Genomic DNA, 136,391 nt, shown 5'->3' on the forward strand with positions numbered 1-136,391 from the left:
CAAGACATCAAGTAAAATATGTTAGTATTTGCAAACCACTTATTAAAAAAGCAAACCACTAAAAAAAAAAACACTATATTAAGGAAGTGTGGAATTGCAGATGTTGGTCGAAGAAAATGTCAGGGAATAAAGTATGCTACACCGAGGTGTGAAAATGACCGACGTGCGAGAAATATTTCAAGGAACACATCAATGGAAGCATAAAAAGGCCAGTTTAACGCCAACCAAAAAAAAGTAGCATCACAGTGCCCCCTAGTGTCAAACACTACAGATCACAGCATTACATCATACGCTTTCCTTAGCCTCTTTATTCAACGATAACTACTTAACATATTCCACCAAGACGTAACAATAAATATAGAAGTTGCTGTACATAAATCACACTATCAGCAGTAAGAGCTGTTCTATGTATGCAGTATTTACACTCCTTTTTAGGTATTTAAAAATGAACATGGTTTTCACTTTAGGCACATTTGTATATCCCCTCGAAAGATGAGAAGTGCAGATATCTTAACACAAATAGTCAAGCTGTATTAGACCAGAGCTGGTGAGATGAGCCATCTTTGCCAAACACACTCACGGAAAAAAAATAAATAATTCCCTCAGGTGGCCAACATTTCATAGTCTGTTCCAAAAATATAGCAGCTTCTAGCAACATTTAATATATTCAATTAATACTACTCAATACATGTACAATACTATACAATCTTGAAATACTTAATATTACCATCATTTTATATTACATGTCCATAATAACTGTTACAGGCTTTGCACTACAGATCATATATATACACATGCCCATAGAGCGGACCGTTGCTATAGAGACGGTCATCCAGAGCAGGCATTCTTCAGAAAACACTTGTGGGAGTTCAGTCACCGAGTGTTCTGCTCTGCCGTCCCGCGGTGGTCGAGACCACGTCGGGACACTTGTACCGTGAACGGCTCCCAGAGGAAATGAAGGGAGAACAGGTTTGTAAAAACGGCAAAGTCTGCCGGTTGGAGGACAGCCGTTTTGACACACGGAAGTTTGTAGGAATGCTGGCACCAGACGTACGTCAACGCTCGGGCTAAACCAAAAAAACAGGGGGGGGGGGGGGGGGGGGGGGGGCTTTCATTTACAGTACTGTCTCATAGTGGGTGTGGGCACTGGAAAAAACACACCACATACCTTCATGATATTCAGAGCGTAATCCAACACACAGCGAGCTCTCGGAAGAGGAATGACAAGTATAGGAATGCCATCATATTATATACCTTCATCCATACGGAAATCTTGTGAGAGAACCCCCAAAGGAAAAAACAAAACATTTGGCTGCAAAAACCTTAACTGGCAATTAAGACCATTATTTGTCTGGACACAAATAATACAGGAATCATAAGTAATAATATAATATAGTTTCTCTCAAAAATTCAACATTTCAAGGATTTATCCTGGGCAAGGAGGACACTATGGCTATAATCAGGAAATGTTAAATTCAGACATGAGAACAACAACCTCAGAGAAAAAGAGGTAGTGAAGCACATCAATGGAATATTTCTAGGGATGGACATTTAAAGCCTTGTTAATGAAACACACACACACACACACACACACACACACACACAACTATTCAAATCCCTTCAAAAGTATAAAAACAATGGCTTAAAAAAATATCTTAGTCTAAGCAACAACATGAAACTTTTGAACTGGACAGCTGCCCGGAGTGAGATAAGAATATAGCGTTAAACAGTTCTGTTATAAACTGGTTAAATGAACAGCGACTTGCAAGCTGAATCAAAAATGCCATAAAATTACCAGGACTACTGCATAGAAACTTGTTTCCATTAGCACTCAGTCCAACCAACAACCGACACTTGTGAGAAGCCTTTACCTTGCGTCAACACTTAACTGGCGTGCCGCTCACAGTAGCTATGTTAGGCTCAGTAATTCTATTAGCACCAATCGTCTGACCGGCAAAAATAGCATTGTAACATAACGTCGTATCTTGATGCTGAGGGGGCGTCAGCGATGATGTCGCTCATGCGCCTCTGACAGCATTCCAGAAAACGTCAACGAGCTATAAACAAACGTCCACAGTCGTTCCGTACACTGGATATGTAACGTTAAGGCTTGTCAACAGAAACGCTCCGGTAAATAAGACGGACATCTCATCACAGCATAATCTCTCACTCATCTTGGTAATCTCATGGTTCTTAATCCAAAATATAACAAATGCACATATAAACACCGGAGTTCTATTAAGAAGTGAAACAAATTTAAAAACACACACAACAGTGGTCTGAGCACTGATAGTGTCCACAGGAGCTACAAAATCTGAACTCAATCCACCTTACTGCACTTTGCCCATTGAACCTGGTTTAGTGTTGCAGTCGGTGATGAGAGCAACACTCTCAAACTCATGTCCCTGTTCAGCCAATCAGGGTTTCCACAAGCCCACCTGCACATTTTCCCTCCAATTCGTCTACAGCGCACCTGATTCCACTTGTCATCAAGCCCTTGATCAAAAGCATTTAGGTATGCTGTGGCAAAACAGAGTAAAAAAATGTCCCAGAGGGAGGTAGGGGAGACTTTGGTTGAAAACACTCAGGGTTGAAGCAAGAAACATCATATTAACAATAAAACAATATAAACAATGTAAAAAAAACATTAAAAATAAATAAATCCACAGGAAGGTTTGAGAGGGGTGGAAGTATTGTTCAGGATGGTGGAGGGGGGTGGGGGTGTACTGGTCACCCAGTTCGTCTTCTTAACACTCTCTGGGCCCTGGGGGAGTCACACGGTACTGTCCTCCAACAGAGGCTCAAAGTCCTCCTCGCTGCCCGGCAGTGGGGTGTTGACGTGAGCTCCAGCCAGGCCGTTGCTCAGTTTGCGTTCCTGGCACGCGCCAGCGGGCAGCGTCTGGTCCGCGGGGATGAAGAGGGCCACGATGAAGGCTGCCAGCACCGTGCATGCACCCAGCAAGAAGGGAGGACCCGGCACCACCACGCGCTGACGAGACATGGGACAGACAAGGGAAGGAGTTAGAAGATAGGTCACATGAGCATAGGCCACACCCACCCCACGGTTATTTGGTGCAGAGTTGCTATGTCCTGTCCTCAAGGCCCACGTGATGGTTACACGCTTTAGCTCAGTTCCCAATGCATTAGGCTAGAGCAAAATCATGGAGCTGTCTGATGGACCTGCAGGACTATATTGAAGAAAACTGATTCGGTAGACGTAAGCTGACTCTTAGTGCTAATTATAGCACACAGCATTAGATATGAAGTAGCTAATCTGAATTCTAAGCACGTCTTAAAAACGTCTCTCTTGATAAACAATTTTGCAGGCCTGCGTTACTGACTGGATAGCTTCAGCCATGAAAGGCGGGTACCACCATCACTCTAACACCAGAAAAGATTACATGGTATTTACTATCAATAACCCTATCACCCCAATTTTAAGCCAACATGTCTACAGAAATGGGTCAAAGACCCATGCTCCATAAATGTTTCAAAGAAGCTCAAAAAAAGCTAATGGGGCTAACTCTGCTAATAATAAATGAAAGCCTGTTACACGAATTCAAGGATTTACTTTTAAAACACTGGCTCAAGTATCCTCTATAAAGGGCACAGGCAAGCCACTAACCTCGTTGGGTATCTGAAGAGGGATAGCATAGTCGGCCTGGATCGGCGCGATTCCGCTCAGCTCGACATCGAAGAGAAAGAAGATGAAGCCGTAGAGAGCCGGACCCAGTCCGTTACAGAGGCCTCGGATCCCCGTGATCATTCCCTGCACCAGTCCTAAGAGAACGAAACGCCCAAGCTGGTCAGTATGAGCTGGTCAGCAGGCGCAACGTCCTGACCGGCGAAGCTAGCGCACTGCGGCCTCACCTTGCTGATCGGGGTCGGCACTGCGGGACACGAGTGCGCTGACCGCGGGGAAAGTGATGCTGGACATGGCGGCCACGGCCCCGGCCGCCCACATCATCCTGAAACGGCAGACAGAGACACGGGTCAAAACTAAACCCATGAATGCACGCCGCCACCATCTAACCCTCACTCACCCCGTCATGGGTGGGGTGAGGTGGGGGGGTCACCACAACGGCCCTGACGGACAGGGAGTGCAACTTACCAGGACTCGCTCCCAAGGCCATACCACGCCAGCTGGAGGATCTGGAACCCCAGCCCCAAAAGGACCGTGTTCTTATTGCCGATGGTCCTCATTAGCAGGGTTAGGAACAGTGTCTGTCAAGGTCAAGCACAAACCTTAGCATCAGTACACAACCCAAACATGTAGATCCTCACCATTTCAAGTCACATTATAAATACTTTCTATGTAGTTTGAGGCCCTGACTGCATAATAAGACAGCAGACAAACAACCACCTCATCTATTAGGCCGTTTCCATGCTGTGTTAAACTATCAAATGTTCTGTAACACTGAATCAAAAGGTCTGTACCATGCAGAAATCAAAGGAAATTTGCCATTTGTTCCACAGTCTACATCTTATGCCACTGAAAACTACATGCTGGAAAAAACATTGAATTATGTATACAATATCCTTGAACGCTAATATGTTCCACTGTGCTGTATGACGACTGAGAACGGGTGTGGAACTAGATGTATTCAGTGGAAATTCAAGAGGCTGATGGGGCCCTAGACAAAATTTCACAGGGTCCCCTCCGACCTGCATTCATTGCCATCAGCACTGCTGTAGTTATGAGTGTATGAGCCCTCGGGGGACCCTTGGTGGCCTGGGGCCCCAAGCAGTTGCCTGCCTTGCCTGACTGACCAGCAGCACCTCTGGATGATCACTCACACTCAAGTTTGATCATGTTTGTTTTCTTCTAACCATCAGTGTCCAAACGTGTTTACCATGTAGCGTCATTTGAACAAATTTCTGCCCATGTGCAGACACAAGCTAGTAGAAATGGCTTTGTCTGTCAAAAGTTTACTAGTTTAAAAAAGTTTACCAGTTATGTTCTCTGCGATCCTTTTCACAAGACACAACTCGGACACCACACCAGCTTATTAGAGGGTAGAATTCTCACCCAATGAGGCAGCACAAAATCCTTCCCATGTATGTCACACGATGCTGCAGAGAATTCTTTCAATTAACTACCTGAGCCAAGATGGAAAGGATCCCCACCACCCCGATGAACACAGCGATTGTAGTTGGTGAGAAGTTAATGACCTGTGAGGTGGAGAGAGAAAGAGAAGAAGAGCTGCATGTCGGCTCACAGGCGCAGCCAGAACTGCACCAAACGAGGTAGTTTTGACAATAATAGCCTAATGCTCAGCTAAATTGAGGCCAATGAGACCTAAGCTTTTAATGACACAGCCAACACTCCATGAGACATAGGTCATCTGTGCAAGAATTAATCATTGCTTGCCTACAACATGATTTTTTAATTATTTTGTTTTGCCTAGGTAAACGTACACAAAACAAGGTCCCATAATTGTTTCTGTTCCGCTATATATATTAATACATATTAAAAGAGGCTACGAGAACATTCTAACAAAGATACACACACACTACATGATGCGGTACATCTCTGTGGGTTGAGTTCTACTGTCTGTTTTAATAGAAGCACAGAGTTTCAGTTTGGTGAGAAGACCAATAATAAGCAAAGGTAACGAATGGGTGAGGTTTAAGACGCACCTGTCGCAAATAGAGGAAGAAGCTGGAGTACTGGCCTGCCTCCGGCAAGTAAGACAGGAACACCGTTATACAGATGAGCAGCACGGTGGTGTCCTTGCCCACTTTCCTCAAAGACTGCGACAAAATTACAGATCAATACGCTGCAATCTCCGGAGAAACAGACATGGAAGGTATCTTTACCGGAAAGTGGTTTTAGGAGATCACGCGCTTGTCCTTACAGCAAAAGGGTCCGCCTGCTCCCAGGAGATGGGGGCTCCCCACGTGTTTAGCCTCATCTTGTCTGGCAGGGACTCGGGGACGGCTAGCAGTATGAAGCAGATGTCAGCCAGGGCGACGAGCGTGGCCACCAGGACCACCAGATTGTCACCATAGTTGTCAGACAGGTACGCCCCGATTGCGGGGCTCGTTACCAAGCTCGCTGCAAAGGTGGCGGAGACCTAGAAAAAGAGCAGACAAGGGGTTAAAAAACAATGCACATACATACAGCCTCATCAAATAACCAATTAGAAAAGCCAATGATACTGAATACACACACACACACAAAAACACCCTGCTGAAAACTGTGCTTGATCAGGTCCAGCTAGACAGATCAGATCCTTCTTCTAAATGTCCAGGGACATGAATATCTAAAATACTGTCGATTGACCTTGCAATTAAATAGTCTACGTTTTAAAGAGCGACGAGTCGGTCCTTACGAGCCCATATGCTGTACTCCTCTCACGCTCCTCGGTAACGTCCGCCACGTATGCAAAGATGACGGAGAAAGTGACGGAGAAAGCCCCAGACACAGAAATCATGGCAAAGTACCACCTGTCAACATAACAAGGTTAATCATTAACTGTATAATAGACAGAGAAACATAGAGCCTCATTAAAAATATTAATAGAATATATAAATAAATAAACAGGTGAAAAGGAGGATGGAGAGTGGTAGAAAATGAGACGAGAGAGAGAGGGAGAGAAACATACCAAGGGCTGAGCCTCATCAAAGGGATGGGGGCACAGGTGAAGAACACTGTAACCAACAAGAAGGATCTCCTGCCCCAGACATCTGATAAAGCACCAATTAATGGAGCACTCATGAAAGACAGCAGGCCCTGGAGACACAAAACACATACATTCAGCCAAACTTGAGCAAACCGGGACTGAAAAGACAGCCGCCAAAAGGTAAAAGAAGTCGCACAATTCACACTCACCTTCACTCCCTGAATGAGGCCGTTCATCAGGAACGTGTGCTGAGGGAATGTTTCATGTAAAACCTAAAAAAAAGGGGGGGGGGGGGGGGGTGTTAACATCTTATCAGGAACGTGTGCTGGAGATCTGTAAACGACACTGTACTCAAATGAGAGAGAAGTGATGAGGCTGGTGAGACTTACAGTAAGCATTGGAGTGGTAAGCAGTCCCCAGGCAAAGAATTCAAGGAAGATGACAACAACTGCATGGTAGACACTGGGCTTTCCAATTCCTTGCTGCATCTAAAACATGGACACCAATTATGAAAAGTCATTGGTCATTTGCACTACTCTGTATGTGACTTTTGTTTGGAGACCAGGTGTTATGTCTAACAACTGACTACCCTAACATTTCTAACTGTCAAAGTAAAGGTACTGCAACGGCCCTGCTCAATGATTAAAAAAATGGTTCCGTACTAAAATGGTCAAGGCTCAGATACGTCAAAAGTAAAGAACGCAAGTGAAAATATTTCTTTGCATGCCGTTGGTGATATGACTGGAAGATACGATTACAACGAATACCTGCTGAGAAAAAAAAACGTAATGTCAACAGCACAACAGACAACTTGTTTAGCTACTATGTCACGGTGGGGTGTAGCTAGCCAAGTAGTAGCTCATCTTAACGTAGCTAACTAGTTACTGACGGCGCATTTAATGTCGATAAATAGGTTCAACCGAGTCAGTGATTTCATATATGTTTGTCCATGAGAAAATGCATCTCTCCACACGGCCGTGAGCTCATGGCTAACGCCGTGTTATGTAATACTGTTCCCCGCTAACAAGCTATTGCTAGCGTCACACAATCAAAACGCCCCGTACACTTTCGCAAATTGTCTTCTTTGGATGCTTTAAACAGACCACGTTTTATTGAGTATAACCCGGTGCATTATATGCAAATAAACCTTACAAGAGACAGGTTCCTACGGGCATATGCAAGCTTGCCATTCTGAGCAGTTTCAAAATGGTGACTGGAAAGGGCTGCTTAGCTAACAGCTAGCTAACAGCTAGCCAACAACTAGCCGGCCACGATATCTGTGGACTGATTAACCGTAAACATTCACGTAACTAAATGGTTATTCGCCATTGCGCATATCTGTACAGATATACAGAACAACTGTATATTTAGCTAGATGGCTATTATTTAAAATCTGTCCAGACTACGCATCATTTAGTCAGCTAGCGTTTCAAGTAGCTCAACTACGGCAATACTGAATGAATCGACGATGCAGCTAACAGGCCAGCCAGGTAGCTACCTTAACTAATTAACCCTGTCAGTATCAGTAACATTGGTTATATTCCATTATTACGGACCAATAGATTATATAAAAAGCTGTTAGCTGAATTATCTTACCGGATTGTCATCGTTCATCGTTATTCTCTTAACCAGCACGACACGGTTGGTCTGTTTCGGTTCTTTCCCCACCTGGGCCATCTCTTCACATCTTATGTGAGCTACATAAAACCCGTGCTGTGTGCATATCTTCGGTCCTGCCGCTCCTTCCAGGATGACTCTTTGTTTAGCCCAGACAGGCTAATTAAAAATACAAAATTCTGACCGCTTCGGTAAATCGTTTAGACAGAGGCTGTAAATCGAGAAGGATGAGGTAGCAACGGAGGTACAGTTTTTAATTCCGGCTTTTCCCCCCCCGGTAGACCGAATCGAGATGTTTTCAGTGGTGACAGCGCACCCGTGCGACTGCAGCACACGACAGGCTGTTGAACGGCTGCGTGGGAGGTTTGTGAAGCGAATGGCTTCAGCTGATCTAGGTTCAACATGTTCTGTTTCCCATTCTACCATTCTCAAATTTCTCAATATAGAACAAGAAACATTAGCTACTTTTTATTTTGTTTTTTTTTCATATCAAAGTAGGGTTACTCCATGTAAATGCCTGAAACTGTGTTGATGAACGGATAATTACATCTTGTTTGCATAAGTAAATATGTAACATAAACAGCCCCCAAAACAAGATATATATTGATTGATTATATTTGTAATTTACAAATATATTATACTTTATTATATAATACCCTCTTATTATACTTTAGTGTACTTCAGATGACGTTGGCAGACTGGAAAATATCTGCATCTAGCATCTGTGATCAGGATTATTGTTATATATCTGGTTCATCATGCAAGTTCATCAAGCATGTGAATTTGATTCTGATACATTGAATGATTATGAGGTAATCCTTGCTAGATCAAACCAAACAGTTGTGTAGAAGAACTTGTTCCACTGAATAGACCTGTTTGTGAGGTGACCGGAAGTTTACCATGTTTACCACTATCACTGGGCAACGGGTCTTCTCATTTTACAAACACACAAGTGATCTGTAAACAAATATATTCCTGTGAGACACCGGGACGTCTATGACATGGTCCATTCTTGTTTAACTTTGTACTATTGAGACTACATTTTTAAAAAGAGCACAGTGAGCAAAAAAGGAAATAAAGTTTAAAAGTATTGTCTTAATACTCAAAAATGGCACTAGCAAGTGGACATTGGGTTGAAAAGGAAATTGACGGAGTGCCACCCAGCCCAAGGTGAGAGAATATCTTTAAATGACAGGGTTTGTTTTTTTTTTTTTTTTTTGTGGGGAAAAGTCTTATTTCTTTGAATTTTTTTCTGTATTATGTCCATTTTTACAGATTACAGTAACCTATGTCATGATGTCTGAGAAACCATACAAGCTATAAGTAATTTCTAGACTTCTGAACAGACTACTGACATGTAGTATGCACTATGTTGGTGGGTGTAATCTTGTTAGCCATATTATCCTCACAGTTTCTGATCAAAGACATAAGGTTTGGCCACCAAGGTGCTTTGGGTGACAGATTTCATTTGGGGTATAAAATGCATCAACAGGAGGTTACTCTCGTCCAAGAGCTGATCACCTCTTGCTTCAGCGGCACTAAACACAACTGCGCATTTAACATGATTCCATGTTTACATCCAGGTATGGTCATGCAACTGCAACGGCAGGAAACATTGCTTTCTTGTTTGGAGGAGTGTCTGAGGCATGTAAAAATATTACTAAATAATAGGTTGAACACATTTTAACGTATAATCATAACTATATCATGTAATATTGGTAAATTATATTTATTTCTATTTTCTTCAGGTAGTCCAGCCTATATATCTGAACGATTTTTACATGATTACAGGTAAACATTTGTGAATGAGCTTATCTGACTGACCTTGCAACTGCAGTTTCTTGCTTCAGTCACTTGTTATTCAATAAACAGCTTTCTTTAAGTGTAAGCCAACAGAATAAATGGTGCACCTAATAAAAGCTGAATTTAGCAGTCTGAGCGAGTGCTTGTGCCGACCAGATTAGTAGAGCATGTGACAGGCAGAGACCTGGACCAGATGCAACTGATAATTCCATTTAGACATTATATAAATGTGGAGAAAAAAATAATACATTTGATTAGTTATTAATCTAGCCTTTTGCTTTCTTTTTTTTCAAAAGTTACTCCTACTCGAATATCCTGGGAGATGATGCCTCAGAATGGAGATGTACCCACAGCACGAGAGGGGCATACATTGTGGTAAACATACAAACAAACAAAAAATGCGATCACACATGCCTTACTTGTGACAATGTTACAACTTAAGCTTGTTGTTTCTTCTTCACAGTGTTGTCAAAGGAAAATTGTATTTGTTTGGAGGTTCCAGCCATCCTCAGGCAGAAGAATGTCTCCCAGGGGTTTACTGTTTTGACATTGGTGAGCAGCTTTGTGTCTTGACAGTGCTAACAGAAACAGGGTCCTGTAACACAGCTGGATCCCACGCACTGAGGTAGGACTTCTGCTAAAAGACCTATTCTGTGGAGCTCATACATAAAACTACTGGGTTACCAATGTGTTGTAGCTAACATGCCTTCGTTGCGATGTGTCTATGAAGGTTTTGGTCATCCACTGAGTTGTCCAGTACGAGTAACATATCAATTGTTAAAATGATACAATTTTCATCTAAGACTAGAGGTGTAAATTAGTATGTAAATTAGTGTGTAAATTATGTGTCTTTTTAACTGAACCTCTTTGTTCGTTCCAGTTTTGTTATATTCATGATTATATATTCAGCACCTTTCTGAAAGAGAAACCATAGATGCAAAGTGAAATTTCTTTGTATCACTCTGAACTGATTGTTTTTTGTTGATGATGACATTTTATTTAGACAAACAATACTTTAGTCATATATATCTGGACTGTAGGCATTACAATTATCTTACTGTTTACATGTATTAATTATTATAATACTGGGCCTTCTGATAGTGACACTGAGATGGGAACAGCTGAAGACTGGTGGAATACCATTGAAGACTCTGAGACACAGCTCAGCAAACTTAGGGGACAATATATATGTGTATGGAGGAATTATGGATGGAAGACCTACAGATAATCTCATGATGTTCAACACAGGTCAGTAAAATTGACAACTGAGGTGCAGGGGTAGGCTACACAGGTTGATATGAATTCAAGTTGTATATAAACTCTGAACCCAATGCTTTATATCTCATGTCATAGTATGGTATACAACAGTATACAGTATTAATTCTTTGGGAATTTAGAGTTGACAAAGTTCTTGAGTCCAAATGTTTTTCCTTTTGTAGTGTCAATGATTTGGACACCTCTGAAGGCAACTGGAACCCTCCCCTCTGCAAGGTAAAATCCTAACATCTGCAGATATGGTTCTCACAGTTCAGGTTTTGAGCCAAACTGTTAAAAGTGCTTCTGTTAAAGGTAATCTGCAACTACTGAGTTTGTTTCTGTACCTTTTAATTAACATTAGATTTATTAGATAGTTTGCAGTGCAAAGTCCAACACTAGACACACTGGGTAATCAATTCATTGATGCAGTGTTTGCAAGCTGTTGTCATGACGCCTTGGCAGCAAATATCGTTTGCTTAGTGACCTCATGTGAAAATGTAACCAGGGACCATCCATTTTCCATTCTGCCTTTTTTCCCTGACTTTGGCTCAGGATTGGTGAAGGACTCTCTCACTGTACTTTACAGTGGTTCCCTTCCATGTAACTGTACATTGAACATCCCTTTTGTAGATATAACCACACATCTGCTGTCATCAATGAGCAGATCTTCTTGTTTGGTGGATGTGGAGAGGATGGGTCCTACGAACAAGATGTTCACATTCTAACTACAGGTGAAATATGAAAAGTAGAAGATGCACAGACTTAAGACTTAAGAATCTAAATTAAAGTGTAGGTCGAGGGATTTAGTAGAGCAAATAGATCACCAATTATGTCCATATCAACAAACAATGGCTATTTATTCAGTTCTAAATCAAATGTTTCCTTAATCTATGTACTTAATCTATGCACTGTGCTCTTCTTTAGATACCTTGAAGTGGCATAAATGTGATGTTAAGGGTGAACGGCCTTTCTCCTGTGCCGGTCAGTCTTTTACAGCTCACCATGACAAGGTCTGGAATCCGGTCCATTCCACTGTAGTAAATTAGGCTTACATCAGGCCTGTGAACTTCCTTCTCATTTGCCCTTTATAGCTGAAGTTAGTGAGACAGCAAACATCTGCTCTTTGTTCAACATAGGATATTTACTTGTTTGGAGGGAGAGTCACTGGCGCTGATGGAGCTGTCTCTTCAACCAATGAAATTCACAAGCTAAGCATTGGTAAAGCTCTGGGGATTTGTTGGGTGTAGTGTCATCTTAGCAGTTGCCAAAAATTATTTCTTTGGTCCCCCATATCTGTTTTCCTCAGCAAAGATGAAATGGAAGGTACCCTTGTATGTGGGGATTCCCCCAGCTAGACGTTATGGTCACACAGCGTTTATTCTTCACAGTCATGTAAGTGTTTTCACATGTGTTTTAGTGTGCTCTGCGAAGCTCATTTTAAACTCAGGCCAGTGTCACTTGGCCCTTACACCACCCAGAACGTCAGAGTCCGTAGGTGTTAATTCCAATTCGGCAGAACAAAACCTGATTTAACTTAATGAGTGCACCCCTTTGGAAAAAGACAGGAACCTAATTAGGCTCCATTGTACAGGGCTGAAACCATGGATGTAATTTTGATTTCAAAAGTGGGGGGGACATGGATTCGTCACTATTTAAATATTTGGTTTTAACTGTAAAAACTGGGGGGGACCAAAACCGGCTTTTTGAAAAAAGTCCCCCCCCAAAATTACGTCACTGGCTGAAACGAATAGCCACCAGGCTTGGCAGTCAGAGGACACCTCTGAATACAGCTGGTTTATTTCTCTTTTATAGATGTATGTGTTTGGAGGGAGAAATGATGAACAAGAATTCAACGACTTGAAGATAATGAAATTAATCAACCCGTCAGAGAGACAACCAGGTAAGAGGCTTTTGGTATTCTTTTCCCACTAACCAAAGAAATATCTGGCAACATTACTGATTTCTTCATCCACATTAATTATATAGTCATGAAGGAGATTCTGTCTGAATTTGGGCTTCAGGGTGTCAGCAACAGGTAGGTACCTTTTAAAATTCAAACCGTACAATTCAAACAGCTGTGGTTTACATGTAGATTGATGCTATTGATGTATCTGTGATATATTGGTTACAGACTTTTAATGACATCATGGTAGTCATTGGAAGTAGCATGATGTCATGAACTGGAACCGAACCCATGCCTCTTCTCTTTTATGCAAAAATGATCAGATCTAGTTTCATTCTCAGTTTCATGTGAGAAACTGTTATTTCTGTTATTTAAATTGATTACATGTGTGTGCATTTGTTCAGCTTTGTGCCAACAAAGGTTCCCAACATGAAGTATGAGCTGAGTGAGACTCCATTATCTATGAAGATTGAGAAAGCAGAGTCAACACAGGTGACTTCAGCTGTATATATATGTATATATATATATATATATATATATATATATATATATATATGAAAAAAACAAACATGCAAGTGAAAGAATCTGAGCTGCTTCAACAGGGGCCAAATTGTGATGGCTAGCCGCCTGGGTCAGAGCAACTCTAGAACAACAGGTGGGGTGTTCTCGATTTGTACCACTTAGTACCTATTGGAAAGTGGTCCAAGGACGGACAAGTTGTGAACTGGCAACAGGGTCAGTCACATGGAGGTGGTCACATGTGGACCAAAGGCTAGCCCATTTGGTCCGATCACACACAAGAAGCTACTGTAGCACAAATTACAGAAAAAGTTCACACTGGTATGAAAAAAAGGTGTCGGAACTCACAGTGCATCATGCCCTGCTGCGTATGGGGCTGCGTGGCTGCAGACTGGTCTGGAGAGTGTCTGTGCAGACCTGTGTCCAGTTCCAAGAGAGACTAAAGTGGGTGCACAAATGTCAGAAATGGACCAATAGAACAATGGAAGAGGGTGACCTGGTGCGATGAATCACAGGTTGTTTTACAGTCGGGTGTGTGTGTGGTATTGTTTACCTGGGGAAGAGATGACACCAGGACGCACTATTGGAAGAAGACAAGCCATCGGAAATAGTTCTGCTGGGAATGTTCTCTTACAAGACCGTGGATCCTGGCATGCATGTAGATGTTGCTTTTGATACATACACCTACCTAAGTATTTTACAGACTAAGTACACCCATATATATATATATACAGTTGTGCTCAAAAGTTTACATACCCTGGCACAATTTTTGCTTTCTTGGCCTTTTCTCAGAGAATATTAATGATAACACACAAACCTTTTTTCCACTCATGGTTAGTGGTTGGGTGAAGCCATTTATTGTCCAACCACTGTGTTTTCGGTTTTTAAATTATAATGACAACCAAACACATCCAAATGACCCTGATCAAAAGTTTACATACCCCAGTTCTTAATACCGTGTATTGCCCCCTCTAACATCAATGACAGCTTGAAGTCTTTTGTGGTAGTTGTGGATGAGGCTCTTTACTCTGCCCATTCTTCTTGGCAAAAAGCCTCCAGTTCCTGTAAATTCCTGGGCTGTCTTGCATGAACTGCATGCTTGAGATCTCCCCAGAGTGACTCAATGATGTTGAGGTCAGGAGACTGAGATGGCCACTCCAGAACCTTCACTTTGTTCTGCTGTAGCCAATGACACGTCGACTTGACCTTGTGTTTTGGATGGTTGTCATGTTGGAAAGTCCAAGTGCGTCCCATGCGCAGCTTCCGGGCTGATGAATGCAAATTTGCTTCCAGTATTTGCTGATAACGTGCTGCATTCATCTTTCCTTGAACTTTGACCAAGTTTCCTGTGCCTTTGTAGCTCACATCCCCATAACATCAGCGATCCACCTCCATACTTTACAGTAGGAATGGTGTTCCTTTCATCATAAGCCTTGTTGACACCTCTCCAAATGTAACGTTTATGGTTGTGGCCAAAAAGTTCAATTTTGGTCTCATCACTCCAAATTACATTGTTCCAGAAGTTTTGGGGCTTGTCTCTGTGTTGTTTGGCGTATTGTAGACGAGACACTTTGTGGAATTTGCGCAGTAATGGCTTTCTTCTGGCCACTCGACCATGCAGACCATTTTTCTTCAGGTGCCTCCTTACTGTGCATCTTGAAACAGCCACACCGCTAGTTTTCAGAGAGTCCTGGATTTCAGCGGATGTTATTTGTGGGTTTTTCTTTGCATTCCGATCAATTTTCCTGGCAGTTGTGGTTGAAATTTTTGTTGGTCTACCTGACCGTGGTTTGGTTTTTACAGAGCCCCTGATTTTCCATTTGTTTATCACAGTTTGAACACTGCTGACTGGCATTATCAATTCCTTGGATATCTTTTTGTATCCCTTTCCTATTTTATACAGTTCAGCTACCTTTTCCCGTAGATCCATTGACAATTCTTTTGCTTTCCCCATGACTCACAATCCAGAAACGTCAGTGGCTGGATGAAAGATGCAAGAGTCTGTCTGGATCCCAGAAACTCACTCAGCTTTTATGCACACACACTGATTACAAGCAAACAGGTCACAGGTGAGGATATTACCTTTAGTAGCCATTCAAACCCATTTGTGTCACCCAGCCCCGTCGACAGGGGGGGACAACCGGGTCTGTTGTCCCGGGCCCTAGGGCCAGGGGGGCCCATCAAAGAGCCCAGCAATTTATTTTTTATTTAAAGTCTATAATTTTTAAATAATCTTGAAATCTTTCATTAATATAAAATTATGTACTCATAATAAGCTCAATGGTTCAAATATATATGTTTTTTACCTATCTGCATATTTTCTATTAAGTGCATACACCCCCGCCTCCCACTGGAAAATGGTTTGATCCAGCACCGACTGTAGCCGGCCGGTATCGGCCCAACAGCGGGAAATACAGTGGTGGATAGTTAAAGTAAATACAGAAATCTGGAGCGCAGAAAAGAAAGGAAAAACATTTACCTGACGAATTTTAAAGTTGCATTGTGTTCCAGGTTTTAAAAGTGCTGGAATTTAGGGTAAAGTACTTGAAAATGCTTGAAATTGTAACTACTTCGTTTCACAACAAATAGCTGTCTGACTGAACAGTTCTCGTGAAGACGTTAAGATTGGGCGTTTTGAAAATAAACAACCATTAAATAATGTGATAAAAAGCCAATTATTTCGAATCATTTCGAGTATATGTATAAATATTTAACAAGTTTAACGTGGTGGAAAATATTGAAATGGACCTTTAAAGTGACGTACACGTGCTTTAACTCCACATTATAAAGGTGTATGAACCCTACAAATATGACTTTGTTCAGTGCTGAAGCGCGGCGCGCGCGAAGTTACAAAATTCGAGAGGTGCACGACCTCGCGAAATGACAGCGCGCGAGGCTCTCGCGCACGGGCGGAGCCACTGCGATTACGTCATTTTCGCGCTGGGGGGGGGGGGGGGGGGTACATGAATCTTTCTTGTCCCGGGCCCCAGCAAGACTGTCAACGGGCCTGGTGTCACCTTCTGTGCATGTTATCAGGCCAAAATCACCAGGGTATGTAAACTTTTGATCAGGGTCATTTGGATGTGTTTGGTTGTCATTATAATTAAAAAAGAGAAAACACAGTGGTTGGACAATAAATGGCTTCACCCAACTACTAACCATGAGTGGAAAAAAGGTTTGTGTGTTATCATTAATATTCTCTGAGAAAAGGCCAAGAAAACAAAAATTCTGCCGGGGTATGTAAACTTTTGAGCACAACTGTGTATATATATATATATATTTGTACAAAACGTAATAACTTAATAAATAAATAATAAAACTTAATAAGAGCTTAATGTTTACTTAATGTTTGTTTGGGGGGTGTTCACATCATGAAGACAAAGAGAGCATATTTTAAAACCAGTTCTTTGCATTGTTTAGACCACAGCTTTTCGGGATTTCTCCATGATTCGTGATGAGGCCATGAACATGATCCAGAAAGCTTTTGCAATTTTAGACGAGGAATTCCAAAAACTAGACAGGTACCGAATCGTGTACAAATAGACTGGATGCTTGACGAACTCCATGAGTATGAACTCAATGACTGAATATATGAGTCAGCATTTGGTGAGGAGAAGTTTGAGAAATTGAAAATTTTCTTCTAAGGTTTTCTGTGTACCAAAATACCAGTGAGAAAATATTTATCATCTTGCAGCAGATTCTGCAAATAAACCTAATCTCTTTTTTTTTTGCAAATTAAACTCTTTTTGTTTGGGTTTGTAATTTGTCTCTCTGTAAATAGGGAAAGGTTAGAGCTATCACAAGCAAAAGAAGCACTACAATGTGAAAGAGAGACGTACAATGAATTTCACCAAAGGCAGACACAGGTGTGTTGAATTCAAGTGTATATCTGTGTAACTGCATAATTAAAACAACTTTTCTTATAATTATCTTAAACAAATGTTTTCATTTGATTGGCTTTTTTTTCCTCAAAACGTAAATTTTACATTCTAGATATTTGGTATTTTGTCTATGACATCTTCTCTTTGAGGCGATGGATAAAGGAAGTTGGGCTTGTGGTTCTTGTTGAACAGGAACTTCAGGAAATGTTGGTGAGGCACAAAGTTCAGAACGAGGCCTGGTTACGGGCTCGAGCCGAGGAGAATGACAAGGAGCGGAAGGAGCTGTGTAAACTCAGGGTGTGTGACCACAAACAGCTACTCAGTGCTCACTGCAGCCATGTTTTACAGGAGGGTTACTATTTATATGTGGTAACATCTGACTAGGCAGAGACAAGTTTCAGCCCCAGTAATTATTCCACACTATGTGTGGTTGAACCTCATACTTAACTAATTATCAACCATTTGTCAACAAAAGAAGAAGAAGAATCGCGATAACAAAAATGGTGCAATGTACTGGTTCAAAGCAGTGTTAGCTGGTCTAATATAGCACGCCATAGACTGGTGCCTGTGATCAGTGGTGAATGTTCTGTCCAGGAGGAAGTGCTTCATGAGCAGGAGAAGCTGAAGGAAGAGCAGAGCAGCATCCAAAAACGCAGTGAGCACCTCCTGTCCATTATGCAGCAGTTCAAAGGCATGTGAAGACACTGTCTCCATGGCAACCGGAGGAGGAGAGGGGCTGAGTTTTGTTTTGCGTTGCACTTCTTCACTGCCGTTTCTGTGTGTTGGTGTGTTTAGTTCACATTCTGTATTTTAATCACTGTAAACATGCATGCATAGGTGGTATATTTGCATAATTGCTGTTAGTTTTGTAGAACAGTAAAATGATGGCCTTATGTAACTAAAGGTGGTCTGACAGTTTGTGTGTTTTGTACAATGTACTATTGTGAAAACTACCCCAGATGTTTAAACCTCAAACCCCCCCCCAACCCTGTAAAAAACAAAAACAAACAAAACACAAGCAAGTGAACATTACTTTTCATTCATTCTACTGAAATCAGATTAATGTACATCATTTATTATTACTAATTATTTAATTAATTATTTAGTTTTCCTTTAATTATAATTATATAGTCTTCAATACTAACATTTTGACCTTTGATCAGATCTTTTTATATAGGCACAATAAAAAAATGTACCTGCTAATAAATATATTTGGAAAAATATTAATAAATGGTAGTAGAAAAATCCATTATGACAGTTTATTATAACCTTCAGAAGTCATTTTGCTAAGCATTACAAAGTGGAAGATAAACCTTGTTACATGAAATTAAAACCGAGGTACTTCTGTCAATGAGCATGTTGTTGTTTTTGTTTGCGTGGTTTTCTTGTTGTTGCTTTGTGTTGTCCAAGCTGGATGCAAGGTCCTATTACTAGTACGAGAACCCATTTAAAATGTCTCGAGTTATCTCCTGTAACATTTTATACTCACTACGAAATTGCTACAAAATGAGAATTTGCAGTGAAAACAGCGTTCTGTCTTTATTCTGATAGCTGTCGGAGTCTGGATATACACCAAAATACATTCCCCAAGTTTTACCAAAGGAATTACCTATATTTCGTAAACTGCAGTATTACAGTATGTACGATGTGCTATTCAGTTATATATTATTTATTCCATGGATTATTTACTTATTTGTTTATTTATGTAAACGGTATAATGTGCTACTGCATGATTTAACTGAAATCAGACAATAAGGGTTTTTAGGGGGCGCAGAGGATGACACCCCCCTCCTCCTCCCCTGTCGCAGTGTCTGCGCAAGCACATGCAATTTTGCCCTCAAGTTTAGAGCAGAGGGAAAAGATGGAAAATGTACAATGCCTCACTATTTTGCAGGAAGGTTGGGTTTATTGCGCCAGACGTCTCCAACAGTGTAGCACTATTTAGCCGAGAGAAGGGGAGGGGAAGGTTCGGCCGCAGTTGGGGCCGCCTATGCTCATCAAACGGTGGCTGATTGAGGAGACGGGGGAGAGCAGGAGAGGAATTTTTCCCGTAGCATTCTATAAAATGTACAATAAAAAGGGTAAGCTGATGAATAACGACAAACGTGCAGATGTTTTGGCGCTACGTGAGAAGTGTGGAAGAGACTGCTGGCGAGAGAATAGGTTTTTTCAAGCGTACAGTTGTCGTTGAAGGCTTGATCCAGACATTTCTGTTTTCATTTGAAATGTGTTTCTTGTCAGGCAGGGTACAGTCCCTCCTTTGTTCGGCCGCGACCGCTTCACTGCTCTCCTCTGCTGCGGGGATTGTAAATAATAGTGAGGCAACATGGCTGACATAGCTGTTGCTGGTTAGGTAGGATAGCTGGCTAATGTCTGTGATTTTTAGATAGATATATTAGCTTATGTACAGTTTATCTCCGGCATTGGGCTGTTTCAAATGTGTGACTAACAGTATTTTGGGCCCCCCCTAGAATACCTACAACCTCTGCAGACGAGGTTAGCTAAGGTATTCGTTGGTGCATAGTTAGCTAGCCAACTAGCCAGTGCTCACCATTTGACGAATGTTTGGTGTTAAAATATTGCTAGCCCACGCTAGCGAGAAAGCCAAACAGGCAATTTAAATACTTGTAATAATTATGACATTTAGTCTATGTGCGTTTATAATAGGAAAGAACACAACTGCACCCATTGGCTCTACCACAACGAACTTTCATAGGGAAAATTATTTTAAACGTATCTGGTTCATGTGAGCTAGCTAGCTATCCTAGCAAGTTAGCGAGCTAGCTAATAGCTGGTCATCTAAATTGAATATTTTATTCGTTGGCCTTCTTCTGAAAAATTGCATTTTTACTTTCTCCGTAAGAAGTTACTAATTTAACTTGTGCAAATTAACTGAGACAAATGTTGGACTACAGACATCTTATGAAACGGTGAAGTAACTTGTCAACTTAATGTTCTCTCCCATTAGCCACATTTGCCTTTTGCTGGCAACACTGAAACGCAATCCTGCTAACTGATCTTACTGCATTGTTGAATGTCCTCGCCAATTTGAAATTTAAGGTGAGCGTCTCTTCATTCTTAGATAACTACAGTCAGAAACACCAGCCTGAAACCCTAGGTCAGATTGCACCCTGAAACCATTACATACGATGGAATGAATCATTCGTAGGAAACCATGTTTTGTTTCAAGGGGGCGGGGGTGCCGCGCCAGTTAAATTGTCTCTCACGACAGTCTGCTGAACATTTTGTAGGGCACCTCTACAGGATTAATTGATCAATTACGGCACCGAGTAGGCTTACGAGTAGGCCCTGCTCATAGTGAGAACCTCGTCTAGCATATAATATAGTTAATGTGTGCTTTTGTTCGAAGCCATGATGGATATCTTAAAGAATTTAAAGGATTCACTCAATGAGTCCTTTTTCGTCGTTTGTAAACTGTGGTATAACTTAATATATCGTAGTAATTTAATATGCACTTAAAATATTAGGTATTTATCTTCTAGTGGATTGGCTTTTATGGACTGTTAAACCACATGCCAATAGATAGCACTTATGTCATGGAGTCCATCTGGTGAAGGAAAGAGCGGTTGAAGGTGTACAAATGTTCTTGGAGATAACTAATTGTGGGAGATCAGTTTGTGTATCTGAGTCGGAATCTGCTGTCACCAGATTGTAAAAAGTTTTCCTTTATTCACTTATCTTATTCCAGCATGAAGACCTTGACTATTCACATTCTTGCATTCTATGAATGTGTTCTTACTGATCAATTAGCCCTAACTACCAGCAGCGTAATGACATGCAGAATTGTCTTTGTTCAGATTTAATTTGGAAATGAAATGAGTATAAATAAATGCATGAGAAAGATGTGCCTATCTTTAGTGTCGCTACAGATCTGAGCTTGAGAATCCTGTGCTAAAGCCTCTCAGACAGCTGTTTTGCCTGATTATTGACACCTTTGCATCACCGGTCATGCTTCTTTGGAAACTACTACACAACTGTGGTTGCAGTAGTTCCAGTGAAAATTTGACAGATGCAAGCTTTTCACAGAACCAAAGATAGCTACAACTGATACTAGGATCATGATGCTTCATATTATGTACATTTTCAGTCTTTTATGTCAAATTTGTTCCTTTAATTTGAGTAAATTGGCCTAGTGAAAGTGTTCACTCCAGACCCTAATGCTTTTTTCTTTCTCTGAGAAAGGGCCCTCTGTCCCTAATATGTTCTCTCCCCATCAGAACTGTATTTTTCATACAATACAAGTCATCTGTCTGGTTATGGTATAATTCTTAAGGTTTGATGGTTTGAGCACTGGTGTCGGCACAGGCTAAGTTGTAATGCAAATTTTTACACAGCTGTATTTGATATCACAGTTACGCATGTATTTTGGTATCGCTCATTCAGAATTGAATTGATTCAGAATTGACTTAGAAGATTAAACTATGTGGTCACCATTTTATGATGGTCTATTTTGTGTGATTTGGCAACACAAGGTTACTCTGCACTAGTAATCAAGCGACTTTTAATGTAGAATGATCCTGATGTGTTATGTAATGCCCCCAACTTAGCTGACTAAATTATGTATGTGTCATGTTGATGCTTGTCTGATCCAGTTACTAAGTAACTCTGAATGTTTGTGGCAGCTTTGTAGAGAGAAATAGATGCTGAAAACTAACTAACCCTTTTAGGGTTTTTTTTCACATTATCATATGGTAACAGGCATGTAATCAGTATGTTTTACTATGTTTAAGACTATGTTGATGGTTCTTAAAAGTGAAAATGTGAAATGTAAGCTTCTAAGTTTTCCACAGGCCATAGTTTTGATTTTCATGGTTAATGTTGTCAGATTATTGTGTCAATTGTTAAAAATATGTTGAAAGAATATTTTATCACACCCAAATTGAACACGAGACCTGTTAGCTTGATGGCCATAATTTGTTACCTGAGTCTTTATGCCTGACACAATGAAGGCACGATTTAGCTACAGCCTCTTTGAAAATCAGCCTTGAAGGCACACTATTGATCAATCTCCAAATTATATATGCAATCCACTTGAAGTAATGATTTGGGTCTTAGCAACACATGCATGTGCACAACATTCATATTGGCACAAGGTAGTAAAATGGTCCCATGCAACTTTATAAGATTATATGCCTTCTTTATCAATCTTACCATAAAATGTTTTTTAGCAGTATTGAAAATAGATTGCTTCACAAATGGTATAGGCCTATTGACAAAAATCTAGGCTACTTTATTCCATTTAAAGCAGACATATTTGGAAGGCACTTTCTGTAGCAAATCTCACATTAAAGGAGCTAGGGCACACAAAAACACTGAAATGTACAGTCGAGTTAAGTGTTGCAGTTCCTGTATAAGCATTATGGGTGAAAGACTTTTAGATTAATTGAACCAGTCCAAAAGATGACTAGTTTGACTTGATGGGTCTTGCTGAGTACATCTAGTTATTGAGTTAATTGCCTGATGAAAAGTAAAGTTATTATTTCAGTGTCAAGAAGGATATAATAATTTCTGTTTCATATTCCTCACAGGTTTTTGAAGCCCTTTCCCAAAAGTAAGAGCCTGGACAGCCTTCTGCTGGTCAAGCCCTAGATGGGCTTCCAATGACTCCAATGCCATCTGCTCTAAACCAAGGATCACCCATTCTCTTCTGCTAGTTTTGTACCCCGGGATTATATGACAGCACTTTCCCACGCTGTAATCTGGCCCCCTTTAGTTTGAACCCACCCTCCCCATTTTACCCTTTCGTTCATCAGAAAGGTTACAATTGATATTTTCACCATAGTCCGGTAGCGGGGCTGCTCCCCTACATCCAGATGAATGAAGACCCCATTCGGGAAGAACGCGGGCCAGAGAGCCAGGGCTGATGCAGGTAGAAGTGTTTCTGGTGTGTTCTGGTGTCATTCTGGTTATTGCTATTTTGTGTATGATCTTGGCAATTTTCTGTGATTCTGTTATTTTAGGACACGCTGGTGTGTCTGCAAATATGATGAAGAAAAAGAATTCACACAAGTAAGTTTCAAATACTAGACAATTAACAGAATATTGTAACTGTATTCTTTGCAGAGAACTGCTGTTTTAAGTAGCGATCTAAATATTGTTTAGTAGAACTGTAAATAGTAAAGTAGTAGAATTAGTAGTAGTAGAATTGTTCAGTGTTACTGGTTTTCCCAAGTGATGTTTGAGAGTGAGTGTGTGCAAAAATCTTGATCCACTGTTAAAGTAACTCATGCCTTATGCTGTCAATGACAAGTTTTAGGAGTTCAGTCAGCTATTTTTGCAAACAAATTTCCCCAGCATCAAAAAGTGGCTTTTTACCAGAGTTGCAGCATGGTTTGAGTGCAGTGTGCAGACTGGGCAGTTTCTGTCTGTGTTCACAGGAAACACAAGAGCAGCGTGGGGCCCACCAAGGTGTCCCAGCCCCGGCGGAACATTGTGGGCTGCCGCATCCAGCACATCTGGAAGGAGGGCAGTGGGGCGGCATCCCAGTGGAAGGGCACGGTGTTGGACCAGGTGCCCGTTAACCCCTCGCTCTACCTGATCAAGTACGACGGCTTCGACTGCGTCTACGGGCTAGAGCTGCACAAGGACGAGCGAGTGCAGGGGCTGGAAGTCCTCCCGGACCGTGTAGGTAGGCCTTGTTGGGGTTTTTTTTTTGTTTGCCATTTTCCGTCATTAGATTGTGAATGGCGTCTTGCTCATTGCCCCTGCTACCAATGAGAATCTTCGCGAATGTCTCTTAGTCTTTACGGTAATGAATCTACGGCGCTAGGCCCCTGACCTTGAGCCCGCCCATCTCATGTAACATTCGCCGATCTCTCTGCCCGCACAGCTTCGACACGCATCAGCGACGCCCACCTGGCTGACACCATGATAGGCAAGGCAGTCGAGCACATGTTTGAGACGGAAGAAGGCTCGAAGGATGAGTGGCGGGGCATGGTGCTGGCACGAGCGCCCATCATGAACACGTGGTTCTACATCACTTATGAGAAGGACCCCGTACTCTACATGTACCAGCTCCTCGACGACTACAAGGACGGAGACCTGAGGATCATGCCGGACTCAAGTAAGCTGGCTTTTTGTTCGCTTTGTCCCCATAATGCAGGCACTTTGGTGCAGTCTCATTTTCGACCCTCTGGCCGCTTGTTGTATGTAGTGACTAAAGGCTGCACCTCTGCAGTACCGCTCAAAATTGGGTATTCTCCTGCAGCTAAAAGGCTTGCTAGGGTGGCCCAGCCGCGGTGGCTCTGCAGGAGTCTCGCTTGCCGGTCAGAGTAGTAATGTACTTTTCTCGTGCACCGTTTGCAGACGACTCTCCCCCAGCTGAGCGGGAGCCCGGTGAGGTGGTGGACAGCCTCGTTGGCAAACAGGTGGAGTACGCCAAAGAGGACGGCTCCAAACGGACTGGCATGGTCATCCACCAGGTGGAGGCCAAGCCCTCCGTCTACTTCATCAAGTTCGACGACGACTTTCACATTTATGTGTACGACTTGGTGAAAACGTCGTAGGTGGACACAAGGAAGAGGGGGGAGGGAAGGGGAGAAGGAAAGGAAGTCGATGGAGAGCAGGAGCAGACCGACTTCGGATATGATCCACAAACTCTGCCAAAAGTTCTCGCGGAACGTTTCTTGCACCACCTTCTGGAGGCGTAGCGATGGATATTTCACTGGAGCCTTGGATTGCCACTAGATAAGTGTCTTTTTATTATTTTTCCAGTTGAAGGGATAGCTGTGTTCAACATGATATTCCCTAAGCAAAAGTAGCTTAATGGTTGTCTTTTAGTATTGTTCATTCCTGTTGATTACCAGTGAAGAAAATGAGCAAATATGTTCTCTAGGAAAGGTTGAGGTGGGGATCAGAGTCAGTTCTCTGTCTTTAAGAGTTGACATGTTCTTTGTTTTGAATCAGGGCAGGTTAGACTGACAGAATGGCACTTAGCTCTGGAACTGTCGGTCAGGCGCGTTTTGGCCTTTCTGTGTCGTCCAACGACTCTGTTTCCATTCGCTTTGCAAAGTGACCCCAAGCAGCACCTGGCAGTGGGTACCCCCTTAGAATCATTCACACTTACTAAATTTTAGTCCTCATCTGTTTTAGATGATGCGTATTTGTAATGCACAGGAGTTTCTTGCGTTTCTTGTTCTTTTGATTCTTGTTTTGTTTTTGAATGAGATTCCTTTTCCTTATCACACGATTAAACGCTAATGATTGTTATTAAACGTTTATCTTGATCTCTTGTCATTTGACCTGTGACATTGGAGCACTTGATTATTTGCTTCTGTAAGATATGAGATTAATCAAATTTGGTCACTTATTCGGAATATATTTAGAACCAAGTATGGTTAAACTTTGACTGACTTCATTATATAGGTCTTCATTTGACTGACTTCATTATATAGGTCTTCTGCTGTTACAAAGATGCAGCTTCGTATTTACTGTATTTTAAGTGTATTTACAATTTACATTTACTTTCATTGGTGCATTGATATACATGGGTGAGTTTGTGGAATTGTCTTAATTTTGAAATTTATTTCTTTTTACAATGACAGTTAAAACAGTTTCTGAGGTTATAATACATTTGTAGCGTAGTTTTTGTTTTCAAGAGAACAAGAGAGAAAGCTGGCCAATTAGTTCAACATGCTCCACAAATGTTCTACAACTCCAAGATGCATAACAAAACAAAAAATAAGTCAGTGCAGTAATAATTTAGAGGTAGCTGCATTGCAGTGCATATACAACCTTTTCTGATCTCATTTGATGAGTAAATGATTCTTTCACAATTAACCACCTTAAGATTTTTTTCTCTTTTTTTTCTTTTCTTTTTTTTTACCCCCCTTTCAGCCTTTGTTTAAATATGTCTCGCTGTGAATGCTCATCTGGTTCCAATATTTTTGATTGATTCTTTTCTATGTTCCCAATTGATCTATATGAACAAGATGACCTGAGGGGCCCTCTCTCAGGAATGTTACGATGTTTAAAGTAACACACTCTCATAGCCGCATGTGTTTCTCATTACCTCATGTTCCTCGTTCATGGATGTTCAATCCAGTGCAGGTTCCTTCAGACTTTTGTTTTCAGTAGCGTTCAGCTGTATGTAGAAGCTTCAAGGCCTCTGAGGGGAATGGCTAATATTTTTGCCAAGCGCTCAGAGTGCCACCATGACTTTGTTGTGCATACCAAGCACAAAAAGACCCATTTCTGCCTATAAACAGTTGATCTGACGTCACGTCACTTTTTGTGTGTGCGTGTGTTTCCTGAAGAGGTCTTCAGTTCTCCCACTATTGACCCTGACACCTTAAGGCAGACAGCCTGCTTAGCTTACCAAAAAAGAACCATGTCCGTTAAATCGTTGTGACTCTTATACTGTGGGGGAAGATGTCCTTGGTTATAGCTTGGGACTGTTGTGTTTGATTACTAAAAGGGAGATTGGGCTTTGTAAGAAAATGGCAATGCTTCTCTGTAACTGTTGCAGCTACTTGTACTTACCAAAATTCTTGGTTGATTTTTTTTATTTTACATTTTTTTGTGTGGGGGAGGGGGGTGTCAAGGTAGGATTCTGTCTTATAATCTTATAAGTGGCATATGGACGTGTCATTATGCAAACAGACACCCAGAAAAGACATGTTCGAAGGATTGGCCGTTTATTTACATTTACCTACTGTAGTATTGTACCGTGTTTGATGTCAGGTCGACGTGGGAAATTTAAACAAAAATATGAACGCTAGGCCATTCTTTTTGCATGATATGAGTAGAGATGTAACTGTATGTTAGTGTGATGCATGTGTACCTGTCTTTATTTCATTTATTCGTTCCCTAAAACAAAGTTTATTGTGTTGCTAATTGTGAATTTCTTGGTTTTATTTTTACTTTGCTCCCATTTCTAAAGTAAAAGTATTTTATTTTCTACTATGCTCTATCGGATCAAATGCACTGGTCTTTTATGTGGCGTGCCAAGTAAAGGGTGAGGTACCAGTGTTAGACAGCATTTGAGGGATCATACCTTTTTTTGCCTAGTGCCCCCTGTTCAACAGGACAAAATCATGTGTGTGTGTGTGTGTGTTTGCTTTTGAAGTCCCATAATTAAGACAGTAATAATTGAGAGAGGAAAAGGCCTTACATGCTTGGGACAAAATTGTAAATGCAAGTCTGGGTGTGAAGTGTGTAAGTTTATGCGTGTGTGTGTGAGTATGAAACTTCATACTAATTATCATACATATCTGATTCAACCTTGTACATATGGAATTGGAGAGAAAGAAAAGGTTTTTTTCCTGTTCGTTGCACACTTTAGACTATGTGAAGAGAATGAAAAATGACAAATATGGTCCCTTTGAGATGCTGTTGCTCGTTAATTACTTTGTTCAAAAAAAAAAAAAGAAAATTCAGTGCAATTTGCTGATTGTTGCAGATACATGTATAGTTCAAGTTTCATGTTCTTTCCGTATAGGTAAACGGCTTCTATTGGACCGCTTTTTTTTCTAAACATTGTAGATAGTTCATTTTATTTGCATTTAGAAGTATAAACACATTTTAAAACCTGTTACTTAATTCTGTAAGTAATTTTTATAATTATTATGTAAGTCTATCCTTATAAGATTAAAAAATAAAACTTCATGTGAAACAAGGTGTCTGAATCTTTTTGGGTGGGCTTCCTCCAGTGTACATTTATGATCCTTCATATAATGTAGTGTATAGACTTGGATCCAGCCAGTGTACTCCAACCAAATTCACATCTAGTAAACACACCACTAAATTAGTTAAGCTATAAATATTGAAGGACAAAATGGAAACACTAAAACCTGTTCAGAAATATGTGGGTATGTGCACACATGTGCAGCATTGAGTTTGATTTGAGCTCTGAAAGTGACTACCCTGCTGTATTCCTTTTAATATACAGATACTGAAGCAACAAACAATAACACCCTTGTAAATATATAGAAGTATTTTTTTAAGTAATAAAGGAATAAAAATAACGGAGGCTAATTTTGCTTCCTTGTTTTTCATTCATCTCATGCCGGGTCAAATCCTTTATTGTTTTGTGTGTCTTTCATTTCTTTTACATTTATATGCTGTCTGTCTTTATCCATATTACAAATGAGGCTGTAAAAATCTGGAACAAAATGGGAATCGGAAATGTATGGAAGCCCATTCCTGCCACTTGAAGAAAAAAAAATTCCATATAGTACCTCATAATTATGACTTAATATCTCATAAGTATGACTTAATATCTCAATTATGAGTTAGCATCTCGTTATTATGAGATACTAAGTCATAATGAGATTGTAAGTCATTATTATGATATACCAAGTCAATTATGAGATACTAAGTCATAATTATGTGATTGTAAGTCATTATTATGAGATATTAAGTCATAATTATGAGATACTATATGGACTTTTTTTTCTTCAAGTTGCAGGAATGGGCTTCCATACTAAACCATTGATAAGATTAATCAAAATGAAAACGCGTATGCAACACAGAGAAAAAAAATCAGATACATAATTTCAAAGGCAAAAAATCAGATAAATAATTTCAATGCAAAAAAAATCAGCACTAGAAAAATTCAAAGGAGTTTAAATTGCAATATCTAGTTTGATTCCATACAGAGCGACGTCGCTATTTTAACGTTAGCGTATAGACTGCTATTGAATTTGGCGCGTTAATGTACCAGCGAAACTTGTTAGGGGGTTTTACCCAATCATACAACGAGGTTGCCTACGCGTGCCTTAGAGCTCTCTAAGCGCGCTGATTGGTAGAACCGAACGTCATTTATATGGCCTTAAGGTGGATCTTAGCAAGGTTATATGTCCCTGTAATGAAAGTTTAAGTAGTGATTGCTTAGGCGGTTGTTGATTAAAAAAAACAAGGCACTTTTGGGAAAAGCTTCTGGATATTACTGGCCGATGTACTTATTACAAGATTATTTGGGAACTCGTGTCAGCTCGTGACATTTCGAAGGCTTCATCAGTTTGAGGCTTCGTGCTACAGCTAGGATACTAACGCGTTGATTTGTCTTACCAGGTACCCTGAGTAGGAAAAGGAATTGCTTACCAACATCAATTATGGTGGAGGTTTTTTCGGGACGAACACTCCTTAACAAAGAAGGTGACTTCGTGGACCCAGAAGAAGCTCTTCGTAATAAAGTTGTGGGAATATATTTTTCTGCCGGGTGGTGTCCACCCTGTCGCGACTTCACACCGGTACTTTGTGATTTTTACACAGAGCTGGTGGAGGAGAGTGACCCTCCGGCGCAACTCGAAATAGTTTTTATATCATCTGACAAGTCAGAAGAGGATATGTTAGAGTACTATAATGATATGCACGGAGATTGGCTCGCCCTGCCTTGGACTGACCAGTACAAACAGTAAGTTTGTCTTTTGGTTATTGACGTTTCAGGGTTTAATATAGATTGCCTTTATGCTGCGTACGTGAGTTTTCACAGCTTATTTAAACAATCAACCTTGACATTCTCAAACGTAAACTAGACTAAGCTGCTTTGTAAGCGCTTTAAACAGCAGCTCTTGGAAGACTGAAAGGAGCTACTGTCTCCCAATCTGTCCTGTACAACCCATAAAACCAATCATATTTTTGACAGTACATCAAAGTCAGAGTTCATTTGGAAACGTTCGTTTGCTAAATGGAATATAGTTTTTCAATATTAACAGATTTACCCAAATCTACTAATACTGAGAAGCTTCTTGAATGTGCGCCAGTTACATTTTATGTGCCTTCTCATGATGGTAGAAATTAGTGGACGCAGGACATAGTAGCCTACTAATCTTGTTCCACGTGTCTCTTATTTTTCCCTTTCAGTGAGCTGAAAAAGAGGTTCAGCATCACTGCTGTGCCCAAGCTGGTGATCGTAAAAGAGAACGGGCAGGTGATCACAGACAAAGGCAGGAAGCAAATCCGAGACCAAGGCCTGTCCTGCTTCAGGAGCTGGTTGGAGGTTGCCGAAATCTTCCAGAACTTTAAATGCTAACAACTGCGAAGAGCGCTTCTCCTGCACGGTGCTGCAGTTCAAAGGGCTAGCGAAACTGTGAATTTTGCACTTCTTACTCTATATACATGCTGCTCTACCCAGAAGCTTCAAGGCACTCCTTTTTGAAGAGGCAGGAAAAGTTTTAAATGTCCTTGGTATTTCCATTCGTTGTGTAATATTATGTATTGCTGCTTTTGTGTTTTTATTTTGTCCTTTTTAACGGATAAAAGACTGATACATGTTGCTAAGTTTTCAGAGTGCTGTTTCACGGCTACTTGGGGATTTGCGGCTGTTGTTGTTAAAGGCAGTACCGTTGTGCTCAGGTTTCCCCAGAGGTTCATTAAAACACTGTGATGTATTCCTGAGAGCATTTTTTTTCCACCGCACTTTGCTCCCTAGCCGTCCTCTCTTCTGCTAGTGGTTTGCAAAACATGTACTTAAGCCATTCGGTAATACAAGAACGCTGTTTCAAAAAACAAACAAACGGACCAGGTCTCCTGGGTCTTTAGTGTCTGCTGGCGTTTCTTGCCACGTCGCGCTTTTTGTGCTTGAATACCTCAACCAATCATAACAGGTTTCTGGGGAAATACACGAAACTGCCCTCCATCGCCTGTCAGCATTAATCTCCATTCAGCGCCGTTTCTGAAGGTGATGCGTATATCGGCCTTCCGTTTTTGTTTGTTTGTTTGTTTAGTGAACGGAACGTAGTATGCAGTGCTTGCGTAGGGGACATATCTCGCACGCCATCAAGTCATTCCATGCCTGTCTAATCCAACAGAGGGGGCTATAACAGCAAAATGCAGTACTCAAGCCCATTCGTTAAGTAAACTGGGAATGTACTGGTCTAACATAGGTTTACTGGTGCTGGTTTTATATGAACGCTGTGATGAGGGAGAGCTCGAATTCCTTATATATACAGTTACACTGAATGGCCTAGCATAATTTGGTTATGTGGTATCAGTAATACATTAATAAAGTAACCTGTTATTTACAATCTAATTTAGCTAAAACGTATTTAAGATGTATTATCTTCTGTATAGCACAACATCAAAGCTCTCAAAAATAACCATATACAACGAGTCTAATGAACGTTGTTTCCGGGGCATCTTATCAAGCATTTTGAGCATTGATCCACCTAGTCAGGTAGAATCCTAATTGGCCTACCTCGTTTAGAGGTGGGACCACTGAATGTGTCATAGTGTCATAGTCTCTGTTAGTTTCTGTTGGGTAATAACGGGTGTGGCAGGTTTTTATTACTTCTGCATCAACACAGATTAGAACTGAATATTAGACAGTTCATATTTATCAATACACATTTTGTGCTTTTGATGTAATGCTTCAAAACTAGAAACATTTACATACATTTTGCCTCAGTGACAGACTCAGCAAGGCAAATTTCCGTTGTATGTATTACCTGTATGAGTTGAAGCAAGTTGCTATGACACCCACAGTACATATTCTCATTTTATGACTGAAACTGTGAGATAGCAATACCCGCCCAGACCATAAAACTCCAGAGCTGATAAAAGATAAAAAAAAACAGCATTGAGAGCTTCAGCATATAATACGAACCACTAGTGCACAACGAGGGAAAAAACGGCAAAACCATGGGATACAAAATGACTTCTAAACGATCTTTCCAGCTGCTCAGCTTGGGAATTATATGTGCTGTTGCCTTGGCGTTAGGTGAGGACTTTGGTTACTTTTTCAGTGTAGTTGGACAGAATTATATTCGATCATTTTAACAAATAGCATTTACATGTCACTTAATATTGTGAAAACATGGCCAGTAGGAGAAAAGTGGGCCTACTGGAACCCTTTACTTGAATTATATAGTTTACTTGAGTCAGTTTCGTCTCAACTTATATTTGTCTATATTGTGTTCCGTTGTTATAGTGAAGGAAGATTTTTTTTTTCAGTCTCAAAACATTAATCAAGATTTAAATATGAAGAATATTCCAGGGACGTACTTGCGTGGCTAAAAAGGACCTTTGTTCAAAACTTCCCCTTTTTTGCAAATGTTGTTTATTACACTACAAATGTTACTACTGTTATACAAGTTAGTTAGTACTACTAGTAGTAGTAGTAGTAGTAGTACCTAGTAGTATTGGTTTTGATTAGTCCATTTTGTCACACTGCACAAGATGGTGTTTCTAAGGAAAGATCCTCAGTGTTACTAGAATACTATGAAATAGTATTAATAAATAGTACACCCCAGGTGTTATTTTTAATGGGTTTTAGGTCACATACCTGTATTGTCTTATTTTTCTCCAGATCCAAAATGCAACGAAACTGTAAATGAAGGTACAGGACATGACAAGGTGGTGAGATTTCACTACAACCCACAGTTAGGTTTTTGCAGCCCGTTCTTCTACATGGGAGAGGGTGGGAATGGAAACAGGTTCAAATCCGACCATGACTGCATGGTGTCATGTTCAGCAAAATATCAAGAGTTCTACCCAGATGGAGGTAAAACCCCGACTGTTATACTTTTTAAGGAATCGTAATCGCCCATGATGTCTGCGTGTCCTTCATCAGACTCAGATAAAGGTGGCCCAAATTCTTTTTTTCACAGATGCAGTGTGCACCTTAAATATGGACTCAGGCACCTGTTTTGCCTCAATTATGATGTATTACTATGACATCAAGGAGAAAGACTGCCGCATGTTCCTTTACAGAGGTTGCCAAGGGAACGGGAATCGTTTTGAATCCAGAGAACTTTGCCAAAACAAGTGCCGAGGTCAGCTCGGTTCTTTTCTCCTTTCTTATATTTGTTTCTCTTCTCAGGTTTACATCTTGATTTTTTCTTTTTATGCTTACATTTACTCCTGCCATTTTCATTTCCCTTTTGAGCTCACCTAGATCCCATACAAACCATACAAACTATCCCTCTCTTTTTTCTCTTTTTACAATACATCTCCACATTACCATAAAATGACACACTCACCACAGTATTCCAATCAGTCGTTATCACTGTATTTTAGAGGGCACCAGCTCACCCAAGTCTAATTTAAGTTAATTATTTAACATCACTGTGTCATTATATGACCACATCCGCTTTAAGCTGTTCTGTATTCCTGCACTGTCCACACATTTGGTTTAAGTTTGCTGATATTAATTATATTGTATTAGGTTAAACTAGCTGGAGTACAAAACTCTATATTAATTAAGATAAAGAAAGATCCCAGATTTTATTGCTTCTGTTTTGAATGTTTGTTGTTTCTAAGTTCAAGTTTAGCGCAGTTAATATTGTACTGGTTGTTGTCCAGTAGAGGGCAGCACAACATAATTTTTCAATTTAAATTTCTCACCGTCTTATTATACAGCAAGGTCTGGAAGAATGCTAGGAGCAGAAACTACTAACCCTGATCAACAAACTGTTGACGTGGGTAAGTGTAAAAGGTGGTTTGGCTTATTCACTCATCACATGCGTTCAGTCCTACTCATATGTAACTGAAAATTTTACTTCCTGTTTATCTACAACCTCATTCCATACATAAATAATGGTTTGTGCTTTCCCTCTGTGCCAGGATTGGTCGTTGGTATACTGGGCGGCATTATATTTGCCGTGGCAGTGATCTCTGCTGTCGCGATACTGGTTATCCAGAGGTGAGACTCATAAACTACTCATGCAGTATTGGTAAAAAAAAAGTAGTAGGCCTATTTAATGTCACGTGCAGAACATTAGTTATTGGAATCAAATGATGAACTGCAAAAGTGGTATGTTTTTTTCTTTTATCAACAGGAATAAAAAACGCGCAGGCATGAAGAAAGTGTCCACAAACGAGGTTGAGATGACTTAAAATAAATGCAACGCTTTGGCCTCAGTCGCGTGTCCTGCTCTTCTGTATTGTAGTATTTTTTTCCAATGTTAACTGATATCATATCTGCACAGTAGCAGTCTGTGCAGTTTTTTCACTGATCTAGAAGAAACGTTGTCCGACGATATCCTGTATCTTTGTATTGTATTCTGTAATCATGTGATGTGTTGAGGTTTGGTTAGAGGTTACAGGTATAAAACTGCTACTAGTACGTCATTCTAGTGCACCTCTTTACAGCTAAAACAGACAAGTCCAACAAGTCAAAGTCCAAGGCCAACGTTTTATTTGGAATATACTCTAATGATATTGATTTCCAAAAGGCAAGAAGAATATGGTGATAAAGCTGTTTTAAAACAATAAGAATACCATGTGATAATGCTCTGCTTTTCTTTTTTCGAACAGGAATCAATAATAACGTTAAACCATTAAAACATCTTAGCAAAAATAATTGACCAAAGTATGACATAACAGTGGCCATCTCTGTAAATATTGCGGTGTAGCTGATGTATTGATTTGTTTTTTTGTTTTGTATTTTTTATGATGCAACATCTTCCTGTTTTGTTTATCACCTATAATAGGGTTACATTTGTTTGTTTCACAAAAATAAACATTTTATCAAGTAGTATTGTTTTTATTTTATTCACATTTTACATAGCAAAACATGAATATTTTGCACTCATTTAACAACTGTTTATTAATTCTGGAAGAATGCTTTGTATAGACCTATTGGACGGTATATTAAGGCCTTTCGACGCCCTCAAAGAAAAGATACGCAAGTAACGTTCTGTTTATAGTTCTGATGGCTAAATACGACTTATTTACTCTATATACAATGGATTGTGTTCCAAGAACAATCCGAGGTGACTTACAGGATGCAGGGCAATGTATCAAACCTGATCCTAGAGCACCTCCCGCTGAAACCTTTAATGTTTTCCTACTCGAACACACCTGTTTTTAAATTCAATAAGGGCTTGTTAATTACCTGAATTAGGTGTGTCGGGAACAGGGAAACACTACAGCACACAGAGCGACAGATTAGAAAAACCTGTGTACGTCACACTTTGAGGTGTGTCAGAGCAGTAACCCAAGACGTAGGGCTTCTCTTTGCTGTATTTTGAAGTGGTTTCTGTCAGATTGGACACGTACGTAGGTGTACTGCAAGTCTCAAGTACAGGAACTCTTCGGTTAGGCAAGAGTTAAAGTCCGCGCGAGCAATTGGAGGCGGGTACTGCCACTGAGACCTCTCTCTTACCGTGTCAGCGGTGTGGACGTTGGCCATACGGACGAGTAACTTACTGTTCCGTGAAGATTTTAAAACACGATTAAAAAGAAGAAAATGCGGAAAGTCACCATGGCGTAGCCTAATGAGAGGAAATAAATCAAGGAAACCCATTTTGTTGTCTTTCGCAAAATTAAATTAGGTTAGCATATAAGAACATGGAGGAGCATCAAGAAGATTTGGCCAGTCTCTCTGATCTGGACGAGAAAAGTTTGCTTGAGTCGCTGACGTGCCGTTTTAATCAGAACCGTATATATGTAAGTACATCCACCGGTGATCCTTTTGAGCACCTTACGATTAGTCAACTTGAAGCATCGACAGTTTTGTTTTAGTAACCAGCAGATTTTGCTATACTGGCTAAATATATATTGCTTTACTATTCTTTATTTTTAAATTATCATTTTGAAAACCTTTTTTTCTGTCGCGCACAGCAGATCGAGAAACAACAGACGTGGATAACTGATATTGTCTATTTCTGTTTAACAGACATATATTGGGGACATCTTGGTGGCAGTCAACCCATTTAAATATCTTCCCCTCTATGAAAAGGAGGTAAGATATGTCATATCAGTTTGATTCAATAAACGACATCTCGAACGCGTCGTTTACTTCCTCTTAAATAGCTTTAGATGGTGTGAAAACTCAGAAACAAGAGCATACTGTAGACCTTGCAGTTTTATTTCTAAGCCTGTATGAATATGCTACCCTAATGTCTTTGCAGGTGTCGGAGAAGTATAAATGTCACGAAAAAAATTCCCTACCTCCACACATATTTGCCGTCGCAGACCGCGCATATCAGTCTATGTTAGGCCGCCTGGGTACAGGACCTAAGAACCAATGTATCGTTATCAGGTGAGTCGCTTTATTATATCTTCTATACACTTTATAGCACGCTTTTAATCCATAGGTTGTTTTGCCTATCATCAAACGTGTAGAGGCAGGTCTCCCTTAGCATTCATCTGTTTACTGGGCAAGTCATGACTGATGAGGAATTATGGAAGGCAACATTATCTTCGGTTGGTATTTCGGCCATTGCACTACGGTAGACCAGTCTGGATGCTTTTCTATGTTGCGGAGAGTTCCTGTCTAGCCTTGATGCCGGTTCCATTGTTAACCCGACGAGGTTGTGTTCTTCTCCAAACACTACCAATCAGAGGGATTGGGATTTCAAATCCTAGAGGGACGGTGCAAACCTTTTGTAAACTGTAGACATGAAGGAGATTTTCTATTGCATTTTTCAGAGAGCCACTTTGTCTTCAGAGTAGAATTTGTTGGGTGTTCATTACAAGACTTGTAGTTGCCTTGTAATTTAATTATTTTTTTATTTTCAAGTCATAACAAAGGCATCTCTGTTCTATAGACTCTAGGAGATGAGAAGGGGGGGGGGGGGATCTGGAGAAAATCTAGGCCAAGAATTTTATTTCAATAATTATTTAAAATAATGTTTAAATAATTTTTATCTTTAAATAATGTTAATCACATTATGCAGTTTGTTTTGGATAAGAGTGCCTGCCCATTGCTTAAAATGTAATGTTAATCACAATGTGGGGTCTCGCCACAGGTACTACGCAAACTCCATACTTTTAGTTTCTTGTCTGCTGTTTTTGGTTCAGTAGCAAGCCAACATCCCCGATCCTGATATGGTGGTCCCGTCTCCGCTAGTTGGGTGGGGCTGGTAGATGGTGGGGGGGGTCAGGGGAGGAGGTGGTGGCGGCGTGTGAGCAGTGGTGCAAGGAGGCTGATAATCACCTGGACAACCCAGCAAGAATGTGCCCATCACACATGCTGACGGCAGAGGAGAATACACCCGTTAGCGCATGTATACGTGTGTGTCAGCAGATGTAAACAAGTTATATTTGGATACAAAAGGCATGACACACTCCCTTCAGGCACCAGTTGATTTGTGTACATTTTAATCACAATCTTCCTGACAGTTACCATGTGGAGAGATTTAACCTTACAGTACTAGACATTGACATTTTTATCTGTGTATAGTGTTGGACTTATTAGAAGGAATTTCTGTGTTTTTAAAAACCTTTGAGGGAGTGTAGCAATTAGTGGCATACTGTACCTCCAGTTTATCTCTGGGTCTCTGGATTATTTTATCGCCCTCTGTAATTTGCTCACGTTTGCTGTGATGGTAAATAGATTGTGGGCCAAAATGTGAATTTGCAAGTTCCATTGCTCATGCAAATCCTCCCAATTGCCTTCCAGAGTTGATCGCTCTTGCATGCATGTGAAGTGGTTCACAGGAAGTCCTAGGACTTTCCTGTCAGAGTTGTGAGCCTTTAGAACATTTGCTTATCAAAAATTCACCCAGTCGCACCGATATTGGCTGAATACTGGCCTGTGTGTGTTTGTCATTTTATTTATGACATCAAACCTAAACTGCACTGTAGACATCCTGATTTTCATCGCAGTATTTCTAATTATGCAAAAAAAAAAAAAAAGATCAAACAATAACTGTCCAAGTCGCATCTTCATGCTTTGTGGTATCGCAACATCCACCTCCAAGTCTTGTTCTTCTCTTTGGGGCTGGGCGTTTTGCGGAGATTTTGGCAGCATGATCCCAGTACGCGTGTCCATTATTGTTATTGTTTCCCCCCCCCCCCCACAGTGGAGAGAGTGGGGCGGGGAAGACGGAGAGCACCAAGCACCTTCTCCGCCAGCTCATGGAGCTGTGTCGAGCCAACTCTCAGCTGGAGCAGCAGATCCTGCAGGTGAGCATTCATCTCCACTCTCACCCCCACCCATCCCAGCTGTGCGGAGCAGGTGGGGGGGGGGGGGGGGGGCTCCACCGAGATGCACACATTTGAATGCATCCTCGTGATTTGCACGCATTAGTGAAGCCGGCTATGACATGGCGGGTTCGCACAGTGTCCTCTGGCTTCCTGATTCTGTGGGCGTCTTGTGCAGTGCATTGCTGGTTAACGTCGTGCTAGACGTGCTTGGAGAGGAAACCGAGCTCTGGTGTTCAGAGATGCGAGGGCCTGACCTGAAGTCAGATAGATAGACACCCAAAGCGCAATTGAATTAATAGTTAGCTAGATGTTTCAGGTTTTAAAGGGATACTAAAGATTTTGAGCATTTTAATTGAACGTCCGTGATGGATAGAATGCTGTTTTGGCTAATTAAGCAGGCTTACATTTGAAAGTGCTGTTGGTCGATCATCACAATGAAGGCTGATCTCTCTCTCTCTCTGTCTCTGTCTCTGTCTCTGTGTGTGTGTGTGGGGCCAGGCTGTGCACTTGAGGCCTGATCTGGAATCAGTTTTTGCTTTTCAACTTCCAATGACATGGGAGCTGATCATGCAACCACTTTATTAGAAATACCCTCATTGACCACTCGTAGTTATCCTCCTCCCTTTACACCACTGCTTGCTTTCCAGGAATCAAACCACTGCTGATTAGATGTTATTTGGGTGAAGGGCCATTCTCAACACACCAATAACCTTAACATGATGGTATCAGACAAAGCACTATTTGTGGACATTTCCATGTGTTCATGTCACTGCTGGGTTGGGGGTTGTTTGCTCTCCAAGAAGGCTGCCAGCAGTGGTTCTGTGGATAGAAAATGACCACTGATCAACATTTGAGGGAACACAAATGCCAGCTGTTCAGGGCAACAGATGGACTTTAATCTTTAACTACATGTTTAAGTTTCTATAAAAAGAAATGTTTCTCAAAGAAATTGAGCAGCAGTGGTATGTTGGTCAGTCTGAGAGGCTGGTTAATTCAGATCACAAAAGAGAAGGTTGTAGTGCTGTTGACTTGCACCCTCACCGAATTTAACTTGCCTCTCGAGTGTGTCAACCACAGACACGCCTGTAACTTTAGCGACTGTAATACGTAAACAACTGGTGTGGCTCTGTGCCTAGGTTACTAGCATTCTAGTGCCATAAAACCGTGACGGTGCCACAGCAAGTCGCTATAGGCAACCGAGTAATGGAAAGGAATCAAGATGTGATGTCAAGGTTCTGCAGTAAAAAGAACTACTATCGCCAAGTGATGAGGCTTGCACACCAGTCAGTATTATGTGTGAAACCATATTTCTTGTTCAAACGGTAGAGAACGACAAGCTTGATAGTTTCTAGGATTAGTTTCTTGGTGTTGTACACTTCAGCAAAAATGCCATAGGATTACTGTAAATTTGTAGTATATGAAGTGAGGTTTAAATGAATTCTGATGGTTTTAAATTATTAGTTTCCGGGGTAATATGGCATGAAATGTAAAATAAATCGGGGGAAGGCCTCACTCAGGGTATTTAAAGTGTTTGGTTCAAAGTATTTTACTTTTATTGGCTATAGCTTTTTACATTTAGTATCAATTATTACATATGAAGGGACATCCATATTTAATAGTGTGTGTGTGTGTGTGTGTGTGTGTGTGTGTGTGTGTGTGTGTGTGTGTGTGTGTGAGACTGCCTGCTTAATACTTCTTGTAACTACCTGTTAAGAAATGTAATCAGTTGGACTGGTTAGCTCTAGTAGGCCGAGTGTTATTCTATAACTGTGTGTGTGTGTGTGTGTGTGTGTGTGTGAGAACTACGGCTTTCATAGAGTAGAGTGTCATTTGATAGGAGGTCCTAAGAGTTTTTGTGTTGAGCTGCATTTTCAAGGGTAATTTGAGTCATCCAGAAATGGTCTCCAGAAATGGCACAGGAGTTCCACCAGTCAAAACAAACCGTTTTCCAGGACCTCGGGGTTCTTATTCAGTTCTCACTTCTCTTTCTCTCTCGTGACCCATTTACTAACTGCCGGCTTGAGGCAAATCTGCTTGAACAGCACATCAGGCGAACCCAACATCCCTGCTGGTCTCCTTGCCCACGTGGCATGTTTTTCTGAGGAAATCCATGCTGCTTTTTGTGTTCTGTGTCTGCATATTAATTAATTTATTTATTTTTGTCTGTCCAATTTACTTGTTGGTTTGATTGTTCCATATGTATTTTTTGAACAAATACACAGGACACTACAGAGTAGCAAATAACGGTCCTTTTTTGTGTGTGGTTTTATTTATTTATTTATTATTATTATTATTATATATCTTGAGTAGGTTGACATCTACTGCCTTACATTTGTGGATCTGGGAGTATCTTGTTCTAGATCGGTTTGGGGATGGCTGTGTGTGTGTGTGATTTCTTTCTTCATCAGATGTGGAATTCACTTGTCTTCCTATCTAACAAAACCACATTAACTATTGAAGTGGGTCAGACCATCAAGTTGTGGGATGTACAAGGAACATGCTGTCTTAGAAGATAAAAGGACACAACTTTTTCCAGTGACTTCCTATTGTGTCTTCTGCTGTCTTCTAATGTATTTACTTATTTAAGGTCAAATGAATCAAAGTAATGAATCTAATCTGGTTTTTGATAGGTGAATCCTCTGTTGGAGGCTTTTGGGAATGCTCAAACAGTCATGAATGACAACAGCAGTCGTTTTGGGAAGTACATTCAGCTGCGCTTTCAGAACTCTTCAGGTGAGTTCATGAGAGGCTGTGATGAAATCAGAAGTGATGCATGGCTGACAGGCACCCAATCACACACACTTGGCCTCCTGCAGTGTGTCATTATGACTGTGCCCTTGTGTATCTGGAGCCTGTTGTCCTGACCTAGTCTGCCTTTGACCCCGTAGTGAAGGGGGCCAAAATCAATGAGTACCTCTTGGAAAAGTCACGTGTGGTTCACCAGGATGAGGGCGAGAGAAATTTCCACATCTTCTATTGCATGCTAGCCGGTATTTCTCCACAGGACAAGGAAATGTATGGCCTATTGGAACCTACTCAGTATCGGTGAGTAATACTCATTTCATCCTCGTGGTATGTGATCTCACACAGGGAGAGTAACTTTGCAAAGCATTTGCAATCTTGATGTCTTTTATAACCATGTGTAAAGATAAAGGTGTAATCTTAGTAGTTATGGATGTAGCACAGCTTAGGAAAGAAGGCTTATTTGGGGCTGCTTTTAACACAATTATATCATATTCCTCTATATGGAATATAATAATTTTATTTTTTATAGTTGTTTGTGTCAAACATACTTTTAAGTTGCCCAAGTGAGTAGGTATTTAATCACCACACTTGATACCATGAGTTATTTTAGATGTTACTTTTTTGTGTCTGTGACTTCTTCTTTCTTCGTTTAACCCGAAAGGGTGGTGTTTCTTTAGTCATCATTTGATGTGTAGAATTCCTTCTAATAAAATCGGTGCTTTTATCTGTTTGCCATGGTGGTTGAATTCTCAGTTATCTGAATGGAAGATTCATCCAGGATGATATGGTGAAACACTGGAGCACGAAGTTTGGAGAAGTGAGCAATGCGATGGACATGGTGGGCTTTCAGGAACGGGTAAGGAACGGCTTCTCTGAGCTCTGAGGAAGCACCCAGTCTTCTCTCTCACTTCTCTTTTTTGTTTGATTGGTTTTTTTATTTATTTATTTTTTTTAACTAATATTGTATGTCAAATCTAGGAAAAGGTGGACATGATGACCATCTTGGCAGGAGTACTTTCTCTGGGGAACATCACATTTGAGATCACAGACAGCGATGCCCTGAAAGTGACTGAGAAATGTCGGGGTTGGCTCAAAGCCACGGCGGTGAGTTCAACCTCTTCAGCATTAAAAATGAGTGTTCATCTTTAGGATGAAGTCCACAAACTAACCATGTTGAGATTCCAAGAAATGGTACATGAATGTTGTTGCCTTTCAACATATCCTCTTTGTTAAATGCAAGTAACTTCCCTATTTCTAAAGCCCTGGTTTGGACCATATCATCTACAGTATGGTTTCTGTAATAAGGAGATCAACCAAATGTCCCAACATGGCTAACGATAGAACAAAGGGAAGTGGTGCTAGTTAGTTTGAGACGTACTAAATGTCACTGGAGATTTCATTGTTGCCTAGATCGGAGTCTTTGGTTTACTCAGCCCTCAAATTATTTCTTCTGGCAGACACTGGAGCAATGTCTGCTGTAGATCTTCTACAGGACTGGCCTCTCACTCACTGATGCTAACATGCTAGGAAGCAACACCTATTTTTCTAGGCCTCTTTTGTGGTAACATGTGGTTTCCTCTGCAGGGCCAGTTTGGTGTTCAGGAGGAGGACTTGCTGAGGTGTCTCACTTGCACCATGTCGGTGACTCGCGGGGAGTCCATCTACCGGCTCCATAACCAGCAGCAGGCAGAAGGTAGGACCACGGAGCAGCTCAACCCTTTCACACTGGTGATTCCATAAAACTTCCCCTTTTGCAAAAGTTACACTCCGCATGCTTGATACATTAATGACTCTGACGATGACTACAATCGGGCACTTTTCCCCAAGTCATCTACCTCGAAAATGTGGGTACTTTTTCCATAGCTGTGTGCTATAAGCCAATTTAAGTTCTCTAAAGCATCTAACGGAACGTGTTTCAATGGATGTTAATTTTTGGACCTTGGTGTATGAGCACAACTTTAGCTTTTAAATGTTTTCCATGATCATCTTATTTCATTTCAGATGCCAGAGATTCAATCGCTAAGGTGGTCTACGGCAGGGTGTTTGGTTGGATCGTTAGTAAAATTAACGAGCTGCTGGCACATACTCAGGATTCAGATGTGGAATTCAGTGAAATAGGTAAATATTCAAATTACCCTGGTTCTATAAAACAGAAAACATTAGAGTTGGTCATTGTTTGAATGACCAAATGCATACTAACCGTAGCAGTTTCAATGGACCTGGTAATTTTTCTTCAAAAATTTACCTCTCGTAAGCTCTAGTTCAGGAGTGGCCAACCTGCGGCTCTTTGCCTGGTTTCATGCGGCTCCCCAGCCGGTCCGCTCTCACCTGCATTAACGGTCTGTGCCGTGGCCCGGTTACCTCATCAGCTCTGAGGGCGACACACTGCTACATCTTTGTGGTGCCCGGTTTGTTTACAAGCCTAGCAAGCCGCTAACACTTTTAAAACCGGCGTAGTGGAAAACAGGAAACTAGCGGCATGAAGTGACTGCTTTTAGTCTCGTTGGTGAGACGCGGTCTTCTGTCACACGTTTGGAAAGAACTACATACGAGGTGCAGCAAAGGCACTGCAGACGACAAACGGAGTTTATCCACTTTTAACTTGGAAAACAACAGTTGCGTACATAACAGAGCTCGTAGTGTGCTCCAAACGTGACAAAGTCCTGAAGCATATAACGCCTTATGTTTATATCGAAGTTTGTGCTTGTTTTTTACTTAATACTTAATTTGTGTCCATTTTACATCCCCCCCGATAGTAATTTACACTCGCCACCCTCCCTCACCCCCCCCCAAATCTCACTCCAGAGAACTGATCTTGGCAACCCTGGTGATCAGGGCTGGCGCCAAAGGGGGGGGGGGGGGGGGGGGTGGCGTCGCCCCCTCAGGTAAATAATAAGAGCCATTTATTTTACAACATCGCTACATGGTGTCCCCTCGCCCACAAAAAAACTTCACTCACACTCAACGTGACCAGAAATTTACCAATTCTAGAGATTTCTAGAGATCTAGACGTTTCTAGAGATCTGGTGAGAGATGATTCTAGTTTTTTTTTTTTTTTTTTTGGAGTTTTTAAAAGTCTTCTTAACGAAGAATAATATGATTTAAATTCACTTATAAAGCAGAGGAAGGAGGGCGTATTACCCCTCCCACTTAAAGTAGTGAATGTGGTACTTTGCTGAAGGTACGACTACATTTATGTCATCAGATAAATCCAAAATTACGTTTTCTGCATAATATCAACATCAACTGAATGAATGTAAAGTTTGAGATTAATCCAGTTTCTAATGTCCATGCAAACTCTTTGAATACTGACATGAAAAAAAACAAATACTCCTGACTTACAAAAGACACATGAATCAACATCAAATTTATATATATATATATATTTTTTTAAAGAACTACAGGGTATATGTTATTTAATATTTTGAAATTAGTCTCTCTCACTTTAGGAGATATGGGCCGTTTGACCAATTTGGAATGAGCAAAAGCCATTGTGGTTTTATCATTGGTATTAAGGTGTTTTTGGAAAGAATCTCTATTGTATTCATTGTAAAATCTTGTCGCATAACATCATTGATAATCTTATTATACTTGATTTCACCTAACTCTAACCCTAGTCAAAACAGTCACCTCTGAATATAAATTGACATTTATCAGTGCTAAAGGAATTGCTTTGCAGACCTTCTTAAAATCTTTTACTATATCAGATCATATTTCTTAACAAAGGATGAGAAATTTAAAAGATCTTCATGACAATCTAAGAGATTCTTTACAAAAATACCAGTCTTTTCTAAATATTTACTTCCTACAAACTCTGATTGGCCTATTATTGACAGTCTTCATCCATGTGAAATCCAAAATATCCAAAATATTCAATGACCTTCAAGGGCGGCTGTCCTTTTATGCCTTTCCGGGGCCTTGAAATCCTTGAAAGTTTGTGAATCTGAAAAAAATAAGTTCAAGGACCCGTGGGAACCCTGTTCAGATATTCTGTACAAAATCTATTTAAGCATTGCTGTCTCATGTGAACTGCACTTCATTGAAAAATTAATATTAACTTGTGTCTTAAATATGTCTTATTAACATTGTTGGTACTTTTTGGTGGTGTAAAAACTTTTTTCTCCTTTTAACTTTGAATGTATTTACTATGTTGAAGTGTTCAAAACCTCCAAGGACTAGAAATTCATATGCGTTCACAGTTTGCATAGTTCAACATTTCCATGGGACGCCTTGTTTTGCTGTTTGTAGGTATACTTGACATCTTTGGGTTTGAGAATTTTGGTGTGAACCGATTTGAGCAGCTCTGCATCAATCTTGCGAATGAGCAGCTGCAATATTTCTTTAACCATGTAAGTATCTGTGCACATGCATGACCCCTTACTCACATGACTGCTCTCTGTGCTGTTGAGCATATTGCAATCGTCTGTACTTGAAACACTGGTACATCCCGTTTTTCAACTTGTCGTTTGTAAGCAAACCAACATGCTTCAAGATTTGGTAAAACGTTGTTACCCAAGAGGAATAACGTGCTGTAAAATAAACATGACATTCTAAATGGCAGGTTTCATATTGAGCTGAGTAAGATGGAGAAGTTCTTGCCTGCAAGTTCTGTTGATCTTATGTGACCAACCACTACCAATTATTACAGTGTACCCTTTATGATGATGATGATGATGATGACGATGATGATGGTTGATTGTTAGTTAGCTTTACCTCATTGCCTGGCCTTCATGGAGCGTACATTTCATACTTTCTGAAAGGAGGCAGTTAAAGTCAAAATCCATATTTTGTTGTGGGATATGGTTTCTTTTAAAATTCAGTTGGTCTTTTGTTATTTAATGTATTCCATTTGTTTGATCTACGATATTTGTATTGGTAGGTTGCTGAGCAGGAATCATTTTTCATAGAATCAATATGATCCAGCACTGTTCAAAGATGTTCAGCTGACAGGGCTATCAATAATTTTGGCTTTAGCCCTTGTTTACTGCAGAGCTTATTGGAGTTCCCTCTTTCCACAGCACATCTTTCTAATGGAGCAGAATGAATACAAAGAGGAAGGAATCCAGTGGGAGACCATAACCTTCAAGGATAACAAGCCCATTCTGGTAAAGCACAGAATCAGTCTTCCTTGCTCTTACTCCCGCTCTGAGCTCTGAGGTAAATCCCATCCAGTCCTGGTAACTCCTTTTTTGCTTCTGACCTTCTCCAAGAGCCACTTATATCACCATATAAAGGTTGCAGGCTGGGTGTGTGTCTTTTGTTCTCTAAAGTTTGTATGTACAACCTTCAGGCTGTATGTTCCTGCCCACCGAGCACGAACCTTCGTCTGTAATTATGGCTGCTAGTCCTGCCCAAATGAGCAAACTGACTTTGTTCTTAAACGAAAAGGCAACAAAACTATGCACTTCATACCAGAGATTTTAGCAACAAATTTCAACATGCTGAAATTGGTTCTGGGCGATATGGGCCAAAAATGACACAAAGGCACTATTAACATTCAGCTGTACATGTGATGTACATGAGAAATTGCTTAAAAAGAAACTATTGCTATATATTTAATAATTATGATGCTAAGTCATAATTGAGAAAGTAAGTCATCATTGAGACAAATGTGCTCTGCTGTTTCTAAAATATTCAAGAAACATTCAAAAATGTATATCTTGATATAAAACCATATAGTATTTATTTAACCTTTTAGGTTAAATTTGAAATTATTTTGTATAGTTTTATACACCGAGCAATTCGCATTTATGCTAGCAGATTGTGAAGCCTCATCTTGTATCTCCTATAAAAATATATCGATATTTCTTAAAAATCCTAGTTAGGGCTGAACAATAACTCAATATCAATATATATCGCAATAGAAAATGTTTCAATAACGGTGATATGACTTTTAAACAATTTTTTTAATTTTCAATATTTCGATAAACACTATTTACAACATTACAATGTTCATAACAGGAGGAGAGAGAGGTAAAGAAGAGAGTGCAGGCAGGGTGGTGTGGATGGCATAAAGTGCCTAGCTGTAAAAGGAGTACCACTGACCGCAATACAAATGTGACTAAATGAGCTTTGTGTCAGGACTGACTCTGGCACGGCTGCCCCTATCGCCACCTAGGGAAGCTCATGTGTCACTTTTCATCAATGCAATCAGCAGTTTCAGATCGTTTATTCATGTTACTTTGGGAAGGGTTTTGCATTGTCCTCATCTCGTTTGATAGAGCCGGTTACTTCCCGTGGCGTCCTTAGTTTGTTTTTCCCTGGTTTTCACTTCGCGTTGATTATTCCGCATTCTCCCGTTTTTCTCCCCGCATCTAGTTTCTCCGTGAGTGTCATTATTTTTTTCATTTGTTGCCTCGTGTTGTGCATAAGTCGGCATAATGATTACTGTCCTATTCCCGTATCTGTTGTTATGGAGGTTTAAGCACTACCCTCTCCCATGGACTGGCGTTTGGGTTCGCTCCACTATAAAAATCTCCATGGTGGAACTCGCGTTTGAGTCCTAACACACCTCGACGAGCGATAATAAAGCAGATGAAATGGTTGATAAAAGGGGTAAGACTAAAGGTGTCAAACGTATTCACATTCATTACTTGGGTAGATAAGGTTTACTTCTGTAGAAGTTGAAGTATCAACTCAATCTTTTGACTCAAGTAAAAGGACGAGTACTGGTTTCAAAACTACTTAAAGTATAAAAGTAATGTAAGGGGAAAATTGCCATTAAGGACAAAAATGTAAGCCGTGTCACAGGGCCTATAGGGCACCCCTCCCCCCAAAACGTTTTTCTAAAAGCCATAATGACTAATGTTTTTTTTAAATGTCAATGTTAAAAAATACGGATGTACTAGGCTAATTGTTTCAGCCCTATATATGCCAATTAAAATGCATTTTACTAAAATGAATTCTATTTTATTAAAACAAATAAAAGTCTGACAAAAAATAATTACTCCAGAAAAGTATAGATATTAAAAATTTCTACTTCTACTTAAGTAAGGTAACAAAGTACTTTGTTACTTGACATCTCTGGGAAAGATTAATTCTGTGGTGTGGAAGTGGTTTGGCTAAGGAAGATATTAATATTGACAAAGCCGACGAGTTTTTTTAATTTGACCGTGATGTCGTGCTTCATAGGCAATATGAAGGCTGAAGACAAATAAAAGGTTGACTTATTTGTACTACAGTCATGGCCAAAAGTTTTGATAATGACACAAATATTATATTTTCACATGGTCTGCTGCCCTCTGGTTTTTGTATGTTTTGTCAGATGGTTTTATCACGTACAGAAACATAATTGCAATCATATTAAGAGTAACAAAAGCTTTTATTGACCGTTAGAATGAGTTAATGCACCAAGTCAATATTTGCAGTGTTGACCCTTCTTCGGGACCTCTGCAATTCTCCGTGGCATGCTCTCAATCAACTTCTGGACCAAATCCTGACTGATAGCAGTCCATTCTTGCACAACCAATGCTTGCATTTTGTCAGAATGTGTAGGTTTTTGTTTGTCCACCCGTCTCTTGATGATTGACCACAAGTTCTCAATGAGATTAAGATCTGGGGAGTTTCCAGGCCATGGTCCCAAAATCTCTGTTTTGTTCCCTGAGCCATTTAGTTATCACCTTTGCTTTATGGCAAGGTGCTCCATCATGCTGGAAAAGGCATTGTTGATCACCAAACTGCTCTTGGATGGTTGGGAGAAGTAGCTCTCGGAGGACATTCTCGTACCATTCTTTATTCATGGCTGTGTTTTTAGGCAAGACTGTGAGAGAGCCGATTCCCTTGGCTGAGAAGCAACCCCACACATGAATGGTTTCAGGATGCTTTACAGTTGGCATGAGACAACATGTGTTGTGAAAAGCGCTATACAAATAAACTTTGATTTGATGAGACAAGACTGGTGGTAGTGCTCACCTCGTCTTCTCCAAACAAGCTGTTTTCCAGATGTCCCAAACAATCGGAATCGGAACATTCATCAGAGAAAATGACTTTACCCCAGTCCTCAGCAGTCCACTCCTTGTACCTTTTGCAGAATATCAGTGTGTCCCTGATGTTTTTTCTGGAGAGAAGTGGCTTCTTTGCTGCCCTCCTTGAGACCAGGCCTTGCTCCAAGAGTCTCCGCCTCACAGTGCGTGCAGATGCACTCACACCTGCCTGCTGCCATTCCTGAGCAAGCTCTGCACTGCTGGTGGCCCGATCCCGCAGCTGAAACACTTTTAATAAAGAGACGATCCTGGTGCTTGCTGGTCTTTCTTGGGCACCCTGGAGCTTTTTTGGCAACAATGGAACTTCTCTCCTTGAAGTTCTTAATGATGCAATAGATTGTTCACTGAGGTTAGGCCATTTTTGTGCAGTGCAATGATGACTGCACGTGTTTCTTTAAAGATAACCATGGTTAACAGAAGAGAAACAATGATGCCAAGCACCAGCCTCCTTTTAAAGTGTCCAGTGGTGTCATTCTTACGTAATCATGACAGATTGATCTCCAGCCCTGTCCTCATCAACACCCACACATGTGTTAATGGAGCAATCACTGAAACGATGTTAGCTGGTCCTTTTAAGGCAGGGCTGCATTGAAGTTGAAATGTGTTTTGGGGGATAAAGTTCATTTTCTAGCCAAATATTGACTTTGCAATTAATTACTGTTAAGCTGATCACTCTTTATAAGATTCTGGAGTATATGCAAATTGCCATTATTAAAACTGAAGTAGTAGACTTTGTAAAAATTAATATTTGTATAATTCTCAAAACTTTTGGCCATGACTGTACAGTGAGTCACCGCTTAACGACGGGTCAGGTTAACGACGGACCGGAGATAGGACTAACTCGGTGCGCGGAGGAGCAGTGGCTGCACAGTAGAGTGTTGTGTACGATAAGCTGAGGCAGCGTAGCCTCCACCGCAGCCCATCTCGGCAACGCGATCGCTCTTTCTCACGCTGTACGCACGCACAAGAACATTTAGTTTTTTTCTATACTGCATTTATGATTAAAGCGTATCTAAATCTAGGGTCACGCTTAACGACGAAAACTGCTTTACGATGGACTTTGCCGTCTCTAACCCCGCCGTTAAGCGGGGACTCACTGTATTTTTATTTCTAAAGTAAATATAGTTTTATAAGATGTTTTATATACTTAACATACATTTGTAGATACAGACATCCGTTGTGGGCATTCTTGCCAGTTTTCTGTAGCTTTTATATTATTCATATCGATATCAGAATTATATCGTACTGACTGAAATTAATAAATATATTGAGATATAAATTTTGTCCATATTGTCCAGCCCTAGTCCTAGTTGAAATCCACTTAATGGGATGGTAGTCAGCTGCTTATTATTGTGAAAACACTGCAGCAGAGCCGGAGTGGCTAATCGGGAGATTTGGGAGGATTCCCGATGGGCCGGCTCATGTCAGGGCCGATTGGGAGGGAAAAATAATTTTGGGCCGGATTTGGACATGAAACTCCCGGGCTGAAAAAGTGTCCCACTCCGGCCCTGCACTGCAGTATGAGATTAAATTTGTCACTGTGTCTAATCCAATATTGGTTATCTCATTTTGAAGGGATTGATCACCATGTCTCATTTTGATTATGAAGGATCACCATAAGACAACAGGGCACGCAAGTTTGCAGAATTATATTAGTCAGTCTTTCAACAATCAATATTTAATGGACATATATTTGTCTCCTTCAGGACCTGTTCCTAACAAAGCCCATTGGGATACTGTCCTTGCTGGATGAGCAGAGTGCCTTCCCTCAGGTGCGTGCAGGGGTTAGTTGCAGGACCTCTCCCCGTGGGCTTAGTCACATCTCAGTGGGTTCCTGTTTTTGGTGGACGATTGGCTTATTGGCACACATTCACGCTGGGGGTTTGTAACCACTGTGTTTAGAGATTCGTTTTAGAACATGTTTAGAACCCGTTTAGAACTATGGTGCTACAATTGTATGTCTTCATACACGTGCTGGTAACACCTACAGCAAGGTTTGTACAGACCAGAATTCCTTCTTGATCTGGTCATTGGTCTAGTTAACAAGATACCAAATTTGTGAAAATTGCACACAGATGTCTCGCATCGAGTGTAGAAATCCTCCATTGTGTGCTCATTTGTCAAAGTCCCCTTTAAATCTCAAATGTTCTTGTTCAACTTGCAGGCCACAGATGGGAACTTTGTGGACAAGCTGAACAGCAAATTCAAAGCCAATCCCCACTATGATGTGGTGCGGAGTCACTGTCCCCTCTTCGCTATCGTGCACTATGCAGGCAAGGTATGCCCGAAGCAGAAAAAGGTTAATTTGGTGTGTTTGTACCGTGCTTACATTTGCATGACTTGTCGGCACAGCACATGTTGACTTCACAAAGTTGCACACGCTTGGTGTATTTGAAGCCTTCGACCTCTCTGGCCTCTTTAGGTGCAGTACAATGCCAGTGGCTTCCTGGAGAAGAACAGAGACAATATTCCAGCCAACATCCGCACACTCTTCATCAACAGCATCACCCCGCTGCTCAGCGTGCTCTTCTCTGGTAGGAATCTGATGTGTCTGTACAGAACAGCACAGCTGGCAAGGAGAAATTCTGCACAAGTTTGCTTAATTTTTAAACTGTGTAGAACAGGGGTGCCCACAAGTTTTCAGCTTGCGAGCTACTTATAAGATGACCAAGTCAGAAAGATCTACCTCGCCTCGAGTGTAAATTGTTGATGGGGGTGGGGGTGGTGGCGAATGTAATTTGTTGACGGAGGGGTGGGGGGGGTGGCGAACGTAAATTGTTACCGGGGTGGTGTGTATATATATACAACCGTCAGTCCAGATGGACGATTCAAAAAGTAGTCATTCATCCACTACTTTTTAATGTCATGCGATCTACCCACATTCCTTCGCGATCGACCGACACTTCCGGTCGATCGCGATCGACGTAATGGGCACCCCTGGACTAAAGTGTGTGCGTGTGTGCGCACCTATATGTGTATTTTTGTGGATGTTAACATCACAATCGCAGGTTAAGCAGAGAAGCTCGTTGCACAGCTGTTGTATCTCTTCCCCTGTCCGTCTACATCTATATGGATTTTCTTTTCCCTTTTTCAGCCACAATTTCCAGAACGGGAACACTGATGCCCCGGAGGGCAAAGGTAGGCCTGGAGTCACCGCATCCTCCCTGTTTGTCTTAATTCTCTGGGCTTTAAGATCAGTATGAGTGAAATGCAGAATAGGTTTTGACTGCACCAGTTGTGGTGTTTTGGCGAGTTGCTGAACTTTGTTCCAATTTCAGCTACAAATTGTGGATGACAACTTTAACTCGACAAGAAAGCAGTCTGTAGGAGCACAGTTCAAGGTAAAATGATGCCACTCAATTTTTTTTGGGGGGGGGGGGTATCTTATTTTTTGTAAAAACTCTAGCTGGTAACCTTGCGCTTTTCCATAGTGATTTATAACTACCCTGCTTGTCCCACACAGCATTCTCTGGCAGTCTTGATGGAGAAGATGTTTGCGGCCAACCCTCACTTCGTAAGATGCATCAAACCTAACAGCAGCAAGCTGCCTGATCTGGTGGACAGCAAGTTGGTTATGGACCAGGTAGGTAATTACTGACCAGCTGGGTTTATGGTCCAGGTGGGCCACGTGTGCTTTGCTATTTGAGTCCAAGCTCCAGTTTTTGAGACTCTTTTGAGCTCCTGATTTGTTAGTCATGACAGCAGGGTCCTGGTCCCTCTCCAAATCCTCTGCTTGGCTTCTCTGGCTTCCTTGATGCTCCAGACCTGGTCTGATTTTCTTCTGCTTTCCAGAATAACAGTTTTGCTTGCTGAGGTCTCTGTTCAGTGGGCCCAGATGGGGGAGTACAAATCTTTTAAAGGAAAATTCTACAAATAAATGCTGCTGTTTCTGGCATTGAATGGGAGCACATAGCCACCATTACACAAATGAAATCCTGCCTACTGATAGCCAGTAATGTGAAGTGCTACCAAATACATGTTGCCAGACACATTGGTGTTTGGTTCACCCGCTCCTTTTTAAAACTGTGGGATAGTCCCGCCTCACCTGCCCAGAAGCGTTGTTGTTGAAGTGCTCAGTAGCCAATGATTTCTAGGCATACTGGGTCAACTTGAATATGCATAATTAGATACATATAATGCTGAAATAAATGTTAATTCAAAATATTGTGAATACAAGCTGCAGTCTGTAGTGGTTCTGTTGTAGGTCCCTGAGGTCCAGTCATGGTTTCTTAGAAACTCCCCAGGGCTTTTCTCCTCTTTTGCTACACACAATGACCTTTAGTCCTTTTGTGTGCCTATTTAAAGTCACATGACCAGATGACATGGGCTGAATTCACTACTGAGAACAAACATTATGGAGGTGTGTCAACATTAGCATTCCCTTTGCTGCAGCGCCATCTACCGTGCAACTGTAAAAGTTCAGTTGTGTATTGGCGATTCAGATCTTGAGGTTGTTAGGGTATGCGCCTAATATACATCATGCTTGTGTGTGTGTGTGTGTGTGTGTTTAGCTGCGATATAATGGACTGCTAGAGACCATCCGCATTCGAAAAGAAGGATTCTCTTGGCGCCCACCTTTTAAGGAGTTTGCACAGAGGTAAACGAGACGTGTGCCTTTTTATTTGAAAGATGAATTTTAGCTGTGAGTGTTCACTTTCAGCTAAATAATAATAAACACTTTTCCTTAGGTACAACATACTGCTGCTAAAACCGAACCTGCCTTTGGACAAGGAAAGGTGGGGACAAGACTTATTAGAAAAACAATTGTTTATGATGACACACACACATGTTCCTTTTGTATTTTTTAATGAGTATCTGTTGTTTTTATAGTTGCCTGTCCATCCTCAATACTACCGAGCTGAGTGGCTGGAAATGCGGGTAGGTATAAATGTGATGCGCGTTCACACACACACTCACACATTAGGTACCAGTGTGTTGTGCATCAAAATCTGAAGTATTAAAACAGAATTAATCTACAATTGTTACATGTACATAGTTAAGCTGAAAATAATTAAGAAAGCTGTCTCTGCAAAATAATAATCAAAGAATATATGCAGTCATTGAATTGCAGCAAACAATTTTCTTGATATTCTCTCCGATGGGTAAATTTCCATCAGGTGTTTTTGGTTGTTGTTTATTTCCAGTAAAATTTTGAGCACATGGAAGGACAGGTCTGTGTGATGATCTCTTCCAGGTCATCCCGCTTGTTTTTCAAATACTGGCACCAGGAGGAGTTGGCTGGTGTGCTGCAGCGTCTGGGGAAGGCAGCGGTTGTCATTCAGAAGAGTACGTCCATGTCAATTCGGTGTTCTAGCCATGCAATACTTGGACACAAAAATTTGTACTTGCAGTAGTTAGTCAAAACTCCCAGCTTTGCCAACTCCAGGTTTGCAAGATTTGCTTCAGGCTTAGAGATGCCTTGGCTGAAGGGGGTGGGGTGGGGGGGGGGGGGGGGGGGGGGGGTCGTTGCAGTCACGAAAGGACATGATGGAACCTGTAGTGACGGCTATTTGTCTGATTGTAATCAGACCCTACATTTGATTTACTTGCTAGGTGCGTCTCAAAAGAGATGCCCCGGCATGCGTTAAAGGCAATAAAAGGATTACAAGTTGTTTTCGTGATCAATCATCACTTAAACTCACGTGGTCCTACTGATCTGTTTTGCTCTCCCTGATGCTTCTATTTATTTCTCTCATAAAGTAAAACCAGAATTTTCTGGAACATGCGTTCGATTGCCAGCAGTGTTGCGTGCGACCATCCGTGGTGAAGCTTCAGCTCCAGTACCTTCACCTACCCAGCACTGCTTCTTCTGAACGTCCTGCTTTCCGTTCTTCATTTCCCAGATTACCGTGCTGTGAGCTGTCGGAGGAGGTTCCTGGTGCTCATGGCTGAGGTGAGGAGGCAACGGCAGGCCCAGCGGGAACAGGAGGAGCGGGAGGAAGAGGAGAGGAGGCGGCAGCAGCTCCTGGAGGAGGAGGAGAGGAACAGACGTATGCTCATGGAGCAGGAGAACAACAGTGAGGGCAGACCACTTCTGGCTAATTACGACCTCTCCATGTTCACACTCCTGCTGTTGTAGCTTGTTTTCAGACCCTACGTGGGGTAAGGTTCAAATGCTGTTCTCATGGGTGTCTCCTCAGGGCCAGTTTCTCTGCCGGTTCCTCTGCCCAGGACGAGAAAGCCCCAACCCAGACCTCGGTCCATTCTTACTGGAGTCACCCAGGTGTCCCACCTGGCGCCAGTGCCCAGGCCACGCAGTAAGCTGTTTGAGGTGAGGCCATACGCGATGTTGGAGTGGCTTTGACCACTTTCATTCTTGCATGCATTAGATGCTTCCAAAACCAGGCCTGCTGAAGACCACAGGGTGAGGTGGTGTGACAAGTATGACCCCTTGTAACACTCACTAATCAAGGCCTAAGTTCAATCTAGAGCTGATTTTAGTTAATAGGGCAAACGACATAGACCAAGGCTCAAAATAATGAAAGCAAGTTTTAATTAATGTAGCAGTTAAGGTGCAATTCACAAGTTACAATTATCAAAGAGATTAAGAATAAAAACAATGATGGGGAGACATCTGACACGTGTGTGGGTGTGTGGGAATGAGTCCTGGTGTCGTCCTATACTTCTGCATGCAAAAGTCATTGATGGTTCAAGCATTACACGGTCTGATGCTTGTTAACCTGACCAAATCTCTTTGATGGGGGTGGACTGTAGGACTCCGTAATTATACAGTGTCCCACAAGCGATTTGGCACATGGCTGCCTTGTTAGCTCTGTATCTGTCGTTTTTCCTCAACTCCCATACACCTTCATGCTGAATGGACAATAGGCGGTGGGGGGGAGTAACACCTCGTAGCACAGTATACTGGCTATGACTAGCTTGAACATGATTTGGTCACTCTTTAAAATAAAGTATTGTGTGCTCATTTACCATAAATTAATAATAATAAAAAGGGTATGTTTGGGGGTTTATCCAAATGGGATATTTTTTAACTGACAAATAGTTTCTCAATTATCCATAACTTGGATACTGTTGCATTTGTAGCCGGTGGACCACCCAGGATGAACATCCTTGGTCTCTCTCGGGTCTCCTTCTTGGAAAGGAGCCAAAACTCTGCTAATTTGAGTTCTGTGCATCACTGTCTCTGGTAGGCAACTCCTTTTGATAATTACCTGAACGAAAACAACGAAGTGATCAAGCTGTTCGGTCAGCCTGCGGGCGAAGAGTGGGCCAAGGAGAAACGCAAGAAACGGAACAACACCATCCGCTGGTTCAAAGAGACCCAGGTCCGCAAAGTAGCCCAGAACGGAACTTTCCCCTGCTGGTTCCACGGCATGATCACACGGAGGTTCGTTCACTTGCGGTTTTTGAGAGTAAATCAGATGCTTTTCACCATTGCTTGAAGTTTATTCCCGCAGCACCACAGTGGCCTCCATGCTGTAGTTTCGAGCAGTCAAGCACTTCTTGGCCTGGTTCTCAAGTCTTGTGATTCTCACCATTTCCACAGGCAAGCAGAGGACCTTTTGACTGACAAGCCCTTGGGCTGCTTTTTAATTAGAGTTGGGCAGAGTCGGGAAGGATATACACTTACATACAGGTAAGTCTTCCTTTACTTTTGCCATCGGCAAGATTGCAGGGCTTATCAAACTGTATCTGACTGTAGCCAGTGTAATTAAAATACCACAAGTATCTTTACCAGCCTAGCGCCAGTTCAGTTCTTTTGTATGGAACTTCAACGAAATGTGATTTTTACGAAACAGGGGTGTGAGCCGCTGTCGACACTACATGATCGAGATGCAGACTAATGGGAAATACGTGATCCTAGGCGAGGACCGGGCACACTCCTCCCTGCCCGATCTGGTCCAGTATCACACCCAAGTGGGCATCAAGCCATTGATGGACCTGCTTACCATGCCATGTGGACAGGTGAGTTCATCCCCTGCCTCAAAGACTATATGATCTTCATTGGGTCCTAGTTCCTGTTACATCCAGAGCTGTATTATTGGGTCTGTTCTCAGGACAGCACAAGAACAGGGCCCCAGACAAAAAAATTACTCAAGGAGCCAGTGACTCCTAAAAAGAAAAAATCAGGTGCTAATAACTTTTTCTAGGTGCCAAATAATGACATACAGACTAATAAATTCAAAGAAATATCTTTCTATGCTTGTACATCTGTTTGAAGTGGACAGTTGTTCAACTACATCTATGTCGTCCAGTTGCCACTAGTGCTGATGGAGTCTATTTGTCGCTGTGATTGAGCAGATGGTCTTTTAAAGTCTAACAGAGATGTAGATTGTGAAAAATCTGATTTTTTTTTCGCTTTGCCATTTTCAGCAAATGAACGCTTATTGCTAAAGACCCAGCTTAGCTACTCTGTTTTGCGAAATTGCAAGTTCATCGAATTCCCGCAAGCATGCATCCGTTTTTTGATTGGCAGACACTTCTGTGACTGGGTGCTAATGTAGCCTAAAGGTTAACTTTTAAAATACAAACAAAAGGAAATAATAATCATTCTTTCCAATGACATATAATCATTAGCCATAAAAAAATAATGCAGTTTCATAACTTGTCGCCACTGGTGAGTAAATTAATTATTACTCTCAAAATTTTATGGTCGCTGCGACTATTTTAGTTGCAGACTGGAACCCTGAAGAAATGGTTATCTAAGATAAAAATTAGCATTGTAAATAAACAATCACTTGTGATACTTTTCTGTTAAAAATATCTATAAATAAAGATTTAAGCCAGCATATGTTTCGCAGATGGGGCAGATTTGGTCAGTGGAAGATTTTATGGTGGTTGTAACCAGTATAAAGTAGTGGTTACAGTTTGGTGTGGAGTTGTGGTTTAAACTTCACGAACAGCATTTAAATTAACGTTGAGTTATTAAAAGTCCAGCTCACCTGTGGTATTCGAAAACTACTTATGCGTAATGATTTTCATATTATATAGGTTGTGTAATCTTTTGGTATATATTTTTTTATACCATTGTATTAGTCATACAAACAAAATACTTCTGCTCTGTTTGAAGTAAGGACTAGTGTGGATGTTATGTAATGGATTAAAAAAAAGATTAAATTGCAGTTAGCCTGGAATATGCCTTTCAGTAAAATGGCAAATTGAATCTGTCAATCTGATGCTCTACAACAGAGAAGCAACCACGAGCCAGACTACGAAGAGCTGAAGGCCATGATGGTGCACGCCGCAGCGGAAAACACTGAAGCCGGCGCCGACGGAGCCGAAGATCCAGACCACGTGCATCTGGAACTGCAGAGACTCTTCCTGCCCCCAGGCCAGAACCCAGGCCTGGAGGCCCACAAGCCCCCAGGCCAGAACCCAGGCCTGGAGGCCCACAAGCCCCCAGTGCTGAAGCGCGTGTCTGACAGACGCAGACGAATCGAGGCTGCTGAAATGGAGCACAGGACGGAGCGGGAGGCGGAGCTTAAGGGAAGGCCCGTCCCCCGCCTCTACCCCTCCATTCGGCTGGCCATGCGGGAAATCCAGCAGATCCAACAGGTGCGGAATTCTCTTCTTTGACTGCATAATCGCAATGTGAGCAAAGTGAGAATGAGCAAACTATTGGTGGCTGTTAGCTTGATGCAAAGCTAATGGTTTCATTAGTTTAATTTCCTTATTAAAACGTTTAGGTGGAGCACTCTTTTACATGACTTAGAGTTTAGGCCTATGCGCAGTACAGCTTCTGATCCCTGACAGTGCAAAACGAACATTTCACAGTATGTCGAGACTCTTTGTTCAGGCATGCAGGTAAAAGCTGCCCAATAGAACTCCTCCATTCTTCATGTGGACCGTTAACGTAATGGGAGCCCTTGTTCAGGGATTCCTAACCAGTGATTTGGAATCTGTTTAAACTTGTTTCTTGCCTTTTTGTGCTTACGCAGAAGTTCTCAGACAGTCAGGAGCAAGCCTCTGCATCCTCTCACAGGCCCCAGGCCCCGAGGAAAGACAAAGGTGACCCCCCCCCCCCCCCCCCCCCCCCCACACACACACACACACACACACACACACACGCACACACATACACACGCACGCCCCACCTGGGCCTACGTGTGTGCGCACACATGCCTCTCCATTATCTAATGTGTGTTTGCGTTCTGGTGTCCAGATTCCTAACGGGACAAAAGACGTCACCGCCGGCGTTCTTGCTGCTACAATTCGAACGTGAACAGCAAGTGTCTTATGGATCAATGCTGTGTTCACAGTGCACACCTGACTTGTATCAACAGGACTTGAACAAATGGGCCAAACTCATCAAGGAAATGTTTTAGATGTTTTTAGCTTTTTTGTGTTCATTTTCGTTTTGTAATTGTTCCTCAATTACATGTTTAAATAGTTATTTAATTTGTAAATTATGTTTTGATATTATGGAGCATTTAATAAATGATGCCTGATTTCATATGCTTTTTTTTGTTACCTAGCCATCTACTAGAGTCAAATTGTAGATCTTATAAAGGATGATGTGGGATTGATTTGATGATTGAGATTAACTACAATTAGTTGACTGACAAGTCTGATCTTTGATGAACCATGTAAAGTGTAAAGACGTATGGCAAATCAACAGTACACCCAGCTGCGTTCATCAGACCAAAGAATGTATGAGAGATTCTTGCTTCCAGCCTTCGCAACTGGAGTCTGAGCTATAGTACAGTGAAACAGTTTGCTATGAAACTGCTTCAGCTTATGCACAAGACATTTAAAATGAAGCAAGGTGCTAGCAACACCAGGATCTTGGGTTTGATTCCCAGAGATAAATATGCAAATGACTCTGCATAAGCAAGTGCCATGGGTGGATAACCTACAGATTAATTGGTAAACGGACAACACTAGCTCACAAAGAGTAAAAAGGGAAGAGATGACCTGCGTAAGCCGGTGTTGTCTGGGACCATGTCGCCCTGCTTTGTTTAAAACGGGTTCGTTTGAAGGGTGTGCCGCCCTCCTCCTCCACCTCCTCCTCCTCCTCCTCCTCCTCCTGCTGCACATATAAATAGTGTGTAATCACAAACAGCCAACATTGCGTATGGAGCAACTGTGAAGCCTTTCTAACCAGGCTGACTTGGAACTCTTCTCCAAATGGATCCCAAAGTCATTTTGCTGGTCTTGTGCATCACCTTCACCTCTGTCCAAGGTAAACCTGCAACTCCATATAATGGAGCAACTTAATACTTACCTTTTTTTTTTTTTTTTTTTTTTTTGAATGATTTTAAATATTTGGTGAATTTGAAGAAGTTGGCAGACAACTTCTTTTGTCCAGAGCAAATTACATATGTGCATTGTGGTCTCTGTTGAAATGTATGCTTAAGAACTTAAGAACATAGTGTCGAGTACTGTTGGGCAAATGCACTGGCATATGCACTGTCTTTTATAAGTGCGTGTTATAAGCTGTATGCTGTGACAGGATACGCATTTGTCTAATAAGTGAATTTGCTCCGATGTTAGGTGCCATTCCAAAATGCTGTGTTGGAATCTCACGAATTCCCCTTGCCATACTGGCGGATGTCCGGAAATATGACGTCCAGACTCGCAATGGGGCCTGCGACATTGATGCTGTTGTGTAAGTTTTAAAATGCAATTCCAAGTTAAGCTCCACATGAGGAGGGGGGAGGGGGTGAGAGAGAGGGAAGGATGAACAGACATACATGCCATAAAATGAATATAATCCATTCCATTATCTTCACCACTTTATCCCGCTAGTCGGGGTCACGAGGAGGCTCGAGCCAATTGCAGCAATATAATGAATAGGCCTATAATGTTGTATATATTGGGAACATGTATATTGGGAACTAGCATGTACATGGTTATTTCTGATTGCAGGCTGCATCACAAGGGAAAGCGGTACTGCGCATCTCTCAGAGTAAAGAGAATTATGCAAGTCCTACAAAAGTCTAGGATTGGAGCCCGAAATTCTGTTTAAATGCAGAAAGCGGTTTTTTTTTTGTTTGTTTTTTTTGTTACCATTAGTCCTACGTTCTGTTGCTCAGAAGTAATTTACATTGTGTGACTTTCTAATTTGCTTATGATGGTGTGCACGCTCAGACTCTAATCTAAATGTTTTGTTCACTTTCTGATTATTTTATGTTAGACATCTTTAGCGCTTCCCAGGAACCCCACTAAATGAAACAAAAATTTCATTTCAGAACATTCTTTGTCAGCCTTTTAAAGCTAAAATATTTATTGATAGGCTGCTGTCAGACCGATTCTTGTGGGCTGATGGGAATGAACAAATGTATATGGCACTGAATGCATCTCTATGATGGTGGCTGAATTAAAACATACTATTTTGTCCCAACGACTGGTTGTGTGCGACTATTTATTCCTGTTGATAAATACACTCCACTCTAACTGAAAATATATGTTTAAAATTTCACATATTGTTAAAGTTGTAGATCATTGGCATGTCTTGCGGGTGGTAATTAATTGTGCTAGGGTGACCAAACGTCCGTATTTCCCAGGACATGTCCATATTCCACGTCCTTTCCCGGGAATTTTTTTAAGCGAGGAAATGTCCTGGTTTTTAAATTACCTTCATTGTACCATTTAAAATTTAAATTTACAGGCGTAATCCTTGAGCCGCGTCAGTGAGGGCAGCTTTGTTCTTAAGTTCAGAGAGCTCAACAACTTTCACTTATTTTTTCAACGTAGCTTTAGCAGTAATGTAGTCTGCCCTTCAGTGGCGGACTTAGAAATTTGGGGGCTCAAGGCGAATTTAGCTAGGGGGCCCATCAACATTAATATGCGAGAAATAAGTCAGCTAATTGGGGCATACATTGGGCTGCAGTGGGAGGGGCCCAAGGCAGTTGGCTAGCCACGCCTCTATGCAAAGACCGCCTCTGCTGCCCTTACGCGCCTCCGTTAGTTCTTCATCGAGCCTGTGCGAGTTCGCCATGTTTACTCTGCTCGTCCGTGAAAAACGTTAATTTGCTAAGCTAAATCTAGATAGTTAACCTAACTAATAATAGAAAAGTTAGCTAGACTAAGGCTAGGTTAACTAGCTTAGCTAGAAAAGCTAGATTAGGTTTAATTTGGTACTACTAGTTATCTTGAAAAGAGTACATTGCCTAAATTATTAAGTCATTTTACAGAAAGAATACAGAAATTAATTGGTGTTTTCACAGAAGAATAAAATAATTAAAAATCATGAATTTTGAAATGACGAACACTTAACAACCAATTTACATTAACGAAACAGCACTGTGCGCATGCTCACTACAACTTCAAAAGCCCTTTCTCCACGTGGTCAACACTTGTTGCTTAGTAATCAAAGCAAACTTCGAGCTTACATGTGGTCATTTTATTTTGCAAATTAAAAATGATTATCAAACAGTGCTCCTTAACTACACGTACAACTATACACACATAATCAAATCAAATATATTTGTATAGCGCTTTTCACAACATATGTTGTCACATATAATTTCATTATGTAGGCTACAACTGTTTATAACAGGGCAGGTGGGATATTTGGCTCACTAGACCTGTTCAAAAAAGAACTTTTTCTTTAAACTTATTGAAACTGATATTATTCCCATTCTCCAAGGTCTAAATTAACTAAATATATTAGTTACTTTGATCTTGGACCTTGACTATGCCTGCCTCAAGAGCCATGTATTTTTATTGTTGACGTTTTTCAAAAACGCTTCAAAATTCAGGATTTTATGGCCTTGTTTTCATTGTAGATTCCCAGAGATTGATGCTATGGCTTTGAAATTGGAACCAAATGATGGGTAATAAAATTTTCTTTTATGTGGTATAAAACCCATAGACACTATGTACATTTTAACTATATTTAATGCAACAACATACATATTTTTGATGCTTGGAAAGGATGACATCGTATGATACATGACTACACAAAACACAAAATGTTACTCTATTGTACATATATCACAATGATCACATATTACATTGAGAAATAGATTTGAACCAATTACCAACAACATGCAACGCATTGCATTCCAGGTTCAGAAAGTAAAAGTCCTTCCCAGGATTTTATTCAAGCTTGATGGATTTTCTAATTAGTGGCAGGTATAATTAGTGGAATCAACACAATCCAAGAAGCCTGAGCAAAAGCCTGGTGAGGACTTTTACTTTCTGAACCTGGAATGCCCACCTATGAAATTAGAATATCATCAAAAAGTCTGGTCCATATTGACATGATAACATCACGCAGTTGCTGCAGATTTGTCTGCTGCACATTCATGATGTGAATCTCCCGTTCCACCACATCCCAAATGTGCTCTATTGGATTGAGATCTGGTGACTGTGGAGGCCATTAGAGTACAGTGAACTCATTGTCATGTTCAAGAAACCAGTCTGAGAGGATTTGTGCTTTATGACATGGCACATTATCCTGAAACCGATAATGCAGAAACCGAGACTCATCAGACCAGGCAACATTTTTCCAATCATCTATTGTCCAATTTTGGTGATCCGGTGCAAATTGTAGCCTCAGTTTCCTGTTTTTAGCTAACAGGAGTGGCACCCGGTGTGGTTTTCAGTTGATGTAACCTCAAGGTTCAACGTGTTCATAAGGTCCATAAAGACATGGATGGCAGAGTCTGGTGTGGATGAACTTGACTGGCCTGCACAGCGTCCTGACCTCAACCAGATAGAAAACCTTTGGGATGAATTAGAGACTGAGAGCCAGGCCTTCTCATCCAACATCAGTATGTGACCTCACAAATGCACTTCTGGAAGAATGGTCAAAAATCCCCATAAACACACTCCTAAACCTTGTGGACATCCTGAAATAACTGCGTTACCACACCGTATTATCATATGTGTTATCGCTGCAATGTTTCTTCATGGTTATATCATGAGGCACGATTGGCGCTCATCAGAGTCCACGCATTGGCGTGCACTACTCTACTGCAACCTTACGGTCTCATCCTCATCTCTGAAATTCTAATCTTCATTTGTATTATATCTTTTTGGCTTGTTGGATTGGGGGATGTACGATTGTACAGGGAATAACGCTCGTTGTATTTTATGCACCTTGTTGTCACATCACCGTTACAGTGTGTGTTTGATGATTGAACGAATAATATTACATCGATTTGATATGGGCACAGGGCAGGGCGTTTATGAGGGCGGTAAATGCCTGTAAAAATCTCTCGCCACTCCTTTGATACACATTTCCAATCCATTTTTTGACTGGATGTCACACCTGTTGCCACTAGCTGTGATTCGAGTTAGCTCTATTAAAAATGTTGCGACATCTCAAAAGAATGCAGCGTTAGAGCAGTCTGGCAAAGCAGGTGTTTATCAACCCAAACAACAAGGACAACTTCAACAAAACTCTCAGCACAGGCCGATTTACTCGAGGCTCATGTTCCTGAGTGCTTAATTCATAAAGAGATTAACAAGGGAGATCTCTGCGTAGTGCAGTAAAGAATCAATGCGCTTGAGACCGAGGGAGGGATCGTGAGTGTGATTGATGTGAGTTTGAAGAAGTGGGCATGTTCCGCTGGCTGGAAGCCGTGAGAATTTTGGGGGTGAAGCATTCCTTTCAATTACCTAATCTGGTTATAAATGTCAAAATATGATGTTTTGTTATTTTTTACTATTATAGTATTTTAAGACATTTGTCAAAGACATAGGCTACTTATCAACAACGTTGACAACTATTATCTTAATTTGTGCCGTTCTTCATTCCAGTGTGCACAGTTTCTTTCTGTTATTGTTTTGGGAGAAATATAGAAACTACTGAATAGACTTTCTGAGGCAGGAACAAGTGTAACGTGGAAACATAAGTATATACTTTATATATATATATATATATATATATATATATATATATATATATATATATATATATATATATATTACACAACAAAGGACAGGCCTGGATGGTCTGGTGCCCAGCACCTCGTTTTTTGACGAGGCTTGGGACCTAGTAGGGGAGTATGAAAATGCTGGTAATCCTAGTGCTAATGGAACCAGACAATGTGTGGAGATGGAAAAGTGCACTCACATTTGAAAATTAAAATTTTTTTAATTAAAAAGGCAAATTTACACCACTTACAGAAATACTAATACCAAACTGCTTCACAGCTTGTATTCACACAGAGATGTTTGGAACATACTCAATTACTTTGTTTAAAAAAAATTATATTCCTTCAGGTACAGAATGAAATGTCTAGATAAACACAAACACCAGTGACTAAACAGTCTTCAGCTTGTCCACATGTACATTACCATGACTGTAATTAATAACAGTAATAAATAATAAATTAATGATAGTAGTAACACAGGTGTTTTAATTACAGTTTTGTTCCCCTTGGCACATCATAAATTTATCATTAACTCAAGGTCAAAACTAATCAAGACATTCAGATCCTTCATGAAGCAGATTTTCATAAATTAACACACATACACACAGGTCAGCAAACCACATTCAGGATTGCTAAGAAAATTTGTGGGGGCTGAATTCAGTGTTACACATTTAAATATCACAAAGAATTTTATATCCGCATGTCATGTACTAGAAATCATTAAAGGAATGTTAAAATAAAGAATATTTATAGTACTTTGCTGAAGAAGGCCACATCTGTTAAAAATATAAACGTATTCCATATGGTCTCAACAAAAGCGTGTGGATCAGTAAAACTCCTGACTTAAAAATGATCCAATTAAAGGCGAGAAATAAATAAAGCACTCAACTTACTGATTCACTTATTGAAGAAACCTTTAACTGTACCTTAACTGAACTACCCTTTCTTGTCAACTAAATTGCCACAATGCACAATTATTATTACACAGATGTTACCATTAATGTCCACTTCAGATTATTTGTAGAGCACTTACAAAAACATATTGAGAGTATACAGCACGACCTGCACTGGGAGATACAGTGAAATATTTTGTACCGTCAGACAAAAAATAACTTGATTGTCACTTGATTCATGTTGTTGACAGGAGTTCGAGTATTTTGCGAGAGAAAGGTAAAATAACCCATATCCACATATACATATCCCAACTGCTTCAAATCAATCATGGACAGCTGTGTGTGCGTGTGCATGTGTAGAGGTAGTTTCTTTCACAACTTTAGCTTTTTAAACTACAGCACACTGCACTTATTCAGTGTGTGTGTGTTTGTGTGCGCATGTGTATGTATATAACACACATACAGTTTTGTGGGGGTTTGCTTCAGTTTTGTTTTATGTGCAGACTGCTTGTAAACATTTACTGCAGAATAAAATTTATAATTTGTAGCACACCAAATATCTCTTTCATTACGTTCTCTGGCAAAAAGAAAAATTACATTTCAGTAGTTTTTTTACACAGCTAAATAAAACGTGTCAAAACAGCGCCTCTTGGCGGCCAAAATATTTTTGCACCGTGTACCCAAATCCTTATCAAAGCGCCAAGGTTTTAACAAAGATCTATATTGTTACTTGTATGACTGTGTGGCATGCTGTCCATCACCCCAAAGTATTCATCAGTAAAGGGTAAAACACGTTTGACTGTTATATGACTATAAGAAAATTAGTGCTCAGATGAGTTATTTTTGTAGTACTGGTTATGGCGGGCCATCTTATCTTCAGCCCTCAGAATAAGCATGGGTCCCCCAACCATCCGTGTGCTGTTTAGCATGTTCCAGAGCCATGTACTTCAAATACTTCAAACAAGTTACGTGTTCCATCAAATACACTAATGATGAATGGAACATTCAAAGGGTTTCTTTAACCCAACTATGCTGACACACAGCTATACTGAGCAACAACATAGGAATTATGACTGGACATACAGCAATGAGTGTGTACCAGGCAGAAGCCTCTCATGCACTCTGGGGTTCAATACAGTGTGTGTGTGTTGTGTTAGAATGCCCAAGTCTTTGCTACTCCTCCAAAGCCTCCAAGAAATCACCAATGCTCTCAACCACGTAATCGGGCACGGAGTCCTTCTTCTCGGGCGAATCACTGCCTTTGTACTCCTCCGCCTCCTCGAGGGTCGACACGCCCGTCAGGGTGAGCATGGTGGAAAGGCCGCAGTTGGTGCCAAAGCGAATGTCAGTCTCTAGCCGGTCTCCGATCATCAGGGACCGCTCCGGGTCCAGGTCGAACTGGCTCGCGATGCACTCGAACATGAAGCGGCCTGGCTTGCCGATGACCGTGGCCTTCCTGCTGCTGGCCGCCTCCAAGGCCGCCGTGAGACTCCCGGATCCTGTGAACAGGTAAGCGGAGGACGGTCAGCTGTCAAAGTCTACCAGCTCTAACCTGCAATGGGAATGCGCTTACGTTTACTGGAGCGGTCTTCATAGGTACCACATGCTCCTGAGTGGGCACTTCAAAACAAGATTCTTTAATTTTCCTGAATCTTCCTCTACCACACAACTCAAATCCCACTGAAGGACCACTGCTGCAGACTGGGCCACATATTTAAAGATCACAACATCCATGTTGCTTCAGCTGTTGCACAAGTTGACATATAACACACTAAGCTATTATGTGAGATCACATCACGCAGAGCACATCTTCTCTACTGGCTCGCCGTCTTTCTTTCGTGCCTCGTGACATTTAACTGGCGTTGTATATCAGTTTGAACTAGTGTGTCACAATTTATTGTAGGTGAAAACATACGAAAACTTACCTGGTGTAACTCTTCCTCCTCGTAGAGGGTGCCACGGGTCGGGATCAGTGGCCAGAAACAAACACTCAGAGTTCCGCAAATAACAGCAAGCTTTTGCCAATTTCATGAAATTAAATTTTTCGTCGTAACCCACAAGGACGGCTTTTACGTCCGGGTCCAGTGGACAGTTGTAAATGCTAACGTCCGGTCCATCACCCTCCTCCTCGACGATGGTCACTCCTGCGTTCTGGAGCTCCTTTTGCACTCCATAGCAGCCGATCACGAACACCTTGCCCTGGACCACAGCTACGTCGCGCAGGTAGGTGGCGGAGCAATATGCCGAACTGAAGATATCCTCCTCTGCCACGTCTGTGAATCCCAGTCTAGAAAACTTCTGCACATAGTTCTCCCTCGGCCTGGTGCAATTATTGGTGACGAAGAATACTCTTTTGCCCTGCTGTTTTAACAAACGGACCACCTCTGGAGCACCCGTGACGGGCGTCTCGCCATTCCATATCACCCCGTCGCAATCAAAAAGCAGATTGTGTTTAGATTCGAGGAGCTCCTTGATTTCAGTCCCCCGTATTTTGCGACAGCCCCTGCTCGCCACCGCGCCAGCCATTCTGATTGATGCGTGAGGGAGCGAGCTTGCCTGTGATCCTATGACTGCGGACCAAAAATCACGTCACTTGTTTCAATTTTTTGTAGTTCTGCTGGTTCGTTCACGCTTACACTCGATACCGGACGCATGCATAAAAATAAAAAACGTGTGTCCAAATCTCAAATAGTGTCGAGACTCAGAACCCTTCCACCCCCTGCAGTATACGGAGGAGGCGTAAACTGAGGCCTCACCACGGAACCAATCCTGTTCCATCTATTGGTGGTCACGCAATAGTCACGCCTCTTCCTTCATGTCAGCCAATTACACAAAGATGTTCACAATTGCTAATAATAATCGATTGTTATTTTCAGCATAGTTCAAAATCGCAAATGTTTACGTGGCAGTAAAAAATTACAAAAAAATAATAGTCATGTAGTGATTTTTCCCCGTGTGTTTGTTTTTGTGTTTCCAAAGATAGTGCCTCATTCGTCAGCCTAAACAAGATTGCAGCATTCAGTTATTTTAGAATAGTTTAAAAATGTTTTTCCCCACGAATGACGTGATGAGACGAGAAAAAAATGTACACCAACAACAACTCAAACACAAAAACAAAAGTATTGCTCCAAGCTGGTAGGGGGCGGTACCGAAACTCGAGAACATAAAATCCGCGAGTAAACCACAGACTAAATGTCACTCTCTTGTCTTGACGGTACAGTATGACAAAAACCCTACTTAAAGTATTTGGGAAGACATGGAAATCGTACAAACACAGATTCGTCCCCTGGATATGTTTAAATCTTCGAAAAAATGAAAGGTATTATGTTATTCTTGCCTTACACTGGATTTGTTGTCGACGGGCTTACTGACATTAATGTGTGATGTTGCCTGTTTAATGCATGGAGCATTGCCGACTTCATCGGTCTTGTTATTTCCAGAACTCTTCGCCAGGTGAAGGATCGCTCTAAAGATAAACAGATCAAAGATGATGAGGTTTTCTCCTCCCTTACACAGCTTTTTACCGCCTTACTCAGAAGTGACTTGAGGAATCAAAGTGAACACCTTCGTCTTCTTCCTACATCATCTCAGCATACATACTTCACTACACAACATGACACGACCCAGCGTGGCCCCTGTGATACAATGCTGCACACGTTGGGCTTTTGCATCGAGAAAAGGCCCAGCTCACTTCCGTCCGCGGGCACAGGGGTCTGTGTTACGCGAGGACATGTGCCGAAAGGCGCCCTAGTTGCTATGTATCCAGGTAGGCAACACCATCGAGTTCATACACTTCATTTAAAAGGTCTTGCATGAGCCCAAAACGCTTTTTCTGTTCTCAGTAGGACATGTTGAATGGAAAAAGGCAGTGATGAAATTGGAAACGTGAGTGTCCCAGGCTGTGACAGGGCTGCGTATTTAACCCCACAAACTAAATGGGCAAACGAAGTGTTCTTCTCATTCTCACAATCCGTGTGTTTTGAGACATTGATTCTGATATACATCTAAATGTACTTTCAATTCGCCCACATTAAAGTCAGACAAAAGTCACCCCTTCTTTTTAACCGTTATGTTTATCTTTGTAAACAATTTGATTCAAATATACATTATTGCTACCCATGTGGGAGAATTTGGAGTTCAATCCTAAAAATAACTCGTCATTTCTCTTTTTCCGCAGGAACTGTCTATCAGGCAGATGAACCTATCCTCATCCAGTCTATTCGAAATTCATTTGTGTTCAGATGCATTGATGGTATTTTGATAGATGGAAATGATAAAGGCATTTCCAAGCTGGTGTTCCGGTAAGTGTAATGTAGGAAAAAAGAAACTTAAAGGCGAAACAAAACTTACTGTTTTCTTGGAAGACTGTAAGAGAGCAGAAGGAAAAGGGCCACAGTGGCCTTGAGAAGAACAGAATGAGCCCATTCAGTGCAAAATGCAAGGCAAGCAGTTTTGAGATAAGCAGGCAGACAACTAGAGAGGAGCAGGTGGGTTTCGAACGAGAGCAGCAAAGGTTGGGGAGTTATCGAAACTTAGAAAGAGTATGAGAGGGAGGACATCGCCCAGCACGGGAGACTTTTTGCTCGGACGCTGCTGAGATCCACTTGGGTCAGGTAGAGTTCTAGGCAACTAGCACCAGTGCACTGGAGAGTTTGTACCACGTATACTTTGGCTATTTTGTACTCGCTTATATTCTATATAAATTGATGTAAAAGAACTTTTGGTGTCAAGACTTTGCTTGGGTCACTCAGTCAAAACCAATCGGTTCATCGGGGCAGTGTTGGGGCCCGTCTGGGTCAGGAGAAAATGTCCCATCAGTCACCACATGTGAGTTTATTCATAGTAACTCACCACTGTTTGCCCAAGGTTGTCACGGTTGGCTCACTTTTCATCCACCTTCGGCCCATATACCCCTTAAAACTGTCCCCATGCTTCACGCTGACATATAATAAATCACAAAATGTCTTTAATATATTACAAACGTCTATATGCATTTGTTAGTAATCTCGTAATTGTAATATTCACACATGAACATATTTTATATTTGTTTAAATCTGCATAGATCTTGCAGTGGGCGTGACAGGCTCGGTCCCTTCATGTTGAGTGACAGCTCATGGTTAACGCCTCATCTAATGAACCCTCTAGCAGTGGGGCAGTATGTCAACAATTGCTCAAATGGCAAGTAACTTCATATTTAATAAATATTTAAACCCAATAGGTGATGCTAAGGATGTTTTATACTAATTATGATCCTGTCCTCTCATTCGTCTTTAGAAAAGGCTGCCAATGTCTGCTATCAAGAATTTGATGTGCCTGATGGATTTCCCATAGAGCTATATCAGTATTTTCCCAATGTGAATTACAGACCTGATATACTAAGGTAAGACCTAAGACGATATTGGGGAGTTTAACCAAGCAGATTAGGATTTCTGCATAGTTGAAGCACATGCGTGTTGCTTATAAATAAAAATAATTGTCTTCTGGTTTCTTTCAGACCTTTACGTTGTGTTGTCCTTGTGTCATTAAGAGCCATCCAACCGGGTGAGGAGCTGTTCTCTAACTACTATACCATTGTTCATTAATGTGACTGTGGTACAAATAAATATCAGATTTTTTTAAGCCCCCCAAAATTAAAAATAATGCGGATAGCACAAAATAATCTGTTGTCATAGAGGTGGCGTCTGATGGTAGTTTTGGAGACATGGCGACCCCAGTGTCTGCTCTTGTTACTCTCCAACAGAGATCATTGGGGACCGTTTTTTACCTCCTACCATCCTCTTCATTGTGTCTGAGGGGAGGGGGGGTAAAATTAACTTTGTAACAAACTTGCCTTGGCGAGGAACAAACGGCTATTGTTTAGTAGGACACCTTGATTGCTGTCAGTTGAAATAAGCAAAGATATGTATTTCTGTAAATCTACAAAACAGGACAGTAACATCGGTCTGTAACCCTGAAATGTGTTTTTTATATATATTTTTATGTATGTGTGTGTGTATGTGTGTATATATATATATATATATATATGTGTGTTACTTTCATTACTTTTTTTTTTCTCATAAAAATCTCATTAAAAAATCTCTCCTCAATAAAACCACATGTGCCACAATTATTGCTGTCTTTGCATTTGGCATGTTATCCACCCTCCCTTTGCCAATAAAACAGCACTTACTTTTCTTCTATATCGTATAAGGTTGGAGAATGTCCAGCAGGGAATTTGAGACTGCTTGTCTATTGAGCACACTCTCCGCTCCTCTTCCCAATTCCTTTTGGAGGAAAAATTGCAAAACATCAAAGATTCTCCACAACATTTGACAGTGAATGTCAGGTTGCATCTAAATAAAGAGAAGACTGAGGTTCTTGTTCATGGTAGTGATTCACAAAGAAATCATGTTCAGACATATTTTAATCAAGTAAACTGAAGGCCAATGTGTTAAGAACTTGGGCGTCACTTTTGATAATGAGCTCAGCTTTAAATCACATATGACTACATGCAGGACGGCTTACTTTCACCTTCAAAATATCACTAAAGTTTGAGACATGCTCTGTCCTCCTGATAGTGAGACACTCGTCCATGTATTTATCACATCAAGGCTACATTATTGTAATGCTGTTTTATCTGCTCTATTTCACACCTACAGCAAGTTCAAGATGCTGCCACAAGGTTCCTGACCTGCAGGGCAAAGAGGGATAATATTACACCCACACTCCACTCACCGCACTGGTTACCAGTCATAAAACTTGTGATTTTAATGTTTTATTAAATTATTTAATTTTAATTACATTTTGTTTGTTTTCTTCCATTTATATTTATTCTAATTGTTCACATACATTTTTAGATGTATTTTTAGATCTAAAGGGAGTAGTTTTAAAAAAATCTTTTTTTATTTGTCTATAAATTGTCTGTATAGCACTTTGAGTTGCATGTATGCATGAAATGTGCTATTCAAGGAACCATGGAACATGACTTCAAAGTCCCAGTACTGTTTAGCAAACTCCAGGTTTTACGTTTCTTGTTTGATAACAGGAAATGGTTTTTCATGGCATGCCTTCCAAATAATCATGGAGGTGATGTCTGATGGTAATGTTGGAGACTTGGTGACCCCAAGGTGGGGTTTCCCATGTTGAAATTGTATGTTCCATGTCCGGGTCAATAAGCATCAGTAAGGGCTTGTAAGTATCTGATTGGGCTACTGGAACAAATACAAGATATGGACAGAGGACAGTTGAAATGCTACTTACCTCAGTGAAGGTGTTGGGGTGTGTAAAGAGGATATGGGAACAATAGATACTTTGATACCCAACATCTAGACCAACACAACTAGTAGCCAAGGTCCAATCCTATTGGCTAAAGAAAGTATCTGCACTCTGTGAACACCTTGCAGTGCAAGAGAACCAGCTGCTAATGGCCAGACACATCCCTGAATAGCTGACCGAAGGCTGGATAGTCATCACGAATGACTCCCGTAAAAGAGCAGTTTCATCCAAATACAAGCTGGTAACCTGCTTCTGCACAACATGGAAACCAGTCGGGCATCACTGCAGCCAAGAGAAGTAACGCACATGGCTGGATTGAAAGACTGGGATCTACTACACCAGACAGGAGCCCAGATGCAGGCTGTACAAAAGTACCCCCGAGACAATCCAGCACATAATAGCAGGGTGCAAGATGCTAGCAGACAGAGCAGTTGGAATGGCATAACTATGTGGCTAGCATAGCATATGGAAACTTCTGTGACGTTTGGGCTGGAAGCTCCAAGGTCAAAGGAGGACACATTTACAAAGTAAAGGGTTAAAATTTTCAGTGAGATTAAAGTTAGTTCGTCAAAAGGTGAATTTATTATAACAATTTTTACTCATTTGTTGCATTTTATATATAAAAAAAGAGAGCTTACAAGCAAGTCATAATATTTCCAGAACTTTATTCCTGGATCTGTTTGCCAGTTATTTAAGTATAACATAAAATAGAAAATAAAAACCAACAAAAGAGAAAGTGTCTATGTACAAACATTATGAATGATAAAATTTCCTTTTGAATAGTAATTGCTGTTTGATTGTCTATTTAACACTATAATTTCTTTACACCAAAATAAGTGTTGAAGGAAAATTATGGTAATGCTTGCTTTCCCCAGCACAAAAAGTGAACGAATGAAAAAAGACTGTTTACTAAACAAAACATTCTGATAAGGAGGGTTCTTAAATTTACATTTAAATTTTTGCCCCTGGAAGCAAACAACCATCACTACATTTACAACAATTTTAAGCTAGTACTTTTCATACAAACTTTGGACATGAATAAGTTACTTCACCAACACAATTTCCTAAAGCTCTGTTCAATCCTTGGAGGGACAGGAGAAATTAATTGCACAACCTACAGGACTCAAATTCAGAATATTGTTTTAAGTGTATTAAATTAATGGTATCAATACACATCCTTCAAGTATGTAATAAAAAACAAAAAACAAATGTAGAATTCTGGCCTTACGTACAGGAAACAATTTTACAGAGCTCGAGCCACCTTCTCAACGCACCGTCTCTCGCCAGCCGTAAAATAATCTGCAAAGGCCTTTCTTGCACTACAAAACGGCAAAACTTCAGTTTTTCTCCCAGAGGTGCCGTTGTCTTTAGAAGTGTTTTTCCAGGTAGATTCAACATGCAAGGTTTTTTGAATAAGCAACAAAATGTTAAGGCAACACTGCAGATAGGGCCTTGCCTTAAACAGCAAACATTCTCTCATACAAACAGTTCAGTAACCCCTTAAGTTCAGTAAACCCCTAAGACTTTATAATACTGTACATTCATCTACTTCACTAGTTCCTCTGTGAAGACAGAGCACATGTATCCTTGACTGGGTCTGCATCAGCATGGACCCCTGCATCAGGTCAATAATGAGGTCCAAGATCTGGGCTGACTGGGGAGGACAGCTTAGCTTCACACACCATGTACTGAACACTGAACACACCACACCCACTTGCAGTTTACGTGAATAAATAAATAAATAAATAACTCTTCTTCTTAAGCGAATCTCTTGTAAAGCAAAACCAACAAGAAAAAAAATATATATTATCAGCTAAACGGTAAAGCAAGTAAAGGCATTTCTGTGGAATACTTAAATTACAGACTCAAAAGCACAGATTTCAGTTTTCAAGTTCAAGTCTGTTTGCCAAGGAAGAGAAGGTGGGAAGGTTATGTTGGTGTCTGTACATATTTACAAATTATTGCCATGTGAGTGTACTTAAGAGTTCACAAAGAAAAACCATACTGAGGTAAATACACTTGTTCATGTCAGTGAAGGTAAAGAAAAACAGAGCCAAAACATGCTCACCAAACAAGAACATCTGACAGAGGAGGAGTCGAAAAAGTTGTTCATGGTGTCAACCTAAACAGTTTTCACTCATGGATTTACATTATGTGAACACACAATTAGTCATTCTTGTTTGTTCAAATAAGGTAATTAATAACCAATATCAGAGTCTACATTACTGTAATAAATGCATAGATAAATTTAGGTCGACACTGGAATCCCTTTGTGGACCGTTTAGAAATATAGTTGGATCTTCTATCTTGAGCAGGACGTCTCCAACTGGAATACTCCATACCGCATCAACAACCCCTGGCAGTGAGGAGAAGGGAGTTGCTTGAAGCCTTCAACGTGAATATATACATAGTTGGCTTGGGATGAGCTCATTCTTTATGAAAGCAAAATGTCCCAAAAAAAACAAAAAGTGTCTGCAACAACTTGTTGCAAACCTTGGTAAAGATTTCCATGCAAACGATTATACTTCAACTAAAAGGGGCACTCTAGGAAAACAGAACAGGCACGGGACAACTGGTCTCGGAACACGTCCAAACAGAAAAGGAGCACGTGCCAGATATTCTCACTTCTCTTGTTTTCAAAAATAATCTTAAGAATACAGTTGAGGTTTGCACCACAGTGGCCAACGTGCAGTCCAATGGTATGTATAGCAATAAATACCCCCCCAAAATCCACCAGCATGTGAGTAGAAATCAAACGGCCAAAGGGAGCACAGGAAGAGCACAAACACATAAAAGTAAAACAAACAAAGCATGCATTTTGTCGCAGTGTTTTCCTTCTTTGTGACAGTTTACAAGATCGAGCGAAGCATTTGGGGCTGGAGAGTGTGTGATCATAGTTACTGATCATTTATAGAAATCTATAAATCTTTGTTGCAGCTGGAATAAAACTCAATTGCCCATATATTAAAAAAGTAAATTCTGAGGAATTGGAATCTTTGATTTGACAATTAAGAGGTGGATATAAAGTGTTACAGCGCCACTTGAGAGTACGATGATGAGATGACCTTCACCTGGTACCTACTGCTCCATTTTGAAAAGTGTTCCTTTAGGATACACAATGGCTCCGTTTACAAAAAGAAAACAAAAAACAAACAAAAAACCCATTTCCAAGTATTACGTTTTGGTGTCGTCACATAAAAGCTATGTGAGCTGAGGCCAGGCACAGGTACTGGTCAGCCCTGCGGCTCTTGCAGTAAGTCGCCACAGACACCTCGTCACTGGTAGGTGGGGCAGGGGTGTGAGAAGTTTCTGTGACTCTTGTGGGAACTACTGACATGAAGTGAAAGTGTAGACCTTTCACTCTTACCACAAGCTCAGCTTCCACAGTATTCGGACAGGATACATATGACACTTTCCAAAATATTCCCGACTGAAAATAAATGGCTGTATTAACTCTTGAGAACTCAAGATTAAGATCTGTACAATAAGACATCACTGATGTCATAGTAAAAAAAGGAATCTGTACATATGTACATGCACATGTACATAATTAAAAACCCAAAAAACGACAACGAAAGTGAAATTCCGATTTCCAGTGAGCGATTATGTACATGGCTCGACTGCCAAAGGTCCTGTCGAGTGGAAAGGGTGGGGAAAGGGCGTCGAGGTCACTCGGACTGCAGTGCCGTGTGCTGATGGAGGCCATGACCTCCCATGTACCCGCTGGCCTCGCTGGCCGAAAGGCTCCCGAAGTCAGTGACGGAGACGGCCATTTTAGCGCTAGTGATGTGGTGGGCACGGCCCTCAAAGTCCACGCCCACTCCACGCCCACCCACCTCATTCAGGAAGGGCTCGGACAGGCCCATCTTGAGCCGCTTGGCTGCTGGCCTATCGCAGCCCTCGCCGCACACACCTAGCTGTCCCAGGTCCGAGTGGTAGAAGCCGGCGTCCAGCAGGTTGAGGCAGTCGCCATCGCCGTTACTGGAGAAGCCAAGTGGCTCGCCGTGAGCCAGCGGTCCGCGGTGAAGGCCGTCCAGGGCAGAGAAGCTGTAGGAGTCTAGACAGCTCGCGTCTCCAGGGCTGCACACTGATGCCACGCTGCTGGTTAGGGCTGTAGAACAGGATAATGGGTTAGATCAAGCTAAAGTACCCATGTCTGTATGCCTACAGGGACCAGAGTTCATCTTTGTGTTAATCAGTGTAACTTTTTACACACCACCGCAATGGTAATGTTCACCAAGCATATTTGGTCACTTGCCACATATAACAAACCGGTGGTTTCTACATCTACCTTGATAACAGGTATTCAATTATTTCCACTGAAGTAGGCTATCAGTTCAACTCACCCATATCACTGCACATGTGGATCAACAGGCTGTGGCTTACAGAACTTACCGCAGCACTTCTGGTTTTAAAAATGGGCTTGGCACATGGGAAACTGACTCACCGGAGAGGTCGCTGGCGGTAATGGAGTTGAGGATGTTGAGCTGCTGGTCAGTGGGGGGCTCCATCCTACTACCAGGGTACACAGAGCTTGAGCTATCCACCAGACCCTCAGCTTCATCCACTAGCCGGTCCATCAGGTCCCTGTGGGGTCACAAATGCAAGATGGAGCTTGAGCAGTCATGAAATGGAGGGGTCGCCACCAAATCCTTCCCCACCAGATGTTACTGACACAAGTAGTGTTCTACCGAGAGCTCCAAGTCACACACACAGGTTTTTCTTCCTCTCCTCCCACTCCTCTTTTCAACAGGCAATGTACACCAAACTGATTATGCAAGAAACTCACGTTACACCAGGATAGCTGCTGAACTTCTTCTTCCCAAATCGGTTTTGTTGGACGAAGAAGTCAAACCGTTCGGATTTTTTCCACATGTAGTAAAACGCGACACATTCTGCCACAGTCCGCGTGTTCACCTTGAGAAACACAAATTACATAATGAATTAAATAAATAGATGCGTCTTACTACAAAACTTTAACTCACAGCCACCAAAACAAGACAAACTCTTACTTTGTGCTTCTGAATGAGGTGGAAGTTCTTCTCATACAACAGAAGAGCATGTTCAAAGTTCCGGCACTCTTCGTCAGACCACGGGAGCATTTCATCTGAAAGGAAAAGTGAGTCAGAATAACTGTGCAACTACCAAATTCCCCCCCCCCCCCCCCAAAGACTCCCCAAAATGACATGGGTGCCAACATACCCTTTGAAGACTTTTTATTGCTCCGATACCGTTCAAGAGCTTCGTGCACATTGTAGTTGCACCTAACAAGTTCATACAAAGCCTACAGGAAACAAGCATAATTAGAAAGTTCTGCACATCTCAATTCTGCAAAATTGCATTATTTTTGCAGAAAACTCATTATTCCCTTATGCATGTAATAATAATAATAATAAAAAACCCCAAAGCAGGACTAAAATACTTTTATTTCACCTGTTCGTTGTCCTTAACTAGACACTCCCCATCTCCGTCCACAGTCCCAGCTGCACATGAGAGGGAGGCCTTGTGCAAGAAGTCTTTCACTTTCGCCTCCGATAATACATCCGGTCGCCACAGTAACTGATCTTCATCTTCATAAACTAGGGATCGAGTGAAATCATTTGGAACATACCACCAAATGTCGATTTTGGGTTTTTGGTTTAATGTAACTACAGTGATTATTCATCTTTACCACAAATGTCTGTGGCTTTATTATGCCCTACTCCACACTTCACAATACAAGACCTCATGGTAACGGTGCATTTTCACATTCACTACAATGACCCTAAATGTGTTAAACCCTCCAGGACTGACTTTTACCATTGGTGTAAAGACTGTAACTCACCCTTGTCATGTGCACTGTAGCAAGCAAGACTGGGGATTTCAGCTTGGTACTGAGATCCAACCATGATTTCCTGTTTAAGCAAGTTGAAATATTTTATGCACACTCTGTTACAGGCAAGATGCAATTACTTTAAGAAAAAGAGCAATACCTAATAATAACAATAAAACTGTAAAAGAACATTGATGTGAAAACATAGTTAAGCTTTCTCACCTTTCGAGAGTCCTCAGTGTTCAGAGCATCTTCCTCGCCTTCAGACTCTTTGTCTCCATCATAAATAGTGTTGGCTGGAGAAGCACATGTAAGGACACAGTATATTAGTACACCATTTCAAACAATACTGCCACTTCTGGAGTCCACAGCAATGTGTCTTTCAAATTCTATTCTCTACCCAACTGCCCCAGCACCCCCACAACACTACTCCTCCAACCATGTTCAACAGTCTACTAAGGCACCAGTTTAAACAGGAGACAAAACTTCAGCCAATGGCTACACGTTTGTCCCCACTCAAAGGAAATTACATCCTCCCATGTAAACACCTTGACCAGGATACATATACATACACACACACACACACACACACACACACACACACACATACATACATACATACATACACACAGTGGCGGACTTAGCAATTTGGCAGCTCAAGGCGAATTTAGCTAGGGGGCCCATCAACATTAATATGCGAGAAATAAGTTAGCTAGTCAGGGGGGGCCCTACAGTGGGCTGCAGTGGGAGGGGCCCAAGCAGCGACTCAGCGACGAATCAGCGACTATTGCAGGTCACCCCTAATATATATTCAGAGATTAAAAAAAAGATTTTAACTCTGAGAGGTGCGAGTAAGAAGAGTAGTCCACTGGAATGCAGAGTGCGGATTAGTTTACTTCTCACGTTAGACCCGCAGGGACGCTAGCGAAAAATATTGACCTGTCTTGTCAATATATGGAGCCAGATCCGTAAACGCGAGCCGCTTTCGCCATTCCAGATGGCTCAGTCAAAACCATTACGTCTTAATGAACCAATAAATACATCAGCGCCGAAAATGAGTGTAAAAATACCAGGTTCACGTGTTTTTATTTTTTTCACAAAAGACTTCCAACATGTGCTAAAGCACAGGGTATGCTTTCAAATGACAAGAGTTTACAACTTCATCTTCAACCTTTTCAGCCCTGGCGCGAACGTTATCCTCACACGTCCCTGGATTCACCAGTTACAACTACACACACTAGAAAAAAAATCTTGTTTTTTATCTTGTCACCGTTAACTACACAGGGTTGACGCGAACTTAATAGGCCCATCTATCTACCTATTTATCACAAGAGCTTGTGGCTAGCTCTGACGGTGTTCAACACTATAGCGAACGGCAGTAACTTTGATTTACCGCAAAATATGAAAACGATTGAAACCATTAATCACTCAATTAAATCCACTGGGGAATGTAGTGGTAAATGTACGATCTGGTAAATGTAGTAGTAAATGTGGATAACAATGGGTGACCGCATGTGCACGATCATGTTGGTCCCTTTCAGACCAGCATCCAACATTACTAAGCAAATTCCTATGAACAAATAAAACACCATTTACATCCAAAGATGTATTTACAACTTTATTGTCTTGGCTTCTGGATATTTCCACCCAGATTATATTGCACAGAGGCTCAACCAAACAGGACTGTAGTAGAATGGTTTACCATCACACCGACTCTGTTACCATCAGCACAGTTGGCTACATTGGCCATGTATAAACTCACATTTTCAAGTCCATCAAACAAATAATTACAAATAAACTAATAAAATGTATGGAAGAGTGACTGAAAATCACATGTAACCAATCTTGGAACTCAGGTGAAGCAAAACGTATAGCTACTAAAGCAAATTAACATGGTAAGGACCTTCAGATTTTCTCTAATAATTTGAACTCTCAATTAGGAATGCAATTAGCACAAGTAGCATAAACCTAAAAGCACCTTTGTCAGATGCCCCCCCTCCCCCGAACGGGCTGCTCGAATAGAAAATATAGACAACGCAGCCTGCAAATGGCCATCTGCTCAGAATACATCGCTCTTGAAAAACGCTTTCATTTCATTAAAATCTAAACAGACAAGTCAAAGCCAAACCAGATGAACCAAACCCCTTTCACTACTCTTTTCCTTCTACCCAAACACTAACAATCCACCAAACTCCACCATAACCAGAATCTGCAGTTTGTATACCACAGATACCTAAACGGTTCAAAAGTAATAGTGTACATGTATACCTACCTGAACAGGTTTCTAGACCTGAGCAAACAGGTGCATATGCATATAGTTGCAAATGCGTCGTCCTTCTCTGCTTTTTAGTTAATGAAAATCATCCATCATTCCAATTTAACAATCAAATAACTTACAGCGAAGAGTTCTCGGGAAGAAATCAGTGGTTTCGTGTGACGTCACTGATGGTGTGAGATCGTCTGCAGAAGACTGGGTCTCTTCATCATCACCAGACAGCAGATCTTTTGCTATCTCCTCCTGGGTAGAGAAAATGGCAGTTTTACATTGCATTTTATAACAAGAAGAATCTCAATAAATGGCTTTAGGGGCATCTCTTTGTATACAGTTTAACTTTGTTGGATATGATCACAAAACATTCAGGCATTCATAGGCCTGTCGCGATAATTACATTATCGCCTTATCGTACTAATTTTTTTTAACCACTATCATTTTTGCTGATGTTGATAATTGGTCATTGGGTTTCCGCGCAAATTTGTTTACATGAGAATAAACCGCAACTACGTTAGATTTCAGAAAGGCACGCAGTGCTGCTCTCTCGCACCCCTCTTCCCCCTTAAGGGAAGACGAATCTGTGATCAGAGAGCGACATCTACCGGTTAGGAAATGAGTGCAGTACACGGAGAGCATATGCGTCAATAACAGTGCCACCACACACACAGGTGGAGATGTGTTAGCTCGCGAACGTATTCGAGGCTAATAGGACTCTAAATGATTAGAAATAATTAGCTTTTTAATCACATTATTTAATGGTAGTTTATTATAGTTACCGTAGCGCGCGATTCCGCCCACCTCCCGCGAACCTCCGCGAACGGTGGAAGCGTTGTTGTTCCAAACGATATGTGGTAGTATAAACACCCCTCAAAAATAGGGGAATGAAAATTTACCTGACGAAGTTTAATGTTGCTTTGTGTTTCAGGTTTGAAAAGTGCTGGAATTTGTTCGTTTCACAACAAATATCTGTGTGACTGAACAGTTCTCTTGTATTACGTTAACAAATACGAGCCTCTTGTAATTCCAGGACGAAACATGAGAGAACGTGAAGACGTTAAGTTTGGGTGTTTTGAAAATAAACAACCATTAAATAATGTGATAAAAGGCGAATTATTTTGGGTATATGTATAAATATTTTACGTAATTAAGTTTAACGTGCTGGGAAATATTGAAATGGACCTTGAAAGTGACGTACAAGTGCTTGAATTCCACCTTGTAAAGGTGTATGAACCCTGCACACATGACTTTGTTCATTGCGCTCACCGCGTGAAGTTACAAAATTCGAGAGGTGCACGACCTCACGAATCGGCAGCGCGCAAGGCCCTCGCGCACGGGCGGGTGCCATCACGATTACATCATTTTCGCTGCGCAGACCCTCGCGACGCGTCAAGTATAAACCAGGCTTAACTCGCTATGTAGCCAAAGAGATGCTGCCATTAAATACGGTCGAAAAGAAAACATTTATAAACATGCTGCAAAGATTTGACAAGCAGTATGAACTGCCAAAGAAAACCTATATCTCCCAAACCTTATATAATGAAGTGAAAGATGGCGTTCTGAAGGAGATTAAAGACACCTCATTTTACTCTGCCACTACAGATATGTGGTCAAGCTCAAATATGACCCCATACATGAGCTTTACAATACATTACTGCAAACTGGTTTACTTGTATTATTATGCTACTATATTATTATTGTGGCACATTGTCTGAAAGCTCCTTTGGGGAGCCCAGAAGCAAGAAAAAAATTCTATAATGGCACTTTAAAATGACAATATTATCGTTTATCGCAATAATTTCTGGGACAATATATCGTTCTGAAAATTTTGTTATCGTGACAGGCCTAGGCATTCATTCAACTGATCAAAACCAAGTCAGAAACTCATAGGGAAAAATAAAGGAAAAAAACCCTCAAAAACTGCGGTACTGCAGCGATAACTTACTTTGTCTAACGTCATGTCAGGCAAGTCATCCGTCAATTCAACCGAGGAGCTGTCCGCACTTGAACCTCCAACAGTGCTGGCTGATGGTTCATACCTATACAAGGCCAGCAGCTCTTCCAAAGGCATGTTCCCCTCCTGTTCAGTGACATTTTAGTTAATTGGACTCAAAGCCTATACAAATAAGATTACTGCTTTTATATTAAATACACAGGCACTACCTTCTCAAGATCTGCAATTTCTGAACTGACGTTTGACTCTCCTTCCCGCATCTCTTCTTCTTCTAAAGTGTGCTCGTCGTCGTAGTCATGGACCAACATGTCTGCTGTTGGGTCAAAGTCGTGATCTTCTGATGACAAAGAGCCAACTGCAAATGGGACATAAAATTAAGCTTATTGATCAGCAAAATATGCAGATGAGTTATGGAGTCATAGTATCCAAACATCCATAGCACAACTGACCAAAAATAAGACCAGCTGATAATTTAATCAGCAACAATCATTATTTAATGAGAAGAAAACGCAAACAAAAACTGTGTAATTTCTGAGAAATTAATAATTTTATATCAATACATGACAAGGTGATTCAGTAAAAACTAAAAAGCTGTAGAAAGTTTATAATAATTTACCTGGGCTTGTACTCCCCAAGGAAGCCTGCAACATAAAAGGGAGAAAGGATTTCAAGAAACGCAAGCAACAATGTAAATGAATGAAATATGCATTTCAGAAACACATTATCGTTATCGACTAGAGCGTTATCAGACCTCTAACCTACAAACGAATATGCGTGCATAGAAGTTAGGCTACATCTCATCACTAGTGACTTAAAACTAGCTTCCAAGTTCGAGAACAACGCTGTAAAGTCAATTTACAATTTAATACCATTCAAATAAAGGGTGTGTTACTTTATCACAAATACCACTACAACATCTAACTAGACAGACATCGCATAATTACTACACAGTTAAGATAAATGGTTTCCCGACCTGATGTCGTCACTTTCCCGATGCAATCCAGCTAGCGCTAGCTACCACTGCTGGCTAACCTTCTTCTAATGCATGCATATTACATTATTACCAAGTAAAACGTTCTTAAATACAACGTTATAATCTCAACGATAACAGTCGAGTTGTATTCGTATCGTTTCTTTGAATCGCAAACGCCTGAATATGTAGATAAAAAATATAATTGATGTAGCAAGCACGGCTAACTAGAGCCAAAAACGGCTACACTATTCAATAGATGAAACATCTCTAGCTGTTAGCTTAGCTAGCAACAAAACTACTCTGCTAAATGGCTGCATTTAGCAAGGCTTGCTAACTAGCTAGCTGGCTAACGTTAACAATCTGACGCCGAATACGGACCCCCGGCCTAATACCCGACGATAGGAAACCCGATCAGCATTTAACCATGTTTTTCGCGCCAATTGCCATTCTTTTCTATATAAAATCTACATTTCCTGACCACAAGACGTTTACCGTAATAATCATATAGAAATTGTTCGACATAAAAGCAAGCAATCGGAGAAATTAACGTTAAATATGTGTAGCCTAGCCCATCTTTTTTCAATCTTACCTCCGCCATATTGGTACCTTTCGGATACTAAACGGGCTTTCCGATGGAACCCGGATTGATGAAGTAAACCAATAGAAACAGAACGTTCCCGTGCTCATCGTTGATTGGCTAAACGAATTGAAACCCAGGGCAGCTTGGATATGGATCTCTACCAAACACGGTTCCCTGTTCACAGTGATGTGTCCGTGTATAGGATTTTCCCACGTCATAAATTGGGCTATATGCCGTTCGTGGGCATTGATGTTCAATGTACAGTAGCACATTAAAGAAAATTAAGATGTTAATAATTATTAAACTTTTGTTTAGCTACAATTATTAATATACCAATTAATATAATTGGTATAATATAATCATGTTCTAATACCTGCAACAAGTTGCTTCAGGTCTTTCAATGTAAAAATACATTCCTTAATTATGTCGTGTATGTAATATTTATTCGGGACTCATGTTGTTTAATCCAATGGTTCAACAAATCTAAATAACCGTTTTTTTAACATCTGTATTTTTTAAGTATTCTGTTATTTCGCAAACGTGGAACGTCTTGCTTTGGTTTGAAATCACCTGAAGCCTTCTGGCAATCTGATTTAAACTTTCCGTAGCCAACGCTACAGCACACGATGGCGACATCGAGCCGCATAACTTCAGATAAAGTTCCTGAACTTCATAGAAAACTCCACAAGGTCCACACTACGCTTCTCAAAAACTAAAGTTTTCTCATGAGTTTATTTTGACATTTTAATTTAATGGTCAAGTAAAAGTAATAGATTTAAATTGATTACAATAAAAATGATTTATCTCAATTGCAATATTCTGCAAAATCACAACAGATAAAATTATTTGTTCTCTTTATCTTTGTAATAGATGTAATATAAAGTGTCCAGCAGAATGCATATTTATCGCAATATATATGATTTGCCTCCTGTTGGTTTCAGAACAATGCAGGCTGGACTATCATCCTAATGACGTATGACAAGCGCATCAACAGTGACGAGCTATGACAGTGACGCAGTCAGGGTTTTTTATCCTTCAAGCAAAACCTGTAACTGAAGTTTAAAAGTATACGTCTGAACGAAGAACAAGCAGGTGTGACAACTTTCATTCCGTACGGAGATAAGTTTTTTAGTCCTGCCAACATGCATGCATAAAATGGATACAGCGATCACTTTTTGGGAGTATGAAACTAAATGAAACCATAGGCTACCCTAACGTTTGCCTTGCATGCATACACGCGAGTGACGCGACTCAGCATATTCCTGATTTCCTGGGGTCTTCTAGCAAATTGATGACACGGGGCAGTGATGGAGATTGAGTCTATGGTAGCAAACACTGCGCTGATCAAAGCTAGAGAAGGTAAGACAAGCTTCATTTGAAATGATTTCAGACAAATACCAAACACGTTATGAATACGTAAAAGCATCCATTAAATGCATGAAATGTAAAATCTCATCCATCGTTGATCTCCAGTCTCTGACGCTTGCTACTTAATCAAGGCTTTATTTTACTTGTTTACTATAGTTTTAGTTTATTTTCAGTGTAAGAGTTGTCTTACAGCATTCTTGTTTATAGACGCGTGATGACACATCGAAGGCTTGTTTGTCGTCTAGTAGAATGGGAATTAGAAACACTTACTCCGTAATGTAGCCTAATAAAGGCTCATATTGGATAAGCTTTTTTCCTCCAGTTTTCTATTTGTACCACCGCTGTAAAATACCTGAAAAAGGTACACGGCGATAAGTTATTTACCATTTATTTTTTGAGTGCGTTATCTACATCTCACCGGGTTTTAAAAAAATATCTAAAACAATACATTCTCTTTTTTCTATTGGTCCATGCCCAATCAAAACACGTCATAAAACAGGTACGTCTCTGGCATCCGTAGTTCCGGAACAGGTTTGACTCCTACTCGCGCTTGCGTTATCTGCTGTATCCACAAGAGCTAAAATAAGAAAACCTGTCAGGTGGGTTGAGGAAATGAGGTTGAGGAAATATTTTATCGAGCTGCCAAAAGAGACGTAGTATATTTCCTCTCACCTTAGATTTAGAGATTTAACGTTGTAACCCCTGGAATCTTCTTTGATATATATAGTAATATAGGACCTCTGTCAGAAATGTCTTGTTTTTTTCTGGAAACGTTGTGTATTTTAATACACTTTTGAACATCTCTACACCTCTTATACATCTTTTTTTCCCTTTTATTAAATATTTAGTTTTTTCTGAAAAATCCTAGTCTATAGATATCTAGGGGTATCTATGTGAAATCCACCAAACATTTAGCACGTCATATATAGAATTTGCACGTCAGTCACCCCATCTTGAGATCTACAATAAATCTTGTAATATCAATCCCGTTATGTTAATGTTTGTGCAGCAGCTATCCCCCACTAATCACCACTGAACTATTTTATTTTGCAATTGAGACCATCTTTGCTCTGATGTACTGGCTGATATACACAAATGATTTGTCTATAAACTGAACATAAAAAATACAGTACAAACACATTAATGAGACATTGAACAAGCAACCAGTTTTATAATAATGAAAGAGTTTTTAAAGATGTGTTTTAAGACAGCACCTTCTCTAACAGGAAGACTCACTGAATGCAGACAAGTCTAATCTGCAAAGTCAAAAACTTGAAACAACAATAAAACAATAAACAGTAATGCAGGTGTGAGTTTCACACAAATCTCAATAATAATATCCTGTGTCCTTCATGTCTCTTACTTGATATATCTATTTTTGATCAGGTTTGATCGATCGGATTAGTAGTGGAGGCTACAGGAGATGCTTGTGAGCATACCTGACAGTAGTTCTTGTGCAGAAACTTCTGCATTCCTCTGCATATCCGAGCAGGCATTTCAAACAGGCTTGAACTACCCGTGCGGGACAACGGCACATGTGTATTTTTAGAAAGATTTTTGTTTGCTGCTTTATTTCTTCCTGGTTGTTAAGACACATTGCTTTGAACAGATGTCACACACAAGTCGGGCATTGTAAAGTCTGAAAGCCAGAACACGACACCTTGGGTAATTTGCCAAGGAAATTGGCTATAGGGTATTAGTGTTTCATTTAAACAGTTGCAAAAGGCACAGGCATCTGAACATGCAACCCAATTTATTAACATTCACAGAAATATATTACTCAGGTAAACATATTGTGCCTTGTAGGTGTTTAATCAAGAATAAGGAAGTTGTTAGAATTAAAATAAAAGGGACCGCCAGCAGCAATTACTCCAGCAGCCTCCCTGCCAAAATGGCATCTAACACATCTGAAAGTTTAGTAATAGGAGACTAAATCAGGAGAACTTGAGGAAACTACAGAACAAACTATCAATCATTCAACAAACAAATTAGCATGTTTGCCAGCATTAAGGTGAATGTGCTAAAATGTACTAAAAGTAGACTGCACACAACCTGAAGCCTTAAATTTTGCCAGTGCTGTTTTAAGATAAGAAATGAACTGGACAAGTTATCAAAGTAATCGACACAGGTACTGTTCACACTCTCGTGCAAAGAGCTTGCATACTAATAAGAATATGTGCAAATGACCAGGAGACATGCAAAATTCTAGCATGGCAAGGCATTTTAATGGATTAAATGTTCATAAGAGATGCAGAACAGATGTTTAGAAGAGATGCAAACACAAAGGTAGTTACATTGGCCATGAAAAGTGACCACTGCAAAGGCCCTTAAGACACTAGAGAAGCCAGTTCAACCCATTAAAGGTGAAGCTGCAGGGAATAATGTCTATATAAATGTTTATATAATAAAGTGTATATACACTTGCCAATAAATTAAGCTGTTAATTACATCCATCCCTAATGGGGGTTGTGTGCATGTGTGTGTGTGCGTGTGTGCGTGTGTGTGTGTGTGTATGTATGTGTGTGTGTGTGTGTGTGTGTGCGTGTGTATGTGTGTGTATGTGTGTGTGTGTGTGTGTGTGTTCATCGTCATCATTCGTATGACCTGTTCCTTGTCTCACCAAAGTGATGGGCTGCACTTGTGTCTGGTTTGTATTCATGTATTTAGTTGTGTGTCTTGTCGAGGGTCTTCGTCTGTTGTCTGGATTATGTCCCGTTGCTGTGTTCGTGTTTAGTGCAGTCATGGCCTGGTGGTAGGGAACTGGTCTTGTGACCGGAGGGTCGTGGGTTCGATTCCCAGGCCTGAGGCCATGACTGAGGTGCCCTTGAGCAAGGCACCTAACCCCAACTGCTCCCCGGGTGCTGGGCTAGGGCTGCCCACCACTCTGGGCACGTGTGCATCACAGCCCCCTAGTAATCACTAGTGTGTGTGTGTGTGTGTGTTCTAACTGCACAGATGGGTAAAAAGCAGAGGACTAATTTCGATTGTGGTGAAAAATCACAATTGACAAATATGGCACATTTACATAGTTTTTTTACATTTTGTGTGCTTTGTATATCCATAGCATAAATGCCATCGATAGCTGTGTTAAGTAAATATTCACGTCTGTCTAGCCTGCTCTTATCTCTGCATCCTGATTACACCTCACACCATTACACCCACGAATGTCAGAGTTTCCACTTGCTGGTAATCATGTACATAGGTGGTCAAGATTAGGCAGGGATTAGGCTACTCTTCCAGAATGCAGCTTTTACTGTTCTTCACATACAACAAACCTTCAATTTAAAACACATGGCAAGCTCTACATAATAGATGCAGATATATTAAAGGTTTTAATGATGAAGGATGCCAACAGGAGTGGTGTACTGGCCGTACACTACTGCCATTGACTGCCATTGTAAAGAATGGAAGTCAATGGCAGTGTCGCGGATCTCAGCAAGAAAACACTGCTAACAATTTCTCTTACGTCACTCAAGGTAGTGGTGCCAAAAACAAAGGAAGAAGCAGGAGATGGAGAGAGTTCCTGCGTTTCCCCCACATTAACGAGTGCGCTGTGCTGGAGAAAAGCATCGGTGAGCTTCAGTGCAAAATGAAAACATTTACCTATGTGCAACTAATACCCACTATCAGCCTACAGAGGAACTGCTTCACTAAAATGCAGGAAACATTCTTATCAGTGTACTGTGTTACAGAGCGGGACTACCACAGCCTGTGTGTCCAACAGCCTATCGGGAAGGCACTTTTCCGCCTGTACTGTGAGACTAGGCCACATCTCAAACGCTGCATTAACTTCTTGGATGCAACGGTATTATCTTCTATGCAATCTCTCAGTGTCTGATTCTGTGCAGCGCTGGAGGTGGCCCTGTATCGTTTGGCCCCTTTTCAAAGTCATTCCATCTTTTTCCGAGGATTACAAGTACCACCGAGCATTGAGGATTCAATGCTAATAGATTGAATTCATGTTGCAAAGCTCTGCCTCTATTTACTATCGTTTAGGAAAAGCATGAAATGACACCAGATGAGAACCTGACAAGTCTTGGCCAAGAAATTGTTGCAAAGTATTTCGTCCCACAGGTAACTAACAGTGGACAATTAGCTATACATGTCAGAATCAGTACCAGACCAGTACTGACACTAAAGTACTAAATTTGACCTTTGTGATTTTTTACTCTGTATTTACTTTGTATTATCTTGTATGGCTGTTGTACTGGCTGTGCTATAGATATAATAAAGGTCTGAATAAGCACGTGTTTCTGTTCAGTCTTCTAATTATATACAGGAGATACCAGAGATCTACAGACAGCTCTGTAAAGAGAACCTAGACTCAAACTTCTTCAACGGTGTTTTCAGTGACTGTAAAAAGTGAGCTTCAAAGAATGATTAATTACTCTCAGTAGATCAATATCTTTAATGACAATGCAGTGGAGCTTCTTATCTTTGTGCCTTTGTATTGGCTACAGAGCAGTCCATGACTATCTGAGTGGCGCCCCATTTAAAGATTACCAGAACAGCATGTATTTTGACCGCTTTCTGCAGTGGAAGATGGTGGAGAGGTAAGTGACTCGGTGACAACAGCTAATCTGTTTTAGTCTGCCGACTTAAAAACTTAAGGCACAATGTCTGACCTCTGTACATATTTAGAGTAAGGTTTATCTCAATGCTTCTGCCCACAGAAGGCCAGTGACAAGAGACACATTTCGAGAATACCGTGTTTTAGGAAAGGGAGGATTTGGCGAGGTAAGCATGTGAAACGGTAGGTCTTGCAGTTGTCTACCAAGCAGCGGAGACCAAGACCACGTTCAGCAGACGACATTATATCCTACGCGGCAGACCCTCGCAGTTAAAATGTGCCATTGGGTTTTTCCTCTGCATCAACACGTGTGACCCCTTTCGCCTCAGGTGTGCGCGTGCCAAGCTCGGGCTTCAGGCAAAATGTACGCCTGTAAAAAACTGGAGAAGAAGCGTCTGAAGAAGCGAAAGGGCGAAATATTGGCCCTCAACGAGAAACAGATCCTAGAAAAGGTTAACAGCAGATTTGTGGTGAGAACTTTGATGGGAGTCTACACCGTGCATTAATTCACTCTACCAGTAGCCTGAGAACACGGCATCTGCTCGAGGCGCAGTTGGGTGTTTTCTCACTACTTCTTTCTTATATGCAAGAAATTGATTTATGTTATGGTTGTGTGCAATAGGTCAGTTTAGCCTATGCATACGAGACCAAAGAGGTCCTTTGTCTGGTGCTGACTCTAATGAACGGAGGAGACCTGAAGTTTCACATATATAACATGGGCAGCCCAGGTTTCAGCAAAGAGAGAGTCCAGTTTTATGCTGCAGAGATCTTGTGTGGCCTAGACCACCTTCACCAGAACTCCATTGTTAACAGGTAAGTGTTTACGTTGTATGGCCAATCAATTGCTCATACCAATCCAAATTAATTTAGCTTCTTCTTCATCATCTCCCATAACAGATCATTCAATTTTATTGCAGGGATTTAAAACCAGAAAACATTCTTTTGGATGATAATGGTGAGTGAAGATAAACATATACGGCAGAACAGCTTACGTAAATTAAATTAGGATGTTCAGCTGTTAATTATCAGGAAGTTCTACCTACTGAATATCATATCCTGTCTGTAAATCATACACAAGGAAGTTGTAGAGAAATGCATGCGCACTATCGCTTTTATTTGAGCGAGAAAAACAGGATAGCTCTTACGTTGCAGTCAGGTTTGCTTTGTATGTGTCTATTATTTCTTTCACTTGTTCAAGGTATATTTCACCATTAACATCAATTGAAACTTTACATAGGCAACTAATGTCATCTGACACCTATTTAATTACTCTACCAAGAATTCCAACCCTATTATCAATTCAATCACAAGGATGTCCTTGAATTTCACTTTCAAAAAAGTAGCTGATTGCCCATAGGTTAAATGTAAAAACATGCAAAAAAGATAAAAAAAATACATTTATTTATTTTCTGCTGTTATCTATCTATATATATTTAACTAAAAAAAACAACAATAAGTATTTATCTAGCTATCTATCTGTCTATTACCAACAGGGCATATCCGGATCTCTGACCTTGGGTTAGCCGTCATCTTACCTGAAGGGCAGATGATTCGGGGCAGGGTGGGAACTGCAGGTTATATGGGTATTCACAATATTTCTTCTTTTCAAAAAACTCTGATTCTGTAAGAATCACATATAATTATATGTTACTTATGAATACACAATGTTTTAGAAAATAATGATGTAATTCCTTTTTCTATATAGGATGTGTAATGCATGTGGTCTGTACTTGGGTGAATTCACAAAGTGAATTACCAGAGACTACGCGGGACTACACTACACTGAAATAAACTGATGTTATTGTTATCTCTACACATAGCACCAGAGGTCATCAAAGACGAGTACTACAGCGACAGTCCTGACTGGTGGGGTCTGGGTTGCCTCATCTATGAGATGACCATGGCAAGCGCTCCGTTCCGTGATCATAATGAACGCCTGCACAAGAAGGAGCTCGAAATGAGAGTGACGCACACACCGGAACGCTACGGACCCAAGTTTACGAAAGAGACTAAATCCATCTGCCAGGCAGTAATTACTAAACCCACTTCGCCAAAACCTTAGCTGTCATTGCCCTACTGTAGAAACTTCACATTTGTGGCATCTGTATGTGAGGCTATTAAGCTGATTTTTTTTAGTACATCGTTATTACAACTCAATATCGGCCTTCGTTAAGTGTTATTTAAATGTAATTGGTGGGCTGTGCCTCGTTCAGCTTTTAGCCAAAAACCCAAAGGAGAGACTGGGATGCGAAGGAGGCGGTGCGGCGGCAGTAAAGAGCCACGTGTTCTTCAAGGGTATCAACTTCAGGCTGATGGACGCTGGAATGTTGGTACCCCCGTTTGTGCCCGACGTAAGTGGCTAGTTTTCTCCGTAAGTGTACACCAGCAATATAGATGTGTTAGGTTCTTCCACTGATGCATGTAGTCAGGTGTTGACTTATTCTGTTTCTCTGTTAGCCAAGAGCTGTGTATTGCCATGATGTTTTGGATATTGACCAGTTCTCTACAGTCAAGGGAGTAATCCTTGATGAAGTCGACTTTAATTTCTATGTCAAGTTCAACACGGGAAGTATGGCCATTCCGTGGCAAAATGAGGTATGATTAAGAATTCTCAACGGTTAATGCTTAAAGAAAACACATATACACAGCAAATATCCTTATTTATCAAACCACAGTCGCTCACATTTAATCTGCCTAACCACGTAGATGATCGAGACTGAATGCTTTAAGGATCTGAATGAATTTGGCCCTGGAGGCACACGGACGCCTGACCTTGATCGAGAATTTCAACCCCGACAAAACCTCGAACCGGGCAGTAAGAGTCAGAACCCAGCGGAGTCCTCTACACACAGGCTGATTAATAAAATCTTCAGAAGATATGTAAGGAAACTTTGGGTTACATTTTCTACATATCCAGAGCAACTCACATGCATTTATCAGTATACACCACATCAAATGCATGATCCTGGTACTACTTGCTATACCAGGTTAGCAACGGGAGCTATGAATACTTTCAATACTAAAATATACAAGGCTACATTTCTTTTGTTATTGTAAAATATCTTTTATGTTGCATAAAGATGAGCAACCGAAACAATGAGCGATAGTCTTTGCCAAACATGCGGCATAATTAGCTTCTTTCATTTTAATTTGTCAAACTAAAATGTCTATACTAAAATGTCTATACCAATACATTTTATTTTAGAAATTTGATTTTACACGGGCTCACACAAGTTAGGGAACGTTGACACCCATATTAAAGAATATTTATTATTTATTTATTCTAAATGTACAAAAAAGAGACGCAATACCAATGTGCACCGACATTAATACAGGGATTCGATTCACGAGGCTTATGTGGTGCCAAAACTTCAGAAATGTTTGTATCGGTATTCTTATCAGTAGGGTGGTAGATGTACGATTCTCACTCGTTGCGCCGTCACTGTTGCCGGATGGAAGTCTGACAGCAGACCGTAAATTAATCGCGTTCACTGGAATACAAAGATCTGACCAAGACCGTTCCCGGCTAGTAACGATGAGTAAATTTCCGTTCTTTTTAAAATGCTAAATTTTTTCATACAAGTCTAGCTTGGTATCATGCAAAAATGACATTATTTATATTTTTCCCCGGATCATTAAACCTCGCACTTCAAGTTTGTAAATGTATTGTGCCGGTGCAGAGAATACAAGCCAACTGATGGATGTTTTGAAATGTTTTGTTTTTCCAGCCTCGGGAAGAGTCTACGGTGCGGAAAACCGGTTCAAATCGCAGGTGTGACGAGCTTCGAGTGAAATTACTAGACTGTAGTTTTGAAGGCTCATAAACACCAAGCCTGTATTTGTGACTATTCTTGCTTTACGTGGTGTTCTAATTTAAGATGTGAACCACAAGTTTGCGGAAAATGCAGGAACACGTGACCTTCAGTAGCTGCCTTTATAAAAATAACTTGTGCTGTTGTAAATATGACTGAAATTCTGTGAAACCAATTTGAAGATTTTGCATTTTAATTTAATGTTTATAAAGCTGACAAATAAACAGTGGAACCGACGTCTATCCCTTACTAAATATTACAATTACTATTACACTCTTGAATATTTCATTTTATTAAAACTCACTTCAGTATAAAACCAGGCTTAAGAATATGGAAAGACATAAAAATTAATCATTTTACATCTAGGGGAACAATACTAAAGCAGTTTAATAAAGTAGCAATATAGGCTTCAGAAAAAATGAATCAACAAAGGCTGTGATACCTATTATGTTCCAAACTCAATAAAAGGCATCTTACATAGAGTAAAGACAATAGCACAAAATTAGCTTTATGTATTTTACTGTAACACTCACTATGAACTGTTGAACATCACATTTAGATTGTAAATACATGAACTTCTAAATTTACTTAAGCGGTACTGTGAGTCAAACCGGTTAAACCATCCACAGTACAGTTCTGGCATTATGGTTAGGGCGAAGGTGTCTATTCAATTCCGACTCTAATCCAGAACACCTGATCCCAACTGTAGTACAGGAAGTGAACGGAGCGAGTTACGCAAGTGACAAATGGAACAGTGATGTGATGTCAGGATAATTCACATGAAGCATGACAAGAGTTGTGTGGCGTGTTGCGGGAGGACCAACTGCTGGGGCTGGCCGTCTGGCATCGTTACAGTGTGCTGCTTCAACCTTCCCACGGGGGGCTTCGCCCGTCCACCTCCGTCTCAACGTGGTAAAGTATGTCCGCCAGGGTGTGCTCGATCACCGCCCCCCACCCCATGTCACTCATCTGGACAGACAGCAAATCCAAGGGTCAGGGCATTGGTCTAACACAAGCCAGGGCTGATGAGTGAACATGATTTCCATGAAGGTTTTTACTCATGAGACTCGTACTCACTGGCTGATACTTGATGTCCTTTGGAGGGTATTTGAAATGTGGCCCAAAATTAACAGACACCTGTTAAAAGAGTCAGAGAGAATGTAATCCAAGATTGGATCACAGAACTTGCACACATTTGCCCTTATAGTGCCACCTAGTGTTTGCCAATGGGATCAGTTTACGGTCATTTTAATAAGCAGATGAGGAAACAGCGTACCGTGCAGCTTTTGTAGAGGGATATGGCAGGGAAATACATGCCCTCAAACAGGCTCTCATAAGCCACGCCCTTATTCACGCCATTCTTGTAAAAAATCATCTAGGAAGATACATTCAGAAACAAAAGCATTCAGGTTTCAGCTGCAAATACATTGCAGATGTGTACAGTCTGCGCGGTACTCACTCGACTCTCACCAACTGTTTTTAAACTCTTTTCTGCCTTGTCCACGTAATCCTTCTCTTCGAAGTACAGGTAACTTTTGAACTTGATCAGGGCCTGTAAAAAAGACGGAGGCACGTTTATTTTTTTTTTCCCCCCACTCCAGAGGTTCTCTGCTGCCCGTCAAAACAGTAAGAACAAAAGCTGGGCTTACTTTGTCCTTGTACGTGTCGGGGAGGGCCTTTGCCGTTTCCGTGGAGTCGGGGAGCTCGATGAAGAACCCCAGGACGTCTCCCTGGCCGTAGCCCTCGGAATAGTGCTTCCCTATAGACTGGTGGAAGCGAGTGCCCTTCTTGCTTCTCCATGAGTAGCTGAACTTATCGTATCCCAGCGGAGCCTGAAGGTTGCCTGCAACGTTTTGCAGCACATGGCGATCTACTGACAAATGCCCCTCAGCTGTCATTATTCAACTGCAACTACAAGGCACGATTCCTGCCCAAAAACAAACCACAGTTGCGGGCAAATTGCAATTTGGGGCCGGGCACTTACCTAAAGGCTGAGACCAGCCGAGCCGTGCAGCTGTATCGGGGGGCATGTCATCCACCGATACCTCAAAATACCATGCACCCTTTCGGATGCCATGAGACGCCCGCACCATGGAGTACCCCTTCTCTCCAGTCACCGTGAGGCGGTCGTCAGAGATCTTCAGCTGGGGAGCTTCACAACAGCCAACAGCGCAGACAAATCAACAAAAAGACGACAGACAAGGAGGCGAATTCTAGACACGGTTCAACAAGCATGCGTTGATTAAGTGTTAAGATTGAATTAAATCTTAATGCAAAGCCAATAAATGATCACAGCTAAATTGAGAGGAATCTGGAAACTTGGAAGGACAAGGCACTGCACACCTCGGTCATGCAACGCTAGCAACACTCTCTCGTACAGGCACGCTCTGTACAGGTCCCCCGGGATGGGCTTCCCCGCCCAGCAGTCCAGCTCCAGCTTCTCCGGGTCAGGTGCGTGTGGGTCCGGCTCAGCCAAGATGTAGCGGTAGCCGTCCTTGTTGAACGGGTGCTCAAGGGGGTAGCCGTGGGGAGGCAGGCGCTGGGCGGAAAACAGGGGGTCGCTGAGAGGAAAATGGCGCACACACACACACACACACACACACACACACACACACACACACAGAGATTAGAACAAGGCTGCCGCTTTATCTGTGACGAGTCCTGCTGTGTGGCTCCCCAGGGACGGGGCAGTACCTGCGCGTCCGCTTAGCAGTCCCCGCCGTGGCTCCATCCTGCTGCTGCTGTTGCTGCTTGCGTTTGGCCCCACGGCCCTTTCCGCTGCCCGGAGGGGGAAGGCCGCCTTTGGAGGGAGGCGGAGTTGTAAAAACACAGTCGGCACCACACACCCAACCCAGCTCATCACTTTACATCACTTCTAAAGTCAGCACTGGCTTTTGAACACTTGTCTAGTAAAGTATGCCAGTAAGGAATATTGCTGTACCAGTTGAACACTGCAAAATACAAAGGTTGAAAGGAGGTTGTTCAACTGGAACAATATGGAAGGAGGTGCCCGAGGAGGAAAATTTAAATTAATAATTACGAACTCAACAGCCAGTTCCCCAAAAACATCTCAGGGTTAATTTGGAGGGTGTGGAAAGTTGGATTAGCTTTAGCATTTTACGATAAACATTGAGCGACGATGCTTGCTTTTGAGGAAGTTTAAACCATGAACACAAATCTTGTACATACACTAGACTCGCTACATCAAACTAAACACGTTGTACCCAAACACACTCGTTAATGGAGTCGGCAGCAGTCGCTTTAGCATCCAGCTGCTACCAAGACCCACTGAGGTCTGATGCTCAGGACACCAGAGGCAGAACTCAGAGAGATGTTCTCGTGCCAAAGACGCTTCGATTTCAGTTTGATTTTATTATTTGTGCGCCCGAGAGGACGACAGCGAGCACAAATAAGCAGGTATTAGTGGATGGGTCAGGGTGCACGTGGAGGGACGACGGGCCCAGACAGGAGCAAGCCAAACAAGAAGCTGCAGGACGGAGCAGAACACAGAGCTACAGATCACGAGAAACAAGCCAGAGAGCAAAAGGGGTTAAAGCACGAAACAGCAGCCCGGAGGTCCAAAACGCCACACATACTAGACTACATATTCACCTGAAAAGGACGATCCACCTGAAATATAACGTACAACTGTTAAGGGTCGCCAATTAGTTAGCAATTAATAAAATATTCTTCACAATATAAGGCCTATAGGGGTCCCTTAAGAAATTTACAAAAATACATTCAGAGATAAAAAAAGATCACTCGTTCTGATAGCATTGGAATCAGATTAAGCACAAATCCGGCTCACCGTTGAGGTTGCTGGCGGTTGTGACTGTGGTGGTTTGCTTTTGGCTGTCATACGAAGGTCCGATGTTAGCCAAGTCCTTAAACAGACCATGAACAGTGCAGCTCAACAAAGGCGCAAACCCCAAAACGCTTGACCACAAACTCACATAACACAAGGAATAGTACCTCATCAAGGAGGCCAAATTTGGGGTAGTCCTCCTCAGGATCTTTGCTTCCAGGGTCAGGATGTTCCTTCACCAGGAACACGTCACGTTCTTTACTCTATAATACACAACAAAAAAAACATCTGTGAAAACATTGTGAAAGGAACCAAAGACTTAAGCAGTATCTCAGAAAGAATCCAGAGAAACTTCACTTCTGTGTACCATCGTCTTCACTATGTTATTTGGCCATGTTAGCTTTCCTGGCCTCTGTCGAGTGGTCATGCACTCCCAGTGTTTGTCAATGAAGGGTATGATATCCTGGAAAACAGATCACATTATATCAAAGCGCTACAAAAAGGTAATATAAAAGGTAATATTCACCTCAAACTACTAAAAGTTCACCTTGTCTTTAGAAAACATGGTCTTTGGGTGTTCCTCTTGATTCTTTGACCGCCACGTCAGATTGGCCAAAGCTGTGAGGCACATCTCCTTTAAGTCTGAGGAGAAAAAACAGTGGAAACGTAAAGTGCATGCAAGCTTCAAAAATATTAACAAAGCTGGATAACAAAAAGATAAACACTTACTTGCTTGTTTCCTTAAAAAGTATGTATTGCCACTATGGTGACACACATTGCAATGGAAAACATAGTTGGTCATGAATGGAAGACAGGTTCTGTGGGGAAATAAAAGAAGAAAAGCTGCTCTGGTAAAGTGCACTTTACACGGAGCAGCGAGGCAGAAGGCTCTGGTGAGGTGTGTCTTACGCAGTGTCAATGCCAAATTGGTCAGCAGTGAACCACTTCATGCACAGTGCGCACTGAAGCTCCACCTGCCCCAGCTGCCGGCCACTCTCCTCGTCGCCCGAGCCCGTGTGCGTGTCTGCGGCCTCAGAACCGTCGCCTGCAGTATCCTGAAAGTCCGAATAGGAAACGGCTCAAAATGCATTGCATACAAATGATTTATTATCGGTTGGTAGCTGGTATCCTCTTGAAACATCCGAAAAACCCACCATAGCATCCTTGCCATTGGAGGACTCCGTTTCCATATTTCCAGTTAAGTCTCCAAAAGATGCATCCCTGAAATTACGCACAGAAGAACAATTGTAAAGTCAAATGAGGGCAACGAAGTTATCGTTAAATTAAACTATGGCGAACCAAGAAACGAATTAGTTCAATATAGGTAGCTAGATGTGATTCAAATTGTGAAAGTAACACATAGAATACATGGCTAGAAAGTTAGCTAAATTCTTATGCTACATAACTGTGTTTTATACTACAAAGGTGCGTTTTACCAGCAAAATGTATTTGGCCAGAGCACTGCAGTTAGCTCAATATCGCTAATAACTAGCACAACGTTACGAACAGCTAGGTTGAAGCCGTTTACTTCATGAAGCTGCACAGTTAAGCTCTTAAGTACACAGTATTCTAAGAACAAACTTTAACTACATTTTATAATCATTTCAGACATTTAGGGAACAACTACTATATTTAAGAGTTTGGTTTTCATTGAAACTCACCCTTCCCCAGACTCTCCCTCCACAACAGATGCACTGCCCGTATCAGCCTCGGAAGCCATGTTTGAAAACGAATTCACGAAATAAAAAAAAGAAATCGCGAGGAACCATGTTCTTCTTCGCTTTCATTTAAGTCCAACAAATACACACTGCCCCCTATCGATACTACTCACCGCAGTCCCTTAACCAGCACTAAAAGAGTAATGCGACTGTGACTATAGCTTACTTAAGTACTTAATTAGGCCTGTTTTTACTTGCGAAACAATTTGGATGAAGAGAAAGGACACTGCTCATAAGGGAATTAATATACTGTAAGAGAGAAAAGGGTAGATTTTTTTATGCACTTCTGTAGAATTGCACATAGGCCTACATTAAAATTACTGAGTCTTTTTTTACTTCACCAATTCATACATCTGATATTAGTCTGCACAATATAATTCATAACATTTAGGCTGCAAAATACAAAAGTGAATCTGCACAAGCATGAGATGCATCCATTACATCCCCCATTACTACTACATTACTGCATTACTGCATTACTCCTTAACTGTAAATACAAACCAGCAAATTGTAAAAAGATTCACCACTCTTTTGTAAAGACTAGTACTTTTATTATTAAAAAACTGTGTGTGTGTGGGTGTGTGTGTGTGTGTGTGTATGTGTGTGTGTGTGTGTGTACGTGCGTACAGGTACGTGTGTGTGTGTGTGTGTGTGTGTGTGTGTGTATGTGTGTGTGTGTGTGTGTGTGTGTGTGTGATTGTATTAATTCTAGTATTAGCTGTAGAAATCACCACTTACACTTAAAGCAGCCTTTTGAGTTCCAAATGTTCCTGACCTTCAAACGCATCGTAAACGTGTAAAACGCAGTTTAAACATCTATTACCACTACAAGTCCTATTGTTCAACTCAAAGTACATCATGGTTATAACCCAGACTGTTGTTAAACATGGCAGCCAGACAGTCAGTGAGGGAATTGCCCTGTTTTAGGAATGTAAAACGTGTCCAGGAGAATTCAGGACTAATGTAAAAGTACATGATTGTTTGTGTGTCTTACGTTGGGATCCATTGTTGGCCATCTGTGAATTGTGGACAATGCTGAATGGAGGCTTTAGGGTGCCGTTTCTGTTCTAAACATTAATGAAATGCCCCCACACACACTTTCCCTCCTCAGTGAACACTTCAAAAGGTGCTATTTACCCTTTCAAATCAAACTTAATAGACAGTAATTTCTTGAGTCTAATCAGCATGAAACAGATGTGTTTGAGAAGAAACAACATATAATTAACGGACGATCATCCATGTAACAACGAAAATATGTAATGTGCTGAATCCAAAGTTGTGTTGCATATAAAATGTGGACAGTACTTGTGGACAACACAATGCTTTTCAGTACATGTCCTTCTTCAGTGTTCAGGGCATTTCTGAGTAAAGGAACTGACATGAGTTATGTAGTAGAAGACCTTTGGTCATGGAAGTGGGCTTAATCTTAAAACATGGTTTCACAAACGGCTTAGCGATTTGTACGGTGGTGATGTATGCCTGTGCACAAATGGTTGCTTTACAGCTAGTGCCAAAACAAATCCATGCAGTGAACAAAAAGTGAAACCTTGTATGATTTCAAATTATTCAGCATTTTTCAAAATGATTAGTATCACGTTCTGTCAGTGATTTCATTTCTAGCTAAAATCTAAAAACATGGAAGATATCTTGTCTATATATATATATCTATGAAAGAAGACAGGAAATATGAATCAATCAATGAAAAGATCAGACACACCACACTGTATATACACTGTATTTCACACCTAGCATGCACAGTTAGAACATGACCATAATGACACACTGAGCTCAAAAAGAGCCTATCAATTAGTGCCACAATAAGGTTAATAAGGTTAATCAATTTTGTGGTTTAACCCTGAAAGCCCTCATCTCCTGGGAAGAGAGCAAGTGGACCTTTAAAAACTGGGAGCTTCAGGCACACTCTGGCTGGCCCCTTGCTGGCAAAGGTCCCGACCCTCCTCTCTGTAGACAAAGAGGAAGGTCAGGGAGGGTCAGGAACACTGGTGACATCTGCTAATTGTCCTGGTGGGCCGGCCAGGCTGAGCTCCCCTGGTGCCAGTGCTTTGGTTGGTGATGACGCCTGGGAGGACTCTGGCAGCTGCCATAGAAGACCACCTCTGGAGTGGAGATAATTTACAACACCAGACCATTGCTCCAAACACCCAGCGATGACTGATACAGTCGTGGGTCTGCTGTGCACAGCTGCAGAAGACACATACCACATATGAAGATAAACCTGCTCAGGTTGTATTATGGAATCTCTAGGGTGATACAGTGCTATCAGATTGGTCACATTTGGCACACGTTACGAATTGTAATGTGGAAACATTAGGCAGACCAGTTGGTTTTGAACTGAAGGGTGAATATTAGGATTATTATATTGGGTTAGTATCATCTGTCTCTATATTGGAAGTATTGTTATCATTTACTGTTAGTATACATTATACCCAACAGGATGTGTGCAGTTACAATGTATTTTTTTTTAATATAAAAAATACGCTACAATAGTTTTCCTCAGTATTCCTCAGTACACAGGATACAGAAGGAGTAAGATTTCCCTCACTCAGTAGCTTATATGTTTACATATGAACTAGTAATTCGATTTTAAATCCCAAATATTGTAAATTAAGCCATATGAGTATATCATAACAAAATGCATTATCTTGGCATTGAAAATCGAATCCGGTTTATGAAAAACTGATGCAAAAATAAACAGACAGAACTCCTGTCTCATGACGAGCACAGACAGTCGATTAATTACCATCACAACCAACACTACGTGTAGCACCACCGTAAAATCGCACAATTGCAAATAACGACAAGGACTGCTACAAAAAGCTACACGGTTCTTAAGAAAAAAGGCACATTTTAACCAGATGCGCTGCAATAAATAGCCAAGGGAGCGTGTCACCCACTGCGCGCGAGCATTTGCATTTTAAAGTACCTGGGGGTGGGGCACAATTCGGGTTTATAATATGACAGGAGTTATGCATTTGGGAAGCGGGGGACGTGGTTTTGTTTAAAACCATTGTCTTTTAAATGGAAATTTTTACGCGTGACCGTCGTGTGTTCGTGTAGTAGCCTATAAATAAGGTAGGACTCGCAGTCTTTGTAAACTGAAAAAAGACGAGATCCGAATAGACATTTTGGCTTCTGTTAATCTCGCCATCAAGCGACGTTAAATATTGCGGTTCTGTGATTTAAAAAGTTTTTTTCATTATGCAACAAGAATCCGTGAAACCACTACAGCCAGGTACAACGTCTTTTTCCATAGTGGACATTCTAGATCCCTCAAAATTTACACGAAGAAATGGAGATTTACAAAGAACAGAACATCTTCATAGTAACAGAAACAAAACGTATGGTGAGTATTTTTTGCGTAATGTGCAGGACAGTAACTTTAGAGCCCTAACGTAAATCACTGATTTTACCTTATTATAACTACGAGAGGGCTTACTTTAAATCCATCTTCTAACTTAAGCAACACTATTTCAGTTTTTAATGTATCCCTTATGCGGTTATATTGTTCTGAATTTCAGATGGACTTTTGGATTACGAATGTTCTAAAGCGGCAGATATCAAAGTTGCCTCGCGAACGTCGACAGTCTCAGATGATCCAGACACTGTGGGGCCTTCTGCCTCAGAGAAGATGAACTCGAAGGGCAAGGCGAGGCGAATCCGGACAGCTTTCACAGTGGATCAGCTGTGTGTTCTGGAGCGCAGCTTCCAAAACAGTCATTATTTATCGGTCTTCGAGCGTCAAATCATAGCAACGGCGCTTCGTCTGTCTGAAACCCAAGTCAAAATCTGGTTTCAGAACAGGCGCACCAAATGGAAGAAGGAACAAGAAGGACAGTGTGCAGAAGGACAGTACCAATCCGCGGGGATGCAACCAATACTTATGCCGCCAAACCTGCCATTCACGGCGTTGTCTTGCCACCGGGCAGGTGTAGGGCACTTTTACGCACCACGGAACTATCTGACCTCCACATTCAGCCATAACACACTTGCGTTGTTCTAATGTCAGCTTTGAAAAGTGAAAAAAAAAAACAGTTTGATAAGACTGAACAAAAGGGGCATCTTGCGTAGCCTATAGTAATTTTATACTATAAGCCACGCATTTTAGTAGCTTTATATCCGGCATTCCGTATTTATAAAATCCGTGATAAATGTATATATGACTCGCTTTTAATATTTTCAAAGTATTTTCATTGGCATTCGGTGTTTTTTTATTTCTTAATATGTCCAGAAATATTAAAAACTTTATTTTTACACGAATCTGTACTTATTTATTATCTGTCACACTAGCTTAACATCACTGCATGATTTCCAATAAATCAAGTAACTTCGCACATGTTGCGCTTACGTAAATATTCAGTTGGGCTTTTGTAAAAACATAGGGTGGGGTGCTGGGTGAGCTCGAGATGCAGAGGGGGAGCCACGTGCACGGATGGAGCTCAGATAGTGACACGCGGGATTTCCAAAGAACAGAAGGGTCCTAGTCATTCCAATATTCCTCTCTAATGGAAGAAAGGAAACAACATTACGAACGGTAATAAATAAGCGTTTGAGCTTATTTCGAATGAGCCCACAATGAGCACATCTGCGTTCAATATAACACATGTTTTTCATCAATTTCACGTGGCCTTCTGCACCATCGATAAGTAGTTTCTACATGATTTTGCAAAGAACGCCAAATAAGTCTATGTAATATGTGTAGACGTGGTATGCATAAATATACCGTACTGAGGTAGGACAATGTATGTAAGGTACAAAAATATACAAAAAGTTATACTGTCATATGTAGTTTCGACTGGGTGAGGGGAATGTTAGACATGCTGATCAGTGTGTGTGCAATTTCATCTGTGTGAAACTGACTGTGAAAACACAAGCACGCTTTTAGTCACAGATCTCATCTGCACACAGTTTTATTTTCCAGTAATAAGACGAAAATACAATTCTACCTAAATTAAAAACAGCAGTGGAGTGCAGGAGTGATGCTATCTGCAAAACAGAGTTCCTAGCTTCTTTCTGAATTACATCATTGGCTAAAGCCAGTTCCTTTTTCTGATGGAAAACCACAACACTCTGATAAACCAAAACTTTAACGAAGCTGCTATATCAAGATCCAGATATCCAAAAGTGTTTTTCATACTTTTTTATCTTTCACACTTTTGCTTTACATGTTCCACAGTGCTTTTAAAAAGTCTATTTCCTTAAAGAGAGAATGAATGTGCATTCTTATAGAACAAACCAGATAAGTGTGTTGAGGGGCATTGAGTGGTTTAAGTGGGTACCAGTATCCTTTAAAGCTGTGAAGACTGAGTGTGCATCTAAACAGTGTGAGTATAGACAGACCCTAGATAAACCCATATCTGAACTTACTGGCTGTGAGACAGAGCAGGCTGACGGAAGGATGCATCAATGAAATTCAAAGATATCTGGGCATATTTTCACTTTATCAAGGAGTAAGTTTACCTAAAGCTGAGTCTACCATAGTGGGTTATGGGAATATTTCTGTTGCACGAGGTCTCTGTAAGAATAAAGAGCACAATATATTGCCAAAACACTAGAAGACCTTTTAAAGGAAGACTTGGATCTTATTTGTGGGCTAAAACAGCATTCTGCCATAAAATTAAGACGTTTTGTTAGAGGAAACTGTAGCGATAATTTGTCGGGACTCTGGGTGTTTATGCAGTCACCAACCCTCCCCCTTCTCCCAGCACTCCTTCCAGTACCCTCCTCATACTGTGATCCTTTTTTTTCTCTTCAGGATTTGTCTTCTCGTAGCTCTCGAAAGGGGGCCGTCAGAGGAATTCGACTGGAGGTGCAGCTCAGAATTACAGAGGAAGAGTGAGCTCACACCAGCTCTGCCTCTGCTTTCATTACTAGCCTCACTGGTTCCACCTTTGGCGACTTTCCTGGAGCAGATCGAAAACATTTGGCCATTTTCAAAGGCTGCTTGCTTGTTTTTTCTGAACCGCTGGACTTCTCGCATAAACTATGTCCACTTTGCAGACAGACCATCTGCTTGTGCTTTGACACGTTCCTGTGTGTCAGCAAGTCTGGATCTGTAGCCCCACGTCTCGGCTCTGTCTTTTCTTCTGCGTTAGAGGATTAAGAAGAACAGCTGATGATGTCGAGGTTAAAGGCATCGCTCGGCCTGACCTTGTTCACGCTCTGTTGGATTTTAATGTGCGTCGGAGACACGGGAGCCAACGCCGTTGTCAGGTCTGGACAGGTTAGCAGAGGCATCCTGGTTAGGCCAACACCAGTGGCTGATCAGAAGAGGAAGAAGACAGGGGGTCGATGGTTGGAAGCCCCTCCGATGGATGAACCGAACACGGATGTGGAGGCTAAAAAGGACAAACCAGCTAAAAAGTCACCTGAAGAGGCTCTAGCAGGTGAGTGGCATGGTGACTGGTGTCCAAGTGCCAGCAGAAGGGAAAAACAGGAAAGGATGTGTACTGATTTAAACTCACATGTTATGTTTATGGATGTAGTTCACAGTCAGTGTCACAGAGTCTGCTGTGAAGTCCTGAGCCTCAGCTGAACTTTGTCACATTGACAGATCTGGCACACACCCACACACACACACTGAGAAGAGCAGACTCCCTCCTAATGTCCAGTAAACTGAAACTTTCTGGAACTTATTCACTCTACCAACACAATACGCTGTATTTTGTCCTTCCCAGACGTGTGGTACAAAAAGGAGGTGGGACGGAAAATAGATTGCACATGGGAAATAGTAAAGCTGATGGAAATCACAGATGACTCTCAAAAAACGAAAAACGCATAGGGCTCCCCCATCCCCACCATTCTCACCGCTGTTTCACTAATAGCACGGTGCCATGTGGTTTTAGCTGTAGAGGCAGGACGAGAAACAACCCTAACATTTGGTTTGCGTTGGAGCAGGCAAAGCTATCTGTCTTACAACTTTCCAACTATGAGCCTTTCGCTGTGTGTTCACAGCTAGTCTTAATTTACATAATTAAATGCCTTGCAAAGTATCTGGGGTTCTGGGGGGACATTTGAAGGCATACATTAGTATAGTGTTCCATAATTTACAAGTAGATTAGAATGAAAAATACAGTTTTATTGGGTTGATTATCTACTTTCTCAGACATGCTTGAGATTTATATCTTTGTGGTTTGGACAGAGTTCTGCTGAATTTCCTTTGTTTCTTCCAATGTGGTTGTAGTTCATAGCTGTAAAACTTGTACAACCTACAGACTCTCTTTGGTCTGTAAATTGTGAGCAATTATGAATACAAAATTGATGGGTGTCTTTCTCTGGGTGTACAGAACGTTTCATTAGGGTAAGGCAAGTCTTTACTGTCTGTGTGTTTATTTCTGGGTGGGATGCAGTTTTTACAGTGTAATATTATTATTACTGGCTTCCCTTCATTTAAGGTGCCACTGAACTAATGTTTATTCGGCACTCCATCAACAAGGCTAACACAAAGAGAGGTTTCAGTCTGCACCTGGAAATAAAGTGAACTGGCAGTGGAAAGATGACACTTTTTTCATGGCATTTTCTGTCAGTTTGTGTCATGACAAACGCCATCTGTAAAGGAACAAAAACAATGTGTTTGTTTTAAAAGTAGTCAACCCAAAGAGCTACTAGCATCAAACATTAAGGACATAAGCTCAGGAATCATTCTGATTTACAAGGCAATCTCTTAATATGTGTGTGTGTGTGTGTGTGTGTGGGGCAGTGAGGCATTCCCTTGAAATTTTCTGTTGCAAATTGCACATTTTAATACAGTTACTCTATACAAAGTTTGTGTATGAAGAAGGAGTAACGGAGGTACCGCAGTGTACTGTAGCTAAAGAAGTAGAGGTCATTAAGAGTTCAGTGTAGGACACACAGTTTGATGAAAAACAGGACATCTCACGCAGAGGTCTTTCATCAGCTGTGCAAGCAAAGTGCTTCTGAAGCTCTCAGAATATACATAAATAACATATACATATAACGTTTTTCATGCAATGTCACTGAATTGAATGGAGGCTTTAGAGCTTGTACAGCATTGGACATTATGTCATTCTGTTTTGCTTCGATGCTTCTTCTTTATTTGTGTAATTTTTCCCTCCACTGCCCAAGCCAAGGCAAAGAAAGCAGGCGAGAAAGAGTCCAAGGCAAAGAAACCCAAACCACCCAAACCCACCAAGAAACCAAAACCACCCAAACCCACCAAGAAACCCAAACCACCCAAACCACCCAAACCCACCAAGAAACCAAAACCACCCAAGCCCACCAAGAAACCCAAGACACCAAAGGCAACAGCCCGGCCCAAACAGAAGGTCACCCCACCTCCCAAACAAAAGGCCAATACTCCTCTGAATAAAAAGCCAACTATGGAGGAGGAAGAGGAGATACTGCTCTCAGAACTGGGATGGGACAAATGTATGTATTTCCCCTCCTCTAAATAATCACTCGTGCTCTGTGATTGGTTGACGTATCATATCTATCAGTGATATGCTTTAAGAGTTTCAGAGTTGTTTCATGCGATTTTGTTTGTCAGTATTTCCTACAGAATCTCATACAGAAACCGAAAAGAAGAAGACGGGTTTTGGTAAGATGGAAATAAACATCCTCACTTTACTCAACCTAAATTCAGGGTGAAAGAAAGAAGCATCTGGGGTCATCCCTGAAATGAATATTCTATTTCATGAACTTCAGAACTGAATCAGTGAACTCAAACCCATGGCTGGAATCAAATGCTGAAATATTTTGCTGTAATGTGGAATTTTTGAAAATACAAGTCAGCAAAAGAACCATATTTCGATAACCCAGCTGCACCCTTTTCCTGCACGATGTTGTTTTTAAGATGTTCCAAGTCTTCCAGTCCTGCTAGGATACTTTCTAACAGCTTACTTTACTCCCACAGATATTCCCATCAAGAATGAAGACCCGACGCTGCCTTCCGGTTCCAAAATCCCAAAAAATCACGATCCTGATTACTGGGATGCCAGACGTATGTTTGAAACAGAGACTAAACCAGTGACAGAAGCATCAAAAACAGAGTAAACTGAAAACAGCTGAGATCTTACTTTTTTACCTCATAGATGAGGTGCCAGAACATGAACTCCTCCCTAAAAGCAAAGAGACCACGACCACTGAGGATCCGAGTATATACCTACCCATCCCAGGTACTCCGGGGCTATCATGCACTAACGAGAGGGGGAGGACTAGAGATTGAGGGGTACCAATGTAATTATACCAGTTCATACCAGTTTAATAGACATAAACAACAGAGGCAACAAAGTAGTCACAGCTGTTTAATTTAGCAGCAAAGTATTTGAGTGAGGTACCACAGATTATATAATATAGAGAGGTTTTGCAAGTTGTTTGTTCTCTCTTTTTAGTGCAAGCAGTCTGATTTTTGCTCTTAGTTATTGTGTGTGTGTGTGTGTGTGTGTGTGTGTGTGTGTGTGTGTGTGTGTGTATGCGTGAGTAGAGGAGACCACAACTCCACCATCTGTAGTCCCGTGGTACGAGGAATATGATTATTCTGACTGTACGTTTATATCCTTTTACAAAATAATCTATTTCAAAGAATTTGCACTGTAAGATCTTCGAAAATGCCATCAATTATATTCCTCCATCTCTCTTAAACCAGTGGCAGCAAAGAAGTTGGAGGAAGAGATGGAGAGGAAACGGAAAGAGAAGGAGGAAAAGGGTCTGAATCCATTTCACGCGTTCACTGTGCAGCAGCTTTTTAGAGCAGTGCATTACCAGTGCATGAGCAGTGTATGACCAGAGCATGGTTTGGCTTCTACTGCCTATTGGGAGGTCTGTGTGGTGCTGAAGTGCAGATATTCAGTCTCTAAAATCACTTTTTAAACTCTTTCACCCACAATGTGCCCACTGTGGGCACGGAATGTGGGACGAAAATGCAATAAGATTAGATTAGATTATTAGATGCAATAAGATATCCTGTAAAAGAGATCCTGATGTAATGAACCTGAAGGGGTTTGTTGAGTAGACTGCAACATTGCTAAAGGAAATTAATAGTAATTTATCCACAGCTAGACGAAAAACAAGACATCGTATTTCCGACAGAAAATGTCAGAAAAATTTTTTAATGTTTTAATAAATATAGAATTTGTTCTGCCTCCATTTTCCATTTCACAAATATAGTGATCAAAACAGCATTCTTTTTAGTAGCACTTCATATTTGAACTGATCCAACCCCACCCCTAAACCCCATCTCTCGTATCCATCTGTGTTCCCCAAAAACAGCTGAAAAACTGAGGAAAAAATGGGAGGAGGAGGAAGAGGAAAGAAGAAAGCAGACGTCTGTCTATGTGGAGCCCAAGAGTAAGACTCTTTCCCCAGTAATCGAAGGATGAGCAGAAAGACCAGAGTAACTGTAGGAGCCAGACTGTAAATGATGTTTATAGACCTAAACGTGGATGCTTTTGCTTTTTAGAAGGTTTTTAGTTAAAGTGCCTGAGCCAACAGCAGTAAATGTCTCTGCTGAGCCGAAATTCCCCCACAGTCTGCTTCCTTTCCAACTGGAGGGAGGACTTCTTGGAGACTGTGGGTCCAAAATGACTCAACGCTGGGTGTTTTAAGACAAGCCAGCATTGCTGCTGGCTCACACCCCATCCTGTCTGCAGCGCAAATGGTCTCCTTCTTCCAAAAAACAGCTCTCACTCTGGATTGGAATATTGAGTCTGAGCAACCGCTAGATTGTTCTTCAGAACAAACAAGGAAAGGGTTTGTAAATGGCAGTAGGTCAGCTTGGCTCCTTGGAAAATGTATGCAGTTATCACCATGAACAGCATGGCAGAAACACTGTGCTAATATGAAACCTGTTTTGCGGGATTGTGTCTCCCTGCAGAGTGTCCTCCTCTTGGCATGGAGTCGCATCGCGTGGAGGACGACCAGATCCTGGCCTCCTCCATGTCCCACCATGGCTTTGTGGCTCAGAGAGGGCGTTTGAATATGCAGGTACGATTTCAGTCACTGTTGTGAATTCAATTATACTGTGCCAATTAAAAGTCATTGTTCATTTTATTACAATATACTTACTAATATCCCCTGTATACTTTATAGTCTGAAATTCATAATAAATGTTGAGTGTTGACTGTTGAGTGTTTAGTGTCTAGTGTTGTGTTGACTGTTTAGTGTTTAGCGTTAGGTGTTTGGTGTTGACAGCTGGGTGTTTACTGTAATGTTGACTGTTTAGTGTTGACCGTTGAGTGTTTAGTGTCAAGTGTTTAGTGTTGACTGTTGAGTGTCAATTATTGCTTGTTGAGTATTGTGTATTGATAGTTGAGTGTTTAGTGTTGAGTGTTTAGTGTTGAGCACAGGTCACCAAGTCCTTGCTCTGTTTTCCAGAGCTCCGACGATGAGGACGATGTTTATGGAGGGGCCTGGTGTGCAGACAGTGAAGAGAAAGAACACTGGTTCCAGCTGGACGCCCACAGAGAGGTGGAATACACTGGAGTCATCACCCAGGGGAGAAACTCAGACACAGAGTGAGCAACATGAATAGTGGCACTCAACAGAACTTTTGTTTTATGGATACCAGCAAGTATACCACGGTATCAGCTAAATTAAGGGGTTTTAATGTGCTCTTGTGCAGAGAGGACTTTGTGTCGTCGTATTTTGTGGCCTTCAGCAACGACAGTCGTGACTGGACGGTGCTGCACGACGGCTATGCAGAATGGGTAATTTGTTTTCATTCCAGCAACTTAAGATAATAAGCATCTGTTTGACATTGCGATGCAACGCTCATGTAACCCTGACCTGTTTGTTTCTGTTAGCCAGTTTGTTTGCTATTATGTCCATCTGTGCTAGAATTTCTTGTTGGGAATAAGCCGAATGTTCCACATGACATTTGACCTTCAGCTTTTCTATGGCAACGTGGACAAAGACACTCCAGTGAAGACGGAGTTTGGGCAGTCCGTGGTGGCGCGGTACATCCGCATCCTGCCTCAGAGCTGGAACGGTAGCCTCTGCATGAGACTTGAGGTGCTCGCCTGTCCTCTGCCCAGTAAGCACTTGGCTTTCACAGCTCGCTACTTTTAAAAAAATTTAAATGTCAGACTGAGTGCTGGCTTGTCTTGCCTTGAAAACAACATAAAATGACCCTGCTCTAACAGCTACTTACCACACGGAGAACGACGTCACTCCCACCGACGACTTGGATTACAGGCATCACAACTACAAGGAGATGAGGCAGGTGAGACAGCTCCATCCGTCGTAAGAACATTCCCACAGAGCGACGTGCAGAAGTGGTTAAGGTTAAACGACCAGACTGGAACTGTCTTGTCTGAACACGTCCAGTCCTGAGTACCTTGTTCACCTTGTTTTGGGAACATTCCCACCGGATGGCCCCCTCTTTTGTGTAGATGATGAAGATGATAAATGAAGAATGCCCTAATATCACCCGAATCTACAACATTGGAAAGAGCTCCCAAGGAAACAAGATGTATGCAATGGAGATCTCAGATAACCCAGGAGAGCATGAGAGAGGTACCATCCAAATCTATATATCATAACCAGTGGTCCTTCACTACTATTGCTCTAAGAATGTTAAGAATTATAATGAATGAAAGCACTTTAACATTAATATATATTATACAATAATATATATAATAATTGTCTGAAATGTCCTGTGCCTCTGGAAACGTTTTGCACTTCGCTATAATTTTTATGTACAGTAAAATGAAGTAAAGAAAGATGAAATGATGAAATATACAATGAAATAATAATCGAAGCACAGTAAAAGCTTGGCTCTACATGTCTGTTTTAAGGGGAGCCAGAATTCCGCTACACAGCTGGACTGCATGGGAATGAAGTTCTGGGAAGAGAACTCCTACTCTTGCTCATGCAATTCCTGTGTAAGGAATACAATGATGATAACCCTCGAGTGCGCCGCCTGGTGGACGGAGTGCGCATCCATTTGGTGCCGTCTCTCAACCCAGATGCTTATGAACTGGCTTACGAAATGGTGTGAAATGTTTTGCTAATACATTTATGCTTCATGATTCGCTTATTTATAGCTCTTCCTCGAGTGTAGATGGTTTTTTGTTTGATTTTTAATAGGGCTCAGAAATGGGAAACTGGGCACTGGGCCATTGGACAGAGGAGGGCTATGACATTTTCCAGAACTTTCCTGACCTCAACAGCATTTTGTGGGGTGCAGAAGACAGAGGTTGGGTTCCTCGTGTTGTGCCAAACCACCACATCCCCATACCTGAGAACTTCTTAAACGGCTCGGTAGGTGCAAACTCATATTTGATGAAACAGCTCATTCACCCTAGACCAGGGATGTCAAAGTCAAATGCACCGAGGGCCAAAAAACCAAATTTGCTACAAGCCAAGGGCCGGACTGGTTCAATGTGGCGAACGAAAATTGTTGACGTTGTTGAGGCCGTGTATACTCCAACGCTAGGAATCTAGCACTAGGACCCTGGAGCGGTTATTTTCTGCATTAGCGCTAGATTCGGCAAAGTTCACATCGCGCCAGAACAACTGAACAACACACACTTATAATAATTTAATGCATCCCCTCATAAAATTCCAGACATTTTAAGACATTTTTAGGCCTTGAATATGGAAAACTAAATTTAAGACATTTTAAGACTTTTTAAGGACCCGCGGGTACCCTGAACATATTGAAATGATTGCACATAGCCTATTGAACCAAGACCTAACACAGTGTTTATTATTTAATGCTTAAATTAATAAAGCAATATTTTCTTATGGATCTGTCAGTAATTTCAAGTGAAAACATTTTTCAACAAGCAAACAGATAAAAACAAACTTCCTTCAAAGAAAACATGTTCTGTACGGTACATTAAATGAATAAAGTAATAAAGGTTTGAAAAGTGCTGGAATTTAGGCTAAAGTACTCGAAAATGCTTGAACAAATATGACCCTCGCCGCTTGTGTGCACTGCAGTGACTTCGCGGGTTACTGTTGCATTGTGGGGAATGTAGCGTTTGTGCGTGCAAAACACCAGCGGGCGGCTGTGGCCTGCGGGCCGGTTCTAATAGTAATTAAATATCATCCAGGGGGCCATAGATAATCAATTCGAGGGCCGGATCTGGCCCGCGGGCCTTGACTTTGACATATGTGCCCTAGACCCACTGGAGTAGTTGCATACACTGAAGTGGCGACTTGGACTGAACATAACGTTATAAAGCTTGGACTGTTTATTCGCTGGGACACCAAAGCAGAATGGGTGCGTGGTTGATTCTTGGTCCTCCTGAAGTTTCTTCCTAATTCCAGTGCATCATCAACAGGGCCAGGGACTTTTTCCTTGTCTCTGTCACCTCTGATTTGCTCATTAGGGATCTGGACCAACACATTTTTAAATCTGCTTTGTGACAACTTTGTCTGTTGCAGTTTTGAGATTTTTACTTGGACTATTCCATAGAACAGATGCTCGTGCATGTCTTACCCATAAAGTAGCACTGTGCCAAATGGAACATTAAATTACTAAAACCTGGTTATAACCACTTCTGTCGATGCCTTGTGCTTAGGTTGCTGTTGAGACTAAAGCCATAATCGCTTGGATGGAACGAACACCCTTCGTTCTGGGAGCGAACCTGCAGGGGGGCGAGAAGGTTGTGGCTTATCCTTTCGACATGCAGCGACCGCCGAGAGCCACAGGCGCGCACGGCCGAGGGGCAGGGCGGGTCGACGGCCGCCCGCTGATGGAGTACCAGATGAACGAGGAGACGTGGGCGCGCATCCAGAGGCAGAACGAGGGTGCCCTGCGGGAGACGCCGGACGAGAGCATGTTCCGTTGGCTGGCCATGACGTACGCCCACAGCCACCTCACCATGACCGAGACGTACCACGGCTCCTGCCACACTGACGACATCACGGGAGGCCAGGGCATCATCAACAGGGCCAGCTGGAAACCTGTTGTAGGCAGTGAGTGAGAAAAGATATAGGTGTGCTAAGCATTTTGATGTGAGAGGTCTTTCTTCCAACTTTGATTAAAATGTGTGTCAAATATGGATATTACAAGTACAGCTTAGCGTGCTGGACGTTGTTCTTGAAGTTGGCAAGTTTTAAACGACTAGGATGAAAAATTTAAACCAGCCATTCATAATAAATACCAATGTTTCCATAGGTATGAATGATTTTAGTTATCTTCACACTAACTGCTTCGAGATTTCCATCTTCCTGGGATGTGATAAGTTTCCTCATGAGAGTGAACTGGCTTCGGAGTGGGAGAACAACCGTGAGGCCTTGCTAGCATTTATAGAGCAGGTACAGAAGACATGCTTGAACACACACACCCACACTCACGCACATATATGTATCTTCGCAAATTTGATATAGAAAAAATTTAGCTCCATTTGTGACCAATCAGGTGCACCGTGGTATCAAAGGTGTGGTAAGGGATCCGGAGGGCAATCTAATCGCAAATGCCACAATATCTGTGGAGGGCATCAAACACGACGTCAAAACAGGTAACCGCTGTTGCCAGCTCAATGAAGTCACCATATCTCTGTGTTGAAATGTCTGTAGTGTAGGCTGTAGTGCTTGCTCAGCTCACTATATCTCAGTTCACTATATCATATTCTGTCTGTAGAGCTTATGTTCTTTTTACACAAGCTTCCACAGGGGATTATTGGCGACTTCTAAATCCTGGAGAGTACCGTGTAACCGCGAGAGCGGAGGGCTATTCACCTCAGACGAGGCTCTGCATGGTGGGCTACGAAGCAGGTGCCTCGTCCTGCAGCTTCACCTTAACAACGTCAAACTGGGCCAGGATTCAGGAAATTATGGCCCAGAGAGCTAAGAAGCCAGGTCGAGTGTTTCCAAACAGTCGGACTGGGAGCACGAGCGCTGCAGGTGGCAGCGGCAACAAAAAGGATCCCGTCGTGATCCCGCAGAGCGATCCTCCACCGCGAACCCTCGGCACCAACCTGTCGAGCGAACGCCTTCGCCGGCTGCGCATGATCCGCTTGCACAGGCAGCGGCTGCAGAGGATGAGAACCAACATGACAACCACCATAGCCACCACCACCACCACCACCACCACCACTCCAGTCCCCACCACAACCACGCCGTTAACGACACCGACCACCGACCCTTGGTACGACTCTTGGATTATGTTGGACAGCTCAACCACAGTCTCTCCTGCCGAGGCTGATTTCCAGGAGATGGAACCTACGGTAGACTACACCTTTGAGATTGGAATAGACGATTATTAGGCATAGGTATCACTTGTATGCAGAAATGAACACAAACATATTGAAGGTATTCCACCATGGCAGTATTTTGTTTTTAGAGAACTGTACCTGCAGAAACGTGTCTACAAGCTCTAGCAGATTCTCACTGTGGAACAGAGAGAATAAATGTAACTGAATAATGTTTTATTAAAAAAACTGAGATCAAAGAAAGTTTAACAGTGACCAAATAAATATATGTGGTTTACTATAACAAGAGTTTAAAAGTGAAATTCTCAAAATCAATCTATCTTGTCACTGATTTACTGCACTCTTTTTGTATTGTCACGTGTTAAAAGCTTTTTCTAATAAAAATATTTGAATTGAGTCTTATGTCAACAGCATTATGAAACTGTACTAAAAATCAAGTAAATTAAGAATACATATTTAAATGCTAATTAAATCTACTACTTAGCATCTGATATTATCTATGGTGGACAAAAGGAGACAAATACAAAAATCAAAAGTAAATAAATGGGTTAATAAATAAAAAAAATATTAAATAGGGCATAAAAGTAAATGTACTTTTGTGGTAGATTTCTTAAATAAATGAAAATAAATGTGGTATAGAAATGCACAGATACGTTAATAAATATTAATTTATATTAAATATATATATATTAGCATTTTATTTATTTATGCATTTTTTATTACTAGATGTTTTCGTTCCGTCCTTTCCTATTAATGAGGTGGGCAACAAAAATTCATTTCCAACAACCTATTAGTCAAAGGTGGGCAAATAAGGCGGACCAGATGCAACTCAATGTAGTGCTCATTAAGTTTTGCTTTCATGTTTTACATGTATTTTAATCATTCATTTATTTATGAGTTTTTTTTTATTTTGTGAATATGTGTGTGTCACCTTTCTGAATATTCATAGCCGGCTCGCTTTTATTTTGAAAGCAACATATACGGAATGTTTGGCGTCAGGCTACTTTTTTACTTTCTGAGGAACGACTGTCAGCTAGTTAGCAGTCAAGTTTTCGAAACAAAGATCTTGCGATAACCTGTGTAATCCGTAGCACCACACTGACTGCCGTAAAATCCATTAAAGGAGGCGTTTTAAGTATGACTTTATTTATCCTTCAGTAAGAACGTCGCTTCTATAAGTCCATTTATCACACCTATCGTTGAAGAAAGTCAACCACCCGGCTAGCTACTTTAGCTAGGTAGCTAACTGGCTAACGGTAGGTTGTCAAGTTGTAGCTAGGCGCTTGGGTCCATTTGGAAGTAGATTAGCCCGACATTTGTGCTCCAAAACGGTAAGACGCGACTTTGCTGTTATAACATTATGGTCATAAACATGTTGTGATGGGTACTTGTGTTTTGTGTGACATTGGTCAGATAAAGTAGTTGGCTTATAAATAAGAGCCTGTTGACTCTCGGGGTATTAACTGCTAGCATAGCCCGTTGACTGTGGAAATATTGTGTGACACGTCTCTGTGTTTGCTAAGCTAAGAGTGCTAGCTAGCTAATCCTTCATTAGGCTACGAGTAAGCGCCACCCATCTGAATACTCGGGAGAGTGAGGGGACTGATTTCTACAATATACTTGGTTACACTTCACTTCGTCCAGGATGTTGCTTCCTGGAATATATATATTTTTTAGAAAACGTTTACCTTGTGAAAGCCACGGTAGCTGCAAACTTAATCCGTTTACGGTGTTAATACTTAAGTCTTGCTAGCTAACATTACATAAATCTGTGTGCTCTGTTTCAGGTCTTCTTAAAAACATTTCATAAAGCATCATGAAACTCTACAGTTTAAGTGTGTTGCACAAAGGCTCGACTAAGGCTAACCTACTTAAAGCCGCCTTTGACTTGTCTTCGTTTAGTTTTTTTCAGCGGTCCAGGTGGGTATCCAAATATGAATATGAATTAGGATTTCTACTAACTAAGAAATAGTACGAGCTTGCCCCTAATGTGCAGTTACACATGTAGAGTTGTGCTCGTCGCATGTCCTTAATTTAATTATTATTTTCATCTCATCCAGTGTTCAGGAGTTCATGACGTTCACCAGCGCCCTGATAGTGGAGCGATCGTCTTTAGGGAGTCGCGCTTCTATAAAAGAACAAGGTTGGTACCAGGGGGCTGGAAACGGGCCCCGCTTTACGCACGGGTCCATAATTATTCAGAACCGGTCATTACTTTCGCTGTTACTGGACGTGTAAATTAGCAGGCTGCTGTTTCCTCAGCCTTTAGTTTCACTGCAGTTGGAACAAGGAACTGGCCAGCTGGTGATTATCTGTCAAATTTTACAAGGGCACATCAAATACTGAATGCAAATACAAAGTATTTTCATAACATACAACTGAACTTCATTGTTTTCTATTAATTAACTGGCCAAATTTGTGGTAATATAATTCACATTAAAAAAATTGTAATCTTATCAAATGACTTAAATCACAGTCATTATGTGCCTTAAGCTTGGCACCTTTAGTAAGAGCTGAAAGGAAGCCAGAAGAAGGCTACACAGGGCAGTAAACACGGCTGGTTCTGATGTGATGTGTTCTCTCTAGCCCGACTTGACAGACAAAGCTGATCATATCTGTTCCACAGAATACTTGTGTCACGTCTACGTTCGAAATGACAGTCTCTGCGGAGTGGTGATTGCCGACAATGAATACCCCTCCAGAGTGTGCTTCACACTGCTCGATAAGGTGGGACGTTGTGTTCTTGGAAAGAGCTCAGGGAAGGGCACGCTGGTGTTTACCGATAAGTATTAAAGCCTGTTTGATGCATGCAGGAGAAAACAATCGTCTAATTTGACAGTGTTATGGTTTCACTTTTGGTTTGGAGGATATACACATTTTTTCTTTGCGTTTCTCTTTGCGTGCCGGCTTAAAGCCGACCCAGCACAGCCTGATCAATGAGTCTGTGTTCTTTAAAGCATCACACTCCTGTTGCAGGTGCTGGAAGAGTTCTCTCGGCAGGTGAACAGCATAGACTGGCCTTCAGGTTCACCAACCACCATTCAGTACACAGCCTTGGACAGCTACCTGGCCAAGTATCAGGTATGATGCGTTTTTCCTTCATAAGGCTGGAAAGTGAACTGCGACAGTTCCTGCTGGCGCACGCTGCACGGCTGAGTCATTCTTCACAAGCATGATCTCATTTATTTGACAGAATCCACGTGAAGCGGACGCCATGAGCAAAGTACAAGCTGAACTGGATGAGACTAAAATTATTCTGGTGAGAAAACGTAGATGCGTAAGCAGGTCGCCATTCACTGCTTTATTTATTAGGTGATTGTATTCCACCTGTAATGTCGTTTCCCTGTCAGCCGTGCATGGCGTTAGAAGGACCATATCCCCTTTTAGTCTTTTAGGGAAGACTGTCTCCTTTTACAGCACAACACTATGGAGTCTCTACTGGAGAGAGGCGAGAAGCTGGACGATCTGGTTCAGAAGTCAGAGCACCTGGGCAACCAATCGAAAGCCTTTTACAAAACGGTTAGTAGCACACTCACTACACATGGTTCAGGATGGCTAGACAGCTCTGCGGGGCACAGTGAGAGCTGTCCCACAGTTAGGAGCACTTACCCACACAAGGCTAGCATAAAGAACTGTTGGCTAAAGGCAGGGCTCTAGCCGCTCGGTCCTGCTGGATTTCATAATAAAGGCACATCGATGTTGTATGTGCAATGTCTGGTGTCGCCTACAGGCACGGAAGCAGAACTCTTGCTGCGAGGTGATGTGATGATAAAACCACGATGGAACGGATCCTCCTGGGACACCCACTCCCCTGCCCCATCCTTCTCCATCCTTCTCTCCATGTTCTCTCTCTCTCCTCTCTCCGCGTTCTCTTTCTCCTGATTGTTGCGAGGCCACAGGGCAGGCGGAGCGCTTCCTGACAACCCCAGGGCAGTAGGACAAGCAGAAAGACCCAATTTGAAGGTTTTTTTTTTTTTCTTTTTTGGTTTGTGCATTTTTCAAAGCATCAGGAGGTACTGGTTTCTCAGACTACACCTCACTTGTATTGCTGCATGAGAATTCGCTGTTCTTCAGTGTCCTTGAGTTGCAGGGTCTGTGGTTAAACCCTCCAGATGGCATCATCACGTTTTGGCTTAGGCTGGTTTAGGATGGAGGGTGGGCAACGCAAAGGGTGGGTGGGGGGGGGACTGGAGGCGGGGCCAAGTCACACTTGCCCACTGTGCCTTTCTCGTAGGTGTCTGGATCTTAATCTGTGCATTCCAGTTTGACCGTTTGTTCAGTCTTCGGTTCATTTAGGAGATGCGGACACTTTATTTCAAATAATTTCTGATTGGCTTCTGCATTCCGTAAGGTAGCGCTTTGTAGAGCAGGAGCATAGCTCTTGAAAAGGTCTTGAAATCACAGGGCAAAACTCATTAATATTGAGCTATTGTGTGGGATTAGGTTAACTGCCCCTCAGAGCTGAAAGCAATGACGTTGTATGAAGTCAAGTGTTACGGTAATTTTCTAGAATAGTGTATAATTAATTTAAATTCTTCTTGAAATGTGAAATAAATGTGTAATAGTGTTTGTCCATTCATCCTGGCTTTTACTGTGGTTGCTTACATCTCCAATTTTTTTTATATCCCCTTAATTCAGAAACTAAAAGCCACATTTTGTTTGCTGCCGTTGCGTATATTTGTTCCCAGCAGTTGTGCATATCACATTAGTGGCAGTTATGCTCAGATTAGGTGTGTTTTAATAAAGTGATGATCAAAGCCTTACAGTGTAGTCTCTGAAATCAGTCTCCCTGCCCTGGGAGAGCAGGACCTCCAGAATGGGCAGCTGCCAGTCTCCGTGTTGGAAGCCTGGCCTGTTAAACGCTGCCTGTCCAGTCTTGCAGAACATGCCGCACACACTACTCTTTACAGTGAGCCTACGATAACCATGGACGCAAAGTCTCCGTCTGGATGACCTGTTTTTTTTTTTTTGCCAGAAGGTGCCGATAAAACTGCGTCCATCACACAGGGTGAACCCCAGAAACGCTCGGATGTATTTAAACCAGGGCATCACGAGGTCCATGGTCCAGGACCTATAAGAGTAGGGTGTATACTCACATTCACAAACTAGACCCTCCTTGTGCTGTTCGTCTGTTGTGTGGAAAGCAGATATTTGCTATCTTGGAGAAGCTGGTATTACACGGCTTTCATAAAATGTCTGGGATTATTGTGCAAGTGTGCTTGTAATGCTGAACCGACTGTCATCTGACTGTGTTATTGCTTATTTTGTGTGGCTTCTGTGAACCCCATGCAGTATGTTGCAGGGTTGTATCATGTAAATGACGGTGTGATTCCTTGTCCAGAATGACAAGGTGCTCTGGGGAACCTTTTTAGGTGCCTTTCTTGTAATTGCCAAATTCTTGCTAGCTTATTAAATCTTAACATGCCATAATGGCAAAGTTCAACATTTAGTTGTGAATAAACTTTGCAAAGTGTACTCCTCTTACAGTTAATAAATGTATTTATATGCAACATGGTTAACATTAGGCATTAAACATACTGTAATGTCTTTCTCAGTTCATGCAGATGTAATCAACTTTGTACTTAGTCATTTTTAAAATCTTGCTCTTGTCATAATGTACTTAATGTATGATATAACACTGTTGTACTTAGTGGGAAGTTCTTTCAGGCTGTAAAATCTGAATAACATCTTTTTGCTGAAGCTATGTTGTGGGATGATTGTCTCTCTAAAGGCTGCCATTGGGTTTGGAAAGTAAAGCCCAGTTTCCATGTTGACTGAAAAACCTTCTCATCACTGATAATTCATCTATCACTGCACCCTTAAAAATATAAACATCAAAATGTGAAAATTAAAACAACCATTTGATTTGTAATGTTAAAGGCTGTAATCTGAATTAATTCAAAGTTAATCTGAGGGTTTAATTCCTCTGTTGCTCTTAGATTGTTTGCTCAGTGTTTGGACTCTGAACTCCTTTAATCTGACCTTCACTGCCTGCTCACTGAGCGATCACATGGTGCTCCAGCTCCACCTCATCAGGTGCTTGGACATCTGTAAACATTTGCCTACTTTTCACGTTTCAAGCAATGAAATGAACGTAGACAGAAGGGATAGGCCAGGGTGTCTAAATTGTAATATCTGCAATCAATGACAATGCAATCTTTCATATACAAGTAAACATCATTTGACTACTCGTCTGGAAAAAAAAGGTAAATTTCTGACTGTCCTGTGAGGATGAGCCACTCCTGAGGGTGGAGGGGGTTGGAAAGATGATGTTCTGAAACAAAAAAAGAAACAACTCCAACCAGACATGCTCTTTATGTGAGCACTGCAAATAACACTTCATCCTAAAACGATACAGCTAACAGGTGAGGAACGTTAAGTGTGAGCATGTTTGCGTCCGCACCATCTGGTGCTGCTCTTTCCCCATACACATGGGCCCTCATGATGGAGCGGGTGTGTGCTTCAGGACTGGGCCATCATCCATACTCATCTAGGCACGTGCAGCCTGTCCATAGTTTGCCGGTGGGACATATTTAAATGAGGATGCATTCCTCTTAGAACATCCACACCATGCACTTAGGGCTGGTGGCTGCCGAACAGATCTTGAACTGTGCTGTATGATTATTCTTGAACTATAGTTATTCCTGAACTATATGACTGAACTATAGTTAGTTAACTACTTGGTAGCATGTCACAGCTTTTAAGATGTATAAGTAGTTAGCTCGGATGGTGTTACAACCCTCGCACTACAGTCCTGACTTGTTTACACACACATAAAGATGCTACAGATTATATTCGGGAGTATAGTATACTTTCGACAGACATTGTGTTGGCATCACTAAAATTATACTCCCGTTATTAGAAATAACCCCTGTTGAACGTAGACATGTGCTTTATATATACATATAGCGTACACATCCAGATAAGTCCTCAAAGACGTTAACCAGACGATTCAGTCAGAGTTCTTCTTCCGACTGTAGCGGAAGCTCTTCAGGGGGTTCTTGCCTCTGATGTTCTTCTGTAGGTATGAGGAGAGAGGAGACTTGAGGCTGTTTGCCTGCAACATCTTAGGAATATCAGCCTTTAAAAACACGGATGCGTGTTCACGTTTATCCCGATATGCAAGGTAATACAAATTCCTTCATGTCACTGGTTCCATAAACAAACTGTCCACCAAGGGCTAATTATCTCCCCCAACAAGATGGTACAAGTTTGCTTTTTCTGAGTGTTTCTCACCTTAAAGGTTGTCTTCACAACCCCCTTAGGCTTGAGTTTGGTCTTGGTCTTCTTCTTCCGTAAGAGGGGATTGACCAGACTCTTCAGCGTGGATGGAACTGAAGCAGGAATCAAATGAAATCATCCTTTAACGTCTCACGCACCAAACAAGTTAAAGCAAGCACCAACGTAACTGAAGCTACTGTGAAGTTACCTAGGTAATCGGGTACGTTTCTCAGGTGGGGTTTGATGACGGCCGGATGGAGGTCTTTATCGTGCCGCAGCAGTTGCAGGTCTCTGGGGTTGTCCTCGAAGTACGCCTGGGCCACACAGACACCTTAACCAAAGCGGCTTGAGGAGATGATCTCAGAACAGCAGTGCGTACAGTGCCACTGCACTCACCTTAAGTTTCTCCGAGTTCAGAAGCTCCTGCTTGATCTCTTTCAACCTGGCCTCCTTCACGGCCTGCTTGGTGACCGATCGCATGGCATCCTACAGGGATGAGTACCATCACAGTCACTTCATTGTTTCATGGAACCTTTACAGGGTTCATACACTTTTTTGACAATCAATTTCCATGACTTTTCCATGACTTTGAGGCAAATTTTAATGACTATACATTCTCTAAACATATGTGTAGACATGAAAAATAAGAAAAAATCCAGGCCAAAATTCCACAGTATATCATAAATTAATGACAAGCCACGTGGTTTAATTGAAAAAATAAACATTTACCGTATTTTCAATATCAATATAAACCGGAGTTACGACCTACTTTTTTTATTATTTCGCGCGTGCACGGAGGAGCAGTGGCAGCACAGTGGAGTGTTGTGGAGTGTTGTGTACGATAAGCTGAGGCAGCACAGGCTCCACTGCAGCCCATCTCGGCAACACGATCGCTCTTTCTCGCGTTGTACGCACGAGGACATCGTTAGTTTTTTTTCTATACTGTGTTTACGATCAAAACGTATCTAAATCTAGGGTCGCGCTTAACAACGAAAACTGCTTTATGACGGACTTTTCAGTCTCTAACCCCATCGTTAACCGTGCACATTTTGCATGCCCCGTGTCCTTGTCTTTCACAAGCCATAGCTTGTATTTGTCCAACTGAAGCAGTCATTGTTTAATCGGCATTTACCAGCATTACGCTGATTTACATCAAAGTACAATCTACAGCTCCGCTTGGAGTCCGACGCTAACGCAGTGAACTAATGTGTGAAGTTACGTTAGCGGTCCGCACAATGAAAAAAAATGGCTATATTATATTTATTAATTTTTTCTTCCGGTTATCAGAACAACATACATTTATTGTGTCAAGCAAATTTCCATGACTTTTCCAAAACATTTGAGTATTTTTTATTTTTCCAAAACTTATCCAGGCCTGGAAATTGCTATTTTCAAATTCCATAACTTTTCCAGGTTTTTCATGACCGTACGAACCCTGCTTTAACATTGTGCTTTAAAACAACTGTGCCCTGTTTCTGCACAACAAACAGAGAAAACAACTCAGCAGGTTTAAATATGTTCAAGTCATACCCGACATCTGTATCTAAATCCCTCGATTTCCTCCATTTTGAACCCATATGGCTTCAGCGTGCTGTCCGAATTGTCTGTGTACAATAAGGGTAAAATATTTCAGACTCACTTGAGTGATGTCAAGTAACTACATCATATTATCCAGAATATTAATATTCACTTACTGAAATTTTGGTAAAAATTAAATCTTTTTCCACAAGCATTACCTCCAGTAAGAGCACTCTCAACGTCCTCCAGCAGGGGGACCTCTGAACTGGAAACAAATGTCAGGGCAGTGCCAGAGTTGTCTGCTCGGGCGGTCCTACAGAAAATGGGAGAAAAATATATGAAGGCGGCACATACGGAACTTATTTATCTTCAATAGATGTGACTGAGCTTAAGTTCACCTGCCAACGCGATGAATGTATGATTCAACAGAGGGAGGAAAATCAAAGTTGATGACATTTGACACATTCTGGAAGTCAACCCCTCTGGACACGCCGTACTCTTTGTCTTTACCCCTGGGGAAACAAAATGGCAACAGCCCAGAGGTCATTCCTTGAATATTTTACATCCCCTGTACACAAAAATGTAAAATTCTTAAAAATATGACCCAACACCATGAATGTTTTGTTTTTGCCAAGTTGTATAGTAAACGTCAATCATCTGGACAAACCATACGTTGTACTCTTTGAAGTCTTCCTTCTCTTCTTTTTCCCTTTGCTGTCTGCATTCTGGGGAGCCACCTCTGGGTTATCAAGTCCTTGCTCATCTGTGGCAATGATGTAATTATAAAATCCCTGGTTAAACTGAGATATGATGTGACACCTGTGAAGACAATGAGAAGGAAATCCAGAATGAATCACAATGTCCAAAAATGCATCTCATCCGAAAATGTATTCTGGATTTGTTAAGACAGATAACTCTTCCTTTCCCCCCTTTAAGCCCTTGCCTAGAATGAACGGGTAGCTCAGAGTTGAGCACGCAGGCCGGGATGGCAAACTGCTCCAGGAAGAGCTTGAGCCGGTAGCAGCGGTCAAGACCGCCGACGAAAATGAGTGTCTTGCCCTGCACGAGGCCCAGCTTGAGGAGCGTGTAGATGAGAAGAAACTTGTCTTCCTCCTCACACTTCACGCTGTACTGCTGCAGCTGCGAGCAGTCAGGCAGCTGGGAGCCCTGGAGCTTCAGGGTCACCTGTGGAGATCAGGAAGCCACAGATTATGAATAATGTAAATGTGCCATATTTTGTCAATTGTGATTTTTACACCGCAATCAAAATTTGTCCTCCGCTTTTAACCCATCTGTGCAGTTAGAACACACACACACACACACACACACTCTAGTGATTACTAGGGGGCTGTGAATCACACGTGCCCAGAGGGGTGGGTAGCCCTAGCCCGGCGAGCAGTCGGTCTGGGAATCGAACCCACGACACTCCTATCACAAGACCAGTTCCCTACCACCAGGCCATAATCCTACATAATCTAAGACTAGTCTTAACCTGTCTGTTCCAGATGGAATGCTCCGTTTGTAGAGTATTTATGTCTAATCATGCTCATCACTGGTTTTAGGATTGATTCAAATGGTAAACATTTGCATTCCCCATAAAGAATGACTATGAAAATCATCATTTGCATGCTTACAGGATTGTGCAGAACCAGCTCCTTCAAAGCCTGAACCTCATCATTGAGTGTGGCCGACATGAGGAAAGCTTGGTAGATCTTTGGCAAGTGACTGTAAAGGAACAATGAATTCAACTTAGGAGGTTCATCACTGAAGACAAGACATTATCGATCCACAAGGAAACCGCAGCAAGATAAGCCAGCCACCAATGGTGCACTAACCAGACAGTAAACATTTCTGGACAGCAAAGTAGAGCTTTTACCCACAGCAACAACAGCAGGATCTGTGCCACATTTATTTAAGACCTGCACATTAATTCCTACACGCACTAAAGGTATGAGAAGTTCGCTGAGGTTCAAAGCACTCACCATATGAGGCTCTTTATGTCGGACTCAAAACCAAAGGAGAAGAGGAGGTCTGCCTCATCAATGACCAACATCTCCAGAGCAGAGTGCAGAGTCAGGTTCTTGGCATTAATGTGGGCTTGCACACGAGATGGAGTACCAACCACAATATCAGGCTTCTCCATCAAAATCGGCCTAAACAACACACATGACCACTTCAGATTACATACATCAAATCTTACAAATATACATATATAATTTTTTTAAGTGTACTGACCTCTGTGCTGACACGTCTGCTTTGCCCGAGATGTCTGCCACTCGTACGTCCCTGACACAGTAAGCGGTGAGTTGACAAATCATAGTCCGGACTTGCTGTCCCAGCTCTTTGGTAGGTACCAGCACCAACGCTCGGACAGCCGGGTCACGCACAGTCTGTCACAGGAGTAAGATGCCATCAAACATCAAATCCCTTTGAGCTAAACAAGTTTTCCTTCCCTTATAACATGAATCCGTGCGATTTGATTTCAACAGTAGCTAATTATAGATACTACCGAAAATGCTTTCTCTTTCTCAACAGGCTTCTTTTCCGAGCAAAACAGTCTGAAGCTGCAAATTATGAAACACACTGAAATGGATTTACCTGTTTAGAAGTAAGGAGCCCCTGAATAAGTGGAATAGCATAGGCGGCTGTTTTTCCTGACCCAGTTCGAGCTCTTGCCAGGACATCTTTTCCGTCCAGAGCTAATGGAATGGCTTTCTCTTGAATAAGAGTTGGTTGTGCCCATCCCAAGTCTGCAATCGCCTGATATAGTTTATAGAAATGAAGAGGATTATGACAAAGTTATGTACGTAAGATTGCTAGGTCTAGGATCTAGATTGAGACAGGTGTTGCTCAGCAGAATCCGACTCCCCACGTTTGCATGCACATAAAGACGCTACAGATGATGTATGTGATATCCGTTGTTTCTATGCATGAATAAGGACTAAGTTTTAATGATCCAAAACAACATACTTGCTATACCGAAGTTCACCTCTGACCACGCTACTTCGTAGTATTACTTTGTTCCTCGTCATTACTGACAACCTTACATCTGATATATCTTACTGACAACCTGACTTATTTCCTTTTTAATAAAATATTTTCCAATTATTCCCTAAATATGTCCAAATATATAGTTAGGACAAAACTAGAGTGCTCAATGAACTAAGTTATAATCACGGTACTCACAGGACTGAATCGTCTGATTAACGTCTTTGAGGACTTATCTGGATGTGTACGCTATATGTATATATAAAGCACATGTCTACGTTCAACAGGGGTTATTTCTAATAACGGGAGTATAATTTTAGTGATGCCAACACAATATCTGTCGAAGGTATACTCCCGAATATAATCTGTAGCATCTTTATGTGCGTGTAAACGAGTCAGGACTGTAGTGCGAGGGTTGTAACACCATCCGAGCTAACTACTTATACGTCTTAAAAGCTGTGACATGCTACCAAGTAGTTAACTAGCTATAGTTCAGGAATAACTATAGTTCAAGAATAATCTTACAGCACAGTTCAGCGTTTCGTGTGTCCTGTCACACAAGATGACGATTATCCAGAATCGAATCGAAATTAATGCGTTAGCATAGCAAACGGAGACTAGCCTAGCCCACAGAGATAGTTAGCTAGTGTCCTGCCACAGGATTGAGGGAATGCTCGACATAATATTCCCCGGATAATTCGTTTGACACTTAAAATGGCAGGCTGTTAATCTTTGTATTCAGACAGAAATACCTTTAAAAGACGATCGTCCAAACCCATCTCATGAAACTGAAGCCTGTCGGTCGCCATCTTTCCACGTGCGTTCGCCAATGCCGAAAAGTGGTCAGAGGCGATATCAGCACGTGTGAGTCCAGTGAAAAGTCCGGAGATATAATTTCTTACTGAACAGTAAAGCAATTTAAGGCAACTGATATAGAGTTAGCTCATTAGAAATAAGCTAATCAATCCAATCGTGAATAATGTAAATAAACTAATGAGAGGCCAACTGCTCTGTGGAGTCCTCCCAGTCCAAATAAGCTACGTCTGAGGCCCCGCCGCTAGGTGGCAGTAGTGCGTGTCTGTGGAGGCCCCGCCGCTAGGTGGCAGTAGTGCGTGTCTGTGGAGGCCCCGCCGCTAGGTGGCAGTAGTGCGTGTCTGTGGAGGCCCCGCCGCTAGGTGGCAGTAGTGCGTGTCTGTGGAGGCCCCGCCGCTAGGTGGCAGTAGTGTGTCTCAGTAGAGGCCCGCCGCTAGGTGGCAGTAGTGTGTCTCAGTAGAGGCCCGCCGCTAGGTGGCAGTAGTGCGTCTCGGTGGAGCTCGCCGCTAGGTGGCAGTAGTGTGTCTCAGTAGAGGCCCGCCGCTAGGTGGCAGTAGTGCGTCTCGGTGGAGGCCCGCCGCACTTTACTCCACAGAGAAGAGGAAGGAGACAGATCGATAGACAAGAAGCTCGAGGTGAGTTTGACTTCTAAATGGGAAAGTAATAATATCGTCAGTGAAAATTAATTGTTGACTATCGTTTCGGTGAAAAAAGGCAGTCAGTGAAAACGTAGCTGAATGCATTTGGCGGTCAGTTGGCAGCTGGCTAGGTTAGCTAGCTAACGGCTTTATGTGCTGTAGGTAGCTCGGAGATACAGGTTAGCTAGCTAGCTGGTTCTCCTGGCTTGATGGCTGGGAAGCTAAAACCGACCTGGAATTTGATATAGCAGCAGATAAAGTTGCCTTTCCTTAACCAGATGTCAATGATCTGTTATGGTTAATACCGAGATTAAGAGTGATTCACTGTTCAAACTGTTGTGCTATTACTAAATATTTAATTTGAACGTTATTTCTTAGGTTTTTTTACAATAACTTTTTACAGTAGCTTAGTTAGCCACATTTGGCCCATGTTTGTTGTAGTAGAAAGAACCGGTGGAATATATATATATATATATATATATTACGAGGTCTTCCTCCGGTTCTTTCTACTATATATATATATATATGTGTATATATATATATATATATATATGTATATATGTATATATATGTATGTATAACTTGGGTCTCTCTGAATTCCCCTCTCGCAAACGGAAGCAAGCTGATATGGAAACACAGGTACGTTCTATCTTAACCGAGTGTTATAACAGCACTGTTATAACTGCAGTCTTACTCTAGATTAATTGAAGGAATTGTTTCTCAGATGAGGCAGCGAGTTTTCACAGGAGTCGTCACCCAGCTGCAGGACCACCATGGGATGGTGGACCAGGAGGTGCGCTTCCCTATAAGGTCTGCGTCTTCGTGCTTCCACTCACGGTGAGTGCTTTACGGTATGGCGCCACGGCCCGCTCACTCTCCTCCGTTGGCATTCTGCAGCGTTGTGGTGGGGAGAGTGCCCTTGGTTGGCGAGAAGGTGCTGGTGAAGGCGGTGCAGGATCCGTCGCAGCCTGTCAGCTGGACAGCCCAACGAGTGCAGGCGCTTAATGGACAGGTAGGCTGTCTCTTCATAATATGGTAGATGTGTTTGCAGCGTCAGCCTCCCGACGATTAAATTAAATTGCCCCTCCCGTGTCCTGCTTTTCACTGTATCCTGTAAGCCGTTCAAGTCTCCTCCTCCGTTGTTGCCCTCCATGTCTACAAACATGAAGCCGGGGATTTTGGGAAATAAACCCCAACCGCTGCTGAAGTCCCCCAAAATCCCTCCACTTATTCCTAGTATGCAGTCAAACCCAGGTAAGAGAGTTGTTCTTATTAAAATACCCAATGCTACTTTTACAATAACGGCTTCATGGTGTAATCCCCAAGAGCACAGATTCCTTGTTTCATTCCCTGTATATCCTGATTTCCAACCTGGTTTGTGTCTCAGGTGGTATGCACCAGATGCCGCATCACCAGCAACTGCCCTGGACTCCTCCATTTGACGGCTGGGGCGGGGGAGGCAGGAAGAGACACTGCGAGGCCATAGGAGGGCGACGAGGTGGCCGCTGGTGAGTTATTCCCCTGTGGTTTGCATTGCTCCAGGAGGTCGTTTTGAGATTTGAGTCTTGTCGTCGTCATGGCTTGGCAAGTGAAGTTGGCCTGGTTAGAGCACGGCTGCTATTCAGGCCTCTGATTGTCTTTTTTGTTCCGGATGGGCTCTGTGTACACTCCAAGCACATGGGCTCATCCATCCCAACCCGTCCCCTGCTCTGTTCTTTGGCTCAGGGAGGAGGGTGGAGCCCCCTGGTCATGTGACAGCTCACACCTGAAGAGGAGGAGGTGGAGAGCCCCGGCTGAGGATGAGGTGCCGAAGAAGAGCAGCTCCGTGGCTACCCAGAGTGCACCTCTCTTCTCCCGCTTCCCACGAGATAGGTGCCTGTGCTTAGGACATAATTATTATTATTATTATTATTATTATTATTACGTTTATGTTGAGCAAAAGAAGCAAGTCTTTACTCTGGACTTAAAGAAGCCTATAGAGCTTTCACATCAAAATGATTCCAGAGTTTGGGAACTATTTCTGAAAAAAGCCAGTTTAAGGTGCCATGAGAGTGCCATGACTTGGGCAGGAAAGCGTGCATGCGTTTAAACTTCCCTCTGGCTCCCTCTTTAGCCAGGCCTGCGGTAGCCTGGAGCTGCGTATGCGCTACCCCCACCTCCGCACCCCCGCCTCCCTCTTCCACGTGCAGCTCTGTTGGCCCGAGAGCTTCCCCCCCAGACAGCCACTGCCACTCGCCGGACCCTGCCTCTTCCACGTGGGCCCCGGCCGGGCAGAGGCACTCGCCCCCGAGCCCGAACCCGCTGCCCCGACGTTCTCCGTTAAGGTACCCGTTGGAGAGTAGTCCCAGGCTGCGGGGAAGCCGCACGTGATTCTAGCCCCGCTCGTGCCCGTCCACCCTAGTCATGGTCGTTTGTTGTCCTTGAAGGTGGTGCTGCTGTCCTTGCCGGCTATGGAGGACTTCTACTCTCAGTGCTGCGGCTGTGCAGAGGACGGCCAGGCTCACGGGGACACGGTGCACCCTATAACCCTGTTTAAGGTCCGCACGTCCTGCCCTCCATCCTGCTCGTATTTGAATATCCGTCATGTTCACTATCTAGCAACAATCAGTTTATCGTTGTTGGTATAAGGCTGCATAATGAGAATAGAATATTGTTTTGATTATGTTGATGGATATGATTTGGGAGTTGCATTGCAGTACACTTATTGTGTAAATATCTTCTCAGAAATTGGATCATTATGTAATTATACTGTGTGTGTGTGTGATGTGACGCAGTTTCTGTTGTTGGAGAGAAACGGAGAGTTGGAGTTCCCTGGAGGTCCCTGGTCATCCAAGGTGGACGGTCCCAGTCCAGCCAAGGACACCAGCTCTCTGGTCCGCACTGCGGTGCGCTGTGTGAAGGAGCAGACCGATCTGGACCTCTCAGCCTGCACGCAATGGTCAGTCCTTCAGCTAACGCCACACACTCGTAATCATGCACCCACGACTTTGTGTACGGATGTTTCTCAATGCTGAGACATCAATGTGTGTTTAGCTCCTGTAACTGTGAGGTTTCTAATTCTTTTAGGTATGTGAGTACTCTTTTGTTTTTTATTACTTAATCATCACCATGTTTTGCAGGTGTGTTTTGTGTTCGTTGAGCAATGATTCCACTGTTGAATTTTGACTGATGTTTCACCCTGCTAACTCAGGCACAAAATGGCAGAACTCAGACTGCTGTCTGGTGATAAAATGGAGACCGTTGTGATCTTCATGCCAGATGTGTGGAATCTAGTACAGACGGCGGAGGAGTGGTCCAAGTCCCGCGAGGAGCAGAAGGTTTGGGAGAGCGCCACCTCAGCTCGTGCACGGCGTGCATGTTCTCCACAACTGAGGGGGGGGGGGGGGGGGGGGCGCAGACCGGGAGTAAAATGTGCAACGTGTGATTTGAACAGTGTTTGTGCCTGTGGCGCTTGCAGGCAGATGAGCCGCCTTACCCCGACACGCCGTCTCTGGTCCTTCAGCCCTCCGCAGGCCTGAGTGTGTCCGCCGTCCCCCTCTCGACTTTACTGGAGCCCCACAGCTCCCCGAACTGCAGCACATTCGAGGTTCGTGGGCTGTGCCCTGCCCACAAACACGGGCAGCCAATTGTGCTTTAGAATCTGCTTTCTGGCAAAAGCTTAACCGTGCTTTTGAAAGTGGTTGCCACACAGCAGTCCTTTGAATTGTGCGTACGTAACGTTCAGTGTTGTCGCATGAGAGCGTCAGAGGCTAGAAATATATGGCGATTTCTATACAATGTCTTTAAATTTATTTATTTTTTACTATGAATCAGCTATTTTCATTTTGCTTGTCATCTTGCATGTAGGATGTTTCTTTTCATTTGTAAGCCGTGTGCTGTGCGGTTGACTGGGTCTCCTTCAGGTTTGTTTGGCCAGTGAGCTGTTTAGTGAGATGCTCCAGAGGGATTTTGGACTACAGCTGTACCACTCACTCTGCAGCCTGCCTCATGGTCCTAGTGCACCCCAACCCAATACCATGACAGAGGACATCGAAGCTCCCCTGGTACTCAGACCCCATAAGAAATAATGCATGGAAAAAAAACCACTTGAAGTTAATACAATCAATGGCAGCAGCGAAGTGCTGATTCTGATGTCCTTGCGTGCCGTCTCAGCAAGATGAGCCGGAAAAGGCAGACAAGCAGGTGAAGAAAAGGGGAACGAGCGATGCTGGGAAGAAGAAGACAAAGGAGGAGTGTGGAGGTGGGGAGGAGATGGTTGGGAAGGAGGAGCTGGACCTGCCTGAGAACCCGACGGAGAACCGGAGGGAGAGCAGGAGCCAAGAAGGAGGTGACGAGGAGTTGCCCGGTGGGATATCGGACAGTCCGTCACTCAAGGACAATGTGAGGACTGAGTCGCTCGTGTGATGCTTGCGTGTTTGCATGCTTATCAGGATGCCTCCTTTATTTTTCCTCACTCATGTTACATGTCAGAGATCATTGGCAAAGTCTTATTCATCACAGCTTTAATGCTCACTTTTAATCTTTGTATTGCATAAAAGCAAGTACATTATTCTGAATCTCTCTCTCTCTCTATGTCTCTCTCTCTCTCAAGGATGGCCCCTTGGGCCAGTGTGAAGAGCTTCCTCGCAAGGTGCTTCTCTCCTGGGTGTTTTTTGACAGGCAGCTCATAGGCCACCTAAGAGAACAGGACCTGCAGGACATCCTGCTGTCCCTTGGACTCTACCTCACTCCAGCTCAGGTCTTACTTCCTTCATAACGGGACTTTCGGACAGGAAGGGTTTAAGTTGTGACTTGCAAACAGGCAAAGAAAGGACATTTAAGTTTTTTTTTTTTTTTTTTGTTATTTCACGGTTTAGGCACAGAACCTAGTCAGAAAGGCATCGGTTGGTGGACGGTGTTTGTACCGCAAGCTGTGCTCTCGTTGGACAGACCAAGAGGAGGTGGCCTGTGATCTCAGTGCTGAGGGTATGATGTATAACCACCACACACCCTCACCCAAAGATGCAAAGTCATTCTAAATGTTCTGATGTATTACACCACATCACCTTTTTTTTTTTTTTTTTTTTACTCAGGCAATAAAGCCTTGTTACCCGGCCTGCCTCCCAAGGAGAGGGGCTCTTCTCGCCGGTCAACGGGCAGCGCTAACCCGGACGTGGTCAACTACAAGGGGAACGTTGTGAATGTCCCTAACCTGCTGCAGTCCCTGGAGAGCAGCAGAGAGGCCCAGCGTGAGCTGGAGAGACGCCTCAGCTGTCTGCAGGCCAGACTGGGTACTGTTGACCTGCTTCCACTGCCCCGGTCTGGTGGGAGGGGGGGGAATTAGTGGGATGGTAGAAGTTGAAAGCCAAAAGTGCTGCTCTGGGGGTGATCTGCTTTAATGAATTGTATGGTAATTATGGACCTTTATTTAGTGTGTGGGTGTGTGTGTGTTTTACAGAGGCAGCTGAGGCAAAGCAGGTTTCTCACCAACAGGAGCAGCTGAAGAGCAAGCTGGAGAAAGCGGAGTCCCTCAATAAGACGTATGAGAAGAGTCTGAAGGAGAACGCCGGACATATGATCGCCGTCATCGAAAAGATGCAGAAAATGGTCGATCAGGTAGATTCGCCGTGATGTCCCCGATATTAAATTTGAATTTGGTTTTCAAGCTTTTCCAATCGTTTTATCCGTTTGCAGACAACGCTCCTTACAAGGACGAAGGAGGAGAAAGACTGACCTGACTGCTCGAGCGCCAGAGCCACCTGGAACAGTTTTGTAATTTATAAGTGCGCATTTCTTTTTCAGCCATCATAAACACCATTTAGACGTGGAGTATAAGTGGGACTGTGTAGTTCCAGTATCTTTACAAATGTCAACACTCAACACCAGCTTAAATTCAGAGACTGTCTGAAAGATTTTTGTTTAGAAACGTTAGTTTAGTTTATTATAGAACTTGCCTAGATACGTTAACTTTACCCTCTGTGTAGATACTATGAAAGTTAATGTCATAATTTTGTGATTTACTTTATATTATTATTTATTTTATCTTTAAATCTCGTAAAGGGGAAGGGGGTTATTAAAATACCAAGTTTTGGATAGTGGTTTGATCTCTATCTTGAGTGTTCTCTCTTCTTGGGTCAAATGTGTATGTGACTGGGTGTTCCTCACTGAAGGGAGTCTTTTTGTTCATTAAGCAATAATCAACAAGTTGCCTAATACTAAAATCTCTAAATCCGACTCTCTAAATCTAAACATTATAGGAAAGTAAGTAAACATATGTACATACAGTGATATACTGTATGCATGCACAATACTTATGCAGTATAAATCTATACAAATAACTATTTTAATTAATGATTAAGTATGCATCACGTCAAAATTGTAATATTAATTAGAACAGACGATAATTAAAAGTAATAGTTAAAAAGTTAATAAACTAGTGCCTTGTTATGAAACGGTTGTAGAAAGGCCAGAAAATTCAGATTTTCGAACCGTCAAATACAGATGATAATGTGTTTGTGCCTTTTTCCGTGTTTAAGCCCATGTTTAAGCTTTAAGTGCGTAGTTTTGTAAAGTTTCGTTCTTTGTCGTGTTGACGAGGCTACACACGGGAGTGTTCGCTGTTCCCAAAGATAAATTATGTACATAGTACAGCGACACTGCTCTTGCTGGTTTAACGGGCCACTGTCTCACGTCGTTATTGTGCAATTGATAGAGGACGATTGTTTCCATTAAATTCGTCTCCCGCCATTTTGGCAACACGTATGACGCGCGTGCATTAACGAAAATCTCCGGTTCTGCGAATTTGACTTATACATTCTGGGCATCGAGACTCCAACGCGCTATCAGGCGACATGGTAAAAATGTTTTTAATGATTTTGGTATACCGTCTAGTTATTTTACCCTGGCGGCCAAAGCCACACGTTCTCTTGTTCGTGTTTTATTTTGTTAATATTTCCATCCATCTTTTTTTGCGTAAAACGCGACTCGCCGTGTTTTAGAAAGACAGCTACAGTTAGCTAGCATGTTGCGGTGAAAGAGCGCCAACCGCTGTAGCTACACAAGTAAACCTTGTGCGTTTTCCAGGGAAGATTTTATTACATTTTGCTAGGCACAATAAATTATTTGTTAAGT

At 41.7% G+C, this 136,391-nt stretch overlaps 17 protein-coding genes across 27 annotated transcripts in view; 12 read left to right on the forward strand and 5 right to left on the reverse strand.

Moving 5' to 3' along the window:
* Nucleotides 1-288: 288 nt before the first annotated feature.
* Nucleotides 289-8,529, reverse strand: slc71a2a (solute carrier family 71 member 2a). Its single transcript, XM_077020624.1, has 12 exons — nt 8,223-8,529; nt 7,016-7,114; nt 6,836-6,898; nt 6,609-6,736; nt 6,336-6,450; nt 5,859-6,077; nt 5,641-5,754; nt 5,101-5,172; nt 4,112-4,224; nt 3,871-3,968; nt 3,626-3,780; nt 289-2,989 (listed from the first exon to the last, which is right to left on the reverse strand). The coding sequence occupies exons 1-12, from the start codon at nt 8,301-8,303 to the stop codon at nt 2,774-2,776; spliced, it is 1,473 nt and encodes a 490-aa protein (XP_076876739.1). The 5' UTR covers nt 8,304-8,529; the 3' UTR covers nt 289-2,773.
* A 138-nt stretch (nt 8,530-8,667) lies between these two features.
* On the forward strand, nt 8,668-19,028 carry LOC143526048 (kelch domain-containing protein 3). 2 transcript variants are annotated; one of them, XM_077020626.1, is made up of 18 exons: nt 8,668-9,413; nt 9,827-9,891; nt 9,996-10,034; nt 10,343-10,421; nt 10,510-10,598; nt 11,148-11,294; nt 11,486-11,537; nt 11,934-12,034; nt 12,228-12,313; nt 12,440-12,521; nt 12,610-12,695; nt 13,116-13,203; nt 13,290-13,338; nt 13,611-13,698; nt 17,146-17,246; nt 17,507-17,591; nt 17,799-17,903; nt 18,201-19,028. In XM_077020626.1, exons 1-18 carry the CDS (start codon nt 9,352-9,354, stop codon nt 18,303-18,305), a joined length of 1,509 nt encoding a protein of 502 aa, XP_076876741.1. In that variant the 5' UTR covers nt 8,668-9,351; the 3' UTR covers nt 18,306-19,028. The 2 variants fall into 2 exon arrangements, with proteins under 2 accessions (XP_076876741.1, XP_076876740.1); XM_077020625.1 differs by lacking the exons at nt 8,668-9,413; nt 9,827-9,891 and adding an exon at nt 9,472-9,826 and having other exon boundaries at nt 9,992-10,034.
* A 501-nt stretch (nt 19,029-19,529) lies between these two features.
* On the forward strand, nt 19,530-28,031 carry spina (spindlin a). 3 transcript variants are annotated; one of them, XM_077020627.1, is made up of 7 exons: nt 19,530-19,687; nt 20,575-20,666; nt 23,156-23,496; nt 23,588-23,636; nt 24,005-24,255; nt 24,457-24,690; nt 24,933-28,031. In XM_077020627.1, exons 3-7 carry the CDS (start codon nt 23,445-23,447, stop codon nt 25,130-25,132), a joined length of 786 nt encoding a protein of 261 aa, XP_076876742.1. In that variant the 5' UTR covers nt 19,530-19,687; nt 20,575-20,666; nt 23,156-23,444; the 3' UTR covers nt 25,133-28,031. The 3 variants fall into 3 exon arrangements, with proteins under 3 accessions (XP_076876742.1, XP_076876744.1, XP_076876743.1); XM_077020628.1 differs by lacking the exon at nt 19,530-19,687 and adding an exon at nt 19,735-19,959; XM_077020629.1 differs by lacking the exon at nt 20,575-20,666 and having other exon boundaries at nt 19,534-19,687.
* Nucleotides 28,032-29,346: 1,315 nt separating this feature from the next.
* nxnl2 (nucleoredoxin like 2) lies at nt 29,347-31,824 on the forward strand. The gene is made up of 2 exons (XM_077020631.1): nt 29,347-29,982; nt 30,432-31,824. Exons 1-2 carry the CDS (start codon nt 29,681-29,683, stop codon nt 30,598-30,600), a joined length of 471 nt encoding a protein of 156 aa, XP_076876746.1. The 5' UTR covers nt 29,347-29,680; the 3' UTR covers nt 30,601-31,824.
* A 323-nt stretch (nt 31,825-32,147) lies between these two features.
* Nucleotides 32,148-35,043, forward strand: tfpil (tissue factor pathway inhibitor-like). Its single transcript, XM_077020630.1, has 6 exons — nt 32,148-32,286; nt 32,875-33,069; nt 33,176-33,340; nt 33,927-33,989; nt 34,131-34,209; nt 34,346-35,043. The coding sequence occupies exons 1-6, from the start codon at nt 32,208-32,210 to the stop codon at nt 34,401-34,403; spliced, it is 639 nt and encodes a 212-aa protein (XP_076876745.1). The 5' UTR covers nt 32,148-32,207; the 3' UTR covers nt 34,404-35,043.
* Nucleotides 35,044-35,457: 414 nt separating this feature from the next.
* On the forward strand, nt 35,458-59,582 carry LOC143526053 (myosin-IIIb). The gene is made up of 30 exons (XM_077020632.1): nt 35,458-35,957; nt 36,187-36,252; nt 36,422-36,552; nt 38,318-38,420; nt 41,072-41,174; nt 41,330-41,486; nt 41,940-42,042; nt 42,165-42,290; nt 42,771-42,879; nt 43,188-43,304; nt 45,435-45,535; nt 46,205-46,291; nt 50,875-50,940; nt 51,333-51,446; nt 51,591-51,702; nt 52,263-52,306; nt 52,447-52,509; nt 52,632-52,751; nt 53,680-53,765; nt 53,857-53,904; nt 53,999-54,046; nt 54,363-54,454; nt 55,012-55,185; nt 55,309-55,439; nt 56,320-56,516; nt 56,676-56,765; nt 56,929-57,094; nt 58,319-58,684; nt 59,068-59,137; nt 59,292-59,582. Exons 1-30 carry the CDS (start codon nt 35,859-35,861, stop codon nt 59,297-59,299), a joined length of 3,297 nt encoding a protein of 1,098 aa, XP_076876747.1. The 5' UTR covers nt 35,458-35,858; the 3' UTR covers nt 59,300-59,582.
* A 583-nt stretch (nt 59,583-60,165) lies between these two features.
* ccl27b (chemokine (C-C motif) ligand 27b) lies at nt 60,166-61,472 on the forward strand. Its single transcript, XM_077020633.1, has 3 exons — nt 60,166-60,311; nt 60,623-60,737; nt 60,998-61,472. Exons 1-3 carry the CDS (start codon nt 60,257-60,259, stop codon nt 61,095-61,097), a joined length of 270 nt encoding a protein of 89 aa, XP_076876748.1. The 5' UTR covers nt 60,166-60,256; the 3' UTR covers nt 61,098-61,472.
* A 3,721-nt stretch (nt 61,473-65,193) lies between these two features.
* Nucleotides 65,194-68,615, reverse strand: pdxp (pyridoxal (pyridoxine, vitamin B6) phosphatase). Its single transcript, XM_077020635.1, has 2 exons — nt 67,775-68,615; nt 65,194-67,348 (listed from the first exon to the last, which is right to left on the reverse strand). Exons 1-2 carry the CDS (start codon nt 68,373-68,375, stop codon nt 67,023-67,025), a joined length of 927 nt encoding a protein of 308 aa, XP_076876750.1. The 5' UTR covers nt 68,376-68,615; the 3' UTR covers nt 65,194-67,022.
* setd9 (SET domain containing 9) lies at nt 67,955-71,876 on the forward strand. 4 transcript variants are annotated; one of them, XM_077020638.1, is made up of 6 exons: nt 67,955-68,072; nt 69,366-69,615; nt 70,027-70,150; nt 70,912-71,027; nt 71,124-71,229; nt 71,344-71,876. In XM_077020638.1, exons 2-6 carry the CDS (start codon nt 69,495-69,497, stop codon nt 71,429-71,431), a joined length of 555 nt encoding a protein of 184 aa, XP_076876753.1. In that variant the 5' UTR covers nt 67,955-68,072; nt 69,366-69,494; the 3' UTR covers nt 71,432-71,876. The 4 variants fall into 4 exon arrangements, with proteins under 4 accessions (XP_076876753.1, XP_076876754.1, XP_076876751.1 ...); XM_077020639.1 differs by having other exon boundaries at nt 67,961-68,072; nt 69,290-69,615; XM_077020636.1 differs by lacking the exon at nt 67,955-68,072 and adding an exon at nt 68,782-69,168 and having other exon boundaries at nt 69,290-69,615; nt 71,344-71,875.
* Nucleotides 71,877-73,757: 1,881 nt separating this feature from the next.
* On the reverse strand, nt 73,758-84,798 carry mier3a (mesoderm induction early response 1, family member 3 a). The gene is made up of 13 exons (XM_077020643.1): nt 84,701-84,798; nt 83,755-83,779; nt 83,348-83,493; nt 83,130-83,264; nt 81,313-81,433; nt 79,138-79,211; nt 78,928-78,997; nt 78,537-78,682; nt 78,306-78,387; nt 78,116-78,210; nt 77,893-78,020; nt 77,551-77,690; nt 73,758-77,214 (listed from the first exon to the last, which is right to left on the reverse strand). Exons 1-13 carry the CDS (start codon nt 84,707-84,709, stop codon nt 76,772-76,774), a joined length of 1,614 nt encoding a protein of 537 aa, XP_076876758.1. The 5' UTR covers nt 84,710-84,798; the 3' UTR covers nt 73,758-76,771.
* Nucleotides 84,799-85,731: 933 nt separating this feature from the next.
* On the forward strand, nt 85,732-94,677 carry grk5 (G protein-coupled receptor kinase 5). The gene is made up of 16 exons (XM_077020640.1): nt 85,732-86,050; nt 89,536-89,631; nt 89,752-89,864; nt 90,056-90,133; nt 90,321-90,421; nt 90,520-90,612; nt 90,733-90,796; nt 90,959-91,099; nt 91,252-91,442; nt 91,547-91,584; nt 92,123-92,212; nt 92,450-92,658; nt 92,843-92,980; nt 93,087-93,224; nt 93,336-93,509; nt 94,358-94,677. Exons 1-16 carry the CDS (start codon nt 85,999-86,001, stop codon nt 94,451-94,453), a joined length of 1,812 nt encoding a protein of 603 aa, XP_076876755.1. The 5' UTR covers nt 85,732-85,998; the 3' UTR covers nt 94,454-94,677.
* A 266-nt stretch (nt 94,678-94,943) lies between these two features.
* Nucleotides 94,944-99,997, reverse strand: ash2l (ash2 like, histone lysine methyltransferase complex subunit). Of its 2 annotated transcripts, XM_077020641.1 has the most exons (17): nt 99,908-99,997; nt 99,401-99,467; nt 99,156-99,301; nt 98,976-99,064; nt 98,794-98,888; nt 98,614-98,709; nt 98,414-98,509; nt 98,250-98,325; nt 98,054-98,071; nt 97,136-97,241; nt 96,785-97,002; nt 96,426-96,593; nt 96,091-96,284; nt 95,901-95,993; nt 95,718-95,816; nt 95,519-95,578; nt 94,944-95,410 (listed from the first exon to the last, which is right to left on the reverse strand). In XM_077020641.1, exons 1-17 carry the CDS (start codon nt 99,964-99,966, stop codon nt 95,306-95,308), a joined length of 1,785 nt encoding a protein of 594 aa, XP_076876756.1. In that variant the 5' UTR covers nt 99,967-99,997; the 3' UTR covers nt 94,944-95,305. The 2 variants fall into 2 exon arrangements, with proteins under 2 accessions (XP_076876756.1, XP_076876757.1); XM_077020642.1 differs by lacking the exon at nt 98,054-98,071.
* A 5,736-nt stretch (nt 99,998-105,733) lies between these two features.
* Nucleotides 105,734-116,499, forward strand: aebp1a (AE binding protein 1a). The gene is made up of 20 exons (XM_077020644.1): nt 105,734-106,368; nt 108,068-108,370; nt 108,489-108,539; nt 108,855-108,941; nt 109,033-109,116; nt 109,425-109,484; nt 109,587-109,646; nt 110,210-110,287; nt 110,814-110,923; nt 111,314-111,453; nt 111,561-111,645; nt 111,827-111,971; nt 112,081-112,160; nt 112,330-112,453; nt 112,735-112,931; nt 113,027-113,200; nt 114,469-114,865; nt 115,068-115,207; nt 115,311-115,410; nt 115,556-116,499. Exons 1-20 carry the CDS (start codon nt 106,098-106,100, stop codon nt 116,155-116,157), a joined length of 3,288 nt encoding a protein of 1,095 aa, XP_076876759.1. The 5' UTR covers nt 105,734-106,097; the 3' UTR covers nt 116,158-116,499.
* Nucleotides 116,500-117,085: 586 nt separating this feature from the next.
* ykt6 (YKT6 v-SNARE homolog (S. cerevisiae)) lies at nt 117,086-120,267 on the forward strand. 2 transcript variants are annotated; one of them, XM_077020645.1, is made up of 8 exons: nt 117,086-117,434; nt 117,891-118,023; nt 118,164-118,246; nt 118,730-118,830; nt 119,080-119,184; nt 119,297-119,362; nt 119,521-119,622; nt 119,834-120,267. In XM_077020645.1, exons 2-8 carry the CDS (start codon nt 117,920-117,922, stop codon nt 119,867-119,869), a joined length of 597 nt encoding a protein of 198 aa, XP_076876760.1. In that variant the 5' UTR covers nt 117,086-117,434; nt 117,891-117,919; the 3' UTR covers nt 119,870-120,267. The 2 variants fall into 2 exon arrangements, with proteins under 2 accessions (XP_076876760.1, XP_076876761.1); XM_077020646.1 differs by lacking the exon at nt 117,086-117,434 and adding an exon at nt 117,531-117,806.
* Nucleotides 120,268-122,211: 1,944 nt separating this feature from the next.
* ddx56 (DEAD (Asp-Glu-Ala-Asp) box helicase 56) lies at nt 122,212-128,783 on the reverse strand. The gene is made up of 14 exons (XM_077020648.1): nt 128,583-128,783; nt 127,441-127,602; nt 127,078-127,232; nt 126,825-126,995; nt 126,477-126,567; nt 125,786-126,027; nt 125,515-125,661; nt 125,241-125,354; nt 125,061-125,155; nt 124,855-124,928; nt 123,721-123,810; nt 123,533-123,638; nt 123,340-123,437; nt 122,212-123,121 (listed from the first exon to the last, which is right to left on the reverse strand). Exons 1-14 carry the CDS (start codon nt 128,637-128,639, stop codon nt 123,056-123,058), a joined length of 1,668 nt encoding a protein of 555 aa, XP_076876763.1. The 5' UTR covers nt 128,640-128,783; the 3' UTR covers nt 122,212-123,055.
* Nucleotides 128,784-129,195: 412 nt separating this feature from the next.
* On the forward strand, nt 129,196-135,358 carry ccar2 (cell cycle and apoptosis regulator 2). 3 transcript variants are annotated; one of them, XM_077020649.1, is made up of 19 exons: nt 129,196-129,278; nt 129,900-129,920; nt 130,006-130,091; nt 130,179-130,293; nt 130,400-130,535; nt 130,669-130,789; nt 131,007-131,153; nt 131,395-131,605; nt 131,708-131,818; nt 132,056-132,219; nt 132,472-132,598; nt 132,739-132,867; nt 133,184-133,324; nt 133,434-133,661; nt 133,873-134,019; nt 134,138-134,246; nt 134,354-134,551; nt 134,719-134,876; nt 134,955-135,358. In XM_077020649.1, the coding sequence occupies exons 2-19, from the start codon at nt 129,909-129,911 to the stop codon at nt 134,991-134,993; spliced, it is 2,379 nt and encodes a 792-aa protein (XP_076876764.1). In that variant the 5' UTR covers nt 129,196-129,278; nt 129,900-129,908; the 3' UTR covers nt 134,994-135,358. The 3 variants fall into 3 exon arrangements, with proteins under 3 accessions (XP_076876764.1, XP_076876766.1, XP_076876765.1); XM_077020651.1 differs by having other exon boundaries at nt 130,451-130,535; XM_077020650.1 differs by lacking the exon at nt 129,900-129,920 and having other exon boundaries at nt 129,214-129,278.
* A 502-nt stretch (nt 135,359-135,860) lies between these two features.
* h2az2b (H2A.Z variant histone 2b) overlaps nt 135,861-136,391 on the forward strand; it is a 3,003-nt gene continuing 2,472 nt past the window's right edge. The window contains exon 1 of the mRNA XM_077020653.1: nt 135,861-136,114. Within this exon, the coding sequence (XP_076876768.1) occupies nt 136,112-136,114 (3 nt within the window). The 5' untranslated portion in view covers nt 135,861-136,111. The remainder of the gene's footprint in view (nt 136,115-136,391) is intronic.

The sequence above is a fragment of the Brachyhypopomus gauderio genome, chromosome 10, assembly GCF_052324685.1.
Source record: "Brachyhypopomus gauderio isolate BG-103 chromosome 10, BGAUD_0.2, whole genome shotgun sequence".
In the NCBI taxonomy this organism is placed as follows: domain Eukaryota; kingdom Metazoa; phylum Chordata; class Actinopteri; order Gymnotiformes; family Hypopomidae; genus Brachyhypopomus; species Brachyhypopomus gauderio.

Bases quoted from the DNA above. Each gene is read 5' to 3' on its own strand.
- grk5 (XM_077020640.1), top strand. From the start codon at position 85,999: ATGGAGATTGAGTCTATGGTAGCAAACACTGCGCTGATCAAAGCTAGA. The intron at 90,134-90,320 runs GTAACTAACAGT...GTTTCTGTTCAG, and splicing joins CAAAGTATTTCGTCCCACAG to TCTTCTAATTATATACAGGA. The intron at 93,510-94,357 runs GTAAGGAAACTT...TTGTTTTTCCAG, and splicing joins ATAAAATCTTCAGAAGATAT to CCTCGGGAAGAGTCTACGGT.
- LOC143526048 (XM_077020626.1), top strand. From the start codon at position 9,352: ATGGCACTAGCAAGTGGACATTGGGTTGAAAAGGAAATTGACGGAGTG. The intron at 13,204-13,289 runs GTAAGAGGCTTT...TTAATTATATAG, and splicing joins CCCGTCAGAGAGACAACCAG to TCATGAAGGAGATTCTGTCT. The intron at 17,592-17,798 runs GTGTGTTGAATT...CTTGTTGAACAG, and splicing joins TTCACCAAAGGCAGACACAG to GAACTTCAGGAAATGTTGGT.
- slc71a2a (XM_077020624.1), bottom strand. From the start codon at position 8,303: ATGGCCCAGGTGGGGAAAGAACCGAAACAGACCAACCGTGTCGTGCTG. The intron at 6,078-6,335 runs GTAAGGACCGAC...CTCTTTTTCTAG, and splicing joins GGAGTACAGCATATGGGCTC to GTCTCCGCCACCTTTGCAGC. The intron at 4,225-5,100 runs GTAGTTAATTGA...TGACCTTGACAG, and splicing joins TCCTTTCCATCTTGGCTCAG to ACACTGTTCCTAACCCTGCT.
- LOC143526053 (XM_077020632.1), top strand. From the start codon at position 35,859: ATGGAGGAGCATCAAGAAGATTTGGCCAGTCTCTCTGATCTGGACGAG. The intron at 56,517-56,675 runs GTTCGTTCACTT...CCATTTCCACAG, and splicing joins CACGGCATGATCACACGGAG to GCAAGCAGAGGACCTTTTGA. The intron at 58,685-59,067 runs GTGCGGAATTCT...GTGCTTACGCAG, and splicing joins AAATCCAGCAGATCCAACAG to AAGTTCTCAGACAGTCAGGA.
- ash2l (XM_077020641.1), bottom strand. From the start codon at position 99,966: ATGGCTTCCGAGGCTGATACGGGCAGTGCATCTGTTGTGGAGGGAGAG. The intron at 96,594-96,784 runs GTGTGCAGTGCC...GCTGTTGTGAAG, and splicing joins GCTAGCGTTGCATGACCGAG to CTCCCCAGCTGAAGATCTCT. The intron at 96,285-96,425 runs GTAAGTGCCCGG...AAAACGTTGCAG, and splicing joins CGGCTGGTCTCAGCCTTTAG to GCAACCTTCAGGCTCCGCTG.
- spina (XM_077020627.1), top strand. From the start codon at position 23,445: ATGAAGACCCCATTCGGGAAGAACGCGGGCCAGAGAGCCAGGGCTGAT. The intron at 24,256-24,456 runs GTAGGCCTTGTT...CTGCCCGCACAG, and splicing joins AGTCCTCCCGGACCGTGTAG to CTTCGACACGCATCAGCGAC. The intron at 24,691-24,932 runs GTAAGCTGGCTT...CACCGTTTGCAG, and splicing joins GAGGATCATGCCGGACTCAA to ACGACTCTCCCCCAGCTGAG.
- pdxp (XM_077020635.1), bottom strand. From the start codon at position 68,375: ATGGCTGGCGCGGTGGCGAGCAGGGGCTGTCGCAAAATACGGGGGACT. The intron at 67,349-67,774 runs GTAAGTTTTCGT...ACCTGTTCACAG, and splicing joins AGGAGGAAGAGTTACACCAG to GATCCGGGAGTCTCACGGCG.
- nxnl2 (XM_077020631.1), top strand. From the start codon at position 29,681: ATGGTGGAGGTTTTTTCGGGACGAACACTCCTTAACAAAGAAGGTGAC. The intron at 29,983-30,431 runs GTAAGTTTGTCT...TTTCCCTTTCAG, and splicing joins TGGACTGACCAGTACAAACA to TGAGCTGAAAAAGAGGTTCA.
- aebp1a (XM_077020644.1), top strand. From the start codon at position 106,098: ATGATGTCGAGGTTAAAGGCATCGCTCGGCCTGACCTTGTTCACGCTC. The intron at 111,646-111,826 runs GTAATTTGTTTT...TTTGACCTTCAG, and splicing joins ACGACGGCTATGCAGAATGG to CTTTTCTATGGCAACGTGGA. The intron at 112,454-112,734 runs GTACCATCCAAA...GTCTGTTTTAAG, and splicing joins CCCAGGAGAGCATGAGAGAG to GGGAGCCAGAATTCCGCTAC.
- mier3a (XM_077020643.1), bottom strand. The intron at 81,434-83,129 runs GTAAGTTATCGC...TTCTCTACCCAG, and splicing joins CTGACATGACGTTAGACAAA to GAGGAGATAGCAAAAGATCT. The intron at 79,212-81,312 runs GTAAGTTATTTG...GTGCTTCTCCAG, and splicing joins CTTCCCGAGAACTCTTCGCT to CCAACACTATTTATGATGGA.
- ykt6 (XM_077020645.1), top strand. From the start codon at position 117,920: ATGAAACTCTACAGTTTAAGTGTGTTGCACAAAGGCTCGACTAAGGCT. The intron at 118,024-118,163 runs GTGGGTATCCAA...CATCTCATCCAG, and splicing joins AGTTTTTTTCAGCGGTCCAG to TGTTCAGGAGTTCATGACGT. The intron at 119,185-119,296 runs GTATGATGCGTT...TTTATTTGACAG, and splicing joins GCTACCTGGCCAAGTATCAG to AATCCACGTGAAGCGGACGC.
- ddx56 (XM_077020648.1), bottom strand. From the start codon at position 128,639: ATGGCGACCGACAGGCTTCAGTTTCATGAGATGGGTTTGGACGATCGT. The intron at 125,662-125,785 runs GCAAGGGCTTAA...TTGTCTTCACAG, and splicing joins GAGCTACCCGTTCATTCTAG to GTGTCACATCATATCTCAGT. The intron at 123,122-123,339 runs GTGAGAAACACT...TCATACCTACAG, and splicing joins TTGTGAAGACAACCTTTAAG to AAGAACATCAGAGGCAAGAA.
- setd9 (XM_077020636.1), top strand. From the start codon at position 69,071: ATGACAAAAACCCTACTTAAAGTATTTGGGAAGACATGGAAATCGTAC. The intron at 69,616-70,026 runs GTAGGCAACACC...CTTTTTCCGCAG, and splicing joins CCTAGTTGCTATGTATCCAG to GAACTGTCTATCAGGCAGAT. The intron at 70,151-70,911 runs GTAAGTGTAATG...AAATCTGCATAG, and splicing joins ATTTCCAAGCTGGTGTTCCG to ATCTTGCAGTGGGCGTGACA.
- ccar2 (XM_077020649.1), top strand. The intron at 131,154-131,394 runs GTGCCTGTGCTT...CTCCCTCTTTAG, and splicing joins TCCCGCTTCCCACGAGATAG to CCAGGCCTGCGGTAGCCTGG. The intron at 133,325-133,433 runs GTACTCAGACCC...GTGCCGTCTCAG, and splicing joins AGGACATCGAAGCTCCCCTG to CAAGATGAGCCGGAAAAGGC.
- tfpil (XM_077020630.1), top strand. From the start codon at position 32,208: ATGGGATACAAAATGACTTCTAAACGATCTTTCCAGCTGCTCAGCTTG. The intron at 33,341-33,926 runs GTCAGCTCGGTT...CTTATTATACAG, and splicing joins TTGCCAAAACAAGTGCCGAG to CAAGGTCTGGAAGAATGCTA. The intron at 34,210-34,345 runs GTGAGACTCATA...TTTTATCAACAG, and splicing joins GCGATACTGGTTATCCAGAG to GAATAAAAAACGCGCAGGCA.
- ccl27b (XM_077020633.1), top strand. From the start codon at position 60,257: ATGGATCCCAAAGTCATTTTGCTGGTCTTGTGCATCACCTTCACCTCT. The intron at 60,312-60,622 runs GTAAACCTGCAA...CTCCGATGTTAG, and splicing joins CACCTTCACCTCTGTCCAAG to GTGCCATTCCAAAATGCTGT. The intron at 60,738-60,997 runs GTAAGTTTTAAA...TTCTGATTGCAG, and splicing joins TGCGACATTGATGCTGTTGT to GCTGCATCACAAGGGAAAGC.